Source organism: Podarcis vaucheri (genome assembly GCF_965113315.1).
Source record: "Podarcis vaucheri genome assembly, chromosome: 8".
Classification (NCBI taxonomy): Eukaryota; Metazoa; Chordata; class Lepidosauria; order Squamata; family Lacertidae; genus Podarcis; species Podarcis vaucheri.
This window is the reverse complement of record NC_138766.1, coordinates 2349872-2453112: the sequence shown is the minus strand read 5'-3', so window position 1 is coordinate 2453112 and position 103241 is coordinate 2349872. Positions and strand designations below refer to the sequence as shown.

Here is a 103241-nt window from a genome sequence, read left to right as displayed (position 1 = left end):
TCTTCCAACTCTATGATTCTATGATTCTATGATTCTATGAAGGGCTCAGTCAGCCTGTTTATATAGAGCTCCAGTACCACGTTACTGTAACAACTTTCTAAAACTATCCAATCACTGAACGTCACTTTCGATCCTTCATTTGCATAACTATCTACAGTATCCCCCTGCTGGCCCAGGGCGAGAACTTCAGTACATAACACCCCTCCCCACCGAGATAAGGCGTTAGTTACAATAGTAATGGTTTCCTTATATACAGCACTACACGTAATGGTTCAATAAGGCACAAAAGCATATTGGTTACATTTCACATACTTCCACATACTTAGACCAACAGTGTTACATGTCCAACAACATAGTCCTTTAAATAAGTTGGGCGCTTGGAAACTCTGCCAGACTGTCAGGGAGCGGTACCCAGGTCCGGTGGGCTGCCCGATTCTTGCTGAGGCTGTGGTGCGACCCTAGGTGGCGTTGAAACCAAGTCCCCTGGATCCGCTGCTGTGGGTGGAACCTCTGTGAGTGGAGTTGGCGGAATGTCAGGCATGGCAGTGGTCTGAGTCTGTGGGAAGTCCAGCAGACCCTCTGAAGTGGCTTGGTTCAGCTCCATGCCCGCAGTTTACGAGAGAGGTGTAGGTGGAGCCTCGCCATCTGTAAGTGTCTGTTCCGGAGCCACAAGCACAGTTGGGGGCACCACGGTAGTGTCCAAGTCCCCAACCCTGCGCCTAAGCTGGTCTATGTGCTGGCGCCACAAACGTCCATTTTCGAGTGCCACCTGGTACGAGCGAGGTCCAGTGACTCCCACAACTGTGGTTGACACCCAAGGAATGTCCCCCACAAAGTTCCGGGCAAATACCTGGTTTCCTGGAACAAATGACCGTGGCACGTTGGCACAACCGGGGGTTTGGCCACAGCAAAGTCCGGGTGCAGCTGGTCGAGCGGAGATCTGAGGTGGTGGTCCATAAGCAGTTTGGCAGGACTGTGGCTGCATGAGGGGTGATGTGTTGCACGAACAAGTATTCGACCTGCTCGTACCAGTCTCCCCGGTCCAGGCGTCCCAGTGCCTCTTTTGCCGAGCACACTATTCTCCTCTTGCCCGTTGCTGGATGGATGAAATGGTGCCGTTAGGGCATGCTGGATGCCCAGTCCCAAAAAGTACCGCTCAAAAGTGCCTGATGTGAACTTCTGTCCATTGTCGGAGACAAGGACATCAGGACACCCATGCGTCGCAAAGAGGCCTCGCAGCACCTGGATGACGGCCTCTGTAGTGGTGGAGGGCATCAGGGCCACCTCCAGCCATGTGGAATGGGTGTGCACCACTACCATAACGGTCCGGCCATGAAAGGGGCTGGCCAGATCGATGTGCACCCTCGACCAGGATGTCTTGAGTGTCTCCCAGGTGTGTCCCTTAGCTGCTGGTGGCGTTGGCCTCGATTCTTGGCACGCTTGACAGGCGGAAACCCAGGCAGTGATGGCTTTGTCCATGTTAGGCCACCAGATGTAACACCGAGCCAACGCCTTCATTTTGACAATTCCTGGGTGGCCAACGTGCAGAGCCTCCAGGACACGTTGACGGAGTCTTTGGGGAATCACAACGCAGTCTCCCCACAGCAGACAGCCGCGATGAGCCGAGAGTTCGTGTTGTCTGGTTGCGAAGGGCTGGAACTCCAATGCAAAAGGCCCTTGTGGCCGCCCCCTCCACATCCAGTTGAGCACACAGCTGATGGTGCGATCCTGGGCAGATGCGGAGGCCACAGTGGCAGCCAATACAGGCGCTGCCGGAAGATCCTCAATCAGGAGGAGCGATGAAGCAGGAGCCGGGTCTTCCACAAACGCCGGAAGAGGGCAACGGCTGAGGGCGTCGGCATGGCCCATCAATTTCCCCAGGCGATGGATGAGCCGGTAGTGGTAGGCAGCCAGGAAAACAGTCCATCGCAGCATGCGCGGCGAGAGGAGTTGGTCGATCACCGGCGAGGAAGCCCAGGAGTGGCTTGTGGTCAGTGATGAGGTCAAAAGTCCTGCCGTAGAGGTATTCATGGAACCTCTTCACTCCAGCCACAAGTGCCAGTGCCTCCTTGTCGAGCTGGCTGTAATTCCGTTCAGTCAGAGATAGCGTCCTGGAAAAGTAGGCGAGCAGTGCTTCTCTTCCGTCTGGAAAACAGTGACTAAGGACAGCACCGATGCCAAAAGGTGTGGCATCGCAGGCAAGGACCAGTGGCCTGGCTTCACTGTACTGTACCAGCACACTGTCCGATGAAAGGAGAGCCTTGACAGCGTTGAAGGCAGCCGTCTCCCGATGACCCCAGGACCAAGGTGTCTTCGTGCTGAGAAGTCGGTGAAGAGGCTCAGCCACCGTGGCTTTGTGGGGCAGGAACATGTTATAAAAGTTCAGCAGTCTGTCTTGTTCTTCGGGATGGGGGCCTGCTGGATAGCGCGGATCTTGGATGTGGTCGGGTGAAGGCCGGAGGCATCGGCAAATAGCCCAGGAACTCCACCTGTGGAATGGCGATCTGGCACTTCTCCCTCTTTACCTTGAGCCCGGCCTCCTGGAACCTGGTCAGCACGGCGCGGAGGCGCTCAAACAGCTGCTGGTGTGAGTCTGCGGACACCAAGACGTCATCAAAATACGGTACCACGCCCGGAAGCCCTTGCAGGAGACGCTCCATAAGGCTTTGGAAGATGCCAGGAGCCACAATCACCCCGAACTGCAAACGGCGGCAACGGAATGCCCCTCGGTGGGTGACAATCGTCTGGGCTTCAGCAGTGGCATCATCGACGGGCAGTTGCTGATAGGCTTGGGCAAGGTCCAGCTTAGCAAAGACCTTACCCTCACCCAAGGAATGCAGCAGGTGTTGGACAACAGGAACCGGATAAGCGTGCTGTTGAAGTGCCTTGTTGATCGTGCACTTGTAGTCAGCGCAGATTCTCACCGACCCGTCCGGCTTGACAGGCATGACGATGGGGGTTTCCCACTTGGCATGGTCAACCGGCTCCAAAATTCCTTGGGCGATCAGCTTGTCCAGTTGTTCGTCCACCTTAGCCTTGAGAGCAAAGGGAACCCGGCGAGGCTTTAACTTGATGGGGGCGACTTGTGGATCAAGGCTAAAGGAAATGAGCGTACCTGTATATTGCCCCAAAGTGCCGTCAAAAACCTTGGCAAAGTCTTTGAGCAGACCCTCAGCCTCTGCGTTAGAGATGCAGTTGATGCCGGTGACTTCCAGGCCGAGGGCATCAAACCAGTCTAGCCCTAGGAGGCTTGGTGCTGACCTTCGACCACCACCAGTTGGAGGAGGCCCGAAAAATCCTTGAAGGCGATCCAGAACCAGCCAACGCCTACCACGGGAATGTCGTTTCCCTGGTAGTCTCTCAGGTGTACGCAGTGAGAGTCAAGTTGCCTTTTGGACACTCTGGGTACCAGTCTTTTGAGGGTGCTCCATGACACGATGGACAGGGCAGACCCGGTGTCGATCTCCATGTCACATGGAGCTCCTTCAATGAGCACCGTGACGTTCAGCTTGGGTCGCGTAGGCAAGTCAGTTTGGCCAATCGTGGTTCCAGACTCCAGACGGGCAGCGGCAGTTGGTGAGAGCGAAACAGCTTTCCTTGGCAGACTGGAGTGAAGACTTGGACTTGCGAGTTGGTGAAGGGGGGGTGTCAGATGGAGCCAATCGGCAGACCTTAGCGATGTGGCCCCTTCTGGAACACGTCCGACAGATGGCGTCTCTGAATCGACACTTGGCACAGGAATGATTGCCTCCACAGCTGGCACATTCCGGTTGGCCCTTGGACTTCTGTTGGAACTTCCTGCGCTCCCGCTTTGTCTGGTGCACGTCATCGTCTTCACTGGAGGATGCCTTATCACTGCTGGCCTCTTCGTGATGCACTGGAACTGGCTTCCTAGCAAGACGTGGGCTGCTGGCCTTGCGGGTCTCCTGGGCAGCTTCTGAGGCCACAGCCTCCTCAATGGCTTTCTGCAGCGTGAGGTCTGGCTTGGCGAGGAGACGCCGTTGCAGATGGATGTCCCGGACCCCGCAGACAATTCAATCCATCAGTGCATCGTCTAAGTCTCGGAACTCGCAGAGCATTGCAGCCTGTCGGAGGGCGGTGGTGTAGTTGTTGATTGACTCCCCCTCTGCCTGGTTCCGGTGGTAAAATGCATGGCGGGCAGCAATCTTGGACGACTTTGGCGCATAGTGGTTGCGGAGCTTCTCTTGGATCGTATCCCATGGTGTTGCCTGGACTGCTTCAGGCACAACCAATGCTCGGGCCGTCTCAAACACCTCAGGCCCACAGAGGCTGAGGAATAGGCCCTGCTTCCATCCCTTTGATACTGCTGTCAGCTCGTTGGCTTGGAGGTAGCAGTCGAACCGAGCGAGGTAGGAGTCCCATGTTTCAGAGGCTGGCGCAAACGGCAGTAGAGGCACAATTGAAGCCATGATTCCGATGCCGGCGTGAAGGGCGATGGATGGAACACAGTGCTCTAGCCAGAACAGTCAGCTCTGAATTGGTTCTGTTCAGTGATTTCGCTCAGTGATTCAGCTCAGTGATTCAGCTCCGTTCAGAGGGTGGCCGCATCTGGCTGTGCTCTGATGTCCATCAATCCCACCTTTGTCGCCAGTGTTAAGTTGTGGGCGAACATATCAGACGACACAGCGATTCTTCCAAAGCAGCTCTTTATCTGACTGAGGAGCTCAGTCAGCCTGCTTATATAGAGCTCCAGAACAATGTAACTGTTGCCATTTTCTAAAACTATCCAATCACTGAACGTCACTTCCGATCCTTCATTTGCATACAAACTATCCAATCACTGAACGTCACTTTCAATCCTTCATTTGCATAACTATCTATAGTATCCCCCTGCTGGCCCAGGGTGAGAACTTCAGTACATAACAGTGGTGGTGATGATGGAAAATGGCATGGAAGGAGAGGATCCATAGAGGGGAAAAAATTCCCTAGAGCCATGGTTCCAGACCAAGAGAGAGGGGGCTGGGGAGAGAAAGAGAGAAAGCCTGGCTAGAGTCATGCAGGAAGCTTCGTAGACGTCTGGGGATTTGAACCTGGATTTCTCTGCTCTGAGACTTCCCACTGGGAGGTTTACGTCTTCCCTCTCCAGCTATGTGAAAACATGCCCCACCCCTTGCTAATGTAGCAGTTTGTATGAGGAACAACACCAATCTGCTAAGAGCTTCCCAGTTAAACTGTGAAGGGGTTAGGCAAGCCTCAAACTAAGTAAAAGGCACGGGAAAAAAGAAATGGCCTGTGTCTCTCACTGGCTGCTAGAGAGGCAACCCTTTCACACCCAGCAGGTGTGTCAATCAGGATCAGGCCTAGGCAAACTTGGCCCTCCAGATGTTTTGGGACTACTACTCTCATGATCCCTAGCTAACAGGACCAGTGGTCAGGGATGATGGGAGTCATAGTCCCAAAACATCTGGAGGGCCGAGTTTGCCTAGGCCTGATCAGGATAAAAGGAACAAGGTCCAGGCGTCGCATCTCTTTCATGAGTATGCTGCCTTTACTAACAAAGGTAAAGGTAAAGGTACCCCTGCCCGAACGGGCCAGTCTTGACAGACTGTGGGGTTTGTGCGCCCATCTCACATTTATTGGCCGGGGGCCAGCGCTGTCCGGGGACACTTCCGGGTCACGTGGCCAGCGTGACATCGCTGCTCTGGCGAGCCAGAGCCGCACACGGAACGCCGTTTACCTTCCCGCTGGTAAGCGGTACCTATTTATCTACTTGCACCCAGGGGTGCTTTCGAACTGCTAGGTGGGCAGGAGCTGGGACCGAACGACGGGAGCGCACCCCGCTGCGGGGATTCGAACTGCCGACCTTTCGATCGGCAAGCCCTAGGCGCTGAGGCTTTAACCCACAGCGCCACGCGCGTCCTTTACTAACAACCAGGCCCTAAAACATTAGAGAGCACTCAAGTAAAGGCAATCCATTAAAATGTATTTTCTTTGCATAAACCAGTAGCTGCTGACTCATGCCCTGAGGGAGGAGAAATTGTATTATTAATTTGTATTGTACCCCTTCTTCTCTAAATATGAATGACTAGCAATTCATGTTAAACCATGATCACAGAAGAGACCTTTTGCCCTGTGTGTCACCTGGGCCTCAGAATGCGTGCATGGCAAAGCTGAGCTTTGTTTTTAAAATTATGAAGAAAGCAAGCAAGACATAACTGTGAAACTTGGGGGCGTACATGGTCTATGAAATAATAACTGTGCTATCATTTGTAAGCTATGTAGCATCCTAAGCTTGCTTACCAAGGCTCCAGTGGTACACAGTGGTCTGGGTTGCAACCTCATTTGTACAAGATGTTAGAAACGCAGAAAGTTTTCTACAATGATTGAAGAATTAATTTTGCATTCAGATCCTAAACTCAGCAACCTGGTTTCTTGGCAATTTTCTCCCCTGAAGTTTTCATCTTCAGGAGTCCTCTATCCTGCATTCTGGTGAGCAGCCAGCTTTTCTTTGGGGCTCTTTGGAGAATTCTCTCACTTTCTGAGCAAGGTTAAGAACAACAGGCTGAGAGCAAATAATAAAATGATTGAAGGAAACTGCAATATGTATTAGCAGGTCTATTAATCCTTTAGTAAGAGGTGAAGCTCCAACTGCCCTTACATTTCCATGAGCCCCAAAATGGATGGAAATCTTCAGGATATCCATATTCATGCAAGAAACTAAGTAGCTTGGGAATCGCCTTTTATTCATACAGGCTGCAATGAAATATAAGTAGGAGCTCATTAATACAAATAGCCCAAGGAAACATTCGAACCATTTAGAGAAACACTTTCTGTTTACACAGAAAGTTAGTTTACACTGCAGTTAGTTACTTAGAACTAACTGTAGAACACAGCAACAAATATGGAAAGTTAGAGACTGCTTTTCTTTTTCTTTTTTAAAATAATATTTATTAAAAGTTTAAGAATTACAGAAAGAAGTAGAAAAGAAAGAGAAAAAATAAACAATACAAATCAATACATTACAGTACATATAAAAACAAAACAAAAGACACAATACATCAAAAGCAAAAACAATTAAAAACACATCCAGTATTTCCATATCTTTATCTTTCATTAACTTGTTTCATCGACCTCCTCACACCTCCTTTTTTTGTGTTCTAGTTATTAATTATTTCAGCAAATCCTTTCCATCTTTCACTGTTTTCTGTCACTTAATTGTCTTAATTTATTTTAACCTTATCTTACCATTAAAACCCTAAAACATATTTATACTTAACTCCTTATAACATTTCTACTAAAGCCGTATAATTTCATTCCAACATTTTTCTAACACTCATTAATTTTACAATATTTCTCCAAATAAATTTTTAGACTTTTTCCCAATCTTCTTTCACCATCTCTTCTCCCTGGTCTCAGATTCTGTTAGTCCTTTCTATCAATTCCATATGGTCCATCAACCTGGTGATCTTCTATCTGAGGCTCTTAACTCTTTTCCATGTCCCTTCTGCAGATCTTCTTCATATTTATACATGTACTTTACTTTATCTTCTGCTGATCTTGTTCTTAATTTCCTTCCTTTGGCACTGAGGAGTAGATCTTGGGGAAACTCCAACCTAACAATGTCTTTATTCCTTCTCGACAGGTCAGCCCATTCTCCATAGTCAGAACTAAAGTCCAAAAGATATTTCAGAGCGTGTTTCAAAATCCCTCCAAAGCTAAAGGCCCCCACAACTCCAATCCCCTGACTCAAATCCAGGTCCCAAACCTGCATAAGGGGACCTATCCAATTTTCCTTCTCCAATCCAAGCGGGACTCCATCCCTCCAAATCTGGCTTTCTCTAGATTCAATCGTAAAAGGCAACAGCTTATGTTCATCAAATTGCCTCTGTAAGGTCGGGGCTCTCTCCACTTGAATTACTTGAGGTTCAACAACAGCTTTCTCCTTCGTCTTCTCCACAGCTTGCCATGTCAAAACAGATTTCTGAATCAATTCCTGAGTTGTATAGGTATTCACTTTTTGCCCCAAATCAGTCATTTTTTGTCCCAAATTGTCAATTTGAATAATCATCACATCCGTCTTCTCATGAAGCTGTTCCAATAAAGCACTTGTCTTGCAAAATGCAATCACTAAGGCTTCTTCTGTCAACATTCTTGTCCAAAGTCAATCTCTGATTCTCACAGTCTTTAATCTCTACAGTTGGAAAATTCCCCAGCTCCACTCCTGCAACATTTTCAAAAGCTCCCTCTAGGGGAAACAATTTCTATTTGTATCCATCCTTTTAAACGCAGATCCAGCAACAAAGTTAGTTCGATTTTCAGTTACTTTTGCTCCTTTTTAAATGTAAAAGGAAACAATGGAAACAATATATTTCTCTTATTTAACTATCTATCAACATACGTTTTATTCACAGTCAATGAACTTTCCCAAAACGTCGATCTTACTGACAGCCCGTTCCCAGGTTCAAAACGGTGGTAATTTATCTTTCTTCACTCTCTCTCCTGCAGGCTTAGGCGATCTAAAATTTCCCCCCTCTTCTCCTGCTTCCAAGGGGGGGTTAGTAATTTTACCCGATGGAGATTTAATCCTTTACAAAAGGCTTTCCAGACTTTAGTTTGCAACGTCTTTGCTTCAATCTATTTACAAAAGAGGAAGGCGGACTTCCTGTTTGAAGCCTTCCCGTTTCGATGCCAAATTAAGATGTTTAAAGATCCAATTTTCCGTTCCACTCACGGGTACTTGTTTAAAGTCCAATTGTCCACAGGAAAAAGTCAGCACTCTCCGGCAACAGCAATGCAGCTTCACTCTGTGAAAGAAGCAGTCGATTCGAAGCACCGCACGTCGCTCCGGAACCCCGAAACCGGGTTTCCCCGCGAGTAGGGGAGGCGCAAAAGGTACCAGCCGAATCCCATGTCCACAGGCTTCTCCCGCCTGTGGTTTTTAGTGGGTCTCCACCTCGCCGTGGCGGTCCAGACCCTGATTTCCACGGAGCGGATTCCTCCCGATCAGAGGAAATCCGCCATTGCCGGAGGCGCTAACCCGGAAGTCTCTAGCAACTGCTTTTCAACTGGGAATAGGTTTATGGAGGACATAAAGACTATAATAACATTAATGCAACCAGTGGCGCCGCAACGGGGGTGCGGGGGGTGCGCTGCGCCCTGGGTGCCATGCCTGGGGGGTGACAAGAAGTCACCCCACAGGGGCTCGCTCCACCGCAATGGCGTGAGCAGCCATCGCACCGCCGCAGCTGCATGTGGAGGATCCTCCGTTCGTGCCTGCAGGCGCAAGCAGAGGACCCCGCACCATCCGTATGGCACTGGAGCAGCACCGCCAGCAAACCGCTCTGTACAGCGCATGTGTAGCGTCACTATGTACGGCGCATGCATCGTACGTATCGACGCTGCACATGCGCCCTACATAGCGACACCCCACCCCAGGTATCACGATGCCTTTGTTCGCCCCTGAATGCAACACGACAATTAAATCTGATCTACCAACCAAATCATGGTTAGCACATAAACTAATAAAAAGGGTATATCAAAATTAATTTGGGTATGTTTGTGGAGGACCCCTCACTGCTAGTGCTGGACTTATTTGGGTTCAGATTTATCTCACCAAGTTAGATGGTTCACAGTTGAATCCTTCATAGAATCACAGAATTTCAAAGTTGGAAGGGATCCTGAGGGTCATCTAGTCCAACCTCTCCAAGGCAGGAATATGCAGTTGTCCCACACAAGGATTAAACCTGCAACCTTGGCATCATCTGCACCAAGCTCTAACCAAGTGAGCTATTCATCTCTTTCCAAGGAGACCCCGGCGGAAGATAAAGGAAGATGCTCGGGGTGAGGATGATGCTGTGCCCCCCAGGCTCCAGCTCTAGCGCTCTTCTTGCTCCCAGATTGGCTGTCTTCTTTGAGGATGGGCAACTTGTTGCTGAGGAAAGCCATCTTGGCACCTAGCCCATCTACTAGCCAGAGAGCAGGTAACCATGAGCTCCCAAAGTAGGCAGAAGAACACTCCTGATTCCACACCATCCTAACTAGGCACAAACAGACCCTCCTAGTCGTTTTGAGGAGGATCTCAAGCCCCAGTTGCCGCTAACATTGCCTCCGCTGTGCTGCAGGTTGACTATTCAATTAAATGAACTCAGTCTTTAACAAAAAAGAAAAATAAAGAACAGCAGCAGCAAAAGAGATGGTATTCATCTCAGGTAAACTGAAATATTCCTGTAAGAAGTCTTTTCATTTCATCTTAAGGTTTTTATTATTGAAAACTCACACAATTTCTGGGGATGATAGTCAAAGCTCATAAATCTTTAAGCAGAGGCTTGACAACCATATGTCAGGAGTGCTCTGATGGTGTTTCCTGCTTGGCAGGGGGTTGGACTCGATGGCCCTTGTGGTCTCTTCCAACTCTATGATTCTATGAAATCAGTTGATTTAGAACTTGACAAGGCAATGGGTAAGTGTTGTTCTGTGACAGCCTGCATTCTATCAGCTCCAGACCTTTTCACTTTCCTTTATGGTGACAATGACAGCACTGGCGGAGGAAGAGGAGGGCAGTTGGAGCGCACCACTCCCGCAGTGCGATCCCGGTGGGGTGCCATCACGGCTGCCCCCCTGCCCACTCTGGGTGCCACGGCCCTGCAGGTGGTGTGCCACACCCCCAGGACACACACCAGCCATACCCCCGCCTGCTCTCTGCCCCCCCCTGCTGCCGGAGCATGAAGCTCTGCCACTGAATGACAGCTGTGCAGGGGAGCTGGGGGTGGAACCTTATTCACAGTGATTCAGGAGCCTATGAAGTAATTACTCAAGTGATATGATTTACTGGACACAGTAAATTAATAAAAGTGCACTCTGGAGCAAACTCAGATTCTTTTTCTATGGCATCAACACTGAAAAACAGTGATGCTCTGAAAATGAGGCTCATCATAAATTCTCTGGGGGAATTTAAACAATCGTTATGTCAAAGGGGATTCAAAATGTCTGCTCAGAAAACCTCACAAGGTGCAGCCCACCAATGGCAAATCACATTGAAATGAATGAGCTCAGCAGGCAAGACACTCCTGGGAGGGGGAAATCATTCTGGAGGTGGGGAGTTGCCACAGAAAAGCCTAATAAAGCTGGTTGCTAAGAGGACGACCCTCTGGGAAGATTTGCTGGGATTAGCATTTTTGGATGTAGCAGATCTCCAGTTCAGCCAGCTGATTACGGACTCAGCCAGACTCAGCTGGCATTAAGCTCCCCACTCTGGTTCAGCCAAGGATTGTTGTTGTTGTTTAGTCGTTTAGTCATGTCTGACTCTTTGTGACCCCCTGGACCAGAGCACGCCAGGCACTTCTGTCTTCCACTGCCTCCCGCAGTTTGGTCAAACTCATGCTGGTAGCTTCGAGAACACTGTCCCACCATCTCGTCCTCCGTCAGTCCCCTTCTCCTTGTGCCCTCCATCTTTCCCAACATCAGGGTCTTTTCCAGGGAGTCTTCTCTTCTCATGAGATGGCCAAAGTATTGGAGCCTCAGCTTCATGATCTGTCCTTCCAGTGACCTTTTTCCCTTAAGGGGTATCCAAGAGCCCATATAGAGTCCTTAAGTGGGTTCCCTATCGGTAGGAGAAAATAACAGAGGCCAACCATAGAATATTGAGAAGCAAAGCAGCTAGTAAGTCTGATCTTTATTAAAACTGTTGCAACAGGGTGCTCCCCACACACACAGGAAAGAGGAGAAAGACCCAGAACAAAGGTGTGCCAGCCCTTATATAGACTTTTGAAATTGGCCACCCTCAAACTCAGGACCACCCCCAGAAACATTATACATCACAGAAGGGGTGTAGCCCAGGACCACCCCCCAAATACATCATACATACATCACAGACAGAGGTGGCCTCCAGCAAAGTCCTATCTGGTAGAAAACTTGCCAGTGGTCACTGATTGGATCACCAGGGCAGCCTGGCCATTCTTTTGTAATGATAAATACTTAATTCCTTAATTCCTCACCCTATTCACACCTTAAATGTGCCCTTAAGGCAGGATTTGTGAGCACGGAGACAATGGGGAGGCTTTTACATTTCCTCCCTCCTTGCAGAGAAACATTTGGTCAGTTTGGGAGACTCAAAATGGTTTCAGGACTGTGGGAGGAGCTTATCAGAGCTAGCAGGGCAGCAGTTGAAGAAGGAGCAAAAAGGGTTTTCTTGTGTGTGTGTTTCTTTGTGGCTGATTAGCTGTTCTCCCTGTGCAAATGTCAGAGGGGGCAGGGTTTCTGTTGAGGCAGGTGATTAGCAGAGTAGCTCCCACGGGCTACTGTCTCTTTCAAGACGCTGAGGCATCCGAGCTCCGACCAGCACCAACAGGAAGCACGCCAGAACCCCGCCTCCCGCTTCCTTGATTGACGCCTTCCCCTGACCCTTGTTAACCTATGGGCACGGGGAGATTCTGGCTGGCCTCCTACCTAGAATTTATCTCCTCTTCTCCGGCTGAGGAGAAGAGGGGTTGCAAGCGACTGTCTTCAAACAGCTGAGAAGGAAGCAAACTACTCCTTGCCCCTCTGACTCCCTGCCCCCCTCATCACCCTCATTGTCGCTCTGGGGAGCCCTGCCCCTGACAGCACCAGTTTAACTTACACAGGCTTGCTTGTTTTATACCAGTTTCTTGAGCATAAGATTGCCTCTTTAGTCTACAGAAATTGACAGTCCATCCTTCATTCAACAATTGGTGGAAATCCCATGCAGAATGGTTGTTACCTGTACAATGCAAAAGTCGCACTAAGGAGTGCTACATCCCTTAGCAACTGAGAAGGTTCAAAAATAATTGGTTCCAAGGGACAGATCACACTCTGCCCACATGTACTCTGCATGCAGTGGGGCAAAGGATGGGCTAACAGACTCCTCCCACTGCACTGTCATGGAGCAAGCAGGTCAGTGAATCACATAGTTCAAAGGTGGAGTCAACTCTTTATTAGAGAAACACGATCTGCACAAACTCAGCAGCTCATGCACTGTAGGTCCTATTCCATGAAATAAGTTGCTGAGACTAAAGCCCCCACCTCCCCACTGCCGTCTATGTCTCCTCCTCTCCAGAGCTTCTTTCAGGCCATCAGAAACTGCACATGCATGAAGCCGCCTACTGCTCTGCCCATTTCATCCCTTCTTCTGGTTCTGGGAGTCAGCTTGTAGCAGCAGGAGGGGGAGACACCCATGACTTTCCACTAACTTGGTTCATCTCTGCCTCTTGACCTCCCTCCTTCCACCATCCTGCTTCAGCTTCTGCCTCTGATTCCTGACTTCACTCTGCCACAGACCCTCCCAACTCTCTGAGCCCTGTTACCAGTCTTCTCCCTCTGACCACTCATCGTTGTCCCATCACCACTTCCCATGCTCTGAACCTTCTTCCCTTGGTGTCTCCACCCGGTTCCTCCCACCACTCACTCCTTTATGCCCAACCAGTCCATGCATGCATAACATCTCAGTTGGACTGATGTGCACTTGACCATGAGTATGACCCCAACCACATGGTCCGTCTGCTGCAAAAAGGGATAGATTGCATGTGTGAATGTGTATAGCTGCCAACTCTATATGCATTGTGGGCCACAGGAAGCCTAACGGTTACTCCCATATCACCAACACATGCTCCCCAGTAAAGGACATGTATTCCTATATGCTCAGATCTTCAGGGTGGGAGGTGCTGCTCTCTATCCCACTGCCATCAGAGGTGTGGGTGGCTGGGCAGCCTCTGGGGCAGCCATCACATTTATGGAACTTTGATTCCTGGGAAATGCACCTGGCCTCCTTCACAATATTCCCATTCCAAGTAAAAGCATCTCCGCTCACAGAGGCCACTGTCCTGTGCATTTTTGAGCTGTTATTTTTGAGCTTATTAATATTCTGCTTGTGCAAATAGATGATTTCTCCTGCTGTTCTTGTTTCTGTTATATATAATTTAGTATTATATGTTTTATATTTTGTCAGTGTTAGGTGCCTTGGGCATCTTGGAAACAAAACGAAAAGGTGGAATATAAATATTTTAACAAACATGTGAGGGGCTCTTGTTGGAACAAAATAAATAGGGTAGGAATGGAAATATAAACCAACCAGCCAATATAGAACACCCATTTCTAATTCCCAACATCCACAAATTCTCTGAAATATGATTTATCCCTTACAAAGTTAGAAGGATTGTTTTTGTAATGAAGTTTTTCACATACACACACCAACACACACACACACACACTTAAAAAAACAAAACAACAACAACCAACAACCAAATATGGTCTGGAAACTTACCGAGTTAATATATTCCCATAGCTTCAGAGCTATCTCTGGGCAAAGAGTTCTACCTGTATCCTTCTAAGAGTAGACATCCAGAACAGATACACTGTGAAAAAACGGTATTTCCCATTTTACAAATGAAGCTGTACAATTTGGCATGAATGTCACACACCACAATGATATGTAGGCATGATTGGTTTAAATGACAACTATATGGCAAAGGGGTGATATGATAGCCATGTTCAAATATATAAAAGGATGTCACATAGAGGAGGGAGAAAGGTTGTTTTCTGCTGCTCCAGAGAAGCGGACACGGAGCAATGGATCCAAACTACAAGAAAGAAGATTCCACCTAAACATTCGGAAGAACTTCCTGACAGTAAGAGCTGTTCGACAGTGGAATTTGCTGCCAAGGAGTGTGGTGGAGTCTCCTACTTTGGAGGTCTTTAAGCAGAGGCTTGACAACCATATGTCAGGAGTGCTCTGATGGTGTTTCCTGCTTGGCAGGGGGTTGGACTCGATGGCCCTTGTGGTCTCTTCCAACTCTATGATTCTATGATTCTATGATTCTATGATTCAAAGCAATTGCTAGCCTTGTCAAGATAAAAACATGAAATTCTCTGCTCCTCTTCATGAAATAAAAGGAAAACAACTGCTGTGTCTCTGGCAGGATAACAGAGGCAGTGCCTATGGTTGCACTGTGTATAAGCAGAGAAGGATGACAGCAAAGAGGTGTCCTTAGAGGTGGACCAGGAGTGGACCCCAGGAAACTGTGACTGTATTTGCTGGTGCCTGTGAAAGTTTTGCTCCTGGAACACAATTTGTTTGAATTTTCTCCACTTAAATGGGCTTGCAAAATACTACACTTATTACTCTGAGGATTTCACTTCTTGAAGTATGCTGCAGCAGAATGAAATCAATAAGGATACAACTTCTATACTCTAACCATCTAGAACAGATTTTCAGATGGGGCACTGGGGCATGCAAGGAGGATTGGCAAAGATAATTTCTCTTCCTCCACTAATGGTGAATTCTTCCCACTGGAGCAGCAGTGCTAAGAGACCCATCTGGATTCTGCCTTGTTAAACAACTTATGTGCAGTCACAAATTCACCTTAGATTTCATCCAGAAGTTTCCTTATGATAGTGACTGATTTTGCATCAAATGAGAGGGTTACTTCCATTTCTAGGAAAAACAAAAAGTAAAACTCTAGCTAACAGGCAGCTCACCCAATGTGCTTCAACCTTGTGTGCCCAACGTCCCCAGACGTTGTGGGACTACAACTACAATCATCCACGACACTTGGCCAAGCTGGCCAGGGATGATGGGTGCTGTAGTCCCACAAGATCTAGGGACCCGAAATTGAAATTCACTGAGCTAACCTCTCTTTTCTTCCAAATTGCTTTTCAAAACCCACCTGTGGATTAAAAGCAATTTTATGCTATTTTAACAGCCATGGCTCCCTCCAAGATCAAGAGAAGCAATCAGAACGCATTATGCAGCACATCACAGGGTTAATTTTGAAACATTTTTTGCTTCAGCAGAAATGTGAAGAGTTAATCGGATTCCATATCTGATTAGCCAAACCTTGACTCAGAAGCAAAACACAAATAACTTTTTGATGAGTGTTTACACTGTGTAACCCAAATCAGGCCAGTTTGTTGTTGTTGTTATGTGAGCCTTCACAAAAAAATTAAATGGGGCCTAGGATTTAAGAGATGATAATTTTTGCAGCCTGCATAGACTAGAAAGGACTAGAGAACGGACTTCCCAGAAGTCCGCTGAAAGTTTTAGCTGAACGTTTTGACAACATTCATAGTCATTACTTCTGGTAAATTAGAGTTCTACACTTGGATAGCTTATTTCCTGGAATTTCCTGTTGTGAAACAGAATGTGAAGCACTGAAATATCGCAGGAGTAACTAAGCTCAAAAGCCTGGCCTTAGATGTATATGCATTCATACGGCTTCCTACCAGGCAGTTGCTGCCACTGCTGCTCTCCCAATAGTAGTCTGCAAGCTGTGCTGGATCCTCAAGTCTTCAGACAGCTGGGTCACAATTATGGCAGGCTCCATAAACAGGATTCTGGAGTGACTCACTTCTGGGCTCATGGCTGAACAGTTACCATGTGCCTCTGTGCCAGTTACATATAAAGTGAAGCTGCTGGGGTTGTGAGTCTTATTTTAAGATTTTGCCAAAGAGTGCTAAGCATACAGTGGTGCCCCACAAGACGAATGCCTTGCAAGACGGAAAACCCGCTAGACGAAAGGGTTTTCCGTTTTTGAGCTGCTTCGCAAGACGATTTTCCCTATCGGCTTGCTTTGCAAGACGAAAACGTCTCGCGAGTGTTCCGATTTTTTTCCGCTCCCCCCCCCTTTTTCTAATCCGCTAATCCGCTAAGCCTTTAATAGCCGCTAAACCGCTAATAGCGGTAATCCACTAAGCCGCTAATAGGGTTGCTTCGCAAGACGAAAAAACCACTAGACGAAGAGACTCGCGGAACGGATTAATTTCGTCTTGCGAGGCACCAGCACCACTGTACTCCCCTGCTTTTCTTTTCCAAGCGTTCTGCTTCTGACTATTCTAGGTGGCTCAGGACCTGTGACATCTTGGCTACAGAATGACATGAATGCATTGGGTGCCTACCATGACATGACTGCTAAGTGTTTCAAGGATAAAGTTGCTGTCACCCCCTTGACTTGGGTGTGATAGGGGCATGTCTGGAGCACGGGTTCAAATGGCTTCATGGAATGCCTTTCCATTGCTGTGGACAAGGCGCTCGGAGGGGGACGGCCTACCAAATAGCTGCCTGGCCCTTTTCTAGCTTACAGCTTCCAAAGGAGGGAGGATGTAAGGTCCTGAAGGTCATGTATAAGGGCATACCTTAAAAAGGCCACTGACCAAAAATCTTACCCATCTGCATTTTGTTTCCCCCTCATTATTCCCCCACCCAGCAGCATTTATAATTAGAGAGTTACACCCTGGGGATTCAGCTGGATGCAACACCACACTTGGCTTACATCTCTGTCTCTCAAAAATAGCATCTCCTCCCAGATGGGGGGAAATCACGTCCCAACGCCTGGTGTGTTTGTATCAAGGACTTATTGAGGGATTAACTGTTGGAGTAAAAAATATTATTCTGAAATGTTGGCACCAAGACCTCATTTAAAAATCATTATTCCCACACTCCCCACACTCAAAAACAGAAAAGTGGCCCTGCCCATTGAACTGTTATCTGAGCTCATGATGAGTCTTGCATCTCTGGCGGGTTACGCAGATGCTCTCAGTGACACTGCTTCCAGCAATTTCAGTTTCATTACAACATTGAATAAAATGGCTTTTATTTGCAAACATCAAGATTCAAAAGGAACACAACATTTTGTGCAACTTCTTAAAAATTGTGGGATGCAGCCCAGCTGCTGTGCATGTTTACTTAGAAGTAAGTTCTAGTAATTTACTGGAAATTACTCCAAGTCTGCTCACCTCTCTTGGTGGGGTGACATTGCTGGACAAAAGAGGCTTCACTGGGGGCCCCGACGGTGGAATTCAAACGGCAGTGCCATGCCATGCCATGGGGCAGAGCCAATGGAGAAAATGGTGGGCTTCCCTCGATCTGCCCCTTGCCTATTTAAGCAGCCCACACCTGGGGCACAGCCTGTTTGTACTCCAAGGTAATCGTGTGTAAGATTGTCACCTTAGGTGTTGCTGGTTTTAAACTCAATAAGGTAAAAACTAAAATGCTGGTGAAAAATATGAATGTACAATTAAAAGAAAAATTACAACAGATCAGAAGCAATATCTGAGTCAATTTAACTTGTACAGTGCTTTTTAATACACTTTTTACTTGCCCATGAGAACATGTAAAACCCCCCACAATAGTCAAGGTTATTATCTGGTCTCATATAAGGCAGCTTCTTAAGTTATTTCTGGTTATTTAAGGCAGCTTCTTAAGTTTGTCATTTAAAAAATAATCATGGATATGGATAACCTGCTCTAATATTGTGATCCCATTGGTCTCCCCTCCAGACAGTTGGCCAGATTCATGCCTCCTCCTTAGCACCTGAGGTTCTCACACTATTCATTTGATTTAATTTACAAACTCACAAATCATACATTTGCACAACTTATAATGCAATGTCTCTAAAACAGAACCATTTTAACAAAGGATTCCATTCCACAAATTTCTCACAGCTACAACCTGGTAGGATAGAAATGGCAAAGACTAGTGGAAATCTTAGACCAGGGGTTGACTCAGTGCCCATGGTATCTGTCAGGGAACTGACATCGGAGGAAAGGGAAGTGGTAGGGCTCCCAGAGACTGGGAGAGAGTCAACAGCCAAAGCAGGGACCAGCAGGGGGAGCGCGGGGTCTCTGGAGGAGGATCTCAGTAATGCTGAGAGAGACGCAGCAGCCCAGGCAGGAAGCAGAAGGGGAGAGAAAGGGGTGAGAGACACTTCGAGCGAAAATAGCAGGGAGGTGTCAGAAGCAACTGCAGGGAGACCTATGCTTCGCCGGAAGCTGTCACGTCGTGAGTCCAGGAGACGCGTTTCCGTTAAGGAACTTCTTTGCTGGAAGCGCTTCCGCAGACAGCCACTGTCGGACTCTACAAGTGACTAGAGCAGACATGTCTGAGGAGCTCTGTCACACACAGAGGTTTGTGGGGTCGCACAAACTCTGAAGGGGCACTATTTTAAGCACAAGCAGCTAATCATCCCCTGACAGCAGTCCGACAGTCTCTGTACGCTGCCTGTGCAGGAGAAGGCATCATGAGCGACCCAGCAGGAGCCGGAGCCGCAGGGGGTGGAGCTGGTCCAAGCTTGGAAGACAGATACCGAGCATTGGAGGTCCAACTTGCGCTGCAGACGGCGAGGCTCGAGGAGAGGAGGGCTCAAGATGCAGACAAGAAGGGGAGAACCACTCAGTTCCCCAGAAAGGTACCAGGATTAGTGCAGAAGTTTGGGGGGGACCCCAAGGATTACCATGCCTTTAGGACTGAAATGCAATATGCCCTGAATGTGCAGTTTGATGAGTTCCCTGATGAGGAATCCCGAGTTGCTTTCGTAATTGGGCATCTTGAGAAGGGGGCGCGAGATTGGGTTCGACCCCTGATGGCAACGCACAACGATATCCTGAAGGACACTATGAAATTCTTTCGTGCAATGGATATCATGTTCTCCAGCGATATTGAGGAGGGGGTAGTGCGCAGACAGCTAATGGCTTGCAAGCAGGGAAGCAGATCTGTCCGTGAGTACTGGACTGAATTTACCATGCTGATTCACAGATTGGGGTGGGATTTATCGGCAGCACCCATTCAGATGCTATTTGAAGAAGGTCTTTCTTCAGCTGTGAAAGACGAGCTGGCCAGGAGCCCCAGGGCGGTGTCTATGGATCAGCTGACCAAATCTGCGCTGACCATTGGAGCGCGCCAGGAGGCAAGAGCCTTGGAGAGGCGGGAAGGGAGAGGGGAACGTTGGAAGGAGTTACGCATTCCAGACATTCCTGAGCCAGCTTTCCCGCCGGCAGAGCCGATGGAAATCGGAACAGCCCGCGCGCGCGCAGTTTCAAAGCCCAGTGAGGGGGCGAAGAAGGAGGGAAAGGGACCCCGGAAATGCTATCTCTGCCAACAGCCAGGCCACTTTGCCAGAGTCTGCCCCCAGAGGAAGGAATGGCAAGGGATGGTAGGAACTGTTGAGGGGGAAGAGCAGGGAGAAACGGAGCAGGTAAAAGCCAACGCCTGGTTGCCAGCAGGGCACTGCAGCCAGGCCAAAGAGCAGTGAAAGTGCCCCTTCCCCAAGTGCCAGTGCCAGAAGCTCCTCGACCTGCTCTAGTGATTGAAGTGTCGCTAGAGTTGCAAAATGGACACCCCCTAAAAATAAAGGCGCTGTTGGACTCAGGCAGCTCCTGCAATTTCATGAGCAAGGAGTTTGCTGCTGAACACCAGATACAGACTATCCCCTTAAGCAACCCCCTGCAGGTGACCACGATCGATGGCAGAGAACTGTTGGGAGGAGGCGTCAGCTTGCAGACCATCCCAATGATAATGAGGGTGGCAAGGCACACAGAACTGATAGCGTTTAATGTGGCCACCTTGGGAGGCGCTCCCATTATTTTGGGAATGAGCTGGCTAGCCCTACATGATCCGCTGGTGGGCTGGCATCAAAGAGTGGTTTCCTTCGGTTCCGCACATTGCTTAGAACACTGCAGGGGGGAAAAGGGGTCAGCAGGGGCCCAAGCCACCCTAGCAGGGACGGAAGTGATGGAGAAGGGGAAGGTGCCATCACAGTATGCTGATCTCAGCGACGTGTTCAGCGAGAAGGAGGCTGACCAACTACCCCCGCATAGGCCCTTTGATTGCCAGATCAATTTACTCCCTGGAGCACAGCTTCCTGTAGGCAGGTTGTATGCCATGTCAGACAGGGAGATGCAGGAGTTGCGAGCGTTCATTGACAAGAACCTGAAGAGAGGCTTCATCAGAGAGTCCAAGGCAGCGGGGGGTAGCCCAGTGTTTTTTGTGGATAAAAAGAACACGGACAAGCCGAGACTGGTATGTGACTTTCGGGCCCTAAATGCAGTGACAGAGCCGGTGGCTTTTCCTATGCCCAGGATTGATGATATTTTGACCAGGGTGCGAAAAGGAAAGATTTTTACAAAGCTGGACCTAAGGGGGGCGTACAACCTGATACGTATAAGGAAAGGGGATGAATGGAAGACCACCATGTTCACCCCTTTGGGGGCATTTGAATATCTCGTTATGCCTTTTGGATTACAAGCAGGCTCCGCGTGTTTTCAAGCCTTTATGAACCATGTACTGGGGCCTTTGCTCTACAAGAATTGCGTGGCCTTCTTAGATGACGTGTTGGTGTATTCGGAGAATGAGGAGCAACATGTGAGAGACGTCAGAGAAGTGTTGAGCAGGCTGCAAGCCAACAGACTGTGGGTGAAACTGGAGAAGTGTCAGTTTCATACCAAGGAGGTGGAATTCCTGGGGTACCGCTTGTCAGACAAGGGGTTGGCCATGGACCCCGGCAAGGTTCAAGCGGTGCTGGAATGGAAAACCCCCAAGACTAAGAAGGATGTGCAGAGGTTCCTAGGGTTTGGAAACTTTTATCGTAAGTTCATCCGAAACTTCGCTCACCTGACGGCGCCCATCACGGACTGTCTCAGCAGCAAAAAGAAGTTTGTTTGGACGGGGGAGGCGGAGCGAGCGTTTGAGGAACTGAAAAAGGCCTTCGCCTCTGACGAACAACTTCTACATGTGGATTTACAAAAAAAGCTGAGGGTCGAAACAGACGCTTCTGACAGAGCCATAGGGGCGGTGCTTCTTCTGCAGCCGGGGAAGGAGGGGTCCGAGTGGCGACCGTGTGCCTTCTTTTCGCGAAAGCTGAACAAATCTGAGAGAAACTACACGGTGTACGACCGGGAACTTCTTGCGATTTATGAGGCCTTCCGGAGATGGAGGCACCTACTAATTGGTGCACAACAGAAGGTGCAAGTGCGCACGGACCATAAGAATCTAGAGTATTGGAGAACTGCGCGAGTGCTCAACCAACGGCAGTTGAGATGGGCCCAGGAGTTCTCCAAATTTAACTTTGAGATTTGTTACGTACCAGGCCAGGAGAACGTTAGGGCGGACGCTCTCTCACGCAAACCTGAATATTTGGAGGGAGAGGGTGCACCCGAAGAGACCCATGTCATTCCTGAGGATCGCTGGGTGTGTGGGGCGGCATTGGTGGGGCTAAGGGAACTGATAGAGGGAACGGTGCAGGATGAATATGCCCAGGACAAACTCAGGGGTCTCAGGAGGGAGGGAGACAAACCCGGGGGTTTTGAGGAGAGAAACGGGGCGTTGTACTACAAGGGAGCGTTATACGTACCTGAAGGAGAATTGAGGGAAAAGGTACTCAAGCAACTGCACGATAGCCCCACAGCAGGGCATTTTGGGCAACACAAAACCATGTGGCTGGTTACCAGGGAATTCTGGTGGCCCAAGGTCAGGGAAGATGTGCGGGAGTATGTGAGAGGGTGTGACCGATGTCAACGAGCCAAGGGGGAGAGGCGGGCACCGGCAGGTTTATTAGAACCACTACCCACGCCGGAAAGACCATGGGAGGCAGTGGCAATAGATTTTATGACTGATCTGCCCAGGTCCAAAGGGAAGACAGCCATTATGGTTGTGGTAGACCTGTTAACCAAGATGGCCCACTTTATAGCCTGCTCACATGCGGTCACAGCAGAAGAAACCGCTAAATTGTTTGTGGAAAATGTGTTTAGATTGCATGGTGCCCCCTTGAGGGTGGTTTCGGACCGAGGGAAACAATTTACTTCCAGGTTCTGGAGGAAGCTCATGAGCTTATTGCATGTAGAGGTGAATTTTTCCACTGCCCGCCATCCAGAAACCAACGGGCAGGCGGAAAGAGCTAATGGTGTCCTCCAGCAATATTTGAGGTGTTATGTGAATGACAGAGAGAATGATTGGGTGGAGAAGCTGGCGTTGGCAGAATTTGCCTATAACAATGCGGAGAACGTGTCCACGGGAATGAGCCCTTTTTTGGCCAATCACGGGTGTCATCCCCGAGCCTTCCCAGGGGGGGAGGGGGAGAACTGGAGCGTTCCAGCCGCAGAACAGTTCGTTGAAGAAATGGAAGCGATCCATCGCCAGCTCCAACTTAATTTAAACAGGGCGAAGGAGGAATATAAGAGGCAGGCAGACAAAACCAGAAGGGAAGGAGAAAGCATTAGGGTGGGGGACCAGGTGTGGTTGTCCACCCAAGGGTTACCATTTAAAGGAGGTTGTAAGAAGTTAAGACCCAAAAGGCTGGGCCCATTTGAAGTCACGCAACAGGTCAACCCAGTGGCTTTCAGACTCCGGTTACCTAACCACATGAAGTTACACCCAGTGTTCCACAGATCATTGCTGTCACCGTATATAGGGGACAGAGAGGGGAGGGTCAATAGGGGACCAGCTATGGAGGAAAAAGAACACAGCTACCATGTAGCGGAGATTCTCGATTCCAGGTGGAGGGGAGAGCAAGTAGAGTATTTGGTAATGTGGGAAGGGGAGCCGGAGTCGGAAAACACCTGGGTCAGGGCAGAGGATGTAGATGACGAGGTTTTGATTGAAACTTTTCATCAGAGATTCCCTCGGAAACCCCAGCCAGTGGCGAGGTTCCGGAGGGAATACTTCGCCACCACCGACGAAGAAGAAGAGTTGGAGGGGTTCGCTGATTCCGAGGTGGAGGAGGATTCAGCGAGTCGGAACGAAGACCGATGGAGGGAAATGTTCGAGACGTCGGAAGATGAAGAGGATTCTTTTAGGGGTTTCAGCTCCTCACCGCCCAGAGGAGAGAGTAGGGGCGGGGGAGAGGGGGGCCCTGGAGGGGAGGTGGATGTCAGGGAACTGACATCGGAGGAAAGGGAAGTGGTAGGGCTCCCAGAGACTGGGAGAGAGTCAACAGCCAAAGCAGGGACCAGCAGGGGGAGCGCGGGGTCTCTGGAGGAGGATCTCAGTAATGCTGAGAGAGACGCAGCAGCCCAGGCAGGAAGCAGAAGGGGAGAGAAAGGGGTGAGAGACACTTCGAGCGAAAATAGCGGGGAGGTGTCAGAAGCAACTGCAGGGAGACCTATGCTTCGCCGGAAGCTGTCACGTCGTGAGTCCAGGAGACGCGTTTCCGTTAAGGAACTTCTTTGCTGGAAGCGCTTCCGCAGACAGCCACTGTCGGACTCTACAAGTGACTAGAGCAGACATGTCTGAGGAGCTCTGTCACACACAGAGGTTTGTGGGGTCGCACAAACTCTGAAGGGGCACTATTTTAAGCACAAGCAGCTAATCATCCCCTGACAGTATCAAGCCACCTATTAAAGTTTTCACTGGTACCCCCAACCAGCTGCCCCAAACTCTGAGCTTCCAGGGTTTTGTTTTGAAGTCTACAGCCCTCCTAGAAAGAAAGTTATGCGGTGAAATATGCAGGAGCCTTCTAAGTGATTTCTATGAAATGAGAAAGGTGTTGCTGTGGTCTATATAACCAACATGCTTAACTCTAATTAATCCATGGAGGGGTTAAGACCATAGAGTAAGCTGTCCTGCCAGGCTTAACTACGGTAAGTCACTTAGAAGGTGGGAAAAAGTGGGCTGGATGAGATAACTGTTAGGTAGATTTGTAGCTGGTTGACTACCAAACCCAAAGAGTGCTCAGTAAGGCTCCTTGTCACCTTGGGCAAAAGTGAGAAGTGGGGTGCTGCAGGGTTCTGTCCTGGGTCCGTTGTTGGTCAATGTCTTTATAAATGACTTGAATGAAGGAATTGAGGGGATGCTCATCAAATCTGCAGATGACAGCAAGCTGGGAGCGGTAGCCAGTGCCGGTGAAGACAGAATCAGGATACAAAATGACCATAAGAGATTGGAGAACTGGGCCCAAGTTAACAAAATGAATTTAAATAGGGAGGATATCTTAAACTGCAGTCTGGCTTCTCCAAGTGGGGACCATCCCATCCATCTTACTGCTACCATCTTTAACTTTTTGGGTTACGCCATCTCCTAGATATGTAGCTGACAGGAACCCAAAGTTTTCTGCAAATGAGTTATGGAATCTGTATGTGCCTGACACTGGTCAACAACAAATTTGTTGTCTGCATTTTTTTTCAGTTGATTTAGGACGAATCAGATGCGCTGAATCCAAAAATCACATTGGTTTTGCTCAATCAGGTCAAGTTTTTAAGCTATGGCCACATGTCGTTTTTTTACGTTTTTGTTCACATGTACGCTTGTGTGGAGCACATTAGAAGAAGTTGGTGGGGGTAAAATGCCATGTCAAATAATTGTTTTGATTGGAAATGATTATTTTCATGACAAGAAGTATTCAGGCCCGATAGTTCTGGGTGATTATGTCAAAAAGGGATCAGTTTGAAGTGATAAAACCTCAAAATCTTCCATAAATTGGTGCACAAGTTTCATAAGGCGTGCTTACCATGCTTATTTTGGTATTAAGCTTGGTGACCAGGATAAAGCTTGGGCGCCACAAGGCATGCACTGAGACTCTACATGGCAAGAGGAGTCTGAACTTTGGAATTCCCATGGTTTGGAGGGAGCCGACAAACCATGTCACTGACTGCTACTTCTGCGCTGTTGATGTGACTGGGATCAACAGAAAGAACCGGAGCAGCCTCAAGTATCCTGATCTTCAATCAGCACGTCGTCCTGTAGCTCATTGTGATGAAATTCCAGTGCCTATCTTCGGAGAACTTCCTGACATTAATGACGAAGATGCCTCCAGTGTTGAAGGACATGAAGAAGAAGAAGTGATTCTTGAAGATGATGCTCCACATCCATTTTCCCAAAAGGAGTTGAATGATCTTGTTCACGACCTCAGCTTGTCAAAGGACTCTGCCGAACTGTTGGCATCCAGATTGAAGGAAAAAAACCTCCTCTCTGACAGTGCTCGCATCAGCTTCTTCCACAACAGGCATCAAGAGTACCTCCATTTTTTCTCGGAAGAGAAGGACTTGGTGTACTGTGCAGATATTGTGCAGCTTCTGCTCAAGCTTGGAGTGCCACAGTACGAACCCAAAGATTGGAGACTGTTCATTGACAGCAGCAAGTGATCACTGAAATGTGTTCTGCTACACAACGGCAACCAGTTTGCCTCTATACCCCTGGCTCACTCAACTACACTGAAGGAGAACTATGAAGCGGTGAAGTATGTGCTGGAGAAAATTGGTTATGATCAGCATAAGTGGTTTATTTGTGTTGACTTGAGGATGGTGAACTTTTTGTTGGGACAACAGTCTGGCTTCACCAAGTACCCATGTTTTCTGTGCATGTGGGATAGTAGGGACCGTGCTCAGCATTACACGAAGAAGGACTGGCCTGTGCGGGAGGAATTGGTGCCTTGCAGAAAAAGGAACGTCATCAACGACCCTCTGGTGGACAGAGACAGAATACTCTTCCCACCGCTGCACATCAAGCTCGGCTTAATCAAGCAGTTCAGCAAGGCTCTGGACAAGGATGGTGACTGCTTCACTTACTTGTGCCAGGCTTTTCCAGGATTGACCATCGAGAAGTTGAAAGCTGGCATCTTTGACAGTCTTCAGATCCGTCAGCTCATCAGAGATCCAGAGTTCGGAAACTCAGTGAACGAAGTGGAACTGGAAGGCATTTGTTCTGGTAGTGAAGAACTTTCTGGGCAACAATAAGGCCAGAAACTACGCAGAACTTGTCAACAACATGCTGACTGCTTTCAGAAACCCGGGCTGCAACATGAGCGTCAAGATGCACTACCTATTTTCACATAGGTAGAACCTATGTGAGAACCTGGGTTCAATGAGTGACGAGCAGGGGGAGAGATTCCATCAGGACATGAAAGAGCTGGAGACCAGGTATCAGGGTCGCTGGGACGCAGTCATGATGGCTGACTACTGTTGGACTCTGAAGAGAGACCTCCCTGCCGCTGAGCATTCCAGGAGTTCGAAGAAATGGAAGTTCAAGCCCTGAAGTTTGAAAAATGGTGAAGCAACATGCAATTTACGTGGACTTACCTTTATCAATGGGGACGCGGGTGGCGCTGTGGGTAAAACCTCAGTGCCTAGGGCTTGCCGATCGCATGGTCAGCGGTTCAAATCCCTGCAGCAGGGTGAGCTCCCGTCTCTCGGTCCCAGCTCCTACCCACCTAGCAGTTCGAAAGCACTCCTAAGGGCAAGTAGATAAATAGGTACCGCTTTATAGCGGGAAGGTAAACGGCGTTTCCGTTTGCTGCGCTGGTGCTGGCTCACCAGAGCAGCTTCGTCACGCTGGCCACGTGACCAGGAAGTGTCTCCGGACAGCGCTGGCCCTGGCCTCTTAAGTGAGATGGGCGCACAACCCTAGAGTCGGACACGACTGGCCACTTTGGGCAGGGGTACCTTTACCTTGGACGCGGGTGGCGCTGTGGGTAAAAGCCTCAGCGCCTAGGGTTTGCCGATCGAAAGGTCGGCGGTTCGAATCCCCGCGGCGGGGTGCGCTCCCGCTGCTCGGTCCCAGCGCCTGCCAACCTAGCAGTTCGAAAGCACCCCCGGGTGCAAGTAGATAAATAGGTACCGCTTACCAGCGGGAAGGTAAACAGCGTTCCGTGTGCTGCGCTGGCTCGCCAGATGCAGCTTTGTCACGCTGGCCACGTGACCCGGAAGTGTCTCCGGACAGCGTTGGCCCCCGGCCTCTTGAGTGAGATGGGCGCACAAACCCCAGAGTCTGTCAAGACTGGCCCGTTCGGGCAGGGGTACCTTTACCTTTACCTTTATCTTTACCTTTACCTTACCTTTATCAATGCCCACCATTAGTTTACAGTAATTGATGTTTCTATCAGGTAATCAATATACCGCATGTTGTTGGAAAAACATTTTTTTCTCTTAAAAACATATTTGGGATGATATGTGTTGACAAAAATCAGCTGATAATGCCAAAAAAATGTAAACGATTTTGTCACAAGATCTGCTTTTTTTCATATCAACATAGCACAAAAACCTGACCCGATGGAAACGGATGCCATTTCCTGATTCAGCAGTGCAAAAATACCCTAAATCATTTGTAGAAATCTAGACAACATTCAAAAAGTAAAAAATTGTTGCCCAGTGATCATACTTCCACTCTGAAATCCTTATTTGAAAAAATCTCATCCATATAATAAAGTCTATAGATACCATTCTCCTACTGTTGGGCATACTTTCTCATCAGAACAGCTGAAACTTAAAAATCATATCCTCCCCAATTCTTTCTCTTTTCTTAAGAACACACAACAGGGAAGCCAGTGTGGTAAGCGTTTGATCTGGGTCAGGTAGATCTGGCCTCAAATCCTTACTCAGCTGTAAACCTTGTTGGTAACTGTGGTGAATCATTTTCTCTTGAAGCTAAACTACACGTTGTTTGTAATTCTGTGGTACTATTTCCTTGATTTTTCTCTTTTTAAAAAAATGGAAAGTATCCATAGGAGACAAACAATAAATAATAGCAGTTGGGTCTGAACATACAAAAGGGCTGGCAGAGATGAATGGGGAACCTCTGTCCCTTTGATGCTGCTGATGCCCAGGGCACAATTCAGCCAATGCGTTCCCAGCCTCACACTGAAAATCCGACATGCAAGTGAGGCTGCCCTGGTCAGAAAACTAGGCCTGGCATGCAGAGCCTCCCCAGTGGAGAGGAACTGGCCCCACCTGTTGCCACTTGCCCCTTGGTGCATGAAAACAGAAAAGGATTAAACTCAGGCCTGAAAAGAAAAGGTAACACAGTAGAAATATGGTGGGGGTGGGGGTGGGAGGGAAGTGTTGTACAATAATGTGCTTTGTTTGTTTTTAAGTTGTCTGTCACTCACGATAACCAGCAGGTCTGACATCCCTTGCTTCGAGTGTTCAAGAGCAAGATTCAGTCACTTCAGATGATGGGATGTTCAGGCTGTGAAGATAATAAATCCTGGCTGGCTGCTAGCTGCAATGGCTTGGATGCAAACAGACCCATGCATGAGTGTTGGGAACATCTTCCTGGGGGGTGTGGAGAGCCATGGCAAGAAGTGGGAAGGATACAAAAGGTCAATTGTATGTCCATTTATACACATGCAGAGAGCAGTGGGGGTTTGCAGATGTGGTTACCATGTACTACTCAAAAGTCCTGGAAGCAGAGAAGAGCAAAGATGCATTTCACATTAGATTGAAATAACCAGCCAAATCTTCAATTGAAGGTTAGTGGTTGAAATACATTTCCATTTCCATCAGCCTCAGAAAGAACAGAGCCTCTTCTGGTTAGAGAAATGTCCTGTCAGAGGCACACTGTTTTATTCACAAGGGTGTCTCATAAAAAGAGAATAATCATCCCTGCATGCTGACATAATTAGGATCCTAAGCACCCAAATTGCATTTACATAGTTAAGGGACTCAGAGACCTACAAGGAGGAAGAAATGTTTTCTGGTCTGAAAATCTGAAATGTTATCTTTAGGAGCACTTTCAAAACCAGCAACAGGCTTTTATTGGAACATTAACTTTAATCACAAAGGTGGCTATTTTAAATAAAAGTATCAGACCCAGTGAAGTGCTCAGAGAAAGAATACAACCTGGAAGCAAAACTCCACCCATGATAAGTTGTTTTGGAGACAGGGAGTACTCCATTTCCCTCCTAAATTGGGGGTGGGGAGAGGAAACTGTCAGTTTGCGTTTCTTAGTGCAGAAAGTATTGATCTGATGTGTAGAGATCTTTCCTATTGTGATTAATTCAAGAAGGTTCTGGAAGCTACTGGAAGCTTCTCTGTATGAAAGAAGCTTCATGATTGTTTGGGTTATACCTTCTGGGAAGCTGGTTAGAACTGGTTCTCTTCTCTCTTCCAATTAAGGTCATGCTGACTATAAATATAGACCAAAGGAGCCTGGGTTTTACTTTCTATCTCTCTTCCTTTTGGTGTGGTATTCTGTACATAGTATGCCTAGTGTTAAGGTTTAGTCTTGCTATAGGTTTATAAGTTTTTGTAAGTGCTGCAACTGGATTTTTATGGACTGTGCCAAGCCTGAATGTACTGGATTAGTGCTCATCTGCCTTCAGTAGCAAGTAAAGCTCTGCTGCATGAAGTACAATTGCCTCTGGTCTATTTTTTGGGAATCTCTGCTACATGTTTAAGTTTTTCTTCCACACGTATTACAGAGGACAAGCACATTAGGGCTCAGAGAGTCCAGTTCCTCCCTAGTACCACCTCACAGTGGGCCTTCTGAAAGGAAAGAGCTTCAGCTCCCATGGACTTGAAAGCAAGCTCTCTTTCCTCAGTTCTCCGTCCCCCACACCAGGCCAACTGCTCCTCCCTCAACCCCTCAGCCACCTCACCTGTCCCAACACAGCTTGCCCCACCCTCCCCACACAATGCACTCCAAGCCCACTTTTAATGGAGGGAGGAAGCTCTTAGAATCATAGAATCATAGAATCATAGAGTTGGAAGAGACCACAAGGGCCATCGAGTCCAACCCCCTGCCAAGCAGGAAACACCATCAGAGCACTCCTGACATATGGTTGTCAAGCCTCTGCTTAAAGACCTCTAAAGTAGGAGACTCCACCACACTCCTTGGCAGCAAATTCCACTGTCCAACAGCTCTTACTGTCAGGAAGTTCTTCCTAATGTTTAGGTGGAATCTTCTTTCTTGTAGTTTGGATCCATTGCTCCGTGTCCGCTTCTCTGGAGCAGCAGAAAACAACCTTTCTCCCTCCTCTATGTGACATCCTTTTATATATTTGAACATGGCTATCATATCACCCCTTAACCTCCTCTTCTGCAGGCTAAACATGCCCAGCTCCCTTAGCCGTTCCTCATAAGGCATCGTTTCCAGGCCTTTGACCATTTTGGTTGCCCTCCTCTGGACACGTTCCAGTTTGTCAGTGTCCCTCTTGAATTGTGGTGCCCAGAACTGGAAACAGTACTCCAGGTGTGGTCTGACCAGAGCAGAATACAGTGGCACTATTACTTCCCTTGATCTAGATGCTATACTCCTATTGATGCAGCCCAGAATTGCATTGGCTTTTTTAGCTGCCGCGTCACACTGTTGGCTCATGTCAAGTTTGTGGTCAACCAAGACTCCTAGATCCTTTTCACATGTACTGCTCTCAAGCCAGGTGTATTCTTCACGGAATGCTTTGCTCAACTGCTTTGTGAAGCGTCTTCCCACACTGTTCAACTGCTCACCTGTGCCACCTGCCACCTTGTTGTCACACTGGTGTTGGCGTGGCCACCTTGCAAACTGCAGCATGACAACAGCCTGCCATTTTTATGTATATAGGAAAATATCCCACCTTTGCTCCAAGGAACTCAAGGTAGTATACATGGCTCATCCGCTCTCTCACTCTATCCTCACAATACCTGTCCAGACCTCGCATCTGTGTGCCACCTCCTGCCTCTATAGGCCCCCCATAGCTGGAGCAGGCTTTGGGAGAAACAAAGTGCCATTTGTCCCCTTCCCGCCAGTATTTTTCTGGAAGGCTCTCTAAGCATGTTTGCCCCATTCACTCAACTCAATTGGACTCAAAGCCAACTTTAGGTGTGGATGACTATATGTGTCTGTACATTTTTGAACATCTTTGTATTTCGAATTTTTGTTTTCACTCAAAAAAGCAGTTTTTGAAACCAAGGCAAAACACTTTGCAAAGCAACAGCCCAAGAGATCAGAGTATTTTGTACTGTATTTTATACAGTATTTTTATTCAGAAAGGAAAACTAATGCAAGAGTGCCCCCTTCCTGTAAAAAAGAAAATATTCCAGTATAATTCAGAATCTCATAATCAACCCAGAACAGAAGGGGTGAGTTTTTTTGTTTTTAAAAAACCATTTCTTCTTCTTCTTCTATTATTATTATTATTATTATTATTATTATTATTATTATTATTATTATCAACTCCCTTGGTAGCTCATTAGTTCAATGAATGTAAGCACCACAAGGAAGATCTCTATCTATAGCACAATCACATAGAAGTTTTGGGGTTGTATCCAAAGTAACAGTCAATCAATGCAAGGATTGTGCAGTGACGGGCTGTCCTTCTCCCACCTCGTAGAAAAGCCCGCAAGAGCCGTGCTCCCTTTCACAAGCCTCACGGAGCTCTTGGGAGCTTTTCTCCCTCCTCAGGGAAAAGAAGCGCCGCACACATGCTCCACGCGGCTCATGAAAGGGAACGCTGAGCAGAGCCTGGGATGCATACCTCTGCTCAGCGCTCCCTTTAAAGAATTTTTTTTTCTTGCATTCCCCCTCTAAAAACTAGGTGCGTCTTATGGTCAGGTGCAAAAAATACGGTATATGATAACAGCCTTTTTCAACCTTGGGTTCCTAGATATTGTTGGACAACTCCCATCATTCCTAGCCAGCATGGTCAGTGCTTGGGGATGGGAGTTGTAGTTCAAAAACATCTGGGGCCCCACACTTGCATTAAAAGAGGCTGTGGCAGGAGTTGATAAGAAGATGGAGGAACACAGGATTGGGGCAAGTGGTACAGACCTCATCCTGAATTAACCTCTGCCATCAAGAGAAATGAGGGAAGTCCTACATTTAGGAGCAGACCCACCTAGAATTGCACTAATAGGCCAGCTCCATTTTAAATGAACTGTTTATAATTTGCAAGTCTGCGACTGCAATAATACTTTTTATAATGGGATTGCACGCTGTGGCTTAAGCTTTGGAAACAGTTTTAAGTTTAAGTGAAATCAAGCTCAGAGGAAGTATGCACTCTGAAACTGGTTCCCAGTGAGGAGATCCTAGGCCATCATGGTGCTGGGAAAAAATTAAGTATACCAAATTTTTTGTTTATACAGTGGTACCTCGGGTTACATACGCTTCAGGTTACATACACTTCAGGTTACAGACTCCGCTAACCCAGAAATAGTACCTCGGGTTAAGAACTTTGCTTCAGGATGAGAACAGAAATCACACGGCGGAAGCAGGAGGCCCCATTAGCTAAAGTGGTGCTTTAGGTTAAGAACAGACCTCCAGAACAAATTAAGTTCTTAACCCAAGGTACCACTGTACTTTATCTAAGGAAAGTAATATAAAAGGTAAAGGTAAAGGTACCCCTGCCCATACGGGCCAGTCGTGTCCGACTCTAGGGTTGTGCGCCCATCTCACTTAAGAGGCCGGGGGCCAGCGCTGTCCGGAGACACGTCCGGGTCACGTGGCCAGCGTGACAAAGCTGCTCTGGCGAGCCAGCACCAGCGCAGCACACGGAAACGCCGTTTACCTTCCCGCTATAAAGCGGTACCTACTCATCTACTTGCACTTAAGGGTGCTTTTGAACTGCTAGGTGGGCAGGAGCTGGGACCGAAAGACGGGAGCTCACCCCGTCACGGGGATTCGAACCACCGACCATGCGATCGGCAAGCTCTAGGCACTGAGGTTTTACCCACAGTGCCACCCGCGTCCCAAGGAAAGTAATATATGGATCCCTAAAAACTACTCCAATTATGAAGAGAACTATACATGCCACTTTGATTGAGCTCCTTGGAGGAAAGGTAGGATAAAAATGAAATAAATAAATGACAAACAAGAGAGCTTTATAAGATTAGCTAGCAGTTAAAAAAACCACTGTTTCCACTAATCATTCCAAAATGGTAGGTTTTCAAAACAAAAATCGTAACTCTTCTTTATTTTATATTTATAAAAATATTTCTATACTGCTGTATTGTAAAAATGTACCACAGTGGTTTACAACATAAAAACATAAAACCAAACAGCATCACAGAAAAATTAAAGTTAAAAGCAGTAAAAAATTAAAAACAAACATCAATAGACCATCCGGGGGGGGGGGCGGGGCGTTCTCTTGCTTGCCTGCATAGGCCTGGCAGAATAGAAAAACTTTCAGCAAGTGTTTAAAAGCTGGCACAGAAGGCTCCCAGTAAAACTCTATATTAAGAAAGGAATAAAGTGTCCTCTTCTTTTTGTCCTTCAAGTTCTTTTCTCCTTTAGACAAATGATACAGCTGTTGGTCCTGTTGCATTGCTTAGAAGCATTTCCCACATTCCCCATATTAGAATTGTGGGTTTCCTATTGACATTAAGCACTGAAAAATACAAATGTATTCACAAAACATGCAGCCACTCACTTAGATGACTTTAAAGAAAAAGTACACCAATTATTAGAGGACAGGATTAGCAACAGCTATGAGCCATGCTAGCAAGATAAAAGCTCCAGTTTCAGAGGCAGCATATTTCCTGTTTATTCCCAGCATCTGGGAATGAAGTGTCTGCTACCCTCATGTCCTGCATGGGCATTTGTGAAATAGAATGCAGGATCATGCAGGTTTTTGGCTTGATCACAGTATTGTGATAACACAATGAACAGAAAAGGTCACAGTGGCAAATGAAGAAAGTTGCACCACAGACACATCTGGCTTTGAAAATTTATTAAAAATCAAAGAATACAAAACTTCACATAAAAATATGTATTTTAGCTTCCCACATTGTTATACACACAAAAAGAAACTGAACATGATATTTTAATTAGCTATCCACAGCAGCATATAATATAACCAGAGTGGTAGCCAGTGCAATTTATTGGTTCACCATGACTGAAATGGAACATGATATCTGCTTCTCTTAAGCCTATTCTGCTTTTAAATGGACTCTGTTTAGGACACAGAGGTTTCCATAACATAGGTTCATATTCAATATTGCTAGCATGTAAAAGTGAGTACAGGTCTATAATCAGCCCTTGAATACTGGTTTATTCAAGTTTAGATCCCTTATTGTACCAGCATCTATTAAAAACCTTTCACAAGGTTTAAAAAACAGTCAAAGCAAAGATACACATCCAATATCAAAGCAGGACTGAGATTTTTGGCAATTCAAAATCCAATTGCTGTTTACATAGTTATCAGTTGTAAAATTATCATTCATCTGGAGCAGTATATACACCAGGACTGGGATCCTACAATTCTGCATGAGAAAAGGGGCACACAAACAACTTTCCCTTCTTTTTGCAACCCCTTGCACTGCATTAGATGCTGCTCTGAAGAGCTCCTCAAGTTCCAAGAGAAGCTTTTCATGAGGTCTGAGAGGCATTGTGAGACAGAAAAACCTTTTGTGTACGTGGAGATCTTGGCAACAATGTTCAAGAATTATTCTGAGAAAACTTAGTATCTTACAACCTATGACCAACTAGGAGAGACACTGATTGTTTACTTCGGGCTGCAGGCTGCCCAACTGCCAGTGTGCATTTGCAAAGCCTCTGCCTTAATCACATTTGCCTGATGAAGAGGTTTTATACTCATAAACGTGACATACCTTTCCCGAGAGATGCTGGTACAGTAAGTCATATACATTTTATGCCCATGAGAGTATCAAAACAGCAGCTACAACCAATACCAATATGAATATTCATTAATAATAGGTAAATAATATTTAAAGTTTTATTTCTTGTTAAACTCTGAACTGCAGACAAAATGTGCTACTCTACTTTGGAATGTTGCACTCTCTTCTCTCACTACCCAAAGGCCTTGCATTAATTCGGACAATGTTTTCTTTAATATGTGCTGCACCACCTTTCAAGGCAAGCCTACAGATACTAAAGCTCACTATTAGAAAAATCATTCCGTGTCAAACATTCAAATATCAGTTAAGAACATTCACTTCTGTATATCCTTCAGATGTCAAGATAGCAGAATTCTTCCTAAGCTCCTCCTCTAAGCAGAGCTACTTATACAGTGCTGTTGAGATTTAAGACTTCTTATCTTTAAAACAAGGAAAAGATGCAGCCAGTGACAATGAGAATATAGTGCTTTTTTAAAAACCCAGGGCTACACAAGATGTGTTTTCTTGCTTTGAAAAAGGTTAACAGAGGTTGCCATGGCAATGCACACTTGCATAGAATCCCTGTAGGCATCTTTAAATCAAGTGACTGCCACAGACGATCGTGTCGCACGGGACTGTGCTCTTTTACAAGTTAACAGACTGATACTTTAAAAGCATAGAGAAGCCCAAAGGTACATTGCAGGTAGTTGCTTTTAACAGAACTAATGCACGCTGCTAATCAGATTCCTTAATGGAATCAATATATGTTCCTTTCTCCACATTCTTTAAGTTGGATATTTCATTCAGCAACAATGCTTGGAGCCAACCAGAGGGTAAATAAAACTAATTAAAAGCATTTGTAGATGAACATCTGGGACTTATTCACCTTTACCCTAAAAGACTGGAATTCTTTATGCTGATCTCTGTCCAGTTTTAAGGAATCAATTGAAGGTCCAAATTATCTTGCGTGATCCACATTGAAACAAGTATGACCTGTGCAAGAGCACTAGATTGTGCCCTCCCCATTAGCTAGAGTTAACGTAGTGAACCCCAACTTAAAAAATGCAGTCTGGGAAAGGATCTGTAAAGCAAGCAAATAATAAAATTACATTCTGTACACCCTTCATTCCTTAAATATAACTTAAATGAAAAACATTCAGAGTTATTGCACAAAAGTTATGTTTGATTTGAGTACGGTAACAAAAGGTTTAAACAAGAAATGGGAAGGCAACAAGCAAAGTCACAAAAATTTGCTACAAAGGAAAGGAAAGTCCAAACCATCTATACTTTTCTGACAAACCAAAAAAGCTATAATGAACAAATGCAGCTACAGCAGAAGGTGCCACCGCATTTATGGTCCTCACAGTACTTCTGCTACAGCTGCTTCGGCACTGTAGTAATCATGGATAGGCAGAAGACAAACTTCCACATTTAATAAGGCTTCACAGATAAGCACAATTATTTCTTTTAAGATGGACTCCACCACCACACAAAGAAACATGCAAGGTTGGATGCAGATATTTGGCAACATCCACAAACTGAAATGCCCAGTGCTGTTCTCAAGTCCAGACTAGTGTCACACATACTGCGTAAGTCTTAAGTGGACACTCTGAGGTTGACCATTATCTGCTAAGGCTAATAGGCAAACTGTCTCTGTATTTCTTTCTTCTCCAGATATTACGGTTATGTTGGTGGTGCCCTCGGTTGCTAACAGGCTGCCTCATGGCTCCATTACCAGAAGAACTGTATCCGCTGCCTTGAGTATGATTGTGAGCTGCTTTGACCGTCAGCTTCATTCCATTGTGCTGCTGGAAACAAGAGGAAGTGGTCACAATTAGTGCCAGCTAAATTGCAAATTTACCAAATTCTTTTACTAAGTTTTGTCTCCTAGCAATTCACCAAGGCCAGACTCATACAGCTGTTTCCACATGTGTGACCGGAAGAGATGCAAACTGCATTCAGACAGTAAGATATAAGCAAAATGCTTCAAGAAAATCCATTTTAGAATAGTATTGCAAGCCAACTGACTTTCTGCTCCACCGTCACCACTATCCAATGGGACAACTTCCATCATATAGTCCATACCTGATTATTAGTAGTCATAATCAATGTTCTTGCAGGCACAGACTGAGTTTTACCACTTGGCACAGGCAATGCTGGTGGTAAACCAACTGTAAGCTGAGATGGTGCTTGGAGATTGAAGTGGTACACATTAGGAGTTGTGCAAGGTGGAGTATCTGAATCCTTGTGACAAAGAAAAGGGGGGAATAGGTTTGTTGTTCTTTTAATATGAAAGGAGCACATGCTTACTACTCATTTAAGCACCCACACAAGCAAATACCAATAGCACTGTAAGCACCAGAAGATGATAAATATGTCAGGAAGTTGATACTTAGTCCTCTTAAGATGTGGTTTTCACCAAGAATGGTGTAGAAATGTCCTGTACTAGTTTGTAATGCCACTGGAGATCAAGGAAGCCTTTGTAAGAAAGGCAATCATGTTTGGGGAAAGATCCAAAGGGGATTCAGGAACTGTGGACTTTCCCCCAGGACATGACACCATACGTATATCTACATATACTATACACCCTGTATGTTCTGGGACTTAAATAAGCAATTCCTGAAATTGCCTGATCACTATTTTTTATTATTTATTGCATTTCTGTCCCACCTCTTTCTCTGAGGAGCTCAAGGTGGCCTACATGGTTCTCCCCCTCCTCCTTCAATCCCCACAACAACCCAGAGAGGTAGGTGAGGCTGAGAGACTGCGACTGGCCGAGGGTCACCTAGTGATCTTCATGGCCGAGTAGGGTTTTGAACCCTGGTTTCCCAAGTTCTAGCATGACATTCTAACTGCTACACCACAGGTTTTACATGGCAAGTGTAAAACCTGCCATGCTCTGTCCATACTAATGAGGATGATATAGTTGTATAGGCAAGAAAGGTGCAATTCACATGAGCAACAACTTTTCTTTGTCTTATAACCTTTTTTGAATCTGTTATTTCATGTGCTTTAATACATTTACCTATTTAAATTCAATGGTGTTGTTCAGAACTTGGGAAACATTTTAAAGTTAAGAAGCATTTTAAGACACCAAATACATAAAATACAGAGCTAAAATGGCTGCAACAGAAAGGAAGCAAGGTTTTTAAGAACTAATTACTTTAATTGGTGCTATAATGCTCTTTCATTTAAGTGCCTCTGTGTGGTTTTCTTTTTTAAAAACTTTGCAAATTATTTTCTCTCTTATTAAAAGATTGATTTAACATTAAATGTCATTGTGACAGTTAAGGTGACATAGGCATTTTATCTTTCTGAAAATACAGCATGCTAAATCATCAAGTTTTAGAGAACAGCAATGTACCCGTAGTTTTCGCTCTATAAGACGCACCAGACCACAAGACGCACCTAGTTTTTGGAGGAGGAAAACAAGGAAGAAGAAAAAAATCTCAGAAGCCAGAACAGCAAGAGGGATCGCTATGCAGTGAAAGCAGCAATCCCTCTTGCTGTTCTGGCTTCTGGGATAGCTGCGCAGCCTGCATTCGCTCCATAAGACACACACACATTTCCCCTTACTTTTTAGGAGGGAAAAAGTGAGTCTTATAGAGCAAAAAATACGGTAACTGGAAAAGTTTCACGCTCAGTTAGTTTCAACAAAAGTTACCGAAGTCCTGTTGCAATCTTACACAGATATACCAAATTACAGTCAGAAAAAAGGAATAAACAAATAGAAAACAGCTTCAAGGGGGGAGGAATGGGACTTACAATATCACTGCCAGAAAGAGAAGAAACGGAAGAGGCAGATGAGCCTGATGACAGCTGCTGAGTACCAGTAAATGACAAAGCCAAAGGCTGGCTGTATGCCGATTCAGCATCACCATTCTGGACTACATTACATGCAGATATTGGTTCTCTCCCTTTCATTGGAATACCTGTAAGCATACACATTTATCAGTTTTGTTTGCAAATAAATCACCTTTCACAGTCCCTTGCTGTAAACAAGCGATATTATGCAATTATCAGATTTACTGCAGAGTTTAGCCATGACTCACATGCTCACTTCAGATATCACATCAAACAAAGATGTGGTTGAAATTAATTGAAATTTTGGTGTGAGTTTTTACTTCAAATCCTTTACTCACCAAGATCAGGGGACAAATTAGCTTTGCTTCCCCATTTCTTCTTAATCCAAGCTCTGTAGTCAATCACTTCCTGTGTCACTTTGATGATTCTTCCTAAGGTACTGGAAGAAATAGTGACCTACATAAGAAATCTACACTGATTTACGGATAGAAGTTTGCAATCAAGAGCCCTTGTAGATAAAGGCTTGCATACACACAATCTTGCTTCATTTTGACAAAGAAAGTTTTAAACAGCTTGTCATGCAGAATGGAGGCAAGACAGCGAGAGGAGGAAGGGGGAAGGGGGAAGGGGGAAGGGGGAAAGAAACAAGTTTCACAGTTACATTAAGCTAGTCATGCATTTCAGGATACAGTACTGTATGCTGACATCTCCAGTTATGAAGCCATTTAAGAAGACCAATAGTGCAAAGTTGGATTTTCAGAAGCCATGCAATTAACACACTCAAATTGGTTACCTTTCCGAATCTCTGTTGGGATACGATCTCGCAAGTGGTGATACTGCATGGCTTAGAACAATGTAGGCATAATCAAAAACTTGCTTTACTTGCATGGCACCATAACAACTTCTTCCAACATCGTTGCCTATAACAGTTAAATTAAAAATTTAAATAATGTTGACCTACAAGACCTGTTCATCATTTTTAAAGCTGGATAGTTATGGACACTTCTGATTCCATGTTGTCCTTGGAATGCCCATACATTTACCCCTTAAAATCTTTAAACAAGCAGTGATTGCTTGGAGAGGTTCTTAGTCCTTATACACAAACCACTTTCTGCACATATTGTGATCCATACTTCACCTAGGTACCCGATCTGCTATCGTACAGACTGTTCTGGTGACCAATGCACACACACTGTTATAAATTATTGCATTTTCCATATATTTTAAAACAGTCCATTTTCCAGCCTCAATAAGAAATTCCATTCACATCGCTTTTCAGTTGGAAGCTCAGGGTTACAAAGTGATAGGGCAGATCTACACTAATGGTTTGTAACGTTAAGGAAGGCTTACGGAACGGTTGTCGTAACGTATTTAGACATACAGCAGTACCTCGGGTCAAGAACTTAATTCGTTCTGGAGGTCTGTTCTTAACCTGAAACTGTTCTTAACCTGAAGCACCACTTTAGCTAACCGCTGCATGATTTCTGTTTTCATCCTGAAGCAAAGTTCTTAACCCGAGGGTTAGCAGAGTCTGTAACCTGGAGCGTATGTAACCCGAGGTACCACTGTACAGACCCTTCAGGTTACAGACTCCGCTAACCTGGAAATAGTATCTCGGGTTAAGAACTTTGCTTCAGACTGAGAACAGAAAACGTGCAGCGGTGGCGCAGCAGCAGCTGGAGGCTCTATTAGCTCCATGGTACCTCAGATTAAGAACAGTTTCAGGTTAGGAATGGACCTCCAGAATGAATTAAGTTCTTAACCCAAGGTACCACTGTATTACGTTTTGATTGTAATGTTAATAATGTGTTATTAAAATGTGACACCAGAGTGCGGTGCAGAGCACCAAGGAACCAGCAGTAAGGGAAATTGCATTGTTATGCAAGAACATTAAGGTAGGAAACTTCCAGTCATAGTCTACACTGCAGATCAAACATGTGTGTCATTTACAAGGCTCATGCTACATTCATGCCTAGCAGCAACTGAAGGTGAAAGTGGTCAAATTAGGAGAACACTCAATTTGCTCAGCAGAGGAATATTGCATTTTCAAATCTTGAGGACCCTAACTCCTTCCCTACTATTGTGGGATGCTTCACAAAACTTAGTATGCAGTGTTTAGGTCCATAATTTTGCCCCAGAAAAGTCAAATGCAACAGGATGAAAAGGAAAGGATATAAAAACTGGTTTACTAAGCCCTTATATGGAAATTCTTGCAGCCATGGATACAGAAAATAGGGAAATTCTGGTCTCAGGCGTCTTTAAAAAAAAAGCAGCACCATTTAAAACATTAAAAATATACTACATTCTACTACTAATCTCTATGTATTATATGATAGTAAAAACAGTGGGGTAAGAAAACACACACAAAATTGGCTGAAATCCATGACCAGGGGAAAGAGACGGCAGAGGAAGATTGGAAGAAATTTAAAATTTATCTTAAGAAATATTGTAAAATTAATGAATGCTAAAATGTTGAGGTTTTAGGGGGGAAAGGGGGATTACAGCTGTAAAAGATTAAGTAAAAGAATAGAACAAGGTGAAAATTTGATAAAACCAAGGGTTAGGATTTGCTGAAACAAATTTGGATATTGGGATGTAGAAGGGGGAGGTATGGGGAAGTCGGTGAAGTAAGGTTTAAGAAAAAAGGATATGAAACTATACATGTTTGTTTGTATGCTTGTTTGTTTGTGTTGTGTATTGTTTGTGTTTATAAAAACTGTGAAAATCAATAAAAAATTCTATAAAAAAAAAAGAAAACACACACAAAATTGATGGCGGAAAGAAATCACAAGATCAAGGCAAGGTTAAGGGCTTATTTCTGAATGATTATTTAAAACAAGTAACAGCAGCACCCATTTGAAGGATTTCCTCAGATAACCTTTAAACTCTGTGTTAAATCTGCATTCTTAATGGAAAAATATGAAGCAGCTTGCTATCTCACCAGGCAGAAGAGGATCTTCAATACATAACATGGAAGGTCGATATCCATTGGTCATGGCTTTCATGATTTCTTCTTTGGCAATATAGGCGCCTCCATTTTTTATTCTAATACCAGTTTTCAAGTAATTAAAATTCCTTCCATAGAGTTCAAAAAATTCTATTAGAAGCATTCCAAGATTTTCCTCCAGTCTTCTAGCATCAATTCTTGGGTGCAACTGCAAGAAGAAAAATAGCAGTTTTATTATGCTGGTGTATGTGATCATTTATACTTCTGTCATCTTTATGGTGAACCATTTAAAGTTGGAAAGGAGCATTAACTATCAACAACCAAAAATAACCTCAACTTCTTTAATATCAGATAGTCTTCTCTCACTTTAAGATTTTAGGAGATAGACTTTCAAAGAATTGTATGCTACAAGAAGGTATCATAACTAGTCCAGTTCAAATTAATTACATCCATTTATTCATAAGAAGGGATGCAGGTGGCACTGTGGTCTAAACCACAGAGCCTAGGGCTTGCCAATCAGAAGGTTGGCAGTTCGAATCCCCGCTCCTGTTGCTCGGTCCCTGCTCCTGCCAACCTAGCAGTTCGAAAGCACATAAAAGTGCAAGTATATAAATAGGTATCGCTTCAGCGGGAAGGTAGACGGCGTTTCTGTACGCTGCTCTGGTTCGCCAGGAGCGGCTTAGTCATGCTGGCCACATGAGCCGGAAGCTGCACCTGGCTCTCTCAGCCAGTTAAGTAAGATGAGCACTGCAACCCTAGAGTCTTTCACGACTGGACCTAACAGTCAGGGGTCCCTTTATCTTTTATTCATAGGAAACATGCCGTGTGAAATACAAACCATTCAATTACCGCTATTTGAAAAGTTATGCAGTATGAGGCAGCACTGAAAAATGATTACACAACTACATGAACTCTATCCTTAACCCCAGGACAGCCCAAACAGCGCCCTCCAGCTATTGTTGGATTCCTGCTCCCATCACCCCTGACCACTAGCCTGCTGGCTGGGGCCAACGCGAGTCAACATTTGCACCATACACACAAAATCTGTGGAGGAGTGAAAGTTTACAGCGGAACAGCATCATGTTTCTCAGCCCACTTTACACAAAGATTCTACTGTCTTTATCCCATAGCCTTTTGTTGCTTTTTGGACAGAACTCTTGCAGGAATTACACACTAATAAAGTAAAATCTACAGCCAATACAAAAGGTTTTGAAATGAAAGAATCATATAAAGGTAAATAAACATTAATTGCTAACCAAAAATTTGTAAAGAATTCTTCAAAACTGACAGTACCAAATCACATACCTGTAAGAAGCTAACTGCCATTAAAATTAGGCTGTAAGAGCTAATTCCACCAGTAAAAACTTCATTCAAATCCCTTTGAAGGAGGAACTGTTTTAATACTAAAATCAAGTAAGGCAGCAATGAGTATTTCTGCAAATGAAAAGAACAGTTAATTTTCTGTAAGTCAAGTTCTAGGTGATATGTTTATCATTATTTACTATAAAATACAAAAGATTTCTACCAAAAAACCCCCAAAAGAATAATGGGAGTAAAAAGCCTTTATACATTCTTGTGAATGAGCGAACGTATTTTCCTTAAATTCATATTTATTACCTACAAAAATATAAGTGTCACAAAGTAAGGCATCAAGAACTGCTGTTAACACCAAAAATACAAACTTTGACACAGTTAGCAAGAAAGTTGCACTTGTTAAGGAATGTGAAAGGATGTATAAAAAAATTGAACAATGTATTTGTACTAAGCACATCCACCAAACCTTAAAAAGTATTCAGAGATTAGTGTTTTTTTAAATTAATATTCCCTCTTACAGGGAATCAGAAAAATCAAGACAGACCTTTGTGATGGTACATGCAGTGAACAAATGATTCACCTGATTGTATCCATACAAAATCATTCAAGGGCAACAAACGTCTGTAAATATGTACTAGTTTATTCAGCCAATATTCCCGAGCCTAGTGGGTAATCTGAAGGCACCTGAGCCAGAGTAGGTGAAGCCCAAGGGTCCACTGGGAGCCCTATAGAACAGCAGGATAGAGATAGAACTTTTTTCTTTTTTTACATTACAAAACCAGATTACTAATTTGTTTCATCCCAAAGAAAAATGTTGTATGAACTTGCCATTTTTTCAGAACAGCAATAGAAAGTTCACAGAGTACTTACACTGTATAGTTCATTCATTGTTCTCAGTATCAGGGGCTCAAGGTTTGAGTGAATATGTAGTGCCAACTCTTGATATGCTTACCTCCAACTTATGAACTGGCACTGATAAAACTGTTCACTTGAAGATAACCCATTAGAACATAGTTAAGAAATATGACTCCAGCAGTAAATGTAAGATGCAGGTTCAAAATTTATTCTGTCCTGAAGTGCACAGAAAGCCTTTGTTAAATGACTGCAGTTTAGCCTATCTACTTCACAGGGTAGTAGAGAATAAAACTGAATGCTTCTATGTATAAGCCCAGAGCTTCTTGGAAGGGAAAAAAACAGAACTGAATGGGATGGCACTATACAGATATTGCCCAGTTGTGGAAGGAAGCCTCAGGAAGAACTAGTGGGCTAAGAGGATTGGGATGTGTAATTAGGCCTGAATGAGGTCAACTGCTCTCAAGAAATCACCTGGGTGAGGGACTTGGCTATTTTTTCAGTCCAAAATTATCCATTTTATTAACCAGAGATTTTCAGTAAGTCCAATCACCTTTTTCCCGGTGTGCGGCATTGCAGTTGTAGCCTTCGCCAACCCCTCCTCAGTAAAGGTATGCTAAAGGGATCCAGGGTGTGAATCCTGTCCAAAGCAGGACGGGGGCTCGGGCCATGTCGCAGCCCCTACGGGGACCCCTCGGGGTGCCCCTCTTTGTTGTAAGTCATAGCGAACCTCCTATCAGTGGTTTATCCTTAAGGGGACTCCCTGCAGATGGGCAGGAGTCAAGGTAGTCTGTAACCAATAAAGTTGTGGCCTATTTGAACCCATAAACCAAAATACTTTTGGTCAGTGTGTTTTATTGTTCTCCTGGGAACTTTGTGGCTCAGGTGCCTCGGCGTGCAACTTGAGGTCCAGAAGTTGTTGCAAAAAAGTTATTTTATTTTTGCACCATGAAACAAGAGAAAATACCAAACAATATTTTGGACAACTAATCTGGTTCTATGATTGATGGGTATGGCAGGTGCTTGATGTTGACCAAGATTCAGTATGTCTGGATTTCAGACAAGGGAGAGAAGAGGAACCTGCCCCTAGTAATGGCACTCAGTTTGAAAGAGAAGGTGATAAATTGTTTCCAGCATCCACCAATCCAGTTATAGAATCTCAGAGGGCCTGGAATGTCCGCAGTCACCTTACTCCTAGTGCAATAACAACCTGAGGCTATAGCTCTGCCACAGATTAGCAGGCAATCCATATAGAAGCCTGCCATAAACTTTGTCATTTTTCTCCATGTGTTAGATGTTCCCTAGGATGCTTGGAACTTCAGAGGACTGCCCATGCCTACAATGTAAAAGCTTTTGTCAGGATGGAGTTGGCAGCAACTGCTTTGAGGGAAAGCAATGAAGTATTGTGCATTCTGCACAATGCTGCTTCACTATTTTTGGGAGTACATGCCCATAATGGGAGTCACAGAGTTGAGGAAAAGTGCAACCAAGAGGTGAACTTTAATGAGCCCATGATGCGTGGAGGCAGGGTGTAAAATGGTTTAATTGTGTACTCTGAGCCTGGCTGGATTGTTCTGCTTTGAATGACATAGTTAAAAAATGCTGGTAACCATATGAATTGTTGCATTTCGAAAAGCAATAGAAATATCAGGGAATATAAAAATTTGTTTATCTTCTATTGACTGTACCTTCATGTAGTCTTGGATAAGTTGAGCTGCCTTCACACCAGTTTCCATATTAAAACTAATGTCAACTTTCACTTCTGTTTCCTGGTCAGTAAGCTTTATTATTGGTACCTGTAAAGATATTCAAACCAGTCATTCAACCAACTCCAACAAGTAGACCAACAGTTTTTATTTTAAATTAAAATATCCAAGCATGACTTACAAGGACAATTTAACTTTGCATCAATGCAGATGATGTGCAGTGAATAAAATTAATTTCACAATGATCTAGATAAGTCTTGCAAAGAGCCGCTTTGAGGTAGCTACCCAATATCTGTTCAACCCATAAGCACTGCTTCTTTTACCATGCCAATGTTGCTACTGTCAACATAAAGGTAAAGGGACCCCTGACCATTAGGTCCAGTCGTGACCGACTCTGGGGTTGCGGCACTCATCTCACTTTACTGGCCGAGGGAGCCGGCGTACAGCTTCCGGGTCATGTGGCCAGCATGACTAAGCCGCTTCTGGCGAACCAGAGCAGCGCACGGAAACGCCGTTTACCTTCCTGCCGGAGCGGTACCCATTTATCTACTTGCACTTTGACGTGCTTTCAAACTGCTAGGTTGGCAGGAGCAGGGACCGAGCAACGGGAGCTCACCCCGTAGCGGGGATTCGAACCGCCAACCTTCTGATCGGCAAGTCCTAGGCTCTGTGGTTTAACCCACAGCACCACCCGCATCCCTACTGTCAACACATGCTCCTGCTAACTCAAGTTCTTCTTTTGAGACTGAACTGGCACCAACGTATGCAGCCTTTATGGCACTTTAAAGGAGCTTCAGCATCCTTTGCAAAGTGTTACTATCAGAACAGTACACTTGTGCAGATTCAGGTGCTCACCTTGGGATGGAGATTTAAATTGTATTTATTTAATAGTTGTGAGGATGCAGTTTTGAACAGTGTTTCTGCTCTGTTTAGGCTGGTGAGCCAATTCTTTGAGAAGGGAGACCTAGTCATGATCACATATTAAGATCATGATTAACAGGCGCAAAATAGGGCTGCCTTAAAAAAAGTAACTGGAAATTTCAGCTGGCCAAAGAAATGCAGCAGAGTTCCATAATTTTCTTTTGTCCTTCTCTCTCTCAAACCTTTCCCCCTTTGTGTTAAGTCTTTTTAATTAGATCATAAGCCTGAGAGCAGGGACTGCCTTAGTACTGACATTTGTATGCTGTCCTCATAGCCTTTTTTTGCTGCAGAAAGGGATAAAAATACTTTCAATAAATCAGTCCCAGTTTTGTAAACCATGCAACACCAGCACAATTCCATTTGTATTGGCTTCCAGTTCATTTCCGAGCCCAATTCAAAGTGCTGGTTATTGTTTTTAAAGCTCTAAGCTTTAAGAACCATCACTTAGTGTATGAGTATGTCTATTTAACTCAAAGTTTTGGGGAGGCAATGTTTTGTGTCCCACCACCAGATACAGTTGGTAGGTATTTGGTAGAGCTATCTCTGCTGGGTCACCCTGACCTGAGTGATCAGACTGGTCGTTTCCCACATAGTCTTCAAATGTCAGACCAAAAAGTTTTTATTCTAGCAGGAAAATGGGTTGGCTTGCCCCTGAAACTTGCTGCTAAATATTATGATTCAGTCTTGTATTTTTATTTAGGTTATTTATTTTTGTATATTTTTTCTTGCAAGTCACTTTGCTACTTTTTTTAAAGTGATGAACAACTTTAACAAATAATAAATATGATGCTGATTCCCTACTGTGTTATTTGGCCCAGTTTGCATGTAATGCTAAGTCAAAATATGGCATGTCGCCAGGAAGGAGACTGCATTTGCTGCATTCCTGCTTTGGTCCAAGGCTAAGTCATGGCTTGGGCTCTGTGTTGTGTCCCCCAAACAAACTAAAAGAAGTAATCAAAGTTGGTTTCAGTTTATGGTCTCTCTAGAGCAGGAGTCCTCAAACTTTTTAAACAGGGGGCCGATTCAGTGTCCCTCAGACACTGTCGGGGGCCAGATTATAGTTTGGAAAAAATATGAACAAATTCCTATGCACACTGCACCTATTTTATTAGTAGTGCACAAAAAACAGGAAAAACAATACAATCTGGGGTGGGGTGGTTGTTTTTTACAGAGGCAAGAAAGAACACGAAAGAACTGCAACCAGCACCACACAGGCCCGCCTCCTACCGCCGTTTCCAAAAGTCCTGCTATCCACCCTATGGAGTTATGGGAAGGTTGGAGGGGAAAGAGGAGGCCACTTGCGCCTGAGAGGAAAGTTTGCTGTGGCAAGATTGGGGGGGGGGGGGCAGAGACGACCAGGAAGAACAGAAATGAGATGCGGGGTGTGGGAGAGAAAGGCAAGAACGGAAGACCTGTGGTTATTTTAAAAAACACAAAAACAGAAAGCATGAAGGGGGGGGGGGTCAGGCAGCAAAAGGAAAGAGATGGTATGCTGCCCCTTTCCTTGCCATCTCCTCTCCTCTTCCTCATCCTCCTCCCTCTCTGGGGGATCCGTGACCAGCTGGCAGCCGGCACCACCAGCACCAGAGCCTGGTAGAGCAGCCTCCGACCCTCCCCGCCGGCTCAGGCCACCATCACCTGTCAGGGACCAGAGCAAGCTAGGAAGCAAGCACAGGAGGCGTCCAACCATTCCCCCCCGCTCCTTGGACGAGGAAGGGAGGGAGGGAGGGAGGGAGGAGAAAAGGCAGCTCTGGTCTTCCCAGTTCTCTCACCCACTCAGCAGTTCCTGCTGCTGCTTCTGCTGCTGGCGGTGGCCCCAGCCCTCCTCGGAACTGGCAGCTGATAGGGCTGGGTGTAGTTGTGTGTGGGGAGTGGGGTGGGAGCTGGAAAGGAGGAGCGGTTCTTTCCTCCCTACCTCAGTCTCTGATTCTCCCAAAGGCACCATTCCGGGGACTCCCCTCAGCTCCGGCAGCTCATTGTCACCTCTTGGCAGACTGGCCCCATCCCTCCTCCTCCTCCTCCCTCCCTGGTGATCTTGGCTTAGTAATGGTGGTACAGAGAAGCCAGAAGGAGGAGGAAAGAAAGCCGCTGGCACCAATGAGAGGGAAACAATGCTGCTGGCACCAATCAAAGTCCAACCCCTTTCCTCCACAAGGCGGAGAGAAGTCAGGAGGAGGGAGGAGGAGGTGCCACCGCCACCGTGTGAGGGAGAGGGAAAGAATGCGCACGCTGGCGCAGCCAAACAAGCAGATCCATGCCGTAGGCCGGGTTTAGAAGGCTATTGGGCCGGATCCGGCCTGTGGGCCTTACTTTGCAGACGCACGCTCTAGAACAAGGCAAAGCACAAGTGCTGGTTCAGACATAACATTAAGTCAAACACAGCTTAGCCCTGGATAGAATGACACCAAATGGGGGAAGAGTGCTGCAGCTGCAATCTTCACTCTGAGAACTCATACTTTTGCTCGCTCATGTTAAGCCATTAGTTCAACAAGGCATGCAAGCTGGGTCTATGTTGTTAGCAACTACACTGTGCGTCTCACTGTAAGTTTAAAGAGTTTGAAGATTCACCATGCTGTCTTTGAAAAAAGAAATCCCCTGGGTAAGATAATGTTTCACCACTTTTTAAAGTCACTCTCTCCAAATAAAACAGGATCAGAGTTGAATCACCTGCTGAGAGTTTCATGTACAACCAAGTTTCTTACACCAAAACTCAAGATTTGGTGTCTTAGACATAGAAATCTTTAAAAAAACAGGGTACATGTCCATTCACACCACAGGCTCTATCTAACTCCCAAGCACATTTACTATTACAGCATCAAACACCAGCTCATTTACAGTGATGCTCTAGTCTAAATACAGATTCTGTATCTGTTTACTGAGAGTTCAAGTGATGGATTGAACCTTTGAACCCTTGGACCTACCAATATTACCAGCATTTCAAAACAAATTTGGAAATGTATAATTTGACCACTTAACTTCAGAAAAAATGACACAGTAAGACAATAAGGACTAAAGCCCCAAGGCACCATCAAAACAAAGGCAGCCTACAAACTAGATGTGTCTGGGAAGTGTGCTAACTATTGCAAATCCTCTGAAGCTATGACTCACAGGCTAAAGGCAGCCTAGCATGTGCCAGGAGGAATCTTCCAGTGTCAGCATCATTATTAAATTTGTGGAGAACACATTCGTGAACAGTGACAGTCACAAACAGTGATAGCCATGAATCAATTGCAATACTGGGAATTTGATAGGAAGTCCAATAAAAGAGAAAACCACAAGGAAGTTTCCTTTTTTTTTAAAATAAAATTTTTATTGGTTTTTCACCTTTTATAAAGACAAAACACACACAAAAAAGACAAAAGACAAAAACATGTATAATTTCAGAAAATCCTACTTTCCTAACCCTGTTCCCTGACTTCCCCCACCCCCCCTCGTGCATCCCAATTCCCAAAATTGTGTCAGCAAATTGGTATTTCTCCTCTTAACCATCTTAATATTACCTCTTTTATAAAGAAATATAGATTTTCCCTAAGTTGGACTCAAATTCCCTTCCATCGATTTCTCATTTTGTCTTAGTTAAAGGTCATATTAACTAAACCCAAAGGTCTTGAGTGTTTTTAAAATTCTATTCTTCCCTCCCTCCCATTCCCGGTTTTCGTCCCTTCCCAATACATGTCCAAAATAGCAGTTCTTAGCCTGGGTTCCTCACGTCCGAGGCTTTCAAGTCTCTTTCAGTCCCTCTCCGCCGGTCTTGTTGGTAGTCCTTTATGTCGGTCGTCAAATCTGGAAAGAGTTCTATCACCATCAAACCATATTCTCTTCCCACAAGGACATTTGAAAACAGCTGCTGGAAAATTTCCACAAAGCCTGCATCTTCAGAGTCAGAGTCAGAGTGGAGGCCCCAATCATATTTCTTTATTTTAAGTTCCTGTATTCCATAAACTCCCGGGACCTCCTCCTTCGTCTTTTGCATCTTTCGCAGATTTGTGGTAAATATAATCCAAAAGTCTCCTTGCTTGTATTCCACAGATGTCAACTTCTGGTTGTTACTTTCCAACTTTACTTTCTCTTTTTCTTGTTTAGTCTCTTCCACTTCTTTAGATATCATTTCCAATTCAGCTGTGGATTCTTTCTCATTCAAGTCCTCAATACATTCAGCAGAGCTGCTTGTTCCAGAAGTCAAGGTCATGAGTTGTTTATTCATAGCCAGACTCTGCTCTTGTAAGATTCCCACCAAATGAAACATTCTTTCGATTTCCACTAGTAACTTTCCATCCACAGCCACTGTAGTTTCACAGAGTTCCCCCTAGAGGGAATCTGGTTACTTATTAGTCTTTTCTCCAACAATCCTTTAACTTATTGTTATTACTTTGTTTCCAACAATTTTAGTTCAATTATAACTCATCTTAGTCCAGAGGGATCTTAAATGACAATTTTTCCGCTCTAAACTGTCCGTTTGACAGCTTTGACGGGGGGGTTGTTTACAACAAAAAGAAAGCTTCCAAAACTCCACTCTCCAGCTCAAAATTTCTTTTAGCCAAATCTTGGAAGTTAATGTCTTTTTAAACTCACCCCTCAAAGGGTAGGCTCTCCAGCTTAGCTCTTATATCGTTGCTTAGATCGTCTGCAAGGGGGGGTGCGGACTTCCTTTTAGCACACCCCCCGGTCGTCTCAAATTCACGGGATAATATTCTTATAGTCCAATTCCGTCTTACTCACGGGTTATTCTTTTCAGTCCGAATTTCAAGGAAGGAAGTCAGCGCTCTCCAGTCATGGCTCGCGGCTTCGCTCCACCGAGGTAGCGATCGACTCTCAGTGCCACGCCACCCTCCGTATCCTCTCCGCAGCCTTTAAAAAGGCTCTTCGTGGATCGGGGGGGCGCTTAAGGCACCCGCCGAGTCTTCAGTCCGCAGGCTTCAGCGCCTGCGGTTTTTAAGGGTCCCCGCGTCGCCGGCGCGGCAAGACCCGTCCTCGGTTGAGCCGATTCCCTCCGCAGCTCGGAGGGAATCCGCCATTTCCAGATCACACCAACCCGGAAGTCCATCCACAAGGAAGTTTCCAAAAGGGAAGCATTTTTAAGGAAATATGAAATATATTTGCAAGTTATTTTGAACTAAGAAAGGAAAAGAATTTTTTTTTTGAAGTGCTGCTAATCAATGAGAACTATATTTGAACAATGAATGTGATGTAGTAGTTTAGCTGAAGAAATTTACAAGAGGTTTCAGGTCATTGATGGGTAAATAGAAGGAAGTCTACTTGATGCAATGTTCAAAGAAAAGATGCAGGATAACCAAAACAAGCTTAACTCTACATCTGGTATTTTCTGCACATCAATAATTGCAAAATGGATTATAAAATAAGTAACCAAATTACCATAAAATAATCCTAAGATTTAAAAAATAATTCAAATAATACGTTAAATACAGTTTTTACGTGCTCCTCAGGCATGTCTAGTTACAAAAGATAAAAAATGCTGATTTGAATGTTTCAATTAGCTGTTTTAACCATCGGCTGTGGTGAGGACTGCAGGGCCTGCTCCCTTCCAGGGCCTTTTCCAACTGGCCCAGGGGGTGTGGCCCAGGCCCTTATTTGGAACAAACTTTTGGGGAAGTGTGAATCATAGAATCATAGAGTTGGAAGAGACCACAAGGGCCATCGAGTCCAACCCCCTGCCAAGCAGGAAACACCATCAGAGCACTCCTGACATATGGTTGTCAAGCCTCTGCTTAAAGACCTCCAAAGTAGGAGACTCCACCACACTCCTTGGCAGCAAATTCCACTGTCAAACAGCTCTTACTGTCAGGAAGTTCTTCCTAATGTTTAGGTGGAATCTTCTTTCTTGTAGTTTGGATCCATTGCTCCGTGTCCGCTTCTCTGGAGCAGCAGAAAACAACCTTTCTCCCTCTTCTATGTGACATCCTTTTATGTGGGAAGTGTTCTGCCATTGCTTCCCTGTTCCAAGGGGTTAATGTGTTTTATAATGTCCTCAAGCAGTTGGTGGCAATTTAAATTTTTATTTCTTTATTTCCTTTTTTCCTTTGTTGGGGGTGGGTTGGATATTTGGTTGGGGATTAATTTTAGAATGATTGTTCTGTTTTTGTTTTCTGTTGTTTTATTGGTTCTGTATAGTTTGTGTTTTGTTTTTAAGGGCGGGATCAGGGCTGCCTGGGAGTGGGGCCCCAGCCAACACGATGGCTGGGACAAGTTCCACAGGGAGGGGGAGCACTGGGACATCCGATCTCGGTGATCATGGGCAGGAGGAGGAGTTACGCTAAGACCAGACCATGTCATTACCGAGGAGGCAGGTTTAGTCGTTGTTTGAGGACTATCCCTGCCTCCGGGTCTGGCCTTGACTGGATGGATACTGGAATCAACAGGGGAAACCCACATGACCTGAAGGTGTTGCTGTGTAATGCCAGGTCAATGATGAATAAAACCACTGCCATCCACGACCTGATTGTGGATGGAGGATTTGACCTGGCATGTGTGATAGAGACATGGTTGGAGGAAGCAGATGGGCCTGTCCTTGCCGCTGCTTGCCCTCCAGGTTTCTCTTACGCACAGCAACCCAGGTCATGTGGGCGGGGAGGGGGGGTTGCAGTGATTTTTAGGAAGTCATTAGCTTGCATCAGGCGTCCTACTGGGAAGACCCAGTTTTCTGAGTGCATATTCTGGAAGTTGGGCAATAGGGGCAGTACAGGATTCCTTTTGGTGTACCAACCTCCCCACTGCACCAAGGATTCCCTGTCCAAGCTGCTTCAGGTCATGACGGATGTTCTCCTGGAGAAACCTAGTTTGGTTGTCCTAGGGGATTTTAACATCCATGCTGACACGACCTTACAAGGGGCACTCGGGACTTCGTGGAAAGCATGGCCTCCATGGGGCTGTCCCTGAATAAGTTTGGCCCAACTCATAGTCATGGACATGCCTTAGACCTGGTATTCACCTCTAGTGACGTGGGTGATCTGACACTAAGTAAAAGCGAAACAAAAGAAGTGCCATGGTCAGATCACTTCCTGGTGCAACTGGACTTCTCCGCGACCCTTCCCCTCTGCAGGGAGGTGGGACCAATTCGGATGATCCGCCCCCACCACTTAATGGATCCAAATGATTTCCAGAGAGCGGTAGGGAATGCTTTATCCCATGTTGATGGCCTTTCAGCTGATTCCCTGGTGGCCCGCTGGAATGCAGAGTTAACCAGGGCTATTGACTGTCTGGCTCCGAAGCGCCCTCTCCGATTGCATGGAGCCCGGACAGCCCCATGGTTTTCTTCGGAGCTGAGGGCGATGAAACAATCACTGAGACGGCTAGAGCGTCAGTGGCAGAAAACTCACTCAGAATCTGACGGGACACAGGTTAGAGCTCAACGTCGAGCCTACCAAGTGGCGATAGCGACGGCGAAGAAGACTTTCTTCACCACCTCTATTGCATCTGCAGAAAATAGTAGCAGGAGACTCTTTCAGGTGATCCGCAATTTAACGGAACTACCTTTACCACCGGGGCCTTGTAAAGACCCCAAGATCTCCTGCAACAATTTTGCTAAGTTTTTTTGCAGATAAAATCACTCATATTCGGAAGGAGCTAGACACCACCGTGGGAGCAGGGCTGGGTCGGGAGAGTGCTAGAGCCCTGTCTGGTCAAGTTGCATGGAATCAATTTCAATCCGTTACCCCCGAGGATGTGGACAGGCTGCTTGGACGCGAGAAACCAACCACCTGGATCCTTGATCCTTGCCCATCCTGGCTAATAAAAGCAAGCTGGGAAGGGCTGGGCGATGGGCTCTGCGAGGTGGTGAATGCTTTCCTCTGCGAGGGAACATTCCCAGATCCGCTGAAAGAGGCGGTCATTAAACCGCTTCTTAAAAAACCATTTTTAGACCTGGCCAGTATAGCCAACTATCGCCCAGTCTCAAATCTTCCATTCTTGGGCAAGGTGATTGAGCGAGTGGTTGCTGAACAACTCCAGGCCTGGAGGATGCGGACCATTTGGATCCCTTCCAATCGGGATTCAGGCCTCATCATGGGACTGAAACTGCCTTGGTTGTGCTGGTTGATGATCTCCGGCGAGCTAGGGACAAAGGTGAGAGCTGTTTCCTAGTTCTGCTGGATCTCTCAGTGGCCTTTGATACAATCGACCATAACATCCTCCTGGACCGTCTAGAGGGGCTGGGAGCTGGGGTCACTGTTATACAGTGGTTTCGCTCCCTCCTCCTGGGCCGTGTTCAGAAAGTGGTGTTGGGGGATGAGTGTTCAGACCCCTGGGGTGCCTCAGGGTTCCGTCCTCTCCCCCATGCTTTTTAACATGTATATGAAGCCGCTGGGAGAGATCATCAGGGGGTTTGGACTGGGTGTCCATCAATATGCAGATTATACCCAGCTCTACCTCTCTTTCAAATCAGAACCAGTGAAGGCGGTGAAGGTCCTGTGTGAGTGCCTGGAGGCGGTTGGAGGATGGATGGCGGCTAATGGATTGAAGTTGAATCCTGACAAGACAGAAGTACTATTTTTGAGGGACAGGGGGCGGGCTGGTGTGGAGGACTCCCTGGTCCTGAATGGGGTAACTGTGCCCCTGAAGGACCAGGTGCGCAGCCTGGGAGTCATTTTGGACTCACAGCTGTCCATGGAGGCGCAGGTCAATTCTGTATCCAGGGCAGCTGTCTACCAACTCCACCTGGTACGCAGGCTGAGACCCTATCTGCCCGCAGACTGTCTCGCCCGAGTGGTGCATGCTCTAGTTATGTCACGCTTGGACTACTGCAATGCGCTCTATGTGGGGCTACCTTTGAAGGTGACCCGGAAACTACAGCTAATCCAGAATGCGGCGGCTAGACTGGTGACTGGGGGCGGCTGCCGAGACCACATAACACCGGTCTTGAAATACCTACATTGGCTTCCAGTACGTTTCCGAGCAGAATTCAAAGTGCTGGTGTTGACCTTTAAAGCCCTAAACGGCCTCAGCCCAGTATACCTGAAGGAGCATCTCCACCCCCATCGTTCTGCCCGGACGCTGAGGTCCAGCGCCGAGGGACTTCTGGCGGTTCCCTCATTGCGAGAAGCAAAGCTACAGGGAACCAGGCAGAGGGCCTTCTCGGTAGTGGCGCCCGCCCTGTGGAACGCCCTCCTATCAGATGTCAAAGCGATAAACAACTACCTGACATTCAGAAGAAATCTTAAAGGGAGGTTTTTAATGTGTGATATTTTAGTGTATTTTTGGTTTCTGTGGAAGCCACCCAGATGGGCGGGGTACAAATAATAAATTGTTGTTGTAATAGTAGTAGTAGTAGTAGTAGTTTAGATAATCTTATTATCCTTCTTACTCCTTTTATAAACAGTTTTGAGGTTTTTATGATCAAGCAGAATATACATTTTGTGAAATAAAAAATAAGTTTAGGATTCAAATACTACTATTGCAAACTCAGATAAAGCCGTTGAGCCAGAAACCTGCATCTTCAGAAGCAGAAGTATTGAGATTCAACACAGCATAAAAACAGCTGCATTTTTTTTAAAAAAAAATCATACTAAATAGCTTTACTTTCTAAAATGGAATATAGCTTGTTCCTGTTACTTACCGTAGCTTTGTCAAGTACTTTAATTGAATATGGCTCAGCCACATTGTGTTTCCTTAGTGCTTGTTCCAGAAGCTGCAGAGGGGGGCTCTCCCATTTCCCAAAAACGACTAAATCAATATCACTATAGATAATACAACATACATAAAGGTTCATTAAAGGATTACACATTAATATTCCTTTGAAGATTGTTAAATTCAGTCTTCAGTAGACTAACCTTACTACTAATCCCCTCAAACAGAATAGGAGGGCTTCTAAAAGTAGGAAAATGAATACAGGATAACAGACTGTGGAGTTATTACATTACAGCCTCAACCAAGAGCATCACACACAGGTATAAGTGTTTGTGTGTTTTGTGTATTTTGTCACATAATGTTGGCAATCTGGTTAAATTTTTAAAAGGCCCAGATTACTGCCTACATGTGTATATACTTTCCTTTCTGCATTTATAGAAATATTTAAACTCTGGAAAACAATTGCTAAGGTCAGTTATTATTCATAATCATTACTCTATATCTGCCAGAATATTACAGAGTAGAAGTCTAAAATGCTAGCATACATAGTGATGTGCTATGTTGAATGCTATGAAACACCTCAGTGAAAAGTCAGTATCACACAAACAATTCTGCTAAATAAGAGTTAGCTTAAAAAGTTATGCCAAATTCAAGGACGGATATAATGAAGATATATTAACATATTCCCATTACATACCATACTATGTAAACCTACGTTTTACATAGTACATACTAAACCTAAGTTCATGTTAACGGAAATAATTGCATGTTTATCCCCGATTCAATTTCCTTCCCCTTCCTTTGGTGTCTTCCCTGTATTGATTTTAAGACTGGGAAGAACAAAAAATCCCTTTCGTATGATAGCATTATTAACAAAATACACTGAGAGCTGGAAATGTTAGTCAAGGCTTACCTAGTTGGCAGATAGAGCCCTGTACTAAAACTTCCAAATATCTGAACCTGCAAAAGAAAGACAAAGTTAATGCAGATCTCACAATTCTGAACGCTGAACTGAAAAATCCCTCACGGAAATCCACATGTCTTTATCTTCAGAAACAGTTCCTTTTACTGTTATTTGCTTCTTCCACTCAAAAACTAACTGGCTTGCTTAAAAGGTCATGCTACTCAATTGCTAATCAAATGATTTGGTAATCAGAAGTGAATTATTTCTTTACTGGTTTACTCTAACCAGAGTTTGTTTGATTCTGTTGTCATGGAAAACTGTAGGTTACAGAAAACCAGGAGGTCAGAAACCCTACATGGGGTTGAGGGAGCCCTCAACACATTCCTATTACTTGAACGAAACCAATTTATAAAACTGAATTAACAAGGAAAGACAAATATTTATGCTTTGTAATATTTATTACCAAGACTGTGATTTTTCTGGCAGGCGCCTCATCAGTAACGAAGATCAAAAACAAAACAGATTCTGAAAAGGAGGCATACCACAATAAAGGTTTCAATGTTTCCTAATAAGAATGTGCCCAGATTGGGAAGGGACAGTGCAAAGCAGCATTTTCATAGATGGCAAATCACAGTGGAACACTCTGACTACTGTCTCTCTGCACCTATCCCCATATCCAGCTTTAAGGCTAAGAGACATGAATGTAGTCACAATATCTGAAGCAGTGCACAGCTGTCCCTCCAGTGTCATAAATATAAATAGTTTTATTGGGATGGCTTTTATGACAAAAAGCCTACTGATGTGTTTTCATGGGGGGGGGGGGTAAATTTAGTATAATAAGGGAAGTTTCCACAACACTTTGGATCTACTGAATGCTAGCCATTGTATACATCATTTTAAATAAACAGAGACAACAGGTATTAAGGATCCTATGGAAGCCATCAACGTGGCACAGCGCTTAGAAAGAAACCTTGTTTACCCCAAGGCTTTTGATTTGGGTCAGAAGACACAAGGAAGTCAACCCCATGTTGTGCCCAGTCCACCCACGTTATGGTGAGAATGGAGTTGAGAAGAGCTAGGGGACCTAAAATACCAGTCTGAGATGTACTCACGTCTGCTGTAGGCCAAAGATCTTTGATGACCATTTTTATTCTTTTCACTACTTCTCTTCTCATGACTTCTTCTTCAGGACGAGGGGACATGAAGGCATAAAAGTCAATTATTTCTTCATGAAGCCTATGGGGAAGAATAAAAAAATAGTTTTTAATTATTTATACCTAAGATCCAAGTCTCGGTTTCTAAAGCGAAACTTCCATCCATTAGTATGAAAAAGTACATTAAATTACAGTGGTACCTCGGGTTAAGAACTTACGGTAATTCGTTCTAGAGGTCTGTTCTTAACCTGAAATTGTTCTTAACCTGAAGCACCACTTTAGCTAATGGGGCCTCCTGCTGCCGCTGCGTCTCCGGAGCACAATTTCTGTTCCCATCCTGAAGCAAAGTTCTTAACCTGAGGTACTATTTCTGGGTTAGTGGAGTCTGTAACCTGAAGTGTCTGTAACCTGAGGTACCACTGTAGTCTGAAAATTCATCCATTGGTATGAAAAAGTGCACAAATTTGAATTTAGAACAGTGTGAACTAGAATATTCTATAAATAGCAAAATTTCCAATGATTATTATGTAATTTGGAGGAAATTCCATTCCTAGAAAGCAGTTTGTGTGCAGGAAGCAAAATATGCAACCTGAAAAGACAAAATAGTTTTGGTGAACTGCAGTACAGCTGTACCTTGGTTGTTGAATGCCTTGGTACTTGGATGTTTTGGCTCCCGAACGCCACAAACCCGGAAGTGAATGTTCCGGTTTGTGAACGTTTTTTGGAGGCCGAATGTCCGACGCAGCTTCCAAATGGGTGCAGGAAGTTTCTGCAGCCAATCGGAAGCTGTGCCTTGGTTTTCGAACTGTTTCGGGAGTCAAACGGATTAAGTTTGACAACCAAGGTACGACTGTAATTATGAGTAAAGAATAATTTAACAAATATTAACGCCTTGGCACTAAATACATTTAGAAAGTTTTTTCAACTAGGGTTGTCTGTATACTCTAAGGGTGTGTTTCTGGTGTGTACAGAGACAGCAAACATATGAGTATGTTTTATTCATAAACCAGAGTACTGTTCTGAATCCTAACAGTATACCTGAAGGAACATCTCCACCCCCATTGTTAGGCCTCGTTCAGCCAAGGGCCTTCTGCCAGTTCCCTCACTGCAAGAAGTGAGGTTACAGGGAAGCAGGCAGAGGGCCTTCTCAGTAGTGGCGCCCGCCCTGTGGAACGCCCTCCCTTCAGATGTCAAAGAGATAAACACTATCTATCTGGAGGGGCGAGGGAGGTATGGCTGTGGGGGCAGATGTTATAGGCGAAGGGGATCGAGATACGGATATGCTCGTACCCCTTCCAATCTGCGCCCCATCCCGAGAGACGAGGGTAGGGTGAGCAAGGATTACTCACCTCCTTCACTGGTGTTGTGCAATGCCAGGTCTATAGGCAACAAAACCGCTACCCTGCGAGATTTCTTTATCTCGCAGGGAGTCGACCTGGCTTGTGTGACGGAGACCTGGGTCCGCGAAGGGGTAACTGTTACCTTACGAGAGATGGCGCCCCCGGGTTTCTCCGTCCTCCACCAGTCACGGACTGTGGGCCGGGGGGGAGGGGTGGCAGTATTAATCCGGGAAGATTGTTCTTTCAGGGCTCTACCATCGCCATCGATCCCCGGCATTGAATGTGTTGGCCTAGTGTGGGGCTCCGAGGAGAGCGTGGCTGTCTGGCTGGTGTACCGGCCACCTAGCGCACCAGCAGCCACCCTGTCAGGCCTGCTGGAGGCGGTGGCCGGCTGGGCCTTGGAGTTCCCTAACCTATTGGTATTGGGAGACTTCAACTTCCATGCTGATGCCACTCCCCCCTCACAGGCTCTGGACCTGGTGTCTTCCATGGCGACACTAGGGCTCTCCCAGTTTGTTTCGGGCCCCACACATCAAGCAGGCCACACGCTGGATTTGATCTTTGGTGCCGGTATAGATGTGATCATGTCTCCCTCGATGAAGGTGCCATGGTCTGATCACTACGCTCTGAAAGCCAGGATTGACTTTCCACCCCCACCCTGCTTAGGTGGCGAGCCGATTTGGGCTCGCCTGCAGAGGCTGATGGACCCGGATAGATTCCGTCAAGCCTTGCGGGACCTTACTCCCCCTGGCGACTCATTGACTGAGCTTGTTGAGGGCTGGAATACCCAGCTCCTGGCAGCCATCGATGAGATTGCACCTAAGCGCCCTCTGCGACCCCGCAGAAACCGGGCTCCCTGGTTTACCGAGGAGCTTCGGAAAATGAAGCGGGACCTCAGACGGCTAGAGCGAGTATGGCGGGGTGCCCGTGACGGAGCCTCAAGAACATCTTATAGGGTTTTTATGAAAACCTATGAGATGGCAGTGAAGGCTGCTAAGAAGTCTTACTTCTCGGCCTCCATTGCATCCGCTAGCTCTCGCCCGGCGCAATTATTTAGTATAATTCGGTCTTTAACGTCCCTTGAAGGACAGCCAAATTTAAATAACAATCTGACACACAGCTGTGAGGCATTTGTGAGCTTTTTTGCGGAGAAGGTCCTGTTGCTCCGCCATGACCTCCCTGCCAATTTGGATACAATAAAGGAACTGGAGGCCCCGCGACTGTCCTCGGGTCCAGTATTGGACCACTTTGACCGGATATCTCCAGCCGATGTAGACAGATTCCTCCAAGCTGGAAAGCCCACCACCTGTCCTCTTGACCCGTGCCCGTCATGGCTGATTAGAGCGTGTCCAGACGAGGTGCGGGGCCCCCTGGGGGATATCATCAATTTGTCCCTTGGCACCGGGATATTCCCAGGGGAACTGAAGGAGGCGGTGGTGCGTCCGCTCTTAAAGAAAACATCATTAGATCCCTCAGATCTATCCAATTACCGCCCGGTCTCGAATCTTCCATTCCTGGGTAAGGTGATTGAGAGAGCGGTTGCTGAACAGCTTGGTAGGTTTCTGGATGAAACATCTGCTCTGGATCCATTCCAGTCCGGCTTCCGCGCTGGTCATGGGACCGAGACGGCTCTGGTTGCCCTAACAGATGATCTCCGCAGGCAGCTAGATCGAGGCGGGTCGGGGCTGCTGATTCTTCTAGATCTGTCAGCAGCCTTTGACATGGTCGATCACTGTCAGGGCTGCCACCCAGTCCCAGCTCACATAGGACCAAGTCCGCCAGCGTTCACTTTATAAGAGTCTTTATTAAGTTACAGGTTTCATTTCCGAACTGCAGCGTGCAGCTCTACACCTTCTGCCCTAGGTCGGCGAAGACCCGTCTGAGTCCCCGCCTCTTGCACACCAGCTTAATACCCTAGCCTTGCTCCACCTCCTTCGCCTCTCCCTACGTCTCTGGGTCCTTCTGCCCCCCTGGGCCTCCTCCCTTCTACTCTCCTCTGACGCTGACCCCCCTGATCCTTCTGCCTCCTTGCGGCGGGCTTTAGGACCTGGCTCACTCTCCGGGCTGCTTACTGCTCCAGCTTCCGCTGCATTTGAACTTGGCGCGCGCGCCCAACTCTCTACTTTCCTCTTAACCGTTGCCTCGCTCTCTGAGGAGGGCGTGACCACCCCTGACTCGTGCCCTCCCTCCTGCTGACAGCCTCCGGAACCCGATGCCTGGCTACCTTCCTCCCTGCTGCTCTCAGTCTTGAGCGTGGGTCCCGACTTCCAGCTGCTGCCGCTCTCAGTTATGAGCGTGGGTCCCGACTTCCAGCTGCTGCTCTCTGAATCTCCTCTGTTCCCTTCCTCCTGGGGTGTCCCCCCGGATCCCCCCCTTGCTCTGCTCACTGGGGCTCCCTTTTGGGAGTCCTCTGACTCACTGCTTAGGCTTGGAGATCTCGGGTCGTCATCATCACTCATTTTCCCTTCGGATTCCTCCCCCTCGCTCTCTGCTTCCTCCCTTCTCTGCGTCTCTGCTCCTGAGCCCCTGACATCCATCCCCCCCTCGAAGCCCCCCTTTCCCCCCTCCCCGCTTTCAGGTGTGGGTGCTGGGTGCTCCATCATCACGGGAGGGAATGCCGGATACAGTTCGCTCCCCGTGGTTGGCCGCCAACTGAAGACCTCCGAGTCTTCCTCCTCGCGGTCGCCGACGTTGACCTGTTCCGCTTCCATCTCTGTACCGCCGTGCTCGAACCCAAGGTCCTCCCCGAACACGTCCATGTCAGTCTCTGCGTCGGTCGCTCGACCTGGCATCTCCAGCCACTTCCGGCGCCATTGCTCCTCCGGTCGATCGTCCCACCAATACGAGGTGTCTGACGCCGAACCCGCCGGCGATCCTTCTGGGGAACGGGTGCTCAGTGCGGGTTCCCCGTCCGAGTCGGATCCATGGAACGTGCTGGAAGAAAGTGTGGGCGTGAACAGCCAGTCGTCGAAGAAGCTCGCTGGCATGGGTCTGTGTGGGAAAAGGGCATGAAACTCGTCCTTGAGCAGGGGTTCCTCCAAAGCGTAGTCTGGCACCCAGCTATTGGCGCTGGCCCGGGTGCCCTCTCTGGCTAGGAGGTATTCGACTCCCTCTTCCCCCCATCTGGAGTCCAAAATCTCCGTGACCTCGTTGATGGGGTCTTGCTGCGTCACCCCTCGCGTCTCCGTCCGCTCCCGGAACGGACTCGGTGCCGTCCCTGGCTCCTGGAATCTGTGAGGTGCCTTGTAGGGAGTGAGCACCGACCTGTGGAACACCGGATGCATTCTGGAACCCTCCGGCAGCGCCAGTCGGAAGGCTACCGGGTTGATCTGTGCTTCGACTTGGTACGGACCAATTTGCTTGTGCCCCAACTTCTTCTTGGCTAGTGACCTGGTCGGCACTGCGTGGGCTGCCAACCAGACCCAGTCTCCCACTTGGATCTCTTCGCCAACCCGCCTGTGCTTGTCAGCTTGCACCTTGTAGGCGTGCTTAGCTAGCTCCAGCTGCCGTCTGAGTCGATCGTGTACCGCCTGCAACTCTGACGCGAACGCGTCCGCCGTCTGTGGTTCTCCGTCCCCCACTCTCTCCCGTCCCGGGAAGGTTCTGGGATTCCTCCCATTGTTGGCGAAGAACGGCGTCACCCCTGTGGACACGTGCTTCGTGTTGTTGTAAGCGAACTCGGCGAGCGGCAGGTAATCCACCCAGGTCGCAGGTTGTTGATTGGCATAGCATCTCAGGTACTGCTGCATGATGGCATTGACCCTCTCTGCTTGCCCGTTGGTCTGCGGGTGTCTTGCTGATGCCAGATCGACCTTGACATTTAGAAAACTCATCAGCTTCTGCCAGAAATTCGAGACGAACTGGCGCCCGCGGTCGGACAGGATAGACCGCGGCAGACCATGCACTTTGAACACGTGATCTATGAACAGTTTGGCGGTTTGTTCCGCCGTGGCCACCTTCGCACACGGAATGAAATGTGCCATCTTGGTGAACAAGTCCACCACCACTAGTACAGCTGTCTTGCCTCTCGAGCTGGGTAGATCCGTAACAAAGTCCAGGGCCACTCTCTCCCACGGTTCAAACGGCGTTTGCAGCGGTTCCAGCAGTCCCGCCGGTGGTTTGTGCACCGGTTTGGCCCTCTGGCAGGTGTCGCACCTCGCAACGTAGTCCGCGACTTCCCCTCTCAGTCTGGGCCACCAAAAGTCCCTTGCGACTAATTCCACCGTTTTTTCCGTGCCAAAGTGCCCGGCCGTGGGTGCGTCGTGCAGCTGCTGCAGTACCCTGGCGCGAAGTTCGTCCCCCGGCACGTAGATGGCCCCTTTACGTAAGAGCAAGCCGTCTCGTATCTGGAACTCGTCGCCCTTCGCCTTGCCCTTGTGCACCTCTGCCATCTTCGCCTGCGCGAAGGAGTCGTCCTGCAACGCCCGCCGCACCGCATCCAGGTCTACTGTGGCTGAAGCGCACGCCCACGCTGTTGGCGCGAAGATGTGCATGGCTGCCGCTGGCGTCGCCTCTTCGAGGTATTGCGGTTTGCGGGACAGTGCATCCGCCATGACGTTGGTGTCGCCTGGGACGTACTCTATTCGGAAATTGAAGTCAGCAAAGAACTCCGCCCAACGTATCTGCCTCTGGTTCAGGAACTGAGCCGTGCGCCAGTGCTCCAGATTCTTGTGATCCGTGCAGACCTGCACCGTGTGCTTGGCGCCGATCAGGAAGTGCCTCCACGCCTTGAAAGCTGCATGAATGGCCAGCAACTCCCTGTCCCAGATGGTGTAGTTCTGCTCCGACTTGCTGAGCTTTCTGGAGTAGAACGCTCCCGGCCTCCAGACCCCCTGTGGGTCCCTTTGCAGCAGGACAGCTCCCACTGCTCTATCGGACGCGTCTGTCTCTACCCGCATCGGCCTGCTGGGGTCGATATGCAGCAGTTGCTCTTCCGACGCGAAGAGACGCTTGAGTGCCTGAAAGGACTGCTCCGCCTGCTCCGTCCAGATGAATTTCTTTTTCTTGGAGCTTAGCGTGTCCGTAATGGCCGCCGTCTGCATCGCGAACCCCTTGATAAACTTGCGATAGAAGTTGGCGAAGCCGACAAACCGCTGGACCTCCTTCCGGTTGCGCGGGCTCTTCCAATCCAACACCGCACGAACCTTGGCGCTGTCCATGGCTAGCCCCTTGTCCGACAACTTGTAACCCAAGAAATCCACCTCCGTCGTGTCGAACTGGCACTTCTCCAGTTTGGCGTACAGTCTATGCTGCTGCAGCCTCTCCAGCACCTCCCGAACATCTTGGTCATGGGCTTGCTGCGATTCGGAGAATATCAGGATGTCATCCAGAAAGCAGACGCACTTCTTGTAAAGGAGTCCCGCCAACACATGATGCATGAAAGCTTGGAAACAGTGAGAACCGTTTTGCAATCCAAACGGCATCACTCTGTATTCGTAGGTGCCCAGAGGCGTGAACATGGCTGTCTTCCACTCATCGCCCTCCCTCATGCGGATGAGATTGTACGCACCTCGCAGGTCCAACTTGGTGAACACGCGTCCCTTGCGCACCGTCGCTAGTAGGTCGTCAATCCTGGGCATGGGGAAATCAGAAGGCTTGGTCATCTTGTTTAAGAGGCGAAAATCCACCACCAGTCTTTTTTGGGGCGTGTCTTTCTTCTTCACGAAGAAAACAGGACTGCCCCCTACCGCCCTGGACTCCCGGATGAAACCGCGCTGCAAATTGTGATCTATGAACTGTTTGAGTTCCTGTAATTCGTCCTCAGACATGGAATACAGCTTCCCTTTCGGCAGCGTCGCCCCTGGTAGGAGGTCAATCTTGCAGTCATATTGCCTGTGCGGTGGTAGCTTGTCAGCCTCTTTCTCGCAGAAGACCTCCAGAAAGTCTGCGTATTTGTGGGGGACTGCTTGCAACGTTCCCAACTGCAGTTGTGATTCCTCCTCCTCTCCCTCCTGTCTGGGCAGGATGCAGTGTTCTGCGCAATAAGAGGAGCCGAAGATCAGCTGTCTCTGGTACCAAGCCAGTGTCGGACTGTGCCTGTCCAGCCAACTCATGCCCAACACAATGGGCGTGTCCGACAGTCGGGTGACATTAAAACTGATGACTTCCCTGTGGTTGCCAAGGCGCATCACCATCGGTGGCGTTTGCTTCACCACCTGCCCCCCTAGCAACTCTCTGCCATCCACTGTGACGACTTGCAGGGGCAGAGTGGCAGGCAGTAGCTGTATAGCGTGCTGCTCCACAAAATCCTGCGCTATAAAGTCTGCGTTGCTTCCAGAATCCACAGAAAGCGGCACTTCGATAGTGACGCCATCGGGTAGCTGGAGAGATGCTGTGAGCTGCACTACTGGTTTGGGTGGGAGGGGGTCCGTGGGTTGCAAGATCGCTGGGGACTGCTTCACTGATGCGTCTGGCTGGGCCCCAGTGCCTCTGTCTCCAGCCAGACATCGTCGTTTCCCTGCTGTGGTTCTCCTTGCTGCGTTGCTGTAGTCACCATTGCTGAGGCTGCAGTGTGCTTGTGGAGCCTCCGGGGACACTCTTTCGCCAAATGGCCTGGATCCTCGCAGATGTAACACTTCCTGTTCCCTCTAGGAGGCTTCGCTTTCACTGCTGTCGGTGCTTGGGCTCTGGCTGCTGACTGAGCCCTTGCACCTCCAACCTCCATCGGTTCCCCTCCCCCTCCAGGCGGAGGTGTGGATTGCGCACGCGCTGCTTCTCTTGGAACGAAAGAGAAACTTCTCGCTGCTTCGCGCCCTCCACGTCCTTCATCTCTGCACCATGGACGTTCTTCCAGCCTCACCCCCACAGTCAGCGCCCTTTGGACCACCTCCTGCGTGCTTCGGGGCCTCTCCCCCCTTGCAATTTCATCCTTGACCGCAGAGCTTAGACCCTCCCAGAACAGGTCTCTGACAGGGGGCGAATCCCGGTCCCACTCTAAGGCACTGACCAGCGCAAAAAAGCGGGCGTGGTACTGCCGGACGCTTGCCCTCCCTTGTTTTAGTCCATGAATCTCCCGTCGGGCAAGATCCACATCAATAGTAGACAAAAAACACGCATCCATCGCTTTGATAAAGGCATCTGCATTCTGAAGCGCCGGATCTTTATCCCTCCACAAATTGCGTAGCCACGCTTTAGCATCCCCATGCAAATGGGATAGTATGAACCCCACTTTCTCTTCCTCATCTCTAAAGTCTTTTGCCAGCAGTTGCAGTGCGCACATTACGTCTGCTCGAAAATTGGGGTACTGTTGTAAATTCCCATCGAAGTGAGCCACAAGCCCTCCTGCTCTCCGTGCCAACCCAACCCCCTCCGGTCTGGGTCCTGGCTGCCCGTGTTTAACCCATGCTTCAAACCTGGCGTGGAGATCTCTGTAGGCGGCTGCCGCATCCTCCTCCCTCTTCTTGGATGCCAGTACCTCCGCGTTCAATTGGGTAACTGCCTGTTGCAGCGCTGCAACTGTCTCTGCTTCCGTCATCTCTGCTAACCGTCGTGAGCTTGCTCCCAAACACCGATCCCCTCCTCCAGCTGCCTCTCTCTCCGCTGCGAGATATCAGGTGTCCGAAGCTTTTGGGAGACGGGTCTTACTGTCAGGGCTGCCACCCAGTCCCAGCTCACATAGGACCAAGTCCGCCAGCGTTCACTTTATAAGAGTCTTTATTAAGTTACAGGTTTCATTTCCGAACTGCAGCGTGCAGCTCTACACCTTCTGCCCTAGGTCGGCGAAGACCCGTCTGAGTCCCCGCCTCTTGCACACCAGCTTAATACCCTAGCCTTGCTCCACCTCCTTCGCCTCTCCCTACGTCTCTGGGTCCTTCTGCCCCCCTGGGCCTCCTCCCTTCTACTCTCCTCTGACGCTGACCCCCCTGATCCTTCTGCCTCCTTGCGGCGGGCTTTAGGACCTGGCTCACTCTCCGGGCTGCTTACTGCTCCAGCTTCCGCTGCATTTGAACTTGGCGCGCGCGCCCAACTCTCTACTTTCCTCTTAACCGTTGCCTCGCTCTCTGAGGAGGGCGTGACCACCCCTGACTCGTGCCCTCCCTCCTGCTGACAGCCTCCGGAACCCGATGCCTGGCTACCTTCCTCCCTGCTGCTCTCAGTCTTGAGCGTGGGTCCCGACTTCCAGCTGCTGCCGCTCTCAGTTATGAGCGTGGGTCCCGACTTCCAGCTGCTGCTCTCTGAATCTCCTCTGTTCCCTTCCTCCTGGGGTGTCCCCCCGGATCCCCCCCTTGCTCTGCTCACTGGGGCTCCCTTTTGGGAGTCCTCTGACTCACTGCTTAGGCTTGGAGATCTCGGGTCGTCATCATCACTCATTTTCCCTTCGGATTCCTCCCCCTCGCTCTCTGCTTCCTCCCTTCTCTGCGTCTCTGCTCCTGAACCCCTGACAATCACGAACTCCTGGACCACCGCCTTGCCGACGTGGGGATCCAGGGCACAGTCCTTCAATGGCTGCGCTCGTTTCTCTCTGGTCGGGGACAGAGGGTGGCGCTTGGGGGGGAATTGTCATCACGCCACCCCTTGGTGTGTGGAGTGCCTCAGGGTGCAATTCTCTCCCCGATGCTTTTTAACATCTTTATGCACCCCCTCGCCCAGCTTGTCCGGAGTTTTGGGCTGGGTTGCCATCAGTATGCTGATGACACCCAACTCTATCTGTTGATGGATGGCCATCCTGACTCGGCCCCAGACACACTGACCAGATGTCTGGAAGCTGTGGCTGGATGGTTACGTGGGAGCCGGTTGAAGTTAAATCCTTCGAAGACAGAGGTCCTCTGGCTGGGGCGGGACGATATGGGATCGAGGGGGCAACTCCCATCTCTTGCGGGGGCGCAATTAGTGCCAGCACCGGCCGTTAAGAGTTTGGGTGTAATCTTCGATACCTCCCTCTCTATGGAGGCGCAGATTACAGCTATAACAAAGGCGGCATTTTTTCATCTCCGCCAAGCTAAGCAGTTGGCCCCTTATCTCTCTCGTCCTGACCTAGCCACTGTGATCCATGCGACGGTCACCTCCAGACTGGATTATTGTAACTCGCTCTATGTGGGGCTGCCCTTGAGACTGACCCAGAAACTCCAGCGGGTGCAGAATGCCGCGGCGAGACTCCTTATGGGGTCTTCGCTGCGAGAGCACATTCATCCGGTATTATACCAGCTGCACTGGCTCCCGGTGGAGTACAGGATCAGGTTTAAGGTGCTGGTTTTAACCTTTAAAGCCCTATACGGCCTAGGACCCTCGTACCTACGGGACCGCCTCTCCTGGTATGCCCCACAGAGAAACCTACGGTCTGCAAATAATAACATCCTCAAGGTCCCAGGCCTCAGAGAGGTTAGGCTGGCCTCAACTAGAGCCAGGGCCTTCTCGGCTGCGGCTCCAAACTGGTGGAATGCTCTGTCACAAGAGACTAGGGCCCTGCGGGACCTGACATCTTTCCGCAGGGCCTGCAAGACAGAGTTGTTCCGCCAGGCCTTTGGTTAGGGCGCAGCCTGACTCCCTCCTCTGGCAACCTGCACAGAATTTTGCTTAATTGGTTGCCATCAATTTGATTTAATTAATTTTTATAATGAAATATTTTTAGATTGTGTGATTATTTGACTGATTATTTGATTGTTGTTAGCCGCCCTGAGCCCGGCTTCGGCTGGGGAGGGCGGGATATAAATAAAATTTATTATTATTATTATTATTAACTTTTATAAGACATCTGAACGCAGCTCTGTTTAAGGAAGTTTTTAATGTTTGATGTTTTATCGTGTTTTAATATTTTGTTGGGAGCAAACCAGAGTGGCTGCGGAAACCCAGTCAGATGGGTGGGGTATAAATAATAATAATAATTATTATTATTATTATTAACACTCAGAACTGATTTGCAGTAGAAATCATTAATTCAACTAGGCCTCAGAGGATCAGATATTTAAGGATGATAGGCACAACAGCTACTACAGGAAACAAATTATAGATTCTGGGTATTGAGATTAGAGTTAAGGAACTGATCACAGGTCACAGTAAACTGTCAATGGATTTTTATTTCATGGCATAACCTTGGCCATACATTATGTCTTTCTCATGTGACATGTAGGACAGTGTTCCAACCACATAGAAGTCATAGAATCATAGAGTTGGAATAGACCACAAGGACCATCAACTCCAACCCCCTGCCAAGAAGAAACACCATCAGAGCACTCCTAACATATGGTTGTCAAGCCTCTTCTTTCTTGTAGTTTGGATCCATTGCTCCGTGTCCGCTTCTCTGGAGCAGCAGAAAACAACCTTTCTCCCTCCTCTATATGACATCCTTTTATATACAGTGGTGCCTCGCAAGACGAAAATAATTCGTTCCGCAACTTTTTTCGTCTTGCGATGTTTTTCGTCTTGCGAAGCACGGTCCGTTGCAACTGCGCCTCTTCATAGAATCATAGAGTTGGAAGAGACCACAAGGGCCATCGAGTCCAACCCCCTGCCAAGCAGGAAACACCATCAGAGCACTCCTGACATATGGTTGTCAAGCCTCTGTTTAAAGACCTCCAAAAAAGGAGACTCCACCACACTCCTTGGCAGCAAATTCCACTGTCAAACAGCTCTTACTGTCAGGAAGTTCTTCCTAATGTTTAGGTGGAATCTTCTTTCTTGTAGTTTGGAGCCATTGCTCCCTGTCCGCTTCTCTGGAGCAGCAGAAAACAACCTTTCTCCCTCCTCTATGTGACATCTTTTTATATATTTGAACATGGCTATCATATCACCCCTTAACCTCCTCTTCTCCAGGCTAAACATGCCCAGCTCCCTTAGCCGTTCCTCATAAGGCATCGTTTCCAGGCCTTTGACCATTTTGGTTGCCCACCTCTGGACACGTTCCAGTTTGTCAGTGTCCTTCTTGAATTGTGGTGCCCAGAACTGGACACAGTACTCCAGGTGAGGTCTGACCAGAGCAGAATACAGTGGCACTATTACTTCCCTTGATCTAGATGCTATACTCCTATTGATGCAGCCCAGAATTGCATTGGCTTTTTTAGCTGCCGCATCACACTGTTGGCTCATGTCAAGTTTGTGGTCAACCAAGACTCCTAGATCCTTTTCACATGTACTGCTCTCAAGCCAGGTGTCACCCATCTTGTATTTTGCCTCTCATTTTTTTTGCCCAAGTGCAATACTTTACATTTCTCCCTGTTAAAGTTCATCTTGTTTGTTTTGGCCCAGTTCTCTAATCTGTCAAGGTCGTTTTGAAGGGTGATCCTGTCCTCTGGGGTGTTAGCCACCCCTCCCAGTTTGGTGTCATCTGCAAATTTGATCAGGATGCCCTTGAGTCCATCATCCAAGATGTTGAATAAGACCGGGCCCAAGACAGAACCCTGTGGCACCCCACTAGTCACTCTTCTCCAGGATGAAGAGGAACCATTGATGAGCACCCTTTGGGTTCGGTCAGTCAGCCAGTTACAAATCCACTGAGTGGTAGCATAGTCAAGACCGCATTTTACCAGCTTCTTTACAAGAATATCATGGGGCACCTTGTCAAATGCCTTGCTGAAATCAAGGTAGGCTACATCCACTGCGTTCCCTTCATCTACCAGGCTTGTAATTCTGTCAAAAAACGAGATCAGGTTAGTCTGACATGACTTATTTTTCAGAAATCCATGCTGACTATTGGTGATCACAGCATTCCTTTCTAGGTGCTCACAGACTGTTTGCTTAATGATCTGCTCCAGAATCTTCCCTGGTATTGATGTCAGACTGACTGGGCGGTAATTATTTGGGTCCTCTCTTTTCCCCTTTTTGAAAATAGGGACAACATTTGCCCTCCTCCAGTCTGCCGGGACTTCGCCTGTTCTCCAGGAATTCTCAAAGATGACTGCCAGTGGTTCTGAGATCACATCTGCCAGTTCTTTTAATACTCTTGGATGCAGTTCATCTGGCCCTGGAGACTTGAATACATCTAAACTAGCCAAGTATTCTTGTACTATCTCCTTAGTTATTCTGGGCTGTGTTTCCTCTGCTGAATCATTTGCTCCAAATTCTTCAGGTCGGGCATTGTTTTCTTTATCGGAGAAGACTGAGGCAAAGAAGGCATTGAGGAGTTCAGCCCTTTCTGTGTCCCCTGTTTGCATTACATGGAATAATCCAATATAAACTCTCTCACACATACTACTGACTGACAATGGCTTCCCGAAACATGTACACACATTAAAACATGTGGGACAACCACAATTTTAATATTACACAAGTCCCATCAAAGTATCAAAAGTATGCTTAATAATAGAGCACATGAGAGAGACTGGGACAACTAGCTTTAAGGGAAGTTGTAGCTTTCTAAGCTCCATCTTAGGGTCATTCCACATTATGAGATGGAAGAGCAATCCCAGTTCTGCCATTGTGTATATCTGACAGCTGCAGCTAATTATGGCTCCTTGATTAGTGCTTTAGGTGTGATACAAGTTTTCCTAATATACACATTTGGGTGTGCAACATCACTTCACATAATTAGTTTGACAGCAAATCAAGGCCATTCCAAAATAGGATCAAAAATTTACATTCTTAGGCATCTTCTAGGTACAAGGTTGTATTGTATGTACACATAACGTTTGTAAATCTTTTCAAAAATAAAAAAGAAATTTAAAAAACATCCTGTAAGATTTCAGGGATTACAAAATGTTTAGCACAGTTCAGGAGAGAAGGTCTGCTCAAGCCACTAACATGTTACAGTATCCTGGAATATTGAGGATTAGAACCAGGCCACGAGGTGTGTGGGTGTGAATGAATGTGTGTCATGAGGTTAAAAGACTGATCTTTGCAATACAGGGGATGCTTCAGGAAAAGGAAAATAAAAAGGACACATTTCCCTTTCCCACTCTTCAGACCCTCCTCATTACATAAAGTGGTAACATGTTCAGGCCCTGTGCCCTCAATCACTGTATAGCATAAAGCAGTTGCCAACATTTTTGGACTAGTGAGCACATTTCAAATTTTGAGAGTGTGCTGGGGGCACCAGTCGCAACATAGCAGCCATGGAGAAGGCATGGCATAACACAAAATGGCTGCCATGTGAGTGTGGCATAAGATAAAAATAGAGAGACAACCACTTCTGGCAACCTTATGCTTACAATGGGTAACAAACTATTTCGTGCTGGTCCAGATTATGGAGATCACATGTATACACAAACAGATGCTGTTGCTGTCTAATAGAAGAGAGCATTCCTCAGTACTAGAAAAAATATACAAGGGTGCAACCCCTTTCACATAAAACTCCCCTCCACAAACTCCTAAGGCTTCTGCTGATAGATGGCTACGCCTTGAACAGATGCACACCTCAAAGTTTATAGATCCAATGCAAAAATTTGTTAAGAGGTTCCACTCTGGCATGTGTGACAAACCCGCCTTCATCCCAACCCAGCAGCTGGAGAAAGCCTGCTAGACCAGGCCACCTGCCCGTCTAGACCAGCATCCTCTTCTGACAGTGGCCAACCAAATGCCTGTAGGAAACCAGCAAGCAGATTTAAAGCACAAGAGCACGCTCCCTTCCTGTGCTTTCTAGCAACTGGTATTATTCAGAATTTTACTGCCTCCAATTGTTTCCCCCTCTTCAGCTGCAAGGCAGAGAGAAAGGTGAGGGGGAGATTTGTTGCTTGTGTATTATTGTACTTGGAGAACCTCAGGAGCGCAGTAGCAGAACAAACCCCTTCACCTTTTTAGCTTTAAGTGGTGGGGGATAGGTCTCTGATTTCTTTACTATGGACAACATCTTACATCTACAGGAGTAGTCCTGGCAACTATTTTATCTCACTACCAAGGCCAGCCAAAATTCGTGCAACTTTGCCTGCAATCTATATAACAGTCCTTTTGGGGATGCCAAGATTGTCAGAGGAGCTGCTATTGGTTTGTTCCACTGTCCTCAGAAGCTCACAGTGGTGTGGGAGAAGGCATTCTCTGTGGCAGCCCCTAAGATATGGAACTCCTTCCCCACAGGGGTCCGTTTAGCATTTTCATTGTACAACTTTCAGGGAATGTTGAAGACAAACCTCTTATAACCTGGGCTTTGACAGTCGATGTTTATATTTTTAAGACTCCCCTCATTTCTGGAATTGTAAGCCGTTTCTAACATTGTTTTAATTGTTGTAACCCACCTTGGGACCTTAGGATGAAGGGCAGGTGATAAACAATCACAACCGCAATGTAAGTCAGCGCTATTCTAATATTGCAAATATACTAGGGCAGGGATGAGAGCGGTTCTCCAAAGGTTACCTACGGAGTTCATTGTTAGTATACTAGGGAATTCCTCCTTTGAAGATCAGTCTCATAGCTATAATACTAAACCAGGTAAAAAATAATTTTGAACTGTTACACCTAAAACACATGGGCAGAACAGCCATTCCTAACTACAGGCTTCACGGAAAGTGGACACCTTTCAGCCACAACCTCATTTTACTCTGAAGTATGACCACTGATCACAAAGTGACTTAGACCCCAATTTAAGTGTATATAGAAAGGAAAGTTTCACATGTGTTCTGCAAATACGACCCTGCATTAAGACACAGGTCACCTTGAAAAATCACACAATCATCCTCTCTGTCTCATTCCGTTAATAGCTCAGCCAATAGAACATAAGACTCTTAATCCTGGGTTTGAGCCCCATGTTGGGCAAGATTCCTGCACTGCAAGGGGTTGGACTAGATGACCCTTGTAGACCCTCCCAACTCTACAATTCTATTATTCTAAATGGAGGTCCTAAGCCAATGTACTGGATTTCTCAGTCAGGCCAATCGAGAATGCCTTACTGTCAGGATTCATTTCTTGTCTTAAAAGCATCCAAGCACTTTCAGCCTACAAAAATCAGCCACCAGGCAGCCTTAGTAGAAACCCCCTTAGGGGGCCAGACTTAGCACGGCTACAACGTATCTATGAATAGGACCCCCCCCCCCGCCAGTCTAAAAGCAATCACTGGGGAGGGGAATTTCAGGCGAGGGGTCTTGGCCCCGCCAGCAAGGGCCCAGAACGGCTCACCCTTGGATGCCGGGGCTGTAGCGCGGCCTGCTTTTCCACGGGGTGCCCGGAGCGGGGCCGAGCGCGGGCTGGGCTTGGGGACAAGGCCCGCCGCCGCCGCCGCCTCCTCCTCCGGAGAGCAGGTAGTTCATCCCATACGTGCTGGCCTTGTTCTCCCGTTTCCTTCGGCTCGGGTGGTGCTGGTGCTGGTGCTGGTGCTGGTGGAGGTGGCGGGCGGGCAGGGGCGGGGGCGAGGCGTCCGCCGGCCTCGGGCTCTGCGCCGCCGCTTCCCCGCTCCGCTTGGCCGGCTTCCCCCCGGGCGAGGCCTGGCGAGACCCCGAGGGCGGCGGCGGCGGCGGCGGCGAGGGGAACGAAGGCGGCCCGCCGGGGCTGTCAGCGCCGGACTCCGCGGAGGAGGAGGAGGAGGAGGGCGGAGGCCCCGGAGGAGGCTTGTGCAGCAGCAGCGGCGGCGGCGGCCTCTCGGTCAGGAGCGGCGGCGGCGGCTTGGCGGCGGGCGTCGTCGTCAGGCGGCACAGGGAGTGGCGGGCCTGGGCTGCCTGAGGGAGGGGCGAGGGCGTCGGCGGCGAGGAGGAGGAGGAGGAGCCGGAGCCGCCTCCGCCGCGGCCCTGCGAGGTTTCCCAGATCTGCATCCAGAGCGCATTGGCGGGGCCTTTCTGCTCGGGCTGGATCCAGGCCACGCGGGGATCCATCCATCCATCCGCCCCGGCGCCTCCCTCCCCCCGCCCGCCCGCCCGCTCGCTCGCTCGCTCCCTCGCCGGCTCCGGCGGCCTGTCAGGCGCGCGCGCGCAAGGCCCCGACTTGTGAGGCGGCGCGAGGGGGCGGGGCCAACCGCCTCAGGCCCCCGAGGCCGCGCGCCTGCGCCCTGCTCCGCCCCGCCCCGAGCGCCTAGAGCTAGGAGAGGGGAGAGGGCTCGCTTCGGCTTCGGGCAGCCAAGGCAGCGGCTGGGCTGGGCACGCGGAAGAGGCCTGCCCAAAGGCGGAGGGCAGCCGCGTCAGGAGCCTCAAAGCTGCGGGAGCCCGTGTGCTGAGAAGCCGGCCTTCTCGGGGAGCCCGCGAGCGTGGGCTGCCAGCATCTCGGGGCGCACAGAGGATGCATGCGAATAGCACCCGGCGAGATTCAGTGGTCCACAGACTTGGAGGAAGCCACCTGATAAAGGAAGGCATTTTTTCCACCTGCTGGCTCTCTAACTCCTTCCCCGCTTGCCATAAAGTGGTCGTTTATGCATAGCAAAAAAAGAGAGGACAAACGCATCAAAACAGAGGATGAAAGATGACAGGAATTTGCATAAGAGATGCCCCTGCAAAATTATACATATAGATGGAGATTTAGAAAAAAATACTGTCACTTAAATGCAAATACATTTGAATAATAATAATTATACCCCACCCATCCCCAGCCACTCTTGAACCATGGCAGGGAAGACTTTAAGAGCTATGTGCCTGCTTAATCTGTGTCAAGGTGCTAACTATTGATGGGCAACTTCAAGAGCCCTCCTTCTGTCCCTTCTTGTGGAAGGGGGCACTGGGTGTTGCTCACCAGAGGCATTTCATCCGCCAAGCTCGGCACACTCCCTCAGTTGTTCATCCTTTGGGAAACGCATCTGGCTGGGAGCTTGCCCTGAGAAGAAAAGGATTAAAACTACAATTTTTGCCCAAAATGATAGATGCCTACCAATAGCTCTTGATGAACCTGTCGTGTTCTGTAGCAAGTGGCCATCAGAACACCTTGTGGCAGTAAACTCCGTAAGGTTATTAAATGTGTAAAATATTCACTTCCAACCATATGTCCTGTACCTGCTGCTAATCACCTTCAACAAAGGCCAAACTTTGTTCTTAACCACCACTCTTAAAAAGGAAAAGAAAGCAATAGCAGCCACAGGGGGCACTAAGGATTTTTAGGATTATGTATAGCAGGTAGGAATGGGGGAGTTAACCCTTTCCTTCCTTGACACCATCCTGACAAACATAAGGTAACTCCTCTGAAGCCGCTGTGTGCATTGGGAGGTAAGCTCCCATGGGCACCCAAGAAAATTAACAATTTTGGAAGAATGTGCCTTTTGTTGTTGTTAGAACCACAGCAGGGGAGGAAAGGATTATATTGCTCCTCTTTGCCAGGTTTGATCCTTAGTCCTACCCAACCAGTGGCTGTTGTTTGCATGATTTTTCTAAAAAACAGTGACAGCTCTGTTGGTTTGTTGCAGCAGAAACAGAGACTCTTGTGACTGATTTACTATAGTATGCTTTACAGGACAATCCTAGGCACAGGGAGGTGGTACAGAGCAAGCTGGTGCAAATGAGGTGTGCGTAAACCTATCCTGAGACCATTCAAAAGTCCCAGGGAGGGGGACATGCTGGCCAGTGTTGTTATCAGGGGTGCCTCAGAGTTTTCCTGCCCCCCGGAGGGATCTGCATGTTGGGACCTGGGAGCAAGCAATGTTCTGGGAGTGTGGAGGCCTGGGGCACCCATGTGGGGGTGCAAGGGATATTTGTGCCAACCACCAGCCCTCCACTTTAGGAAGAGGGTGTAGCTGAGGCTCCCCTCTCCTTCCAGAGTGATCAATTTCTGGGAATCAATGACCAATGACTTCCATGATGCAATTTGAGTTCATAGAATTGGAAGAGACTACAAGGGCCATCGAGTCCAACCCCCTGCCAAGCAGGAAACACCATCAGAGCACTCCTGACATATGGTTGTCAAGCCTCTGCTTAAAGACCTCCAAAGAAGGAGTTAGAGAACCCTTTATGCTGATTCACCTCCCACTGAGTTCCTGGCTGAGCTGAATGGGCTTAGGGTGCAGCATATATCCCTGACCCATACCTGCCACACTCTATTTTCAGAGTTTTCACTGGCTTGCAATCTACTGGGCTTGGCTGCCCCAGTTGGGTCCCTACTGTGCTGGGATGGAGGAAAGGGCATGGGCACCTTTTTGGCTGAGCTCGGTTGGGGGACTCAGCTCAGCTGCACCAGGAGCCTTCCAATTCAGCTGGAGATCCACTGCATCCTAACATGCTCAGCCTGGCCAATCTTGCTATAGGACTGTCCCCTCAGTATTTAAGGTACAACAAGATGGTTGTGCTGTTGTTTGTAAAGTATGTGCTAAACACAAATGTGTGCTTGGTCCTGAATGCCTCAATTTCCACTGTGATGAGAGAGAGGAGTTTTTTGTCCGTGGTGGCCAACTGTCGCATAGAGTAGAGTGGGCTGGGATGCATCAGTGACCCAAGTGACCAGGGGTCAGGTGAGCACCTCTGGCCCACGACACCATCTAGTGGTCAGAAAACTACTTTTGGGGGCTTAATCCGGTTCGCCAGTCAGTTTAATCCGGCTCCTGTGGCAGTTTATTTCCTGGGGTAAAATCATAAAAAGCTCAACAACTTTGGTTGGCCCTCATGGCCCTTCACTTCATCAAATCTGGCCCTTTTTGAAAAAAGTTTGGACACCACTAGCTTTCCCTAAACTATGAAAGCCCCAACTTCTTTTAGCCATCCCACCCAGGGAAGGTGCTCCAGTCTCAGGTTAATTTCCGGTGTCGCTCAGCTGAAATTGGTTACCTGCTAAACTGAGAAAAGGCTCCTGATTCTCAACTCTCCGGCTTGTCACATATTTGCCTCTCATAAGTTTCTATATGTTCCAGAGATTCTTGAAACAGATCTGCCTCTCTCATAACTTGATTCTGGTACAATATTAATTCACTGTCTATTTTATTAGGATGAATCTGGAAAATAACAGAATAGTTAACATTTAATCTGCTCCGGAAGATTAACTTCACAAAAGTTCTTTTTGGGTTGGTTAATAAAGGGACACTGGATAGTTGAATTAGAACTTGGATAATAAAATGATTGTTATTTAAAAGAGTTCTTGCCTTGAAAAACGACAAAGCAATAAGTTGATCTCAATTATCCTCTCTACTATTGACATTCACAGCGATTTCTTGGGAGATTTTTTTTACTCTGGTATCAAAGTACATCTGTACTGTACTATTCATACTGTGTGCACACATGCTTAAAACAAGGCTTTCCAATTCTAAAAACACTGAAGCAGTAAGAGGGAAAACAAGTCCCCTGCTGCCATGCATTATAAAGGGGGACACACTGTATTTTGAATCCAAGTATATAAATCCCCCAAACAAAGTATTTTGATAGTGTTATCCCTCACTGAAGTACCAAAAATGCCACAATGTTTGAGGTTCATATTATACCAGAGGTAGAAAAAAAATGCTTTTATTAGATTTATGAAGTAAATAATTCCATCCAACAGCATAAATTATAAGAGCTTTGCACTGAATTTGTGTGCTACCTGACAACACATTTCTCAATTCTTCATGATACTGTGGCTTAATGGTTTCTATTTAAATTTAGCTTTTTCACAGAACAGACTTCTTTCAAATTGACAACAAAATTATTAGAGACCTATAGAGATCAAATTTGATCCACCCACCAAGAATGACAGCTTTACAGACAACTCACAATGCTTTTCTGGTATTTCACAAAGGACAAAGTAAAAAGACATAACTGTGGCTATAAGGAATTTGATATTGTCTGTACAGTACAATAAATAGAAACTGGGATAGCTCAGTCGTAAAGGATGAGGCTTTTAATCTCAGGTTTGTGGTTCGAGCCCCACATTGGGCCAAAGATTTCTGCATTGCAAGGTTGGATCAGATGCCCCTTGCAGCTCCTTCCAGCTCTACAATTCTGTGAAATATCCCACAAACTTAATATGGCACTAACTTAAGACCTTTATGACATCATGTTAAGACCTTCCTATTTTCCCAGGCATTTCACTGCTTGTGACAAGCTATACTGACCCCTATACTGTTGATGTTTCACTCTTGCAGATGCTTATTAGTGATGACTGGCATGTTTTTACTGGTGTTTTTATTTTGTTTGTAAGTCGTGTGCAGACTATTTTTGTATTAGGCAGCTTATAAATCATAGAATTGTAGAGTAGCACTTCAACAAAAAATTGTGGAGAAGATACTTTGGCTAAATAATTCCAAAGTGCTCTGTTGTCTGCGAACTGAGACATCCTGGCACCTAGAAAACTGAAGTATTTCCCAACCCTGGTAAGAGCTTATTCCTCATGAAGAATCTCCCATAATACAGTGGTGATCTAACTCTTCTTGACACTGCTAGACACAGGCCCAGATGAACTGGAGTTCAAAGGTTATGCTCCCATGCCAAGTTTGTATATGACTAAGCCATTGGATATGACTAAACTGTGGGAGGCAGTGGAAGACAGAAGTGCCTGGCGTGCTCTGGTCCATGGGGTCACAAAGAGTCGGACACGACTAAACAACAACAAGCCATCGGATTAGCCAAGGGAGGTGATCATGTGATATTAGGTATGCTTCGTTTTCACAAAATAGCCTATAACTTATTTAGAGGTGATGTATGCCATACAGGTAGTGTGGTTGCTGACCTTGAGCCAGACATCCTGGAGAGTGAAGTCAAATGGGCCTTAGAAAGCATTGCAAATAACAAGGCCAGTGGAAGTGATGGTATTCCAGCTGAACTATTTAAAATTGTAAAAGATGTTGCTGCTAAGGTGCTACACTCAATATGCCAGCAAGTTTGGAAAACTCAGCAGTGGCCAGAGGATTGGAGAAGATCAGTCTACATCCCAATCCCAAAGAAAGGCAGTGCCAAAGAATGCTCCAACTACCGCACAATTGCACTCATTTCACACGCTAGCAAGGTTATGCTTAAAATTCTACAAGGCAGGCTTAAGCAGCATGTGGACCGAGAACTCCCAGAAGTGCAAGCTGGATTTCGAAGGGGCAGAGGAGCCAGAGACCAAATTGCAAACATGCGCAGGATTATGGAGAAAGCTAGAGAGTTCCAGAAAGACATCTACTTCTGCTTCATTGACTATGCAAAAGCCTTTGACTGTGTCGACCACAGCAAACTATGGCAAGTTTTTAAAGAAATGGGAGTGCCTGATCACCTCATCTGTCTTCTGAGAAATCTTTCAGTTTCTGAGAAATAAGAAGCTACAGTTAGAACTGGATATGAACAACTGATTGGTTCAAAATTGGGAAAGGAGCAAGAGAAGGCTGTATATTGTCTCCCTGCTTATTTAACTTATATGCAGAATTCATCATGCGAAAGGCTGGGCTGGATGAATCCCAAGCCGGAATTAAGATTGCCGGAAGAAATATCAACAACCTCAGATATGCAGATGACACAACCTTGATGGCAAAAAGTGAGGAGGAATTAAAGAACCTTTTATTGAGTGTGAAAGAGGAGAGTGCAAAATATGGTCTGAAGCTCAACATCAAAAAAACGAAGATCATGGCCACTGGTCCCATCACCTCCTGGCAAATAGAAGGGGAAGAAATGGAGGCAGTAAGAGATTTTACTTTCTTGGGCTCCATGATCACTGCAGATGGTGACAGCAGTCACGAAATTAAAAGACGCCTGCTTCTTGGGAGAAAAGCAAAAGTAGAGACATCACCTTGCCAACAAAGGTCCATATAGCTAAAGCTATGGTTTTCCCAGTAGTGATGTATGGAAATGAGAGCTGGACCATAAGGAAGACTGATCGCTGAAGAATTGATGCTTTTGAATTCTGGTGCTGGAGGAGACTCTTGAGAGTCCCATGGACTGCAAGAAGATCAAACCTCTCCATTCTGAAGGAAATCAGCCCTGAGTGCTCACTGGAAGGACAGATCGTGAAGCTGAGGCTCCAGTACTTTTGGCCACCTCATGAGAAGAGAATCTCCCTGGAAAAGACCCTGATGTTGGGAAAGATGGAGGGCACAAGGAGAAGGGGACGACAGAGGACGAGATGGTTGGACAGTGTTCTCAAAGCTACCAGCATGAGTTTGATCAAACTGCGGGAGGCAGTGGAGGACAGAAGTGCCTGGCGTGCTCTGGTCCAGGGGGTCACGAAGAGTCGGACACGACTAAACGACAACAACATGCCATACAGGAAAAAATATATTATTTTCCTTAAAATTATTTTATTTTTGCTACCTGCCTTTCTGCAGAATGACTCAAATTCAATGAGGCGTCACACTGGCCACGTGACCCGGAAGTGTCCTCGGACAGCGCTGGCTCCCGGCCTCTTAAGTGAGATGAGCACACAACCCTAGAGTCGGACATGACTGGCCCCCCGTATGGGCAGGGGTACCTTTACCTTTAAGCAGCTGAGAAGATGAAGCAGTTGCATGTCAGATTACAATAAACTGCATATGCAGGAAGTTTTTGACAACTGCTCTGTGAACAGAAAGCCAGGAGAGCAGGCCAAGCAGGCCAGGAGACCCCAGGCGCATGGCTTCTGCTGCTCCAGCTGGAAGGTCTTCTCTGCTGCAGGGCTACTGACTGCCAAGGGCCCTGTGGGGAAGGAACCCCCCCCCCCCCCGGTTTAGTAATCTGGGTATGTTTTAATGTGCATTGATGTTGTTCGTGAGTCCCTTTGAGTTTTGTACCCTGAAAAGTTGGCTGTAGGTCAGGGGTGGGAAGTCCCTATGGGCAGATCCAGAACTGGTCCAGGCTCCGCAGACCACGTGGGCAGGTGGGTGGCCTCAACTGCCTTTCCATCCCCTGACATCACAGAATATCAAGTAACTCAAAGTTGAAGAAGCACCTGCAAAGGAAGAATCAGAAGCATGTTTTCTGGGTGCTCAGAATTCTTCCTTTATCTGAGGCTTGGACTTTCCTGTGCTCAGCGCCATGTATTTTTCGCTCTATAAGACGCACCCAACCATAAGACACACCTTGTTTTAGAGGAGAACAAGAAAAAAATATTTTCTCCCTCTCTGCTCAGCGCCCCTTCAGTGAAGCGGCAGGAGAAACGGAGCCCCTTCCATTTCTCCTGCCGCTTTGCTGAAGGGGCGCTGCGCAGAGAGGGAAAGCTGTGCAGCACCTCCCCAGCGAAAGCAATGTGAAGCCTCCTGAGCACAGTGGGAGGAGTGCTCCCGCTGCGCTTAGGAGGTTTGTGCGGCTATCCCTGAAGCCAGGAGAGCCAGAGGGATCGGTGCGCACAGATCCCTCTTGCTCTCCTGGCTTCAACGATAGCAGTGCAGCCTGCATTTGCTCCATAAGAGGCACACACATTTCCCCTTACTTTTTAGGAGCGGAAAAGTGTGTCTTATAGAGTGAAAAATACGGTACATCAGGCCCAGGAAAGACAAAACCCAGGGAGCAAACCTCTGAGGCTTGGAGGGCTAACTAGGCTCACAGGCTGGAGATTTCTACCCCTGCTAAAAAAAACCTCTAAAGAAATAAATTCTGCACAGACTGAAGATTCATTGGCTATAGGAGCAAATTACTATCAGTAACTGAAGGATTGAAATACACCTCTTTAGTTTTAGAGTTGACAAGGTAATGTAGTGGCTTGTGTATCTAAGTATCACTGGGAAAACCTGGGTTCAAATTCCCACTCCACCACGAAACTCACTGAGTAACCTCAGGCAGTGGCTCTTTCAGCCTAACCTATAAGGTTGATGTCCAAGTGGCCTGTCGAGGGCAGGAGTCCACAGGATCCAGCCTGCCAGAATAAAAGGATTCCCCACCCCTGCAGAAACAGAATGGCATAGTAAACATATGTTTTGTGCTGACCTACAGTAAGTACCCAGAAATCTAGTGTTGTGACCAATAACCTGCACTTTAGAATTTTGTAAATTTAATATATTACATATCTATGACCCACCAGATGTTGTGGGACTAGAATTCCCATTATCCCTGACAGGTGGCAGGGAGCTGGGAGTCCCAACAATCTCTAGATGGCCACAGGTATGTTAGACAGTACAGTGGTGCCCCGCAAGACGAATGCCTCGCAAGACAGAAAACTCGCTAGATGAAAGGGTTTTCCGTTTTGGAGGTGCTTCGCAAAATGAATCTCCTATGGGCTTGCTTCGCAAGACGAAAATGTCTTGCGAGTTCCTGTGGTTTCCCCCCCCCTTTTCTCCCCCTTTTTCTAAGCCGCTAAGCCACTTATCAGCTGATCCGGTAAGCTGATAAGCCGCTAAAAGCCACTAATAGCACTAATCCGCTAATCTGTCAATGGGCTTGCTTTGCAAGACGAAAAAACCCCTAGACGAGGAGAATCACAGAACGGATTCTTTTCGTCTTGCGAGGCACCACTGTATCTAATGGCCCAATCTATAAACTTAAATATAAAACACTCAAATCAGTTACATAGCAAAGCATCCACTGGAGAATAATTAGGAGGGGGAAAGGAGAAAGAAGATTTCAGAACTATTAGGAAAAAGCTGAAAAGTGAACTTTTTGAAAGGATGCACACGACTTTTTACATCGTTATGAAGCCTTTTACAAGCAAACACATAAACAATTCATCAAGCCCCGCTGAATAAAATGCATCTTACTGGGCTTGCAGCCCTACAGCAGAACCCTATGCCTACTTCTAGAAAATGAACCCCGTGGTGTTCAGGGGGTTGCGGAGTTGGCCAGAACTCGGGTGGCTTTCGAAGAGGGCTGGACCCACTGAGGGCTCTCTACTCGTCGGGAGGCAGCCGTGCTCGGATCCCCTGGGGGCTCAGCTGGGGGGCTGGAGCAGAAGGGCCGCCCCCCCCCCCAGCTTCGTCCTTGTCGCTGGGACCCGACGGGGATCTCTGGCGAGGGGCGAAAGGGGAGCGAGCAGGATGAGGCCTCGGCAGGAAGGGCAGCAGGCACGGAAGGCCCCCATGATCGGCCCCTGGCAGCGCAGGGCGCGGGGGGGGGAGAGGAAGGCGGCGAGGGGGCTGCCCCCCAGGCGGCCCCCCATGAAGAGGCTGCTCTCCGCGGGCGGGGCGGCCCTCCGCTCCCTCGCCGGCCCGCTCCTCCCGCCCCCAGCCCGACCCCGACCCCCTCCGAGGCGGCCTGCGAGCGGCGGAGGAGCAGCAGCGGCGGCCGAGACTGAGGAGAGGGCGGAGGCCGCGGAAGCGGAAGGGCGCGCGCGCGCGCGGGGGGGGGTGTCCCTCTCTCAGCGCCTCATCCTGCACTCGCCCCCCCCCCCCAGAGCCCGAGAGGAAGAGGCGCGCGCGTGGGGCCCGCCCGGCGAAGGAAGGGCCGCCCCGGCAGGAGGCGAGGGGGGTCCGCGCTGCCCCCTCCGACCACCTCAGAGCCGGGGAAGCGGAGGCAAGTAAGAGGTGCCCCGGAAGCGGCGCCCCGGCCTCCCCCTTCCTTCTTCCCCTGACAAATGGCCGCCTGATTTCCCCATCAGCCCCTCTTGCAGCTGGGATGTGGGAGCCCCGGGCTGTGCTCTAGGTAGGGCGGACCTGCAGTCCTATTCCCCGGCTACTGTACTACTACTACTATATAGTAATAGTAGTAGCAGTATTTGTATAGTAGTAGTAGTACTACTACTACTACTACTATACTACGGGACGCGGGTGGTGCTGTGGGTTAAACCACAGAGCCTAGGGCTTGCCAATCAGAAGGTTGGCTGCAATGGGGTGAGCTCCCGTTGCTCGGTCCCGGCTCCTGCCAACCTAGCAGTTCAAAAGCATGTCAAAAGTGCAAGTACTGCTCTGGCGGGAAGGTAAACGGCATTTCCGTGCGCTGCTCTGGTTCACCATAAGCGGCTTAGTCATGCTGGCCACATGACCCAGTAGCTGTCTGCGAAGAAACGCCGGCTCCCTCAGCCAATAAAGTGAGATGAGCGCCGCAACCCCAGAGTCGGTCACGACTGGACCTAATGGTCAGGGGTCCCTTTACCTTTACTACTACTACTACTAAGCACTTGTGACCTGCCAACTTGGCCAGCTTGGGCCAGAGCCAGACGCTTTGCTAAAAGACTTACAGGATATTGGAGACTAGAATTTGTGTCCGTACCAATGGTCAGCTGTCTTCTTATAATTAAACTTAGAAGAGACTGTCTTACGGTTTGCAGAAGCAACTACCATGCTGGAAGTAGTTAGTGAAATTACTGACTGGGAAACTTGGGTATTCCCTGAAATTATAGGATCATTCAGAACTGTAGGGAGCAGTATTGCTCAGCCTTTGAACGGTGTTTAAATCTTAAACGTTTTGCTCAACAGCATGAGATATGTAAAATGTTATGTAAAAAATTTGCTAACCATTCCTGTCAGAGCAGTTTCCTACGAGCTTATGTATGTCATGTTCCCAGCTCCTGCCAACCTAGCAGTTCAAAAGCACACCAGTGCCAAGTAGGAAGGTACTGCTGCGACAGGAAGGTAAACAGCATTTCCGTGTGCTTTGGTTTCCGTCACGGTGTCCCGTTGCACCAGAAGCAGTTTAGTCCTGCTGGCCACATGACCCGGAAAGCTGTCTGTGGACAAACGGTGGCTCCCTCGGACTGAAGCGAGATGAGCGCCACACCCCATTGTCGCCTTTGACTGGACTTAACCACCCAGGGGTCCTTTACTTTTTTTACCTTTTAATGTTAAGACAACCTGTTGGCTCATGCTCAGAACAGGATATGATACCAGAAACATGGAAAACTAATCATTTTTTCCTTAACAATAATTTATTTTGATTAAAGTGGCTACACTTTTCACTGAACCACCATTTTTTCTCAGGCTGTGTTTTGGCAACATGCCACATTTATGTAATGGAAATATTAGTAACCTATCTCATGGTATTCAACATTATAGTATGAGTTATAGGCTTGAATTCAGTGGCAAGGAAAGCGCCACTGCACACCTGACGGCCCTGGTGCGGGGCTTCTGTGGATGGCATTTGTTAGGTGGATCCTGACCACTGTGTTGTTCAGACACTTAGTTAAACTGATATAAGTGAAGCAGTGGAAAGCAATACTAGTCTCTTTCTTTCTTTCTTTCTTTCTTTCTTTTTCATTCCAGAAAGATTAGAACCCTGAGATGAAACCTCACCAAACAATTCCTTTTTTTAGAACATTGCGTGTTCAGCATTACTGCTCTCTCCAGCAGCGTCATCTTCCTTTACTTGTTAAGAGAGCTACTTGTTGGACAAAACGGAATACTTTTCAGCACAGCTGGGATTTGTGGAATACAGTTGCCCCTATTGTAGCATTTAATAACTGGCCAAGGAGATATCACCAGACCTCAGGAACATTCTGGAACCTTGAAGCACTGCAAACGTATTTACAGACTTTAAGCCAAGAATACCAAAGAATGGAGAAATTGCTGAGTGATAGCTCAGTAAAAGAACACAGAAGAAGAGCTCTGAGCAAGAGACATGCTGAACTGTTCCCGCTTGCTGTGACATTTAAAGAAATTCAAGAGGCAGAAAAAGAACTTCAAGATTTGGAGATACTTTGTTCAAGTAAGTTATGCAGCTGTTTTGCTTAGCTCACCTCCCCCTGCCACCTTTTGCTTAAATTTCATCTAATAGAGCAATTGTACCCTGACATCCACCAACTCTCTGTAGCTTTCTCCTCACCTGTTGGCTTTACAAGCCATTCCAAGTCTCTCCCACTTTCTTCTCAAATCCATGGGTTCATTAAAAGCAGTGTGCTTGGACCAGCAGCTATTTGCAGGATTCACTGAGGAAGTACTGTAGGAAGTACTTCTTTGAGTGTGTTTACAGAGATCTCTCAGTAAGGATCCCCTAGAGCAGGCATGTCCAACACCAGTCAGTCGCTGGATTGAGAGAGAGAAGCCCGGTGTGCTCTGACTGGCTCCTCAGAGAGAGAAAGGGCTGGTTTAGGGAGAGAGAGAGAAGCAGGGAAGAAGAATCACGGAGCAAGGAAGGAAGCAACTCGGAAGGGAAAGAGTTACCGACTGGCTCATCAGATCTGTGTAAACTAATAAAAAATATAGTTTGACTTTTCTCACTTGTTTAGTTACTTGTCCATCTAGTAACTATTTGGATCTGTCATGATGATATCCAAACATAACTATGGTACAGTGGTACCTTGGTTTTCGAACAGCTTAGTTCCCGAACAACTTGGAACCCGAATGCTGCAAACCCAGAAGTAGGTTGTAGAGCAGTGGTGGTGGCTGGAGGTTTGTTCATCTCCTTCCCGCTACCACTACCTGCCCTGCTCATTGAGACCAAAAAGTCTGGATGCTATCCTAAAGTTCGAAGAGCCACATGAAGATACGTAGCTTGCCCAGAAAAGCTGCTGTCCCTTTCCCCAGCAAACAGTGATAAAATATTTGACTAGGGCAATAATTGTCTGCTTTCACCACCCTCTTTTATGGGGAAGGAAAGAGCCTATTGTTTTCATTTAGTTCCTCCTCTCTCCTGTTGACCTACACACCCCTTCAATTTCATTTTTAGCAGAAGCCAAAACCCCTGCTTTCTTACGATTCTGATATTACCGTATTTTTCACTCCATAGGGCGCACCTAATTTTCAGAGGGGAAAATCAAGGAAAAAATATGATTCCCCCCCCCCCCAGCTCTGGGAGCAGCGGAAAGGCTGCAGGCAGCTTATGCACTTCTCCCATACCTTCTTCCTGCTTTTGCGGGAGATGGGGGAATTCCCCCACCTCCCGCAAAAGCCCACAGTTTGGGGAGAAGGGGACAGAAGCGTGCAGCCTGTGCGCTTCTCCCAGACCTTCTCCCTGCTTTTCCCGCAGAAGCCGTGCGCTCTTTAAAGGGGCTGTGCGGCTTCTCCTGGCTTTTCTGGGAGGTGGGGGGATTCCCTCACCTCTCGCAAAAGCCTCTTTAAAGGGTGTGTGGCTCCTGCGGGCCTTTCTACGAGGTGGGAGAAGGGACTGATGCAGCCAGTCAGTCCCTTCTCCCTCCTGGGGAAAAGCCCACAAGAGCGCACGGAGCTTGTGTGCGGCTCCTGGGGGCTTTTCCCGCCTGCCTCCCCCCTGCATTCGCTCCATAGGACGCACACACATTTTCCCTTGCTTTTTAGGAGGGAAAAAGTGTGTCCTATAGAGCGAAAAATATGCTACATAATTCCATTTCAAGGTTTTCCCCGTGTCCTTCATGGCACACTGCCTCAAATGTCTTTAGATGAGCATGGATGCAAATTTGCCATCTAAGTCCAGACTGGACCTTGATGGAAGAATGTAGCACATGTCTACAGGAACTGTGTCAAGATGGTTCGCAGAACAACAAAGGACAAAAGTGAAATAAAATTAAATGAGGCAGATGCACCCAAACTGTTTGTTTTAACAAGATTACTGAATGTTTACTTCTTCAACCACTTATCCCTAGAGCTAAACAGCTCAGAAGAGAAACCACTACTAGAACTTGCTCTAGAGGAAAAGGAGATTATTGACCAGAAGATCAGCGCTCTGTGTCGAAAGGTGAGCAGGGGACCATGGATAGATTTCCTGATCCAGCAATCAGTTTGAATGGTGATACGTATGGAGAATAGTGTGCACTAGACTCTTGTGTAGGAAAAACAAGGTTGTATCTTCCCATTTATCTCTCAATGTGGCCAGCAGCCTGGAGTTTTTCTCTAGGGAAAAACGGTGCTGAAACTGTCCCTGCCCCCCGCAAGCCCTTCCATAGCAGGCTGCTGCTGCTGCTGCTGTGCTCACAAGGAGCAATTTCCAATTGTGCAGGTGCTGGGCTTAACTATGGGAGGGAGAGGTGGGGAGGGGGAGGGGCAGCTATGGCCTGGGCTGGGGATGGAGCCATCCAGCCTCTGAGGGGGGCAGAAAAAGAAGGGGAGCCAGGTTCTCTGTAGGATACAGAGCGGTGTTGGCCTCTCACACTGGATACTCTTCAGAATCAGAAGCAAAAACCATTTAAATCTGCAGTGTAGTACTGTGGTAGCCTGTGTTCTGAATATTTTCACAAAGCTTCCTAGTTTGTGAGAAACTATACCTACACATAAACTTCTGATTCACATTATGATACTGTGAATGAAAAAGTAGGTTATGTGTTCCTGTACATAAAACATTAGCGTAAACTTGCTCCTGAATATCAACCCCCCCCACTTTGCTTTCTGACTATTATCAGCATTGATAATATTTTCCACTTTGTACTTGTGAATTAAAAACCTATTTTATTTTTCAGATTTTCCAGATCTTGATACCAAGAGAAAAATATGATGACAGTGGTGTATTGTTAGAAGTAACATCTGGCAGGACAACTGGAGGTCAGCAAAGTCGCCACATAAAAACCACCCTCCTCCTAGTTATGGGGCTTTCCATTTTTATCAGTTGTTTTGTGTTAGATATTAGATATTGATTTAACGAAGCTAAATTATTAGTGGTGGTGGTGGGGATCCACAGTCAGAGGCAGTGCTTCAGAATACCTGTTGCTGGAAGTGACAGGAGGGGAGAGGGCTGCTCCTGGGCCCCAGTCCTGCTTGCAGCTTCCCCACAAGTTGGCCCCTGTGAGACCAGGATGCTGGGCTGGTGGCCCTCAGCCTGCTCCTCTCCTTATGGTGACAGCATCTGCACAGCACTGCTCATATTGACATTTCAGTGGCATTCAGAGAAAACTCTTGCATTTCAGGTGACATTTGTCAGCAATTTACCAAAGAGGTATTTGACATGTACCGGAATTACGCTGATTACAAATGCTGGACCTTTGAGACTGTGAACTACACTCCAGCGGATTACGGTATGGCTGTAGCCTGTTATACTAGTCGCATAGATAACTTTAAAGATTGCCTTCACCCCTTTCCCCAACCTGTAATGTGTATTTAAAGGTGGGCTACACCATGCTGCTGCTCGTATTTTGGGAGACGACGTCTACAGGCATTTGAAATATGAAGGAGGGACTCACAGAGTGCAGCGAATCCCTGAAACAGGATTATCTTCCAGAATGCAGCGGATCCATACTGGCACCATGTCCGTGATTGTCCTCCCTCAGCCAGATGAGGTATTCATTTCAGTCAGTGTCTCTTGCTGTGTAACTCCATAAATGCTAGTTTCTAAGTAGAATGTTTGTTAACTTAACCACAACACCACCTTACGTGATGTTCCGGGGGAAATAGCCGTGCCCATAACTGCCTCATGAGATGGGCCTGTTGTGCATGTGTCTGTCTTTTTAGTAGGTTTCTGGTGCTACTTCAGCTCTGCACAGGGAAGAAAAGCTGCACAATCCCACCAAGAACTTCCTGACAGTAAGAGCTGTTTGACAGTGGAATTTGCTGCCAAGGAGTGTGGTGGAGTCTCCTTCTTTGGAGGTCTTTAAGCAGAGGCTAGACAACCATATGTCAGGAGTGCTCTGATGGTGTTTCCTGCTTGGCAGGGGGTTGGACTCGGTGGCCCTTGTGGTCTCTTCCAACTCTAGGATTCTATTCTATTCTATTCTATTCTATTCACCAGTCTCCATGGGCCAGGCCAGCTTGCTTTACTCCCATTTCTCTTAGGCACAAGGGATAACCAGAGGGGTGTGGGGTACTGCAGCTCCCATTGTCCCTGGCCATTGGCCACACTGGTTGAACTGGAGTTAGGAGCGAGCAGTGAGGTGACAAAGTTTGCTGATGATACGAAATTGTTCAGGGCAGTTAATTCAAAAAGAGATTGGAAAGATCTCCCAAAGGCCCACCTGTCAATCAAGTGGCATCCCGAAGCCAGGACTTCAAAGCACCATGCAGGCAGGGACCATGCGGTTAAAAATGGTTTTTATCTCCGTTTTAGCCGTGCATTTGGGAATCCAGCCCAATTGAACAAGTTCAGTTCCTGCAGGAAATTCCCCTTAGCTGATGTGGGAGGAGGTCCGTGCTGCCTAGGGCTGAGCACTGTGGGGCTGCTTCAAAGAGCGGCACAGAGTGCGCTACGACTCCTATCACCAGGTGCTACTTTGAAAGCACTCTCAGCCAAGGCTAGCATCCCCTTTCCCAAACATTAGGGAGGGTGACCCAGAAGTCAAAGCTTCGCCATGGACCTCCATGCTTGTGGGGTGGAGGAGAGGTGCTGCTTGCTTTGGCAGTGTGCGCTGTCCCCAGAAAGGAAGAGGGACGTGCGGCTAAGCTGAGTTCTGCAACTGCTCTGTGTGGCTTCTCCCAACTTCCCATTTTGGAGGCTGATAGGGTCGGGGGGCGGCTGCATTAAAGAGCAGCACTGGTGAGTGGGGGGCAGTCTCCTCTCTTCTCCAGCAAAGGGAAATGCTGCACTCAAGCCTTGCTCCATTGAAGGAACAAAATTGGCCAATCCCTTTAAGCTCCTTAAGGGGTGGGTGGGCATGCCTTCCTCCAGACGGCCTGGCAGGCAAAATGGAGAGGTCTGGCCAGCCAGGTTTAACTCACAAGCCACAGCTTCCCCTCCCTGATGAAGAAGATACTTCTCCTCAACCAAACATAACCATACCAAACAAAAACAAAAAAGGGATTTAAAAAAAATGCATGCAGCCCCAACATGGCTTCTTTGGCAGTTCTTCTGATTCTCTGAATAGGGTGAAGGGGGAAAAAACACACACACAAACACCTTGGGGGGATGGACGCAGGCTTTCCCCATAAAATTCCGTGTAAGATAGTAAAGTGTTCTCTCTCTCTCTCTCTCTCTCTCTCTCAAGGTGACAGTTAAAATAGATCCAAGAGATTTGCGTATAGATACATTTCGAGCCAAAGGGGCAGGAGGACAGCATGTCAATACAACAGACAGTGCTGTTAGAATTGTACACATTCCCACAGGTAACCCTTGTATAGTTTGTTTTATCTTTGCTCCCCTTTTCACAGAAACATGCACATCAAATATATAGGAACCAGTATTCAATTTGTGATACGCAGGCTGTCTTCTGTGGCTATGCTAAAAAAGAGGACTGATGCAGATTCCTGGGGAACAGTGCTCCTTAGAGGAGTGGATGGGGCAACTAGCCAGATGGGCAGGGTACAAATAAAATCATCACCACCACCATCTATTTATAATCTATTTGTATTCTCTGCTTTCTGTTCTTTAACTAGTTACAGATCCATAAGAGGGCCTGTTCCTTTATCCTGTGACTGCTAAGTTTTTTTTGCTGAGGGAGGGACTGTATCAAAAGCTTTTTTGAAAATCTCCTTATACAATGTCTGAAGGATCATCCCTATCCTTGTTGCCGCTGCCCAAGCCTCTCTTGCCCAGGTACAGTTGGGGGCGCACTTTAAGGCGGTGCGCCACCAGCCGCACCTCCACCTGCCCTTGCATGATGTCACATACGACATCTGGTGTGTTGTGGTTTGGGGGGAACAACCTCATAGGCCAAAGTGGAACACCTCCAGGGCCCAGAACAAGCTGCCAGCTGGAGATTCTTCAACACTATTTCCCTCCTTTCCTCAGACTCTCTACCTGAGAAAATTGACCAAGGCATAAGGATCTGTCTAGATTTATTGTTTGTTATAATGTAAATATATAGTAAATTACAAGAAAGGAGATTCTGACTCAACATCAGGAAGAACTTTCTGACAGTAAGAGCTGTTTGACAGTGGAACAGACTCCCACAAGAGGTTGTGAGTTCTCCTTCCTCGGAGGTTTTTAAGTGGAGGTCAGGTGGCCACCTGTCATGGATGCTTGAGCTGGGATTCCTGCCTTGCAGGGGGTTGGGCTAGAAGGGATTGGGTCCCGTCCAACTCTACAATTCTGTGATTCTTTGATTCTGTTTTTCTGGAAATAATTTTTCATAGATAATATTTTTTGTGATTATGCCAGCAAAATAGTTTTAAAATACATAAAATAAGAAGTTTATAGATGGGAACTTAAACTTCATAGCGTCTGTGTACATTTTTGTTTCTTGGAGCACAGGATTTTCCATTTTACCAAATGGGAGGAGTAGCCCTGCCTGGTCAGCTTAGCATGAATAATTTGCAAGACATGGTCACTTATTTCCAAAACTTATGCAGGCAGGGATTATCTGATGAAAGCTTTCTAAAAATTCTGAAGGGTTAACCACTGAGTGCCAAGAAGAGCGATCTCAGCAAGTGAATAGAGAAACTGCTCTGCGGACCTTGAGAGACAAGCTGTACCAGCAGACCATCGAGAGAGAGCTGAGGCAGAGCCAGAGCGCCAGGAAACGGCAGGTGAGAAGATGGGTCACTGCTTCCCTTAAGTGCTCCCTGGGTGGAAAGGGGGGGGGGAGCTCTGCAACTGGCCTCACTCCGTAAGCAGGGGGTTTGTAGGCAGGAGGTTTTGGATTCAGCCTCTGACATCACCCCAAAGCAGGTCTGAAGCTCGTCAGTGACAATCACATTTAAATAAAAATCCAGGGTACCTGAATTGATTTCTGTGGGACAGCATTCACTTCACCAGGAAAGGTTGGCCTGCAATATGTGAGCAAACCAGTAATCTAGGCAATGGGTCCCCCCCCCCCCGGCAGCCTTCTTTTTTGGATTTCTCTCCCTGAGTTTCAGTCATTGCTATGACTTCATACATTGACTGAATCATAGAATCATAGAATCATAGAGTTGGAAGAGACCACAAGGGCCATCGAGTCCAACCCCCTGCCAAGCAGGAAACACCATCAGAGCACTCCTGACATATGGTTGTCAAGCCTCTGCTTAAAGACCTCCAAAGTAGGAGACTCCACCACACTCCTTGGCAGCAAATTCCACTGTCGAACAGCTCTTACTGTCAGGAAGTTCTTCCTAATGATTAGGTGGAATCTTCTTTCTTGTAGTTTGGATCCATTGCTCCGTGTCCGCTTCTCCGGAGCAGCAGAAAACAACCTTTCTCCCTCCTCTATGTGACATCCTTTTATATATTTGAACATGGCTATCATATCACCCCTTAACCTCCTCTTCTCCAGGCTAAACATGCCCAGCTCCCTTAGCCGTTCCTCATAAGGCATCGTTTCCAGGCCCTTGACCATCTTGGTTGCCCTCCTCTGGACACGTTCCAGTTTGTCAGTGTCCTTCTTGAATTGTGGTGCCCAGAACTGGACACAGTACTCCAGGTGTGGTCTGACCAGAGCAGAATACAGTGGCACTATTACTTCCCTTGATCTAGATGCTATACTCCTATTGATGCAGCCCAGAATTGCATTGGCTTTTTTAGCTGCCGCGTCACACTGTTGGCTCATGTCAAGTTTGTGGTCAACCAAGACTCCTAGATCCTTTTCACATGTACTGCTCTCAAGCCAGGTGTCACCCATCTTGTATTTGTGCCTCTCATTTTTTTTGCCCAAGTGCAATACTTTACATTTCTCCCTGTTAAAATTCATCTTGTTTATTTTTGCCCAGTTCTCTAATCTGTCAAGGTCGTTTTGAAGTGTGATCCTGTCCTCTGGGGTGTTAGCCACCCCTCCCAGTTTGGTGTCATCTGCAAATTTGATCAGGATGCCCTTGAGTCCATCATCCAAGTCGTTGATAAAGATGTTGAATAAGACCGGGCCCAAGACAGAACCCTGTGGCACCCCACTAGTCACTCTTCTCCAGGATGAAGAGGAACCATTGATGAGCACCCTTTGGGTTCGGTCAGTCAGCCAGTTACAAATCCACTGAGTGGTAGCATAGTCAAGACCACATTTTACCAGCTTCTTTACAAGAATATCATGGGGCACCTTGTCAAATGCCTTGCTGAAATCAAGGTAGGCTACATCCACTGCGTTCCCTTCATCTACCAGGCTTGTAATTCTGTCAAAAAACGAGATCAGGTTAGTCTGACATGACTTATTTTTCAGAAATCCATGCTGACTATTGGTGATCACAGCATTCCTTTCTAGGTGCTCACAGACTGTTTGCTTAATGATCTGCTCCAGAATCTTCCCTGGTATTGATGTCAGACTGACTGGGCGGTAATTATTTGGGTCCTCTCTTTTCCCCTTTTTGAAAATAGGGACAACATTTGCCCTCCTCCAGTCTGCCGGGACTTCGCCTGTTCTCCAGGAACTCTCAAAGATGACTGCCAGTGGTTCTGAGATCACATCTGCCAGTTCTTTTAATACTCTTGGATGCAGTTCATCTGGCCCTGGAGATTTGAATACATCTAAACTAGCCAAATATTCTTGTACTATCTCCTTAGTTATTCTGGGCCGTGTTTCCTTTGCTGAATCATTTGCTCCAAATTCTTCAGGTCGGGCATTGTTTTCTTTATCGGAGAAGACTGAGGCAAAGAAGGCATTGAGTAGTTCAGCCCTTTCTGTGTCCCCTGTTTGCATTTCACCATCTTCTCCTCTGAGTGACCCCACAGTTTCTTTGTTCTTCCTTTTGCTACGAACATACCCATAAAAGCCTTTTTTGTTGCTTTTAACCTCTCTAGCAAGCCTGAGTTCATTCTGTGCTTTAGCTTTTCTGACTTTGTGTCTACATGTGCTGGCTATTTGTTTGAATTCCTCTTTGGTGGTTTCCCCCCTTTTCCATTTTTTGTACACATCCTTTTTTAATCTTAATTCAGTTAAAAGTTCTTTAGATAGCCACCCTGGCTTCTTTAGGCACCTTCCATGTTTCCGTCTCATTGGTATTGCCTGACGTTGTGCTTTTAGTATCTCCCTCTTAACAAACTCCCAGCCATCATGAACTCCCTTTCCTTTTAGTATTGTTGTCCATGGGATCTCACCCATGGCAGGACCAAATTAGTTTCTCACAAAACACATGAGATACCTGCATATTTTGCCTTATAGCTTTGGTTCTACAAGCGCTAGAAAGTTTTATTTAAAATAATGAAAACCAAGGATTGGGGGGATTATGGCCTGGGGGAAGGTGGCTGCCTCTTGCTGCAGGTGCCCAAGGATCAAGGCCTTTGAGCGACTTTGAATGCATTTTGCACTTGTATAATTGCAATAATTACAACTCATCTCATAAGGTTATTATAATAAATTATCTATTATAAAGCACCTAGATTGAAAACAGTAAAGCTACAATGCAAGAGTAAATTAGATTTTAAGACCTGCATTCTGAATTGTCACCTTGCATACAAAATAAGTACTATATTTTAATAGGCTTTATAGGTTATTTTATGGCTTTTATTGTAATGTATTGTTCTTTTTCTGATTTTATGTTGTGCTTGGAGTCTCCTTTTGTAGCAAGTGACTAATAAATTGAATTAAACATAATAAATTCTCAAGTGTTGAAAAATGTGTAGACATTGACCAATAATAATAAATGCTGAGCTACTGAGACTATAGCAAAAATGTTTTAATTATTACATTTTTTAAATTGTGAAACAAAACAAAATGTTATTTTGCAGTTGGGGACAAGAGCCCAGTCAGAGAGAATTCGCACATATAACTTCCACCAAGACCGAGTCACTGACCACAGGGTTACCTATGAAATCCGTGACATCAAGGTATTTGTCTCTTAAAGGGTTCTCCCATGTTGGCCTGGAGCCTCCATCTTCTCCAGTAATGCAAGACCCTTCAGCAGTGCATGGAAACCCTGTTGCCCAATACTCTTTTCACTGGGACTTTTGCATGTTGCACCGTTCAGCTTCAGCTCTTCCCCTTTACAGTGGCACTCAGAAGAGGCTCCGTTGCGGGGGGGGGGGGGGGGCACTTCTGTTCGTGGCTCCAGCCATTGCATTCCTTCATGGGGAGGTGGTGAATGCCCCTTCTTTGGAGGTTTTTAATTTCCCCCCCCAAATCATATTTATTATTTTCAGTAGATAAACATAGTAAAAAAAGAAAAGATTAACAATAATAAAAACAAACAAAAAATAGGAGAAAAAAGATACATACAACATATTACCACTTAATTAATTAAAATTAAGTACCATCCATCTTCATAAACATAGTATTTGACTTCCTCAAATCACTTCCATCTGAATTTCTTAGTAATTATATGTAGCAGTTTCCAATATCAGAATTTCAAAAAACCATATCACAGTCCTAATCATATTACATAGCTTTCCTTATCATACATTTTCTTATTTATAAATTTAATTCCATTTTAATCCTAGGCCTAATTGTTTCTTTCAAGTGGTTACATATCTTTAATATTACAATACTTATTCAAATAGTCTTTAAATTTATTCCAGTCTTCTTGGTGTTCCTCTTCTTTCTGGTCATGGATTCTCCCGGTGAGATCAGCCAGCTCCATAAACTCCATCATCTTCATCTGCCATTCTTGTACCGTTGGTATTTCTTGTGTTTTCCATTTTTTGGCTAATAAAATCCGTGCAGCAGTTGTGGCATACAAAAATAATTTTACATCTTTTTTGGGCAGTTCAGAACCTGTTATTCCAAGGAGAAAGGCTTCTGGTTTCTTCATAAAGGTATATTTCATCATTTTAAAAAAATCATTATAATTTTTTTCCCAGAAGTCTTTTACCTTGGAGCAAGTCCACCACATATGATAGAAAGTACCTTCCTTTTCTTTACATTTCCAGCATAAATTATCACAATTGTGGTAGATCTTCACCAGTTTAACAGGGTTTAAGTACCATCTATACATCATTTTCATAATATTTTCCTTTAACATTGTACATGCAGTAAACTTAACCCCTTCCTTCCAAAGTCTCTCCCAGTCCTCCATCATTATATTATGTCCCACATCTTGTGCCCAATCAATCATAACCGATTTTACTTGCTCATCTTTTGTATTCTACTCCAATAACAAACTATACATTTTAGACAAATTTTTAACATTAGTATCTAACAACTCCGTTTCCAGTTTGGTTTTTTCAAATGCAAAACCTTTTTCTTATCAGTCTTAAATAATTCATTAATTTGGTAATATTGAAGCCAATTTACTTTGTCTTTGATTTGTTCAAATGATTTTAACTTAAATCCCTCCCCATCTTCAACCAATAAATCTGAGTATCTCAACCATTTATTTTCCATATTAAGCTTTTTTTGTGCCTGCGCTTCCATTGGTGAAATCCATTTGGGTGTTTTTCTTACCAAAAGATCCTGATATCTAGACCAAACATTAAAAAGTGCTTTCCTAATTATATGATTCTTAAAGCCACTATGGGCCTTTATTTTGTCATACCAAAGATATGCATGCCAGCCAAACCTATTATCCAATCCTTCTAGGTCCAAAATGTCCTCATTTTCTAAATTGATCCAATCTTTAATCCAGCAGAAGGCCGCAGCCTCAAAATATATCTTTAAATCAGTTAGGGAAAAGCCTCCTCTATCTTTCGAATCTGTAAGTAATTTATACTTAATTCGCGGTTTTTTCCCTTGCCAGATAAATTTGGACAGGGCCTTCTGCCAGTCTTTAAAGCATTTGACATTATCAATAATAGCTAAAGTTTGAAATAGAAACAGCATTTTTGGCAATACATTCATCTTAACCTATTCGTCCCATAAGTGAAAATTTTAAGTATGACCAAATCTCTAAATCTCTTTTTATTTCATTCCATACTTTCTCATAATTATCTTTATACAAGTTCAAATTCTTAGCTGTTAAATTCACACCCAAGTATTTAACCTTCTTCATAAATGCTAGGCCTGTTTTTTTCTATAAGGGTTTTTCTTTCATCTTTATCTAAGTTTTTATCGATTACTTTGGTTTTGTTCTTGTTTAATTTAAAACCAGCCAGCTGCCCATTCTCCTGTATCATCTCCAGTGCTTTAATTGCACTGGTCTCTGGATCCTGTAAACTTAGAACCAAATCATCAGCAAAGGCTTTTAGTTTATATTGTTTTGAACCCACTACAATGCCCTTGACTTTCTCTTCTTTTCTCAAACTGTTCAGCAAGACCTCCAGGACCACAATAAATAATAGAGGGGAAAGTGGGCACCCTTGCCTGATTCCTTTCTCAATTTTAACTTCTTCCGCTACCATTCCTTGGAGGTTTTTAAGCAGAGCTGGGATGGCCCCCTGTCAGGGGGCTGGACTAGAGGACCCTGGGACCCCTTCAAACTCTGCTGTTCTATGATTCTGCAATTCCATGCCTGCTGAGCATGCTTTGTCTTCAGGGGCCTGTGGCTTTGGCTTTTCTTCATTTGGGGATCTTTGGAGTATGTTTCTTATGCCTAAAATCTTTTGTTTATTCTATTGATGTATGTGGACAGTGGTCTCTTCTGTCCCTGGGTACATTTTAAAACAGCTTTAAAATAGTGAGCCAGGAAATGAACTATACAGACAATGAGATGCTTATTTCTATCTTATTATATCTGTGTTCTTCTTCCTTCCTCCTCTTCCTGCTGCTCCATCCCATTCTCCCTCACACTCAGTTGCCAGCTTTTTCTCTTCTCTTTCAGCCAGTGTCCCATGCCACCAAGTCCTTACAGAGTGGTTTTTGTGGTTTCCTCTCAGGGATTTTTTCACAAGAATTTTTCAGAATCTGCAGATTTCAGGTTCTCAAAATCTGTTAGTAACTTCTCTCATGTATGTTAGTGGTGCCATTTTTGGCTACAGCTTTGTAGGCAAAGGAGAACTTGAATCCGACATAGAAGGGGTGTTATAATTAATGTGGCCGAAAGCAACTTCACAAGTAGACCATGAACGTTATACATGTCCATATGCTGCTTACTGATGTAATCCAAACTCATATTGATCCTTTCAGTCCACAGTAATGTGTTTTATTTCCCTCCATCTTTTAATAGGAATTCTTAAGTGGGAAGAAACTCCTGGATGAACTAATCAGCAAACTCTTAGAGGCTGCAGAGATGGAATCTCTGATGGAACATTTGGAAAACAATTTAAAATCTCTGCAAGCAGACTCCTGACTTGAAAAGTGTAATGGATGCAAAATTTAACAAACCTCACAGAAGTATGAGTGCTGTTCTGCATTTTAATATTTCATTATCACTGTCGCTGACTTTATGGCTGTGACCTAAACAAATGGCATATAAAAGCATGTAGAACTTCATGCAGAGACAAAGGTTTGTCTGGTGCTTTATTTCAGGCTCCATAGTTGTAAATCATACAAATAAAATTTTTAAAGGGATGGGTGCAGCTTGACTAATCAGACTGGCAAACACACACACACTTATCCATGGAAGACGCAACTCAGTTTTCAAGCTGTTGAGACACAGCTTCCAGGGAAGAGCTAGCGTGTTAGCCCATATAGTCTGCAACATGTAGTGTGCAGAAAATGGGAAATCAGTCAAGTAGGCATCATACTGATGACTTCCAGGAAACATGGTGGGCTGAAGAGAGCTCTCCTGGAGACTCCTGCACCACCTGAGAAAACCCAGGCCCTCCATGCGCAGGATAGCGCAGAGCAGCAGCCGCTTGGAATGAAAAAGAGGGAGAGAAAAGCACACCGTCCCCAGGGAAGCAGCAGGGAGATCGCCACGCAAGGGAACCTCTCCGGGTCCCGGCACAAGCTTCTTCTCCAGCTTCCCTGTGGAGGCAGGTAGACTCTCCCTGACATGCCCCCCCCCCCAGCACAAGACACAGCAACCCGACCCCGCCCATGAAGAAATTACATCCCAGAGAGAGAGGACTTTAAGAAACTATGTGACTGGGAGTCCGCTGGTGGCACTGCAACTGCAAGCAATCAACAGCAGCCAAGCATTCCCTCTGATCTCTTGCTTTGTCAACAAAACTAAGGCTCCCATCCACGTGACGCTGACGGAAAAGCACCGCTCACATACCTCATAAGGAATGAAAGTTTACTGCCCCCCTTCTCTCTCTCTGTTATCTTCCCACTTCTCTTTCCCACTCAGCCCCACATTGCTTTTTTTTTTCCCCTTCAAATGCTTTTTATTGATTTTTTCACAAACATATATAAAACTTAATCTTTTACAATTATCATTTTGTGTCATCTTATTTACACTGCGTAAGTTCACGCCCAGACTTCCTTCCTTCCCTGCTTCGGTTTTTTAATTTATTTTTTTTAAAAAAAAATATATATTTTATTCAGGATTTTCTTGTTTTACAGAAGTGTAGTGCCTCGTATTTTTTTTCCATATAACATTTTTACAAATCCGTTTCATTTGTTGAGGCATTAGGGGGAGAAGAAAAGAAAAAAGAAAAAAGAGAGGGGGTGGAGGGAGGGAGGATGGATAGGGGTGGGGTCGGGTGGCGGTGTTTCTATTATGTTTAATGTATGTAGAGTTTGGTGTCAGCGTTGCTTGTGTTGTTCACTTGTGTTCCTTTGGTGGTGAGAGAGGTTGGGGTTGGCCTAGGGTGTGATTGTTTGCTTGCGATTGGCTGTGGTGATCTTTGTTTTTGTGTGTGAGTGGGGTGGGTGGGTGTTTTGGATCAGGTTAGCCATATTGATTTGTATGCTGTTGGTGGATTATTGTCACTGTCCTGTTGGGCTGTGTATGTGATAAAGGGGAGCCATACCGGGGTGAAGGCGTCTTCTTCTGTTTGTCCCCGTGTCAGTTTCAGTTTGTTAGTTAATTTTTCTAGTAGGGCTGTTTCCCATACTATTTGGTACCATTGGTCCATGCTTACTCCTGACAGGTCTCTCCAGTGTCTGGTTATGGTGTTTCTGGCTGCTGAGAGCAGGTGGGTTATGAGTTCTTTGTGGTATAAATGGGCATCGTTGTCTTGGAAGATGTTTAGTAGTGCCAATTCTGGGGTGATGTCTATTACTTGCATAGTTATTTTACATATTTCTTGTATGGCTGTTGTCCAGAATAGTTGGATTTTGGGGCACTCCCACCACATGTGGAGGTATGTGCCTGTGGAGGTGCACCCTCTCCAGCATTTTGGTGAGGTTCCTGGGTGTATTAGCGCTAGTTTCCTTGGTGTTAGGTACCACCTGTAGGTGAGTTTCAGTGTGAGTTCTTTTCTTTTCGTTGATATGGATTTAAAGGGGGGTTTAGACCACATTCTGGTCCATTGAGTGGGGTTAATCTCATAGCCTATGTCATTCTCCCATTGTTTTTTGATTGCGTCTAGGGGATTTGCGGGGTTTTGGAGTAGTATTTTGTATATTGCGGATACCGTCCCTTTACCGTTTCCCTTTGTTGTTAGGAGGAGGTTTTCGAAGGTTGTCAGGGGCCTAGTTGCTGCTGATTTTACTGTTGGGTTGTTTAAGAGGGCATGTAGTTGGTGTTGTGTTAACCAGGGCATTTGGGTGTCTTCTAGTTTGTCTTGTATTTCTTGTGTTGACAAGGGTTTGTTATTTTTATAAAAGTCTATTAGGCGATATAAGCCTTTGGTTCGCCAGGTTTTTATCTTGAGGTTTTGTGCTGCATGGTGGAATAATGGGTGGTACGCCAGGGGGATTAGTGGGGATGGGGTTGGGGATAGTTTGCCTATTTGTGTTTTCCATGCTTTGAGCATGGTCTGTGTGTACCTGTTAAGTGTTGTGGGAATATTCTTTAGTTTGTTTGGGAGGAGTGGGTATGCTGTGGTGCAGGTGTTTTCAATTGTGTCCTTCTCTAGGTGTACCCATTGTTTTGTCTCATCTTCTAGTATATATGGGATTATATGGCGTATTTGGTTGGCATTGTAGTATGGTTCTATGTTGGGGATTCCCCATCCTCCTTCTGAGGTGGGGAGGTGCTGATATTTGGGGTTTATTCTTGGTTTTTTATGTGAGAAGATGAAAGAGTGTAGTTTTCTCTGCCAACTGCGAAGTTGGGTTGAAGGGATCCAGATTGGGAGGGTTTGGAATAGGTAGGTTAGTTTTGGGAGTGTGATCATTTTGATCATGGCTATTTTGTCTGAGAGAGTGAAGTTCATGTTGTTCCATCTCTTTAGGTCTTTGTTAATTTGTCGCCACAGGGGCTTGTAGTTGTGGAGGTACAATTTATTGAGGTTTCTGGTTATTTGTACCCCTAGGTATCTGAACTTGGTGTGGCAAAGTTTTATTTTGGTGACCTTCGTGAGTTCTTTTTGGGTGTGCGGAGGGATGTTGAAGCACATAGCTTCTGACTTTGTAAAATTTACCTGTAGGCCCGACACCATTGCAAATGTGTTGAGTTCTCTGGTTAGGGAGGTTGCTGTGCTTATGGGGTCTGGTGTTGTGACCATTAGGTCATCTGCAAAGAGCCCTAATTTATAGGTTCTGCCTTTTATTTCCACTCCCTTGATGTCTGTGGCTGCTCGGATGCGGATTGCTAGGGGTTCCAGAGCCAGGATAAATAAGAAGGGAGACAGTGGGCATCCTTGTTTTGTGCCTCTTTGGATAGCTATAGTGTTAGAATCCATATTGTTAATTCTGCATTTTGCTGAGGCTTGGGAGTATATT

At 46.6% G+C, this 103241-nt stretch overlaps 2 protein-coding genes and 1 long non-coding RNA gene across 5 annotated transcripts; 2 read left to right on the top strand and 1 right to left on the bottom strand.

Moving 5' to 3' along the window:
• Positions 1–34079: 34079 nt before the first annotated feature.
• On the bottom strand, positions 34080–75232 carry TENT4A (terminal nucleotidyltransferase 4A). Of its 2 annotated transcripts, none has more exons than XM_082234387.1 (12): positions 74478–75232; positions 58120–58243; positions 57017–57063; positions 56093–56213; positions 45586–45693; positions 43037–43165; positions 41726–41939; positions 39578–39704; positions 39123–39223; positions 38746–38912; positions 37066–37224; positions 34080–36785 (listed from the first exon to the last, which is right to left on the bottom strand). In XM_082234387.1, the coding sequence occupies exons 1-12, from the start codon at positions 75164–75166 to the stop codon at positions 36603–36605; spliced, it is 2169 nt and encodes a 722-aa protein (XP_082090513.1). In that variant the 5' UTR covers positions 75167–75232; the 3' UTR covers positions 34080–36602. The 2 variants fall into 2 exon arrangements, with proteins under 2 accessions (XP_082090513.1, XP_082090512.1); XM_082234386.1 differs by having other exon boundaries at positions 34080–36788; positions 74478–75230.
• Positions 75233–78665: 3433 nt separating this feature from the next.
• On the top strand, positions 78666–83753 carry LOC309538889. Its single transcript, XR_014222464.1, has 3 exons — positions 78666–79881; positions 81411–83219; positions 83560–83753. It is a non-coding gene; the product is annotated as an uncharacterized lncRNA (long non-coding RNA).
• Positions 83754–84407: 654 nt separating this feature from the next.
• Positions 84408–99968, top strand: MTRF1 (mitochondrial translation release factor 1). Of its 2 annotated transcripts, XM_082234525.1 has the most exons (10): positions 84408–84563; positions 86249–86686; positions 88539–88630; positions 89349–89430; positions 89793–89900; positions 89989–90161; positions 91800–91917; positions 93143–93279; positions 96383–96481; positions 99691–99968. In XM_082234525.1, the coding sequence occupies exons 2-10, from the start codon at positions 86263–86265 to the stop codon at positions 99811–99813; spliced, it is 1356 nt and encodes a 451-aa protein (XP_082090651.1). In that variant the 5' UTR covers positions 84408–84563; positions 86249–86262; the 3' UTR covers positions 99814–99968. The 2 variants fall into 2 exon arrangements, with proteins under 2 accessions (XP_082090651.1, XP_082090652.1); XM_082234526.1 differs by lacking the exon at positions 84408–84563 and having other exon boundaries at positions 86245–86686.
• Positions 99969–103241: the final 3273 nt, after the last annotated feature.

What these genes read in the sequence shown, in the direction of transcription:
- TENT4A (XM_082234386.1), bottom strand. Translation starts at nt 75,166, where the DNA reads ATGGATCCCCGCGTGGCCTGGATCCAGCCCGAGCAGAAAGGCCCCGCC. An exon ending in ATCTTTGGCCTACAGCAGAC is followed by an intron (nt 57,064 to 58,119) that starts GTGAGTACATCT and finishes TTTCTTTTGCAG; the next exon opens with GTTCAGATATTTGGAAGTTT. An exon ending in AAGTACTTGACAAAGCTACG is followed by an intron (nt 45,694 to 56,092) that starts GTAAGTAACAGG and finishes ATATCTTTACAG; the next exon opens with GTACCAATAATAAAGCTTAC.
- MTRF1 (XM_082234525.1), top strand. Translation starts at nt 86,263, where the DNA reads ATGAAACCTCACCAAACAATTCCTTTTTTTAGAACATTGCGTGTTCAG. An exon ending in ATCTGGCAGGACAACTGGAG is followed by an intron (nt 89,431 to 89,792) that starts GTCAGCAAAGTC and finishes CTTGCATTTCAG; the next exon opens with GTGACATTTGTCAGCAATTT. An exon ending in AGAGCGCCAGGAAACGGCAG is followed by an intron (nt 93,280 to 96,382) that starts GTGAGAAGATGG and finishes GTTATTTTGCAG; the next exon opens with TTGGGGACAAGAGCCCAGTC.